Source organism: Amphiura filiformis, chromosome 5 (assembly GCF_039555335.1).
Source record: "Amphiura filiformis chromosome 5, Afil_fr2py, whole genome shotgun sequence".
NCBI lineage: Eukaryota > Metazoa > Echinodermata > Ophiuroidea > Amphilepidida > Amphiuridae > Amphiura > Amphiura filiformis.
The window spans coordinates 48793814-48937992 of NC_092632.1; the positions used below are offsets into that span (position 1 = coordinate 48793814).

The window sequence follows — 144179 nt, forward strand, 5'->3', positions numbered from 1 at the left end:
ATGCTTTCCTTGACACCCTTCCCACCAAAAACAATCATGAGTCGTTGGGGAAAAAGTTAAATACCAAATGAAACTTATCAAGTATTCATGAGACCCTTTATCATGTCCTTAATCACTGTAAAATCATGCTTGACCAAGGTCGGCATAGTTGGCGTCATAACTCTGTTCTCCGCAAATTCATGGACCATTCTCAAAGATATCAGTGACCAGTCCTGGAAATTCTACTGTGACTTAGCTGGTGCCACTAAAATTGCTGGTACCACAATTCCTCCTGGTATTCCCACGCAGCAAAGACCATGCAGATCTGGTTTTCGTAAACGAAAGCTCTAAACCCATCATCATTATTGAGCTCAACAAAACCCATGATTACAAACAAAATAAATACGCTAGTTTAACTGATGATTTGCCAGAACAGAATTATGACGCAAAATTATTTTGTACTGAAATAGGCAGCAGAGGTCTTATCACAAGCTCTAACAAGTGTATTCTGGGTTCCATTTTCCCATTGGTTTCAAAAAAAAAAAAAAAAAAAAAACAATGAACCGGGTCTTTGATAAATTGCTGAAATCTCTCAGTCAACGTACAATCTGATACTCAATTTTTTACTCAAAATATGACTATGACTGGTCGATTTAAAAAATGCCCCTTTTATAGACCATAATATGTTTTCTTTTTAGTGCAATTGTTTCCGGGCGGACCCCTGTCAACTTTTGTATGCAAGATATATTTTCTAAAAAACAATATTTGTCCTTTATAACATGCAATAATATTTTATCGTAAGGTGTTGTTGTTTAATATGTCTGCGGATGTTTGAAACTGGGTTGAGACTCCTGTCTAGCTGTGCTGTGTTCCTTTTCAATATATCTGTTTTATTATGCGTATTATGAATAAAATTGAAATGATGAAAAAAATAAATGTGCCAAGGGTGCTTGCGGATTAGGGGGCGGCGGATTAGGGGGCGGGACTGTATAAAGTCAATGCAGAATCATGCTTTTTTCATTATATCAGTTTCAATATTGTTAATAACTCTGTCAATCTTAATGGAAAAATTAATATCTTGTCTCATTTTAAAGGGATAATGTTGGAGTTAAATATTATTAAATTTATTTTATTATAGCAATACCCCTAACAAAATACAAGTCATATGACTGCTTAACAGGATGTAATACGACCTACGCACACACGCTATATAAAAATTATTAAAATAATAGCTAGGATCGAAAAGAAACACGCCCTTTATTTTAAATTACACAAGTGATTTCGCATTTCTTTTCTGCGCATGTGTTTAAGACATTATACAATAGAGTTAATAATATCTTAATATTCAGACATTGTATTTGAATATATTGACAATTCCTACAATTGCAACTAGTAGCGTATACTGACTGATTCATAGTATTACTACCCCCGCATAACTCATACGATAAAAGGAAGCAGCAAGGTGCGGGTTACTTTCAAGTTCGTCGTGGTGCTTGATTTCTGCGCAATGCACGCATTACATATGGATGGTTCCCTGTGGGTAATACTCGTACTACCTGCCATCGCATTTGGGCGTCTACAAACTTCTAACCGGTCGTCACAAAGGAGTTCTGCTATAAAATTGCCATCAGTAATACACCATGGTCGCAATCATGAACACCAAAACAGGGTATCCCATCAGAGAGAGAAGAGGGCTGGTCAAAATAATGGATTTTCACAGCTAAGTGAACAAGAACTAAACGAACTTATGACGCTTTTTGCTGGTAAGTTTTTAAATTTTCTGAGTGCGTAATAATACACATTCCCAAGTACATAATGCCTGACACATAATGTTTTCCATCATTTTTTTAAAACTGTTATGTTTCATTATGTCTTTGGAAATGAAGAACATGCGATGTGTTACTGTAATAATGAAAAATTAAAGAGTGTAGCCTATATCATGATATATGCTGCCTTTTTATCGGCTATTGAATACTTAATGTCAATCAGCTGTACTCGGTCATTTGTTTTTTTATGGTTACTGCTTGAAATTGTATGTTATTAAAGTGATTGGTATTGAGCAAATGTTATTTTTACCAACCTCAGATATTATACAGAAACACTATACTAAAGTAAATTTGTTGGAGCACGTGTGGCCGAGTGGATAAGGCGCCCGACTCATAATCCATAGGTTGCGAGTTCGAGCCCCGCTCGTGCCAACGTGTTGTGTCCTTGGGCAAGGCACTTTATCCTCATTTGCTTGACAAATCCATTAAATGAGTACTCACGACTTTAGCTTTCGTCATATACGTTGATGACGGCTTGATCACAAGTGACTTGGTCCACTGTTTTTCCCGCGAAACAGCTTGTTGACAGCCCGATGGCAAAAGCTTTAAAGTCATGAGTACTCATTTTAAAAGGGCATTTCGCGATTCACAGCCTCATCCCCCACTTTTCTCAAAAAAGTTGAGATTTTTATACCACTGGAAACCTCTGGCCACATAATGTTTATGTACCAAAAATTTCTTGCAGATTATATCGTCAAATCTGAATTTCGTTCTGGGCAGAACGAAATTACAACAGTTATTGTGGTCTATGGAGCCGTGTCATACGCATATTAGGAAACAACTGAAATTTTGGGAATAAGCTTTTTTCGTGGACCCATATCTACTGAAAACGTAAAAAGAGGATGCTAGGATCACGAAATCCTCCTTGAATGGATTTGTCAAGCAAACAAAAAATGTTTGAATTATTTATCTACAATCCTACAAATGCATATAGGCCTAGGCCTATTTACTGTCAATTGTATTGCTCATCTTTACTCTTCAGTATAGGATATGATCTATATACCAATGGTAAATCTCGTTCCGTTTTAATTTTCAGCCTACGGGATTTTTATTCCGACTACCACACCATCGGAGGTAACGACACAGTCTGCATGCAACGATGATGAGTTCCTATGTACGTATAGTTCAGATTGTATTCCAATTGAGCAACGATGCGATGGCAAGTTTCAATGTCCTATGGCTGAAGATGAAGAACAATGTGGTAAGAGTCATCTTGACTATTAAGAACATTCAATGATATCCAGGAGATAAATAACCAATTAATGGTTAGGGTACTTGTCTTTAGTGCATGAGGTCCCGGGTTCAATTCCCGGCGGGGTAGATTTGCTGGAATATTGACTCGAGGAAAAAATGACTGGAATTAATTGGCAACCTCTGTAGATTAAATCCATGTTTTGTTTTTTAGAATTGGGTAAATGAATCATGAAATTACTCCGTCTTTTGTCGAAAAGAGTAGGGTGTTAACCCCTGACTGTTCCCAAACCGTCCCGGTGTTCAAAAGGACCCCAATGGAAATAAGCTTCAATAGAGGCTTTATTGGGTCATCCATGCAGGGTTGTGAAACCCCGAAAAAATAAAATAAAATAAAATTTAAAATGCATCTTTTAATGCTCTCCATACGGTGTCGACTGCAGAGGAGAAGTTCCAAATTTTGTTTAGCAATTTTGATAATATCATAATTGTACTTTTTATATGATCATTATTGATCATGTTTGGAATCACCATCACAAAGGCACTAAAGTTAATACAAACAAGCCCTGTATTGGTTCAGTGGTTCTTGAGATATCTCTTAAAATATTTTGAGAAAAGTTGAGCTGGCCAGTTACGTAAAGCCTTAAAACAGATACGTTATTATTAACGGAAGATTCTGTGAGGAACTCAACAGAGCTTGCCTGCGAAACACCAGTTGTATTCATGTAATCACGAAAAACTAATGTCCGTGCTTCGAGATACAAAATATATTTGTATTATAGCAACTAACTGTATATCATATATATATATTTTGATATAGGTCTACTTGACTAACTCATGTCTTTGTTTTTCAAGATTCGCATCGGTGTATTAGTGGTTGGAGAAAGTGTGATAACAACAGACAATGTGTGCAGAAAACCTGGTCGTGTGATGGCTATGTTGACTGCTTTGACGGCTCAGATGAACGCCGATGCGGTGAGTCAGTAAACCATACATAAATTCGCCTAGCCCCATTTCCCTCAAATGAAAGTTTCAAAAAAGATACATGTTTTCTCGTGAAGATGTGATCGCTACTTCCACTTTACACAGATATTCCACATAGAGCCCCAAAGTTAATTTCAGAATTAGATTACCATGAAAACGAAACAGTAACCTTTAGCGGGATCTTTAGCGGGGTTCTGCGGAAGTTTTATATAGATATTTAACCATCTTTTCATTCTTCATTTTCACTAAATTCAACAAAAATATTTGGCGTATATAAAATTAAAATAAATATTTGGCATTCTAAACTAAATCAATTGTACCGCGATTGGGTGTCACGAATCGTTATATATGATGTACAGTTGATATTCTGATATGCTTTTATATACAAAAAATGATGCTTTTACACAAAAAATATTTCATTGCAAACTTATTCTTAAAATGTGGTCATAATAAATATTAACTCGCCACAGCAGTAACCGTCATAATGACAAATGTTAAAAGTGTTGTCAGAATACAATTAATTTAATGCTAATTTAATGCACAGGCTAAGTTTAATACACAGGCTAAGGAAGCCTGACTGACTTTTAGAAATTGCAGAATGGGGCTTCAGGATTCCGAATAATGGGATGCACAATGGGTGCTTCTTTAAACTGAATTTGCGACCCGTGGTTTTGGATTGGAAAAACATATTATTCGTCATTTTAACAAACATGTCTAATATTAAACTAGGAATAAAATACAAAATTAATGATAAACAAAATAATTAACAGGTCGTTGATTAGAAACCGTACAGGTCACATGCAGAAAATGCACATTTGACATGTTTGATGCTTGCATTAGTGAATGTTGATTTTTCACATCCTAGGTACCATTATTGAAGCAATAATAGCATTGATGATGGATCATGGTATTGCACTAGTGTGATACAATACCGGAAGCAATGTTGATTTTCCACGTCCTGGGTGCCTTTGAACTAACGATAACATTGGTGATAGCTCACGCTATTGATGTAGTTTCCCCGCCCTGGGTGACCTTGAAGCAATAATAGCGTGTTATAGCAAATGCTATAAAGAAAACTTGAGAAGAAGGAGTTAGATTGTGTTATTTGCATTTCATGAAGATCCTGATGTTGCACAGTCTGATATATGATACAATACTGGAAGCAATGTTGACGTCCTGGGTTTCGTCCTAACCCTGTAATTATGGAACATTTTAGGCCTCATAACTGCTAAATTGTTGGCATGAAGCAGCCTATATAAAAGTAGGCTTATACATATTAAAAATTGCAAACACTTTGCAAATCCATCTGTAAGGTCAAATGTAGGTCAAATGTCCTCAAAACATTTTGGTATCCAAATCTGTTTTGGGCACCATAACAACAACAACAGCAACAACAACAAAATCAGTCATTTTTCTTTTTGTTATTAATTTTCACAAATAAAAATATTTAGGAAACTTTTTTTCTTTAATGTTGACCAACTGCGCCAAATATGATTGAAATTTGTGCGACAATTATGATTTTTTTTTAATGATTTTTTCTACAAATTTTATTTGATCAGTTTTGACCATATTTGGTGAATATTTCTCAAAGTTGACCATTTCTTTTTGAATAAAAAATAATTTCTTGCTATTTATATATATTTTTTGAAAATTGGATTTTTGTCACAATTTGTCCTCATTCCAGATGTATTTATTTATTTTTATGGAAGTATTTGCTATTCTAAATATGTGTATTTTTATATACTTTAAACCAAGTTAGCAGTTATGAGGCCCAAAAGTTTCCATAATTCCAGAGTTAAGACCAACCTTTTAATGACACACATCACTATGTTATTTCCCGGTGCATACATTGACGAAGATCACCATATTAAACTGATATGGTACATGATACAATACATGAAAGCAATGTTGACTTTCCACGCACTGGGTGCCCGTGAAGCAATAATAGCATTTATGATAGCTACCGTGTACCGTGTTTAAATTAGCAAATGCTATAAAAGATATTTAAAAAAACTTGAGAAGAAGGAGTGAGGTTGTGTTATTTTGCATTTGATGAAGGTCCGGGTATTACATTTTGTAATGACACAATACTGGAAGCAATGTTAACTTTCCAAGCCCTGGGTGCCCGTGAAGCAATAATATCGTTAATAATATAGCTACCGTATTGGCAAATGCTGTAAAAGATTTAAGAAGGAGCGGTAGCATGTTATTTGCATACATTGGCGAAGATCACAGTATTGTACTGACATGATACAGTCATATAATACTAGAAGCAATGTTCACTTTCCATGCCCTTTGTACCCGTGAAGCAATAATAGCATTAATGATAGCTACCATGTATTGTTGGCAAATGCTGTAAAAGATTTAAGAATTAGTGTTATCATGATGTTATTTGCATACATTGGCGAAGATCACGGTATTGTACTGACATGGTACATTGATACAATACTGGAAGCAATGTTCACTTTCCATGCCCTGTGTGCCCGTGAAGCAATAATAGCATATTGTTGGCAAATGCTGTAAAAGATTTAAGAATTAGTGTTATGTTATTTGCATACATTGGCGAAGAACACGGGATTGCACTGACATGATACAGTCATATAATACTAGAAGCAATGTTCACTTTCCATGCCCTTTGTACCCGTGAAGCAATAATAGCATTAATGATAGCTACCGTATATTGTTGGCAAATGCTGTAAAAGATTTAAGAATTAGTATTATCATGTTATTTGCATACATTGGCGAAGGTTACGGTATTGTACTGACATGATACAGTGATACAATGCTGGCAGCAATGTTCACTTTCCATGCCCTGGGTGCCCGTGAAGCAATAATAGCATCAATGATAGCTACCGTATATTGTTGGCAAATGCTGTAAAAGATTTAAGAATTAGTATTATCATGTTATTTGCATACATTGGCGAAGGTTACGGTACAGTGATACAATACTGGCAGCAATGTTCACTTTCCATGCCCTTTGTACCCGTGAAGCAATAATAGCATCATCAATGATAGCTACCGTATATTGTTGGCAAATGCTGTAAAAGATTTTAAGAATTAGTATTATCATGTTATTTGCATATATTGGCGAAGAACACGGGATTGTACTGACATGATACATTGATACAATACTGGAAGCAATGTTCACTTTCCATGCCCTGGGTGCCCGTGAAGCAATAACATCATTAATGATAGTTACCGTATATTGTTGGCAAATGCTGTAAAATATTTAAGAATTAGTATTATCATGTTTTTGCATACATTAGCGAAGGTTACGGTATTATACTGACATGATACAGTGATACAATACTGGCAGCAATGTTCACTTTCCATGCCCTGTGTGCCCGTGAAGCAATAATAGCATTAATGATAGCTACCGTGTATTGTTGGCAAATGCTGTAAAAGATTTAAGAATTAGTATTATCATGTTATTTGCATACATTGGCGAAGATCACAGTATTGTACTGACATGATACATTGATACAATACTGGAAGCAATGTTGACTTTCCATGCACTGTGTGCCCGTGAAGCAATAATAGCATATTGTTGGCAAATGCTGTAAAAGATTTAAGAATTAGTGTTATGTTATTTGCATACATTGGCGAAGAACACGGTATTGTACTGACATGATACATTGATACAATACTGGAAGCAATGTTCACTTTCCATGCCCTTGGTGCCCGTGAAGCAATAATATCATTAATGATAGTTACCGTGTATTGTTGGCAAATGCTGTAAAAGATTTAAGAAGGAGTGGTATCATGTTATTTGCATACATTGGCGAAGATCACGGTATTGTACTGACATGATACAGTCATATAATACTGGAAGCAATGTTCACTTTCCATGCCCTGGGTACCCGTGAAGCAATAATAGCGTTAATGACAAATGTATTGTTGACAAAAGCTCTACCAAATTAAGGAGTATGATTGTGTTATTTGCATACATTGATAAAGAAAAGGTATTACATTGAAATGATACAATACATTACTTGACATCCATGTTTCAAAGAATTGCAGACCAATAGCAAATATCAATTTCATTGTTAATTTAATTAATAGCCACCTTGTTGCTTCTCGATTTAGGGATTTCATGACTGTAAATGGGTCGAGTTTTATTCTAAGCTGTGGGCCGCCCAAAAATAAAGCAGACCTTGACAAATTATGATACTAATTGTTTCCCTTATCAAATACAATTAATGATGGCAAAATTGTTCAATTTGAATACGCAGATGAACAAAGGTGTCCATTGCCAACAATGCGTAAATGCTCCAAGTTTCCACAGTGCTACGATGGTAACTATAGATGCGACGCTGTAACGGACTGCCGAGATGGCTCCGATGAACAAAACTGTGGTAAGGAAATATTAGGGGTGGGTTGGTGGGAAAAAAGTAATGAATGATCTGTCTCATCACATTTTCTGATTGTCTTCATGGTGTGTGATCATTTTCAGTGATCAATTTTCCTTGCATTTGACATTGATGTTGCGCTTCTAGCAACACCTTTGTATAAGACGCTATTTATCATGTTTATAAAACAAGTAGGCCTCTTAGCCCTATTTGGTGCAGTCTCATTCGTCACTTTTTATGTAAGAAATATATTTAAAAAAAAGTAGATTCCATGTATTAAAAACGATATACTAAAGCAGTTTATAAATTTGTGAATATTCTCAGTCATCCAGGTAGATAAACATAATAAAATGAATATTAAATCTGTTCATCATTTTTGATAGCGACAGTATCGCGTCTCATCCATTAAAGCAGTTTATTGTTATGAACACATTGCAGTATAGCCTATGTACCATGCCTTTAACTTTATTTTTCTCGTAAACAGTCGGAATGAACTTTTTTCGTTTAAATGACCACAATAATTTTTCACACCATCATTTTGTGCAAGTGTCGCACTAAATCCCAAAACAGATTCATGACCGTGTTATTACCGGTATTAGAGCTCATATCCTCAAATCCACCCCACTTTGCGTATACAGTTGTTGATTTACTGTAGATTTAATTTCGTCATTTTTCTCACCACCGGCTTAACATGCCTTTCTTATAATGATATTCATCTTACTTTGTTACGTTATTTGACGATAACCATGTTCCTTACAGAGAATCATGTGTGCCGTGATGGATGGACGAAGTGCAACAATGGTTTCCAATGTGTTGACGTAAATTGGCTGTGTGACGGAACAGTATATTGCACCGATGGCAGTGATGAATGGGGATGCAATGATAAGGACATGAAACCAACAAAAACAGGTAGGTCTACTCTATCTACAATATCTTAAGTTTCTGTAAATTTGAATTTGTATTTTTTGGCTATTGAACTTTACCTCTACTCATGTGTGCCTGGAATCTCCCCGTCAGTCCGAAATACCGTCAATCCGAACCCCCGTCAGTCCGAAAACCCATTAGGGTTAGGGTAAGGATTTGGGTAAGGGTTAGGATTAGGGTTATAGGGTTAGGGTTAACCTTATAACCCTAACGGGTTTTCGGACTGACGGGGGCTCGGATTGACGCTGTTTCGGACTGACGGGGCCGGGTGTCCTCGTGTACACTTTGGTCTTTATTGTCCCTCTCTGCTTACGGTCTGTGTTTTACCAGAGAACCTTGATGATGATCTTTTCTGGTTTTACTTAATGTTTCCCCACATCTAGTTGGTATACGTTGCTCTTTCTTTTCAAATATGTCTTTATATTCTTTCCATGTTTATACAGAACTACGGTTACAAGCCTCGTTTAACGAGCGATACAACCACCCTGATTGGCAACTATGCACCGGTTCCTATACTTTACCGTGTAGGGATGGAAAGAAGTGTTATCTTGATATGGGGCAATGTGATGGCATCAGAGCTTGTGAAGATGGCAGTGATGAAGAACGATGTGGTAGGTATTATACCATCTCTATGCCCTACCTGCCAAACGGGGACATTTTTCGGGAAAAACTTTTGCAGGGAAATTTTAGTCCTGTAACAACTTTCTATTTGCATTCAATGAGATGATTTTCAATTTTATGATAGAATAAATGAAGATATAAATAGGACTTTCAGAATTATTTTATACAAATCCAAAATTTTGGTTGATATTACGTAAAAAATTTACCTCAATGATGGAGGTTTTGGTACCAGTGAAAGTCCTTGCTTGTTTTTCTCACTGATTTTACAAAATATTTAGTCTAGAATATGTTTTGTTACAATATTATGAGCTAAAATATGTCTAAAATGGGTAAAGTCATATTAGCAGATTACGGTGTAATCTCTCTACGTGAAGCCAGCATACTAAAGATACATTACATATTTCTTCCACAGATCATTTTACTTGTCAAACGGGTAAAATAAAATGTGAAGACAATCATCAATGTATCTGGTTCGAATGGCTTTGTGATGGTGTCATACACTGTAAAGATAGAAGCGATGAGGTGGGCTGCGCTGTTTACAACCCGGAACATAGAAATGTAAGTCAACTTATGTGATAGAGGGGGGGGCTAGACATAGATTTATGGAGTGGGGTATGGGAGAGGGGGGAGAGAATTATTCAGGCTGTATCAAAATGAATAGTATACTCATCAGTTTCTAGTGGTTTCAGTCGTCAGGACTGACACATCAAAATACAAGTTAAACATAATTTTAAACAAATTATCTATAATTTGGTTTACGTAGAAATTTCAAGGTAAGCCGCTGCCTCAACGTTTCTGTTTATGCCAACGAATACCGTAAAAACTCGATAGTTACCGTAGCATATGTGCTTACTATCGAGCGCTTTTGAAACATGCAAACATGAAAAGCCATCTATAAGTGTAAACGGTTATGACAACTTATGAGCAAATCATCGACACACATAGTTATATACGAACAAGTAAACTTGCAAATGTGTGTCTCAACCCCATTAGCTCAGTTGGTAAATTGCCGGACTTTGGTACAATTTCATGTTTTCAAAAGTGCACGATAATAAGCACATTATGCTAACTATCGAGTTTTACGGTATAGTTTTGTAAACTTAACAGTGATGACAACTCAAGATCAATTTGTTAACAGTCTTAATTGAATGGGTTATTAAAACTGAATAAAAATTAATTACTTCAAATTTTAAACTCACACAATATTAGTGTGGCATTTGTGTATAGTTTCATGAACTATTTTCATATTTAAAGGCCTATACAGTAATTTGCGCATCCGGAAGATCGTAAAAATAATCAAAATTCAGATTTTGGTATCTTTGTCATTGTCATATAGACCTCAGTGTGCTTTTTTTTATGATATACCGTAGCCTACACCCGGTGGGTTCAGTTTGTATTTAAAGGTAGGACGTATGACCGTTCCAGGATTTGAAAATGACCCCTATTTCACGGGGAATCGAGGACATTTGCAGCAATTTTACCCCCTATTTTGCGCGAAATCAAGGACATTTTTCCCCCAAATACCTCCCCTATTTTTATCATTTTGAGGACGCATTTTCATTTCACCCCCTTATCACGAGGAATCAAAGACATTTTTCCGAAATAAATACCCCTATTTTTACCATTTCAAGGACGCTTTTGAATTTTACCCCCTATTTCACGGGGAAATGAGGACAATAATGAAAACTGTAGCAGTAAAACGCGGACGAAAGTCTTAGAAATACACCCTATTTTTCATTTCAAGGACAATTTTGCTCCAAAACACCCCTAATTTGGACAATCGCGAACAATTTTGTCCTCGAAAATTCCGCGAACATTTCTTGAAAAGTACCCCTAATTGGAACCATCATGCATAGACATTGTCAGTGAAGACTGAACCCACCGGGAGCCTACAGTACTAAGTGGTTCAGCCAAAAGCCGTGTATTCAAGACAAAATAAGGACAGTGCATAGCTACGTGTATTGAACGAGGATTTATCATCGTCAATACTGCTGTTTTCTTCGTTTTTTTGCAAAATTTTTCATTTCAAAAATACCAAATGACAATTTGAATGACTTATCCTTTACTTTTAAGCAATTTATAAACATTTTTTTTAATTTGTTTACACTTGTACTGGGATCACTGAATGGACCTTTGAGTCTACTTGACGAAGCAAGTAAAGTAATATCAACAAGACGATGTTTTTCAAGTTGTCCTCACTTATTTGAATAAGTTGTAATAACAAGACTAGCGGGCCATTTCTACGAATGTGAAATCCACCTTACTTTCAGATTGTTGTTATGAAAGGTCATAAAACTATTATGTGTTCATTCCAATATGAACCAATGTTGCATTTCTATGCGTTAGGCTTTAAACATGAACACGTGTGACTACCAATTACTAGTATTCCGATACAGCCTATAATATAAATTTATATAAAAAATCACTATTGTATTGTAAAAGTATTTTCGGGTAACCCACGCCCACCTTCCCGGGCTGTATGGAAATGAGTGATGGACAAAAGCCCGGACAAACGAGGGGAACATTTATGTATTATTTTAAAATGATTATTAGTGATTGTTGATTTTTCGTATAATGGTGAAATACTGCTGCAGTTTGATGGGCCCTTATAAGTTAAATGAAAATACTGATTTCTTTACATATTTACGTGACAGTATGTCGTAATAATATTTTTTTTGATTATTACTTGTTTTACAGGGAACGTCGTCGACATCCACTACTTTCGGGAATCCATAAATTGTGAGAAGCTGAATGGGTGTTTTTATACGGCCTACAAGTATAATAGAGTGAGAGAGCGAGCAGATAACTAAACATTCTTCATTCGAAGTTTGTGAAAAGTGTAATATACTAGTGCTGATGTCGACAGTATTTTGTCGACGATCAACAAATATTATCCTACCTTTATCGCACCATCGACGACAGCACCAGACCACCTACCTTCGGGAATAATTTTTAAATGTATCATGCATCTATAGACTTTCAAGAAATGTATGGGCCTACAAGAAAAATGATGCCGTGTTAATAAAGGGGACTCACTTGAAGAGTCAACTTTTCTCTTCAGCAAATTCTAATTGTATTACTTTACAAAAATGCTGAAATAATTATGTCTATTGTAAGCTGAAAAAACGAGTTGAAATGAAAGAAACTCAGTGGCTTATTTGGATTTCTATGGGGACTAATTTACTAAATATTATACAACTGTATGTCGATATTGCTCTGTAAACCTACAAATACAATGGGGATTCCATTTGGCCGTAAGTTAGGACACTCTATATATTAGTGTTTGAAAAATATTTCATATTATAAGGTCATTATAAGTGAAGCTTATGAAGGATGTGATAGTTTTTGCTGAACCATGAAATGGTATCAGCTTATAAGCTCTTATATTAGGCCTATACCGTATTAGTATATGTTACTTACTAATTTATACCGATTCGCCTTTTGGTAGGCACTATGATGCTACAACCGTTTTGCACAGGTACAACAGAATTTGTAATAGAAATGAAATATAAATGCACATATTGTGTGACGGAAAAAGATCAAGATTACATAATCGTGTAATTCTCCTTATTTCGAAAGTTTAATGACCGGTAGAATACATATAGGCCCGCATATAGGGGGCCCTAGGTGTAAAATCTTGGAGAACGCTCGTAATAAGTTGACGAAAAAAACTCTCTTCTACGGGCCCGACCGACCCAGAATTTGAGGAGAATTTTGTTGTTGTTGTTAAGTTTGCTAAAATCATGTAAAATCAGCCGGGTTTTTTTGCATAAAATTGATTAATTTTGGCCCGGGGGTTCACTCGCATACTAAAGTGGTACCACAGCATCTAAAAAAAAATCAGAAATTCGACCCTATGGCGTATTCGGGGGTAGCAAATTAAGATATTAGAAATTGTCCCCCTAAATGGTGTGGCGCGAGGCATGGACCCTTAAATGGTATGTGAAATGACAGTTTTCTCACTTAATATGACAAAACTATAATAAAGGAAATACATTGGAACTATATTGGTTAGTTTTCTTTGTTTTGGTTTATTAGAGGGCCTACTTGTGTAGACCTACCTGAGTACCATCTGCGGAACCATCCCCATAAATAAATGAGCCTTAACGTCGAAGACTAGTTGAAATTAAAACCCTAACGTTCAAGATTATACCCTTAAAAGTTACCCCTTTTCCTAAGATGTCGTCGATGCCAGTAGGTCAAAATTCGACACTATTCTGACGTTTTTTTGTGACGAACATGCGTACCAAATAATATCCCAAGTGAACCCCGGGAATTTTGGCTGAACATTTTTTTAAAATGTTTGCAACAACTTTGCAATGAAACAAATTACGCGGCCCGTTGCGGGATTCTATAAACATGTTGTTGTGGTAATCATAATTCAGATTCCAGGTATAGGACAACTTTAACAAGAAAGGCACTACTTTCCTTTGGGAGGTTCAAATTATTTATAATTCTATATCACGGATAATTCAAATATTTTTGCTTGACAAATCCATTAAATGAGTACTCACGACTGCCGCTTTCGCCATCGGGGCCGATGGCTTGATCACAAGTGACTTGGTCCACTGCTTTTCCCGCGAAACGGCTTGTTGACATTTCCCGGAAGCGATAATGTTTTTGTTTTGAGCAGTGGGTCGCATACTTGATCGAGAGAAACGATAGCTTTGTCGCAGCGTTGATTGTTTAAGCCCCTTTTTACGAAAGTAGATTCCCTTATTCTTCTGGTGAATGCATACATCTCGGATTTAAAATGAAAGGAAAAAGTTATTTATATATGCCCCTAAAAACCTAATACAAAATTATTTAATAAAACACGAAGTAAATTCTGAATGAGTTCATGATGCTAGCAGATAATACTGATTTTTTAAGGTATTGATTAATATATTATTATTATTATATAAAGAATTATGTCAATAATTTCGAAATCAGATTTTACTCATGTGATTTTCATTTTCATTTATTCTTGTTAGAATAAAACTATTTTCGGATCCATTGGCAACAATAACAATGTTGGAGACAATGTCTTGAGTTCAGTAACAATCAAATCGACCTCCAAATTTAGGAGTACCTCATCAGTAACTGTAATCAGATGTAATGAGACTATGATGAGATGTACTTAAACAGTAACTGTAATCAGAGTTAGTTCAACAGTAACTGTGAATCTGTGATCATGGGTAGTTCAACTCAACAGAAGTTGCGACCAAGGATAGTTCAACAGTAACTGTGACCTGAGGTAGTTCAACAGTAACTGTGATCAGACGCAGTTCAACAGTATCAGCGATCAGAGGTAGTTCAACAGTAACTGTGACCAGGGGTAGTTCAACAGTAAAGCCTTAATGTACGATTTCTGTCCAATTTTAATTTTGTTATTCTTTATTCAAAATGTTGAAATAATATTAGTAATAACTGCCCGGAAGAGTTGCTGTCCTTTCAAAGCTGAAATAACAAGTTAAGTGACAGAAACCTCGCTGGCTATTTTGGCCATTTAACATGCAGTTCTATGGGAAGACATAGACTTTATGTCGAACTTTGCTCTGTTGGCCTACAAAGACAACAAATTTGGCCGATTCCATTTAGGTGCAAGTTGGGAAATGTGTATATATTTGTATTACAAATATGCAAAAAATCAGGTTTGAAAAAAATTAACGAATTTCATAATAGATCGTACATTAATATGTCTTAACTGCGATCAGCGGTTATAGTTCAACAGTAACTGCGCTCATATGTAGTTCAACAGTTATTGTGATCAGAGGTAGTTCAACAGTGATTGCGATCAGCGGTAGGGGTAGTTCAACAGTAAGTGCGCCCAGAGATAGTTCAATCGTTACTGTGATCAGATGTAGTTCAACAGTAACTGTATTCAGAGGTAGTTCAATGGTGACTGCGATCAGCGGTAGTTCAACAGTAACTGTGATCAGTAGTTCAACAGTAAGTGCGACCAGATGTAGTTCCAATAGTTACTGTGATCAGATGTAGTTCAACAGTATACGATCAGAAGTAGTTCAACAGTAAATGTGACCATAGGTAGTTCAACAGTTACTGTGATCAGAGGTAATTCAACAGTGACTGCGATCAGGGGTAGTTCAACAGTATCAGCGATCAGCGGTAGTTCAACAGTAACTGTGATCAGTAGTTCAACAGTAAGTGCGACCAGATGTAGTTCCAATAGTTACTGTGATCAGATGTAGTTCAACAGTATACGATCAGAAGTAGTTCAACAGTAAATGTGACCATAGGTAGTTCAACAGTTACTGTGATCAGAGGTAATTCAACAGTGACTGCGATCAGGGGTAGTTCAACAGTATCAGCGATCAGCGGTAGTTCAACAGTAACTGTGATCAGGGGTAGTTCAACAGTAAAGCCTTAATGTACGATTTCTGTCCAATTTTAATTTTGTTGTTCTTTATTCAAAATGTTGAAATAATATTAGTAATAACTGCCCGGAAGAGTTGCTGTCCTTTTTAAGCTGAAATAACAAGTTAAGTGACAGAAACCCCGCTGGCTATTTTGGCCATTTAACATGCAGTTCTATGGGAAAAGTTATATTTAAAAAAATAAATTATGACTTTATGTCGAACTTTGCTCTGTTGGCCTACAAAGACAACAAATTTGGCCGATTCCATTTAGGTGCAAGTTGGGAAATGTGTATATATTTGTATTACAAATATGCAAAAAAAATCAGGTTTGAAAAAAATTAACGAATTTCATAATAGATCGTACATTAATATGGCTTAACTGCGACCAGCGGTTATAGTTCAACAGTAACTGCGCTCATATGTAGTTCAACAGTTATTGTGATCAGAGGTAGTTCAACAGTGATTGCGATCAGCGGTAGGGGTAGTTCAACAGTAAGTGCGCCCAGAGATAGTTCAATCGTTACTGTGATCAGATGTAGTTCAACCGTATTCAGAGGTAGTTCAATGGTGACTGCGATCAGCGGTAGTTCAACAGTAACTGTGATCAGTAGTTCAACAGTAAGTGCGACCAGAGGTAGTTCCAATAGTTACTGTGATCAGATGTAGTTCAACAGTATACGATCAGAAGTAGTTCAACGGCAGTAAATGTGACCATAGGTAGTTCAACAGTTACTGTGATCAAAGGTAATTCAACAGTGACTGCGATCAGGGGTAGTTCAACAGTTACTGCAATCACAGGTACTTAAACAGTAACTACGATCAGAAGTAGTAGTTCAACAGTAACTGCGATCAGGGTATTTCAACATTAACTGTGATCAGAAGTATATAATTCAACAGTATGTGTGATCAGAGGTAGTTCACAGAACCGTAGATTTCTACTAACTTTAACTGTGATCAGACGTATTTCAACAGTAACTGTGACCAGATGTAATTCTACAATAATTGCAATCAGGAGTAGATCAACAGTAACTGTAATCAGAGGTATTGCAACATTAACTGTGATCAGACGTAATTCAACAGTAACTGTGATCAGAGGTAGTTCAACAGTAACTGCGATCATATGTAGTTCAAGAGTAACTGCTATCAGGGGTAGTTCAACAGTACATGCTGTAACTGTAATCAGAAGTAGTTCAACAGTAACTGCTATCAAGGGTAGTTCAACAGTAACTGTGATCAGAGACACATTGACTGTGATCAAACGTAATTCAACAGTAACTGCAATCAAGAGTAGTTTAACAGTAACTGTAATCGGAGGTATTTCAACAGTAAATGCGATCAGATGTAGTTCAACAGTAACTACGATCAGGGTAGTTCAACATTGACTGTGATCAGACGAAATTCAGCGGTAAATGCGATCAGATGTAGTTCATCAGTAACTGCGATCCGGGGTAGTTCAACAGGACTGTGATCAAAGGTAGATTAACAGTAACTGTGATCAGAGGTAATTCAACAGTAACTGTGATTAGAGGTACCTCAACAGTAATTGCAATCAGAAGTAATTTAACAGTACGCGCTCAGAGGGAGTAACTAGGCCTATGATTAGGGTATTTCAACATTAACTGTGATCAGACGTAACAGTAACTGCGATCAGATGTAGGCCTAGTTCAACAGTAATTGCTACTCATACTGCAGTTACTGTCCGTTTTCCTATACACAATACACAGTGCTCTCACCATTGACGCGTGACCCCTACAAATGATGTACGTTGCAAGAATGGGCACTTGCCTAGTTAACATCACTGTGTGAAAAATAACCAGCCAATATGTTAGGTATTCTCCAAACTTCTAGCAAATATATTTCTCTAACATGACCTAAAATTACAGCTAGGTTAGATGTTCAGAAATAGTCGCACTTTTGTAAAATATGAGTGAGGGCAAGGCATAGCTAGCCAACTCCCCGTGTTAATTGAATGGAGATTTGACCGAAAATATTGGTATCGGACTGCTCACTTCTGAAGGATGCCACAAAAAAACGGTACAAGCTACATCTTAACTATTCTCTGGCAATCATCATGATGAGTGTCTTATATAGTATGCCGACATTGGGTACTGTAGGTGATTGACAAAGGGTCGCACTTTTCTGATAAATAAGTGACAGTGAACATGAAATATCAGCGCCCATAAACCCAAGTTAGTAGCTAGTTAGTGGAGGCCGTCACGGGACTGATTATTGATTATTGAAGTGCCTTATTAATAGATACGCACGATTTAGGGCAAGAAAAACAAACCGGGACACTTTTGGAGACATCATCATCATCATCATCATCATCATCATCATCATCATCATCATCATCATCATCATCGACATCATCATCATTCTACATCACTTTCTACATTTTTTCTAAACAACATAGGGCCTACCGTTTTAATAAGATTTTTTTCTTGAAATGCATGTAACTATAATTATTGTTTAGAGCGTGATGAAATAAAACATCACGATTTTCATCACAAAACAAATATAATGCATAAGAAATCGTTTGTTTTAGAGCGTGATGATGAAATAAAACATCACGATTTTCATCACGAAACAAAGTAATACATAAGAAATCAATTTTTCGTGAGTGATGAAATAAAACATCAAAATTGTCATCACGAAACAAAGTAATACATGAGAAATCGTTTGTTTTAAAGCGTGATGAAATAAAACATCACGATTTTCATCACAAAACAAAGTAATAGACCTACAAAAGAAATACATTTTTCGAGAGTGATTAAATAAAACATCACGATTTTCATCACGGAACAAAGTAATACGTAAGACATCGTTTGTTTGATTGCAATCAACCGCGACAGTTCGTCTCACACACATAACAATGCACTGCGATCAAATAGGTTGATGACAACATTTGATTGAATGGACTGCACTGCGCCATGATTACGTGCACCGGTTCAAATCCTTTGTTTGGAGCCAATCAATAATTTCACGTACAGCCTCTATGCAAATTAGAGTTTACACACGCTGCAGCTGGGGTAATCGACCGAAGCTGGTTGCCGTTAGTGATCGAATGCATGAGCTTATTTGCTTTACTGAATCGATTTACTGGATTAATTTCCTGTTAACTGGGTTTAATGCCACAAAGGTCGAATCGCCTTTGCCATGGACCATGACTGCATCATGATCAGGAGTAGTTCAACATTAACTGCGATCCGAGGTAGTTCATCAGTAACTGCGATCCGGGTAGTTCACCAGGACTGTGATCAGAGGTAGAGTAGGCTTAACTGTGATCAGATGTACTTTAACATTAACTGTGATCAGGCGTAATTCAACAGTAACTGTGATCAGGTGTTGTTCAACAGTGCAGTATGCGCTCAGAAGGGGGCTGTAACTAGGCGAGTTAAAAAAAGGCGAGTTATAGAAAAGCGAGTTAAAAAGGCGAGTTACCCCCCCCCACTGAGATTAGGTTTTTTGTCAATTACCCCCCACGAAGTAAGCTAAAGGCGAGTTACGACAAAGCCATCAAGTCCCATCGGCGAGTTACGACAACACCAACAAGTCCCGTAAGCGAGTTACGACAACACCAACAAGTCCCACAAGCGAGTTACAACAACACCATCAAGTCCTGCAAGCGAGTTACGACAACACCATCAAGTCCTGCAAGCGAGTTACAGCAACACCATCAAGTCCCATTGGCGAGTTACATGTAGGACTTGATATTGGGTTGATTTTTAATGCTATGTAATCTACATTACCAGTCGTTCTCCACGGACCCGAAGGAGGGTCTAAGGTATAGTTCAACAGTAACTGCAGGGTAGATCAACATTGACTGTGGTCAGACGTAACTGCGATCCGAGGTAGTTCATCAGTTACTGCGACCCAGGGTAGTTCAACAGGACTGTGATCAGAGGTATACAACAGGAACTGTGATCAGAGGTATAGCTCAATAATAACTGCGATCAGGTGGTTCAACAAGCACATTAAGTGCATGTGATCAGAGGTAGTTCAGAAGTAATGAGAGAATGCTTAGTTTGTAGCAAACTTGATTGGATTTGTATTGGTGACCGTTAGAATTGTTCTGTACTGTAGTGTTGGTGCCGGTCTTCCCCATAGGCGTTGGGGTTAGATCCCCCAATATTTTTGTTAGGGGGATGGTCCATACAATCATCCCACAATCACCACCCTCCAATCTTGACGCCTGTTATATTTCTGAACACATTAACCTCATATTTGGCCATTTAACCTCACGTAACCCCATCATATTTCATCAGTTAGCTTCAATATGGCAAAATGCATCGCGCGCATTTGTACCATAACCTTATTCTGTCGCCAAAATGTGCTGGATTTCAAGAAAATATTTTCAAACCCCACCCAGCCCCATGTCAAAAAGAAATTTAGGGCCTACACCACTGTCTTTCCTCCATCCCACTTCTTTGTCATATTATGCGATTCCGATCTTCATGATCTTGCGTTTTCCCGTTTTTGTTATTTGTTATCAGGTACCCGGTAACGCATGCAGAAGTCAGGATCGTGTGATCACAACCCGGATCACAAATCCCGACTTCTTGTGTTCCTGACTTAGTCAGTTTGAAATAAAGAGATAGTAAAGATATAAAAATAAAGAAATAGTAAAGGCAGCTCAGGATCTCAAGAACTCATGAAATCTGTTCAATTTTCACGGCGTCAGTATTTTAACTGTAGCCTAAACCCATCCACTTAAGTTATCTCGAGATCCTATTTTCATGACTTAAATTCAGAAAACACGTTGAAGATCTTGACCTATAATAGTGGCCGTGAGATGATCTTCTATGGGAGATGCTTCCACTGAATAATTGTAGGTGCAGGTAATATGGGACAGCAGGTAATATGGGACACCTGTTTTCATTTTAACAAAAAGTAGCTTAGAGAAGGTAAACACTTTAAGTTGATTTGTTAAGTGTTTAGAGACATCAATTGTGCTTCTAGAAATGCAGTTTTGGAGTCTGTGTATCAAACTCTTAAAGAGTGAAATTGCCCAAAAAATTATGTCGTTTTTTGGCCTGATATAAAATCAATGACGTCACATTTTATGATTGTGTATCCAAAAACTCTGGTACTGAGGGGGCATTTGTCCTTTTTTATGATCTTTAGGTGATGGGTTAAGCTTATCAGCAGGTAAATTTCCAATGACAAGTGGCACTTTCCTTTTATAAATGATTATTTTCTCTGATTTTCAACTGAATGGGTGCAGGTAATATGGGACACATAGGAAATTGTGTGCATTGTCAATGCGAAAAGCAAAACTATTTAGAAAATTGAATTTTCTTGTAGAAATTTGCATTTAACATTCAAAATCATGTAACAAAAATGTTTTTAGAACAAAAGAGTGATTTTCTGAACTTTTTGATTTTCACCATAGAGATAACACAGTGTCCTATATTACCTGCACATGCAGGTAATATGGGACACTTGACGATGACGTCATTTTGACGTCATAGCGTCCAAACAAACATAAAAACAAGGTAACATTGCCTGTTCAAAGGACAGGTTGTTCATCATAACAATCTCTTGTGGGCATATCTTCTTTAGTTTTTATGCAAATAAGCTAAACGTCCTTAATGGTCCCATATTACCTGCAGGTACCCTTCCAATGATTAATGTAGGCCTAGTCTTATCACCTTTAGCCAAATATATAAAACTTGTCTATGTCTTCATTCTAAGTGTATAGAAGGTGTGGACCTGTTTATGTCAGTTGGTATCTTTTTTTTGCACCGAAGATTCTAGGACCCTCATCTAGAAGACACACTGGAATCATGGGAATACCCAAAATGCTATGGATTTATGTTGAAAACACTTTCATCAGAATTGTTATATTTTGTGGCTATCTCATCTTTCTTGTGGCTAAGTTCTTTATTCATTATCAATGCCACTGTAGGCCTACCACTACTAGCACATAATATCATCAGCTGTTATGGTGACGTCAGCAATTATTCATTTGGACATTGGATGATGAATTTAACCTTTTCAGGCCTACGACTTTTTCCCGAAATTTGAGCTACTAGTAGGCCTATTTGACCATTTTTGATCAATTTGAAATTGCATCAACACATTCATGTTCATATAAATTACCGGTACCAAATTCCAAGCCAATACTTTATAGCAAGTCACCACCACCGATCTTTATACATTATAATAATGATTTAATAATATCACACCGTCAGTATTAATTTGTGTTATTTTGTTGCAGGTTCTCTGTGTTCATTTTCATTTCCGAAACAAGCTGACTGTACCTGACTGTGTCCATATTTTGGTTGACCCCCTCATGTATCAAACCATCAAACTTTTCGCTTTAGTTTTCCTGTTGCCAGTTTGGAAAAAAATACTGTATTTAAGTACGATGCATGCGCTCACAAAATGCACTGCATTTTATGATTTAGGCCTAAATTATAAAATGTTGGATATTGAAGTTCCATTCAGTGATCCTAGCGAAAGTATATATATAAAAAAATTCAAAATTGTAATAAATCATTAAAAAGTGAAGGATAAGTCATTAAAATTGTCATTAGCTATTTCTGAAATAATTTTTTTTGCAAAAACAACACTCGAATGGAAACAGCATTATTGACAAAGTTGATATACATGTAGCTAATTCTCTACTGGAGAAATCACTGATTCATGAAGGCCTACTACATATTGTAACTAGCTGTCTTATTTTGGATTTCGGGTTAATCACTAACCTAGTAGGCTATGTTAGCTCATCTAGTATATATAACACTAACAAAGGTGTAAAATCGGGAATGTTGATGATTTTTACGATCCTCATGATGAGCAAATCACTGAATGGGTCTTTAAAGTAAACCTACTTTGTGCGATATACGTAGTGCAAAGCAGGCAAAGATATTCTTCTGGACACTTTGTGCTTATAGACTTGAGTAAACAGTACAGGCTAACTAGCATACAACTTGCCACATTGCAGTATTGCCTTCATACAAACAAAAAGTAATTATTTATAGCATGTAATTATTGTGATTTTATTAATACGGTCACAATACGCGATTTTGAAATTGAAATCAAAGTACTTTATGATGGTGTTATTCTTTCTTTTATTTATTTATTTATTTATTTATTTATTTATTTATTTATTTATTTATTTATTTATTTATTTATTTATTTATTTATTTATTTATTTATTTATTTATTTATTTATTTATTTATTTTAAATCATTTATTTTTATTCCCTTATAAATAAATTTATGTAGGCCTACCTATCATCAATTTTGCAATTTGCTATTCTCCACCTGTTTGTGATTTCATACATTCAATTATAAGTACATCGTGGATAAAACAAACTGGCAACATTGTTGACGTCAAAACCAATCATATGGTCAAAGATGGCGGTGCCGTGTAGACGTTTCAGAGTTTCCTGTCTTGTGTTTTGATTACGTACAAAAGTTTTACCTTCTGCTTTTTCATCGAGAAAATGGTTGATTATTTACCAAAGATGCATGTATGGAGTTGACAACAGGGAAGGCGACGTTACGCCTATATTATTCAGAGATCGAGTAGCGTGGAATATAGAAATCGGCATTAGAATGAGGCGATCAAAGTGGCCCGGACGACGAGAGTTATGGAGTGTATTCTTCAGTCTTGTTGTTGGCTTTGCTGTTGCGACGTGGTTGAGAGTACAGTTTGTTCCTACCGGGGCTAATACTGGGAGAGGTAGTAGAGCTTGTTCTCTAATTGGAGATGGTAATTCAGAGTATTCACAGATAACCACAGAACCCCCAGACCCACCCAAGAATCTGATATTTGTAGGAGTAATGACGGCTCAAAAATACCTCCGATCAAGAGCTGTGGCTGTAAATCGAACGTGGGCTCGTACAATACCCGGCAGAGTTAATTTCTTCTCCAGCGGGGGGTCTGCAAGTGCTGTCCCCGATTTGAATCTACCTATTGTGAGTTTACGGGGAGTCGACGATTCATATCCGCCCCAGAAGAAGTCTTTTATGATGTTGAAATATATACATGATAATTATATTGATAAATATGAATGGTTCATGAGAACAGATGATGATGTTTATGTACGGGGAGATAAGCTTGAAACTTTCCTGCGATCTCTCAATAGTTCCCAGACACTCTTCATTGGCCAAGCAGGTCTGGGCAAAGTTGAAGAGCTTGGACTTCTGAATTTGGGTCAGGCCGATAATTTCTGTATGGGTGGACCAGGGATGATATTTAGCAGAGACACGCTGAAGAAAATTGCTCCACATATAAGCTATTGTTTGAAGAATCTTTGGAGTACGCATGAAGATGTTGAAGTTGGCAGATGTGTGAAGAAATTTGCAGAGATAGACTGCACATGGTCCTATGAGGTAGGTGTTTCATGAATTCTAGACTATGATGTGCACATACCTGTCTGTCGATGCCTGTAGTTACTTTGATCCCAAACATATGATACAGTTCCTGGAAATAGTACCGTATTAACACAAATGTTCATGATCATGATGCAATGGATGTGATCAGGGCAAAAAAAAAAAAGTAAATTTCTGGTCAGTCAACTGCAAATTTCCCATGACTTTTTTGCAAAGCCACAGACCGCTATATACTATAGCATTTGTGTACTGTTAAATGTATACATGTTGTATAATTATTATAATGCTTCCGTCAATTGCAAGCCCGGCTACCAGGGACCCGGGCACAGCAGGGACGTAGCGGGGGAGATTACCAAAGCCAATTGTAATAATCCCGCTATGCCCCGGGTATTGTCCCGGGTACCGGGGCACAAATTGTGGGTGAAACCCCCGGTACTGTCCCCGCCCATGCCAGCCGGGTTTCAAAGTGCTGTATTAATTTTTAATGTTTTTATTCAGCAAATCCAAAATTTAAGTATTTTCATGGCCCCGCTACCGGGAGGACTGATTGTACATCCGGGTACAGTCCCGGGTACCGGGGACGTACTTTCTGGTAATTTCAGGGTGACAGTCCCGGGTATTGTGTCTACAGTGCCCGGGTCCCTGGTAGCCGGGCTTGCAATTGACGGAAGCATAATTACATTATAGGCCTACTTAATTCAATGCATTAAAGTTTTTTTAATTTCTTCTGTGGTCCGGGCTGTTCCTAGTTCCAATAATTGGGGCTACGTGTATGTGTCGCCGCGATTTAGCGTGCATTCATCACCATATTCACATGTAGATGTACATAGCCGTGGAGTGGACTTTTCGCTGCTCTTAAAAATCGCTCAAAAATCATCTTTTTAAATATTTCTTTGAACAAAGCTGATGCATAGAATAAGTTTAGCAATCACAGATGACATACAGAAGTGACACAGGTTTCTAAAGTGAGTATTTTACCAGTAAATGCAAACTTGCCAAAATAAAACCCTGGAGGCACCCTACGGGAGTATCTACAACTTGAGAACAAGTCCTCAAACGTTCTAAATTTGTAGTTACTACAGTACAACTAGGGCTGTTCCCCAATCGTAAACACAGCAGTGTTTTACAATCACGCTTGACAATGGTTGACCCATTGGTCATCCGTGCATAGAAGGAGAGGAGACTTTGCCACTTGTCTGTGATCAACGATCACCAGCGCTTACCCAGACCCAGACAAACATGCACATTTTGCGATGTTTCTGGAGTGAACCTGAAGTGAACCTGAGTCTCTGTAATTTAGGTGTAAGGATGGATCCTGGAGGTGTAGAGTGCACACTGCACAGGCTTGTAAATATTACCTGCAAATATGAACTGATAATATTTCTACATTGTACATTATAACTTAAAGCATCAATGGCACCATTGTACCAGGCGGCGAGTGGCATGATGAGTGGAGAGAAACGATAAACCGCTCAGCTCAGCTGTACATGTATGGCATTTTCCATACACTCGGTTAGTTTTGTCACGTGTGGGGTTCATTATCTAACCCCAATGGTTTTAGCTTGTATTATAAAACATAGACAGGCTACTTGTGATATTTTAAGGGTTTTAAAATTTCAAAATAATCCCATTCAATTACACGGTTGACAATGGAAATGTACTGAATTTAGAGAATTACGTGGCACTCACCACCTGCATTGTACAACATTATGCTTGAGTAATCAAAGGAAATGGTGATGTAACAAGAGTGATTGTCAACTCATTAGTTTTTGAAGTGGTTTAAATCCAGCTGTTTAAGCAGATCAAATAGCCCATTAGCACCATCAAATTAGCAGTGGAAATGATGCGCAGGCAAAATTCTGCACATGGTGGATCTCAATATCAACATTTGCATTAATTATGTACCGGTAGGCAGACCCTAGAACTTTCCCAGGTTAGTATGACAAGTTCTGTCACCTGTCCTGGACTACAATCATGCACAGGCTTCAAGACCTCGCATAGATGTGCGCATGAAACAGCTGCATCAACTCGTTGATGTCACTGCCACGTTGGAGTTATAAATGGTTTAATAATTAAATGTGAATTCATGTTTTAAAGAAGAACTTTAACAACCCAAAGGTACATGTATAGGGTACCGGTACATTAAACACAACTTTAAAGAAATTAACTTCAGTAAAAATCGGGGGAAAAGTAACCGACGGCAAATGCCATCAGTAACCCCCACTCACTATGAACCCATGTCCGGCAGCACACGTTGCCATGCCCCTAGAGTCCCTTTGCCGTGTGGATGAACAATGAACATTGCATTGAAGATGATGCTGCTAACACTCAGACCTGATGAATTTATTCAAGAATGATTGAAGTTTGCTTAAAAAGTAAAGTTGACAATTGGAGTACAAGTTTGGCACACTCGGTCAATAGAAAGAAACTGGGTATTGGTGGAGTGGATTAGGGTACCGGTACGGCGGTACGTACCCACAAAAAAGCGGGTAAAAATTATTGCCACATTCTCAGTATATAGGCCCATGTGTACTACATGCTATCACTTATGTTTTTGTACAATGTAGGCCTACATATGTTGTACCAGGTACTGTACATGTTTGTGACCTGTATGGAAACATAGACTGTACAGTCTATGAGGGAGTTTTTATTTACCATGAAACAATCCAGATGTCCCAGATCACAAGAGGGTGTTTTACTGTTTACAGATCGAAGGTCTGGGTCTTCAATGCTTATTGAAACCATCTTCAAATTCTTCATGATAGTTTGCTCATGATGTACATGTAGTACACAATTTTTAAAAACATTTATTTTAAAATAAAACAGTAGGTTTTTAAACTTAAATAGTTGATCAATGGTCCTATCCTGACTTGGGGTCAGAGGGTGTCATAATTAGCACTTTAAAAAAGCTGAAATTTAATCTTTTATTTTATCTTTTTTTCAGGTTTTTGCTTGATTTTGCTCAAATTAGACAAACTAAAGGTTAAAAGCACACTCAACTTCAAGCAGGGTTTTCTAAAGCATTTTGTACCCTTTCAATTGTAAATTTTTCCTCTGAAGGGGTACATAACACATCGTTGGAATACAAAAAGTCTCTTGCACTTCCCCTCAATTCATCAAGTAGGCTAACATTGTAATTTAGGTTCTCAATCTGTGCCTGTTGGCCAGGATGCCTGTTTAGCAACCATTGTATGGTTTTATTTGTTGATCAATGTTTGTTTGTAAGAGATGGTGGCAGGTAGTCAGAACTGGAGATGCAGGTTTCATGGTCCATTTGCAACATCAATCAAAAGTAAGTGATCCTGAAAAGTGACAGGAACAAATTGAATTGTCAAGATTGATGTCAAATATAGTCTGACCCATTTCATACAGCTTTTTGTATAATTTGCTCTCAATATTTGTCCCCCATGATGCAGAAAACAGTCAAAATACATGTTAAAACTTTGTGTACACATGTACAATGTACACATACATAATACACGTGCAGAATTTCACATAGGCCTTGGCAAAGGGTCAGCTCAAAGATCATGCAGAAGTGATGGTAGTTTAACCTGGTTTAACCTTCACAGCAAGAATTGTTGTGTCAGAAATAGTGTGGGGGTGTGTGTGCATGTATCATACATGTAGTACTATTGTAGGCCTATACACCAAGATTTAAAAAAAATGACCAACTGGTATATTTATTATCATGAAGTTCAAAGGTGTGTAAGTTCAGTGTGGACTGTGGTATCATGTGACCAGATCTGATCCAATCAGACTAAAGTCAGCAATAATGAAATTGAGCAAAAATAAGGTGCAAAAAAGCAATCAAAAACATAAGAAATTGAACATGTAAAAAGTTCAAAACTTTTCAACCAAGTACATTGTATGCCAAGGATGTTGACCAGTAGTGGCACTGTAAGCACTGGGTAAGTTCTGGTACCGTACATGTAGTAACTCATGAAATTGAAACCTGAATCTTTTCAGTTTAAACTCTAAACCGAACCAAACGTTACAAAAGCTCAATTGGGCATCTATCTGCAAGTGCAGGTATCCCATGTGATGTGATTGCATCATCATGCAAACTAGTCTACTGTAGTAGACCAGTTTAATTTATCATTCCCTTTAGAATCTCTCTGACCTGACCATGGAAAACTCATCGCTGATGTGTTTCCTCATAGATTTTAAATGGTTTCATGCATGGAAACATATGAATTGTTTATCAAAAAAAAAGGAATGCAGCGCAGTCTACATGCAAACACACATGGACAAGCTTGGCTGGCCAAGGTAGACCCCGTAGAAGGCGATCCTGGACTCCTGGTGTATGTGTCTGGCACCGGAGGGGGCCATGGTTCAAATCCGCACATGAGCAAAAAAGTTTTCTATTCTCGCTTTCTTCTTTGCTTCTTTTCTTCCCCCTCGCTGAAAAGCCCTGGCTGGGGTGTTGGGTTTTAAATAATAAGATTTTGACTTAGAATTAAATATTCATGACATAACAAACCTTTCATATTATTAAATGAATTTGAATTAGGTTATATTAATAGATGAACTAATTGTAGAACATCTTTTGACTGTGTGATGATTTTTTTAAAACCCAAATTTGTAGAGACTGACCGATCAGATCGGGAGCTTCCTAATCGGGCCGATTATTAGCTTATCGGTAGTGATCTGCATCGGCCGATTTTTCCTTCATCCGCCGATGTAATGCACCGATCACCCAATATCATGAAAGTAATGTTGAAGCTTAACAAGTATTCATTTATTGGTATATTTCTTTCTTTAAATCAAGCAAAATTTAGCAAAAGAACAAGCTTTGTAGGCGATAAACATATAAAATCATACCGTGATTCAGGCACGCAGCTGAGATAATCAGGTAATTCCCCGCGTGCAAAACTCAACACTTCCGGGTTACACATGTGCGTGTCAGCTACGGGCCGTGTGCAAAACTCAATACTGACTTGAACGTAAACACAATATTAAAATGGGGCGATCAAATGATTCGACGGACTTGGATATCAGGGGGAAAAAGTAAATTGAACTTAAAATAATCATGGTCAAATTAAGTATTGTAAATGAGCACGGGAGTGTAGTTTTGTGCTCAGAGCATACATAATTATGGTAATACTTTGCGTACAAGTACCCTTTCAACATACAGGTGAAATTTACTCATGGCGATGGCAGTCATTGTTTACAATTGGGGAATTGGTAATCGGTGATCGGTGATCGAATCGGCAGATCAAAGAGGGAATTGATCGGCCAATCGGCGGATTCAGATAGGGACCTGATCGGTCAGACACTACAAATTTGGTTGAAAAACAGTTCAATTATCCTGGGCTCTCATCAGATGTAAGCCCATGAGAAAATTCTTGAAGTAATGTGATTTGCTTTACAGTAATCTCATCAGTGAAATAAATTAACTGACAGGAATAAAAATAGACAAAATTGTGAACTTTGTATCAAAAGTTGGCAGTCACGACTCACGAGTATGGTCAGAGCACAGAAAGTGGAAACGTGTACTGTCCACTCTCTATGGTCAGAGGATCTGCACCACAATATTTCAGAATGTATGCACGTGCTCCTGTTCATTGAAGGGACAGAACAAGTCTTCAACAAAGACTAGAAAACCATCTGAATTGTAGTAAGTAATTGCATTACATCCATTATTTCTATACCAGAAAGATTGCTGCATTTATGATTTGACACCTGATTGCAAAGTGTTGTGAACTTTCATTTTGATATAGACTGCTATAATTTTCCTGACAGATAATATCACCCTCCCCCACATCCAATATAAACATTGAACATCCAGCAGTAGAGTTCCCCCTCAGTACATTCAGAGGTCAGACAAAGGGCATAGCTGGTCTACAGATAGCTACATGCAACTTTAATATTGGATCATCATATCTGATGAAAGTACCTTGGTGGACTGGTTGTAGGCCTAAATTTTATTATATCCTATTTTTTTGACAGAGAAGTTGTGCTCCAAATGTTCTTGGTAACCAGTGTGTTGCATCTGCATTATTCTTGTTTCAGTTGTCTCGCTATATCTGATTGAATATCTGCAAACTCTGAATGAATATTTTGCGACACTCTGAACAAATGTCCTCAGTCATCAATATATTGCAGTCACCTTAAGAAAATCAAGCATTCAAATGGTTATATAAAAACCCTAATTCTTTCCTGGTCCAACAAAATCCAACAGCATGAAGTCATGCATCCCAGGTGATGCGATGGCGCGATCACTGTAAGTCATACCCGGTTTCATTGGTCAGGCCAGTGTTCACCTTCTCTCTTTATTCCTTCCTTCCTTTCCTTTCTGTTCACAAAAAAGTATTGGGGAGTTAAGATTTTAAAAACCACGATGAGAGTACATTGTCTGTAGAATTATGTGTTCCCTGCTAGAATCCAGATATTCTATGTTCAAGGGTTGTTCTCCTGTTAAATTTCTCTGGTTAAATTCAGTGATTGCTTGCTTGGTTAACTCAATGGTAAATATACATGTAAGCATTTTAAGGTAATGATGACAATAATCTGGATAATTGACACATTATCAGTTGACTTTTAACCAAAGCCACATCCACTAATCAGCTTTACATAAGTGATAATGGTTGAAAGCTAATAAATAACTTCCTCTGATTCTTTGAAAACTGATAATTCTTGCATGGGTAATGATCTAAATTCCATCTTGGAGGTGCAAACTGTATGCAAAAAAAATTAGTCAATCTGAAAGATTGACACATTGACTTTGGACTTGATGTGGGATGGTGTACTGACCACACATACTTGACACAAATTGCCCTGAAGCACTTTGAACCAAGATGGTCTCATTTAATGTCACAGTCCAATAATCTCTATTTTGAAACTCAAGTTTAAAGAGGTCAAGAACCATGTCCTGACTTGAGGACATGTTTATAGAAGATCCTACATGTAGTGTCACCACAACCACCTTGGGACCACTCATTGCAAATGGGAATGTGTGGCCACAATGACCTCATTTTCAACTACCAATGACCCTATTTTGTTGTCACCAAATGACCCTTGCCTTAAATTTATTAATCATAATCTGAATACATTTTAGATCATCTTTCACCAACTGACCTTTTGTTTTTAAATTTAAATAGAAAAAAAATCACAATTTTTCCACAAAAAAGTGTTATGACCCACAAACTTTCTAGGCATGCTGAATGAACCCATCTTTAGGGGGCTCATACCTAAATGCCATCTAAGTTCACCCCCCCCCCCACACACACAGCAAATCAAAAGAGTCATTGATAATTACTGGTTCTTTTAAAAGCAACCAAAGACTATTTGTAGGGAACGAAATGACAACATTTAGAGTCAACACTTCATTTTGAAAGTTCACCAAGTTCAAAAGATGTCAATGCAAGGGTCACACACACATACAGACAGGAAAACACCAAAATAGCTAATTTCTTTAATTTTAGTGGTTTTGTGAGACAAAGTTTATAAAATGGTTACAGAAACCATGTTGGGAGAGTGTGACTATGGTGACTATTGGGTTTATGTGGGTCTAAACCTCAAGGCTTAGTGGAGGTAAAACACTACACCAGAGAGTATGGGCAAGATGCTTGTGTGATGATTCACAGCTATTTGTAGGTCTTGCCCAGGGTCACTAAATCTTGTTGTCTGTAACTAGATGATCAGGTTTTGTTTGTTCAACAATGAATAATATAATATCCTGTATTACAAGCATGGAGAAAAGGTGTTGGTAGGAAGAACAGGTAAGGGACCGTTCAGAAATACTTTGGTGGGGGGGCTGGGCACTTGGAAATTTGGAGTCAAAACTTTTTTGACCCCCCCTCCAGAGAACCTAAAACTTTTTTGACCCCCCTCTTTAGACATATAAAACTTTTTTGACCCCCCCCCCCCCCTTTCCAACTGAGACGAATATACTTTAGGTATATTCGTCTCAGCTTTCCAAGAGGTTAAAAACAGTCTGGGGGGGGCTACTCCATTTGTGCAAACTCAGTCACAATTATAGGCCTGAATGTTTAAGGTGTTTTTCACACGCTGTGACTTGTATGAAGTTTGATTTCAATTTATGCATTCTAATTTTTGTTTCATTCTTATAACCAATAAATAAATAAAAGTAATACAAAAAGGAAATTGACAGTAGCGTAGCTAGGGCTTGTGGCACCCAGGGCTAAGGATAGGTGTCGCTCCCGATTCTTGAAATAATTATTGCGCCCGGAGCACAAATAGGGCCTACCACTAATTAATTTTGGTTATAATGAAAGAATATCTTAAATTGATCTTTCAAATGACTCTGTCTGATATGCTTGGCATAAGCCGCGAAATTTTGACTTTCATCGCTTAGAGTGGCGCAGAATCGATGCTGAATTGGTTAATTTAGGCGCCCCCTAAGAGTGGCGCCCAGGGCACATGCCCCCACCTTCCCCCGTCGCTATCCATTGGAAATTCAGAGCAACATCTGGGCACATACTCAAGATTTTTAATACTTTAGACTTGTTTATCAGGGGCGTATAGCCAGCTTTCTTGGTCGGGGGGCAAAATATAAATTTCGGGGCAAAGACAAAAAAAAATCCTGGTTGCATCATCTTGACCCGGTATTATCAGTGGGATACATATATAATGACCCTTTTCTTATAGCGACTGTGGAATACATGCAAAGTCTTTGGGATTCCAAAAAGGCTTTAATGGGACATCGGTAATGAGCGCGCATAGCGCGCCAAAAATGTATTTTAAACTCATTGGGCCATAATCGTGGAAAAAAGGGCTTTATTGGTACATATGCGCGCTTACGCGCGCAAAAATTTTGTATGCTCTTGTTCTTTTGGTATATTTTTGTTTAAAACTTTTTGACCCCCTCCTTTAGTAACCAAAACTTTTGGTCCCCCCTTTGTGCAACTCAAAACTTTTTGTGTCCCCCCCACACTTTGCCCAGTCCCCCCCACCAAAGTATTTATGAAAAACAGCAAGTTCAAAATAGGTGAGTTGTAGAAAGGCAACTTACAAAAGGCGAGTTACACCTATTCTGTCGGTCGGACATCCGGGCTATCTCTAGTCTCGGGCCCAAACTGCATGTGGCTCACGGTTTGTTATGAACAACAGAAACCGACTGTGAAGGAGGCTACATAGCGATGTTGCTGGAGTGGCATTCAATTTCGGAAAAACGACACTCGACCATGGTATTTAATTTTAAGTTTGTCAGTATATAAACGGTAAATCAAGTAAGTTTCTTCCACTCTGAAGACTTAGAAACGGTTGTGTGATTCCACTGACTATTTGCGGTCGAAATTTACATAACACCAATGACAGAAATCATCAACAAAAATCGAATCACGGACTTGTTTTCACTCGAACATCATCAACCGGAAGTGACGTGACACGGACCGACAGAATAACTGCAAGTTACCCTTAAGAGATTGAGAAGTCTGTGAGACCAGTTACAGGAAGTCTTGCATCGAGAATCTATGTTTAGTCATCAAAATAAGTAATGGAATATATACTGTTAGTCCCCCAGACAAGTTACTGAATCTATGGTTAGTCCCCCAGGCAAGTTACTGAATCTATGGTATAGTCCCCCAGGCGACTTCTGGAATCTACGGTTAGTCTCCTATGCGAGTTATTATGTAATCAACGTTTAGTCCTCCAGGTGAGTTATGGAATCTACGGTTAGTCCTCCAGGGGAGTTATGGAATCTGTGGTTAGTCTCCAAGGTGAGTTATGGAATCTATGGTTAGTCCTCCAGGGGAGTTATGGAATCTATGGTTAGTCCTCCAGGTGAGTTATGGAATCTACGGTTAGTCCTCCAGGGGAGTTATGGAATCTGTGGTTAGTCTCCAAGGTGAGTTATGGAATCTATGGTTAGTCCTCCAGGGGAGTTATGGAATCTACGGTTAGTCCTCCAGGGGAGTTATGGAATCTGTGGTTAGTCTCCAAGGTGAGTTATGGAATCTATGGTTAGTCCTCCAGGGGAGTTATGGAATCTATGGTTAGTCTCCAAGGTGAGTTATGGAATCTATGGTTAGTCCTCCAGGGGAGTTATGGAATCTATGGTTAGTCTCCAAGGTGAGTTATGGAATCTGTGGTTAGAGTTACTGATAGTCCCAAAGACAAGTTCATAGAATTTTGCAGAAAATATTTCTATAGAATTTTGCAGAAAATGTAAGTTATAATACATGTATGTTGTAACTTACAACAGACTGATCTCAAGCATGTCTCAAGTTATCTGTCTGTATTCATGAAGGACTAACTACCCTATCTGTAACTTTCCTGAAAGACTAACTTATCTGTAATTTGCCTGAAGGAGTAAGTAAGTAAGTAACACAGCATTTATAATGCGCCTAATGCCAGAGGATACAAAGCGCAGAAACACAGAAAACAAAACAAAACAAACAAAAGCAACATCATGAGAAAAGGTATGTTTTCAGAAGGGATTTGAACCCGGTGACAGTTTGGGCACTGCGGATATTTAGGGGGATTGAGTTCCATTTGTAAGGAGCAACCACTGAAAAGGCCCTGTCCCCGGCACCCTTGTTCGTCCTTGGTACACGAAGATTGAGACCGTGGTCGAACGTGTGGTGACTGAGCCCTCATGAGGAAGTTTAACAGTTAGGCACTCATCGATATACCGGGGACACAGCCCATTCAGTGACTTGTATATATAAAGCAGAGTTTTGAAAATGTAATACTGAAGCCAATGGAGTTCTTTCAACAGGGGACTGATGGAAGTGCGTCTCGGCGACAAGAAGACTAAGCGGGCACATTTATTCTGGAGCCGTTGTAATCGATCAATATCCTTTTGCGCAATATTGTTGAACAAAACATTACAGTAGTCCAGGCGGGATAAAATCATGGCTCTGACAATATTGGCACAGGTGTCTTGATCGATATACTTCGGATTCTGTACAGATTGCGTATTTGCCAGTTTATGGTTTGGCTCAGGTTAGTTATATGTTTGTCCATATTCAATTGGTTATCAAAAATAAAACCCAAGTTTCGCACATTGGATGATTGAGGAATGATATCATCACCAATATTGAAGGTGACATCCTGCAACCGGGATTTATGATGAGAAGATGACATAACAAAAAACTCTGTTTTATCGGGATTTATCTTAAGTTTGTTTGTTATCATCCATGCGTTAATATCCCTAACACATTGAGAAATCTTAAAAATAGCACATGAAATATTACCAGGAATTGTAGGATCAACGGGTAAATATATTTGTATATCATCAGCATAAACATGGTACATCAGATGGTGATGGCGAATGATGCGACCAACATTGTGAGTGTATAGAACAAACCCAAGTGGTCCAATAACCGACCCTTGAGGTAGGCCATGCTGAAGCAAGATGTCATTTGAATATGCACCGCTTACAGCAACACGGCAAGATCTATTCTGGACTAACTACCTTAACTGTAACTACCCAGAAGGACTGGCTACCTTATCTGTAATTTGCCTGATGGACTAACTACCCTATCTGTAATTTACCTGAAGGACTAACTACCTTATCTGTAACTTGCCTGAAGGACTAACTACCTTATCTGTAATTTGCCTGATGGACTAACTACCCTATCTGTAATTTACCTGAAGGACTAACTACCTTATCTGTATTCTGTAACTTGCCTGAAGGACTAACTACAGTTCCTTATCTGGAACTTGCCTGAAGGACTAACTACAGTTCCTTATCTGGAACTTGCCTGAAGGACTAAGTACCTTATCTGTAACTTCAGCAAGGGACTCAGAACCTTCTGTTCTCTGCATGGGTAACTTACCTCACTGCAGGGGTAACTTGCCTCACTGCATTAGGTAGCTTACATTTTTAACTCCCCATTTTCTAACTCACTCCAAATGCAGGCTCTCTTGCTAAGAATTGCTTGAGTAATTGCAACATTGCTGTTCTGATGAGATTGATATCATACAGAGTGTGGGAATGGGAGGAATCACGCTTTGACGTGATGCTTTGCAGCATTTGTTTAGCATTCAGTTTGCTGAAAATGAGCAAAATAGATGGTATACACTAGACCTGGCCCTCTCAAATACTACATCACCCATAAATAAAATTCTGCCCACCTCCACGGGGCAATTCACATGATAATACAATAAAACAGATGATATTGTGGAATTGATTAAGACCTGTTGTCCCTCTCAGACTGTCCACCAACATTGCTGCCATTTCAACTGTTAAAGGTTATGCCATTCCGTTTGGTGTATTTATTCGATAGGGTCTATTCAGAGACCTTTTACTATAAAGTGACTTCCATCCAGTGCCACTATTATTAACCACTTCAAAAAAGGTGGCGGACGGGAAAACAGTGATGTTACTCTAAACAGCACCAGCCCAATCTATTTCTACTGGGACCATCACTGCTTATTACCTTGCATCACTGCACAATCCTTTGCTCAGTAGAAACACACCAGGGTTCCCGTTAAGGTTTTAAAAATGTGCGTCCGTAATGACGCAAGTTTGCTGACGAGGTTGCAAAAACTTGCGTCCAAACAGATTTTTGTACGTCCATCTGAAATTCACGATTATGACGATACACACGTACCCCGGGTCTACACCTCATCAAATGTTGATTGTTAAAAAAAAATAAAAGTGCATTTTCGCCGTGATATTCCATCTCCATTCGCTATGATAATTTTTCTCATTTCTGTGTCAGTTTTGGTCCAAACGTGGTCAAAAACAGGTGCAAAAACATGAGCAAAGTCTGTCAATCTTGAGCAATTTTCGTTCAGTACTTTCACTTCCGCATTCTTTTTTAAAAAAGGGTTATCATTTCGATTTTTTCTTTAAAATTGCTTTTATTCATCGTAACAATAATACTTATAAAGGAAACCTAGATTATTTATGAGAAAATAAACTTAAAATATTAAAAATTGAATATTGTCAGGTTGTGATAAATAATTAAATAAACGTTAGCGGCACGTGCTTACTTGTAAACAAATCAATCGGGACTTCCCCAGCCATCAAACAAATAGCGATCGTCCGGAAAGCATGCAAAAGTGCACGATTTCCTGACGTTGCATTTACAAATATTGCAGAATTTACTTCAATTCTTATCAGGTGGGTCAAAATTTTGGGGCTTTTATTATCTTAAAAATATAAAAGAATAAAAATTTCGTATTTTTATCATCAATTAATGATAAAATTTCTGCGTCCACATTCATGTGACATGGATAAAATACTTGATTAGCCATGTGAACTTGCGTCCAAATGTGTAAAATACGCGTCTGGACGCAATGACGCACACTAACGGGAAGCCTGAAACACACAAATGTAGATCAGATCAAGTTAAGTCTAAAAAGGCCACAAATTGAGAATGTGTACAGAAGCTTTATGTAAATTGAGTTGTTTTTATGTAGCGTAATTGGTGATGCCTTTAGGGCCTAATACATGTAGTAAAGTGTCAAAGAAATGTGTTCTCTCCATCAGTCCATAGTTAGGTTCACATACAAAATACAAACTTGCTTCATGCATAGGCCTTCAAGGCCTATGCTTCATCAAAGCACAGATATTGGAGCAAACATAATTATAAATCTTCATGCCCTTCATGGATTTTATACAATTTTAAGATAAATGTATGTACACATCAGAAGAAACTTTCTCTTGGATCTTCTTGGAATCAAGTGTGAATGGGAGTCATGGATTTCCATGAGATTTGTCAGCTAATGCAACTTGCTCATTTCATTTCATTAAGTCGGCAGCTTCAACTCTCCCCAGTCGCACTCTCGCCAACTTACCCTGAAATCTTGGATTGAGTGCAGATATCAGAACCGGGGACGGTCCCTCTTCTCTTTTTGAATAGCTCTGACACTTTAATGTGCACAGCACAGAGATAAATCCTCCTGAACACGGGACCAATGTGACTTCTGAATCACAGACTTCGCACATACACTACTGCATATCTGCACATGCTAAGCAGTGTATGGAGGCGAGAAGAAATTCTACAAAAATTAAGTGATGTAACTTGACTTAATTGAAGGATTCCCGACCATAGGAACTTTTTGGGAGGGAAGAGAATTTTCACCTAAGGCAAGCCCAAGGCTCAAACCCTTGTCGATCGTATCTCCCGGCCGACAGCACAACCTTAACCGCCCGGCCATCTCGCCCTCAAATAATGCTTAATTAGTATTATCATTATGCTCATATTTCAGAGTGTACAACCATGTCGATATACCAGTATAATATTATGCAAACGAAGGAACTGAAACCAGGCGTATCATGTCGCTTGATGTCTGCCTTGAGCACAGCACTTGTTCTGAAATAACAAATTGTTAAACCTATGCCCACCTATGTCCTATTGTATGAAGCGCTGACACCTAATCTTTACCTAGTTGAGAGGAAACGTGGCTGAATTAGTGTAGCCAACCTAGTGTTATGGTTGAACTTGAAAGTCTTACATGGCATGTGTAACCTTTTAAGTGCTGGGTCATCGTGGGGTGAAAAATAAATAAATCGTGGCAGGCCCAACACATCACCTTGACCTTTGTGTATGTGTGTTTGTAGGCAATGCATGTCCCACAAGTGCTCACTGACTGGCTTTCGGAAGTGAACTTGTAGTCAAAACATAACTATTGGCACAGATGTGTGACACTGTATGTGTCTAAGCAGATGTGTGTCATACATGTACACTATATAATATATTGGCCTACATGTACCCAGGGATGGTATTTCAGATGAAAATGTGTGACAAATCTTGCGATGTCAAATGACATGTATTTTCTGTCTGTGCCTGTTCCTGGCATCAGATGTTTGTTGTTTTTGTTAATTGTTTTACTGGACACATAGACCTGCAAAAAATACTCTGTGGGGTGGAATGTTCTGAAAATACATAGGCCTACTGCTTCTTGGCATTACTTTCGGGCTCTGTATTCTTGAATTGTAGGCTATATACAAAAAATGTACTATCCAGAGAGGTTGCATCAGCTCGAGCTGTGTGCACTATGCCAGTCCTTTGCCTTGTGCTTACACGCTCACAAAGTGGTGTCAGTGGCTCCCCTTAAGCAAAACCATTTAGGCCTATGTAAGCCTGGTGTACTGTAGCCAGTATACAGCTTTCCTCACATGGTAGACTAGGGATGTGTGTACTCGCATCCTTGGGTAACTTACATGTAGCACAGGCTCTCTGTGTTGTACTCTGAATCTGATACCTATGATGATCCAAGATATTCTCGCTACGCTCGGTGCTCGCTTTGCTCGCTATTCAAGAGGCGTCACGGTTTGTGAACAAGGCTAGGTATACTTGGTAGAGTCAGTCAGCATGGTACGGTCAGTATTCAGCATACATGTATCTCCTTTTATAACAGTGTCTTTGGTTTGGACTTTTTCTACCTGTAGGTAAAACCATAGGTAAAACCATAGATCTATAGGTAAAACTAGATTGATCTTTCAGGGTATGCCCAACCTTGCCAATGGCCCAATCCTACAGGTGATAAGGATCATCAGTACATGTACAGACCATCTGCAACAAGCATGACATCATGACACAGGTTTTATAGGCTTAGTCATCATGGTCACCCTCCAGACAGCAGAACATGAACCATTTTCTTTTTTCAGGGTCAATTTGTCAGGGTGCATATAAAATGCATAAATGTAGGACTGTAGGTCACTCAAAAGGTGTTAGCTACACAAACTGCTTTGTTGCAGCATGGCAATTATTAACATGCAGGAGCACCTATCATTTCTCTAGAATATGCACCAATTTAAATCTGTAGGCCTACAAACATGGATATGTTATGTTTTTGATTTGGTTTAGAGTAGGGATTTATCGGGGCCAGGGGGGGGTGGTTATAGGGTAGCTTATTCACAAATCTGAGCCCTGCTGAGCTCCAAAAGCAGCCAAAGGCTTGCAGTAGGCAATTATAGCATCTTGTAATATTCTGTGCCTCATATTGCTGAAATAAGACAAATTGGAGGCCTACATAATGTACATGTATGCTGCTTGCCTTCTGCAGGTTTACATATTTCAAAGTGTACAAGGTTCTTCTCCATACCATATAGGAGCTAATATTGTGCATTGTATCCCCTCAGTCAACAGACAGTTTCCTTCCCCAATCAGACTGTTTGGCATACATGTGAAAAATAAGTAAGGGTCAGTTTGGCATGCTGCCTCTTTCTTGCAAATTCTTGCTTTTAAAAGGGGGATTTTGTGATTCTCGTATTAGAGCATGGATCAATAGATATTCACGAAAATTGAATTTGTGTGTGATATGTTGATTCGGACATTGAATTAGTGTGTGTATGTAGGCCTACATTTTTACACTTGCCGCCAGGCCACTGTGTTGTAATTTTCACCTGACGACAAAGAAAAAATGCAGAGGATTTAATCTGCAAGTTTTCACACAAATATTATGTGAGCTACATTGTAGTCCTAGGTTTTCAGGCATGTATACAGTAACAGAACTTCAGCAACCGTAGCGCGACGCAACCTCTCTGGATAGTATACTAAATAGCAACAGAGCCCGAAAGTAGTGCTATCTTTTTCTAGAGATTTGTGCGAATGAAATGTGCAGTGTCCTCTGAAAATATGACTGGAAGTGTTGAAACAGTTGCCAGATCAACTACTTGTATACACAAGTGCTACCAAATGCCAATTCCCACATTGCCAAATGTAAATAAGTTGAAAATTCCGACACAAATTATGCAAGTACCATGCCAGTACATGACAGTATAATCAGTGTTGTGTGTATTGTAGTTGGTTTCTGTACCTTGTAAACTGTTATACAGGGTATAGTACGCAGTGTAAAAACATGTTCCAGTTACTTTCAACAAGTTTTGCTAAGAAAATGTGTCAAGGTAAATTTGAAGGCAAAATATGTCTGTACACCATACATACAGCATGGCAGAACACCTGAATTAATTAATAGTCAAGTTCAACAGAGTGCAGTGTAAGGCCACATCCTTGTCAAATAGATTCCAATTCACCCTAATAATAATTGCTTCCTCTGTTGTAAAGTATATGAACAAGGTATAGCAGTACCCACAGTGGTGCAAGTAGTGGTTTCTTTCATGCTTTGTTTCTCAGGAAGTCAAACAAATTTAATTGTACTAATGCTTTCATGTGTGGTGTAATGTTAATGTGTGGGTTTTAATACATGAAAGTTGATTGAACTTGTAGGCCCACCTATAGGCATTAAGTTCAACAACAAGAAGGGGGGGGGACACAAACACACTACATGGGTCAAAACTGATATCATTCATGGACATCAATCTGCCCTATTTTTTACACTATTCAACTGGCACAGGCACAAATGTTTTGATTTTTTTATTAAAAAAATAAAAGAAACTTCAATAGTGTTTTTTTTTCTCTTCTGATTTTGAATCCGATTTACTTTTATCAGATGGAGAAAGTCCTGAGTACTAGTACGACCCAGTATATCACAATAATTATATTGAAGGAGCTCATTGGGTTTTCTTGTCAGTTTGTTTTGTTTACTAAATGGTCTTCAGTAGGCTTAGACAAGAACAGCAGAGGCATGCAATATCAAGGAAGATATGTTGGCAGAGTTTCAGTAGATCATGATTTGCTTATCCGGAAAATTAGCAGTGGGAAGCATGAGGCCTCTGAGAATTTGGTTTAGGAGTAAACATTCACCAAAACATTCAGTTTAGAATACATTAACAATATATTAGTATTAATATTATTATTAACATATATTTCAGTTCACAGTTGAAGATTATGTATATTGAGAGATTTAAAGGATTTTTGCCCTGTTTTGTCAATATTTCAGTACAATTAGAATTTTTGTCAGGGATGTAAATCTTTCGGAAATTTCCAGACTTCCAAAAGTTAAAAAGGAGGGACTTCTTTTCTCAAAATTGGATGATAAGGCTAAGGGCCGGATCCATTTTCATAAGATCATCTTGGATCTTTCAGCTGGAGGTTTTATTTCCACAAGAGTCTTCTCTTCAACTCAACTGCAAAGAATCACTCTTGCCTTTTAGTATGTCCAGAAAATGCATACATTTGGTTTCTACTTGATTTGCCAAGTGCCAAAATGTTGGGTACAGCTAAATCTGCCCAGATCTGCCAGGATGTACTGAATGTATTCATGGTATTGAGGGCTGTGTGCAGGTGTAGGGTGTGTAGGTGTGCTTACCCATTCAAGACCAAAGCTATCATGTACACAAAATATTCAAGCAAATTGTAATGTCATTCTGTAGGCAATTTGTCAATATTGTTTTTGTCAATAGCAAATTTGTATTTACTGCCAGTCAAAATACACCCAAGGCTAGATTAGGAATGCACTAGTAGTTATGAAAGCCTGCACTACAATACACAAAATTCCTTTTTTATAGTAAACAGTGTTTAAATACTGTATTGTGCGCAGTATAAAGTTGTGGTTTATATCAGCATATCATGCACCTTGAAAAATTCAATGATTATTCAAAATACAGAAAATCTTCTTTTTTTTTTTGTTCAGCAATTTCATTAGGATTTGTAATAATGGACCAATAAAGAAATTGATAAATGTCAAAATGTCTTTTAAAGTCATTCAATTGAAACGAATAAATGTCTATCTTTGGGTGAAAGTTGAGTCATTTTACATAAAACCTCCATTCAGCTATAGGCCTATCTGCACAGATTTTCGTACGTTCCTTTCCAAACTTTTTTGTGGTAAATTTGGTTTCCTGAAACAGTTTTGTACATTCGTCATCAGGTATGTCATTGTGTACTAGTTGATATCACTTTCAACCACTAAATATTATAAAATATGCCAAAAATGGTTGTTGTCCATTTCATATTTTGATATCAAATGTCATGTTATTGTGATCCAGTGAAGCTGATAATTATCTGCCCTAAGGATACATGTAGGGTGTTTTTCCAAATGTTATACCAAATACTGCTTGCCCCTTGAATATTTGAATACCAGGTTTTGATACCATTTTATATTGATTTCCATAATTCCAGGAATTTTGTGGAGGGGCATAGGGGGAAAAGTGAATTTCAGGGGGGGTGGGGTGCAAGGTCAACAAATTGCTGCAAAAGGTGGAAATTTTTGTAACTTTGGGTTTTTTTGGGGCAAGAGTTCTGACTGGGAGGATTTTTAAAATGTTTTATAAAAAAAACCCACACAACGCTACAACAACATCTTTAAATTAAATGTTGCCAAATGTTGTTGCAAATTATTTTGGGCAAAAATGTTGGAAAATATTTTGTCAACACTTACAGTAATAACATTATGTTAGAATGTTTTACATTAAATTATCTGAAATGGTTTCTGAATGTTATTAAAAACGTTCTATACCTATAGCATGACATTTGAATGTGCTGGGTAGCGCATGTGACTTGTCAACTGCTACTTCAATTAAAAAATTGGTTGTGTCAGTGGAAATTTAATACTGGTAATCAGGGTAATAATCCCATATAAAAGCTTGCTCTTGTTTCTAATACTAGCCTGATTATGCCAACAGAATGGCTGGTCCATGTTATTCTAGAACTGACCAAAATTAATTTTGAGACCAATTATTGAAAGAATTAATTTGTCATCACTTATTTTTTTATGATGGTCTGTGTAGGGCTATGACAAACACACAATTAGAGACGGCAAAATACTCACCCCGATTTTGTTATATGCAAAAGGGCGCTGTGATTTCCTGTTCCTGCCAAAAACGCAAAATCTTGTTGTTTTTGTGTGCATGTGTTTGTTTTGTTTTGTTTTTTGCCATTTTTTCTCAGATTTTGAGAATCCATGTCCTAGAACCAGGTGCAAGTATTTTGTTTGATTAAAAAAAAAAAAATTTTGTAGAAAATTGTACTTCATAAAAAATTATTATTATTATGCATACAAGTTACAACCAATGAAGTTTAAGTTAAAATCAACCATAAATGATCATCAAACTAGCAATAGCATTTATCTCTAGGTCCAGGGACTTTCAAAATCTGGGTTTTAAAAATAAAAATAGATTTTTACCCAAATATCAAAATAACATGCAGCCACAAACTACGCAAATAATGCAATCGCGTATTTGTTGGGAGCTCTTAGTTGTTTCTCCTTTATTTTGCCTCTTGGTATAAAAGCTGTATGTGTATATATGTCTAGTTGAGTGACATGGATGAAATGAAGTGAGATGCTAGCTGGCTGGTATTTGATTGATAAGTAGTAAGATGTGGCAGCTAAGATAAAATTATTTAAAAGCAGGGTTTATAACATTTTTATAGCAATGTGTTCATACGTCAACTGGGTAATTTCTGCTGCCCTGCAAATGCAGGGTAAGGATTCACAATCCGGGGAGGGCGGAAGTCCAAAAACACTTTTTGTGATCTTCAAGCTGCTTAATGTCAAATTTGGATCGCATGTGCTGTATTGTAGCTTGTCTCTGTTTTAGTGGCATCCATCTTTCTGTTTCTACTGGGTATATCCCTGCATATCACACTAAAAACTACCTTCAAAAGTGATTGCGCTTTTCCAGAAAATAGATGCACACCCCATATAGAGGAGTTCGGATTTCCGGACTTTTTGTCCAGTCATGATTGTTTGAATCGTCAAAAGGCGAAAAAATCCAGCAGAAAAATAGTTCAAAATTAGAAATCCTCAATTTGAGAGCTCATTTGAGACATTTCCGTTATTTTTCCTTCATTTAAATTGGATTTCCAGGCTTTTTCAAGTGACATTAGCAACTGGAATTCCAATCGTTTTCAGAAAGCAGACTTGGAAATCCAGACATTTCTATGATTATATTACTTTATAGGGGGTGTGCACTTATTTTCTGAAATAAGCCCATTGTTGGTTAACCTGCAGCACCCTTCACCCAATCTGTTTCTACCGGGAGTCATTACTGCGCCCACATTAATATTACCTTACATCACAAGGGTATGACCCTATTTAGAAATCAAGTACCATACAATGTATTCATTCCATTAAAGGCCTATGCCCCAATCAGTGCCCATCTACGGTAATTAAATTTCACTGATAGCAAAATGCATAGGCAGCTATAAAGGGATAAAAACTTTGCTACCCCCTCTCATTTCTAGCACAAGATGGAGGTTTGTTTGTTTTCTTGGAAGCTGAGAAATGATATAGGACCCTGGTCTCCCTCAAGCCACAATGGACATAAATGTATTGTATTCTTTCGATTTGATGTATGACTGGTACAGCACATAGACACAGTGTCTTTTGCAGTACGGATGTGGTCAATATACATGTAGAATGTTCTTTTCAACTATTAGACCCATAACATAGATTTGTATAATGAGAAATTTTGCATAGATTTAAGTTCAATAGGAACATATGGCAGCCTGATGTACATACAATTCTGTGACAGTCAAGTAAGTTCAATGTGTTATAAGATCCCTAAGTTCAATAACCTTTGTAGGGAGTCATGTTCAAAATAAATGTCATTTCCACCAGTGACACCTTTCTTGTTAACCTAATGTCATTGTAAGGATGTGAGTGGAAGTGTTGGAGGGGAAAGACAGCTCAGGAAAATTACTGTCTTTGAAATGCAAAGAAAAATGGAAGTTTGAGAAGCTGTCACAGAATCCTGTAAGCACAGCTGTGAAGATCTTTTGGCAGTGACAATGTAAATCAATTTAAAAATCTCTAATTACATTGTGTTGAGTTGCTGTTCATGATGAGAGAAAGGTGCATTCTTGCAAGTTGAAAATAATAAGTTTGACCAGGCTGAACCTCAGATATTGCCAATAAACATCATTTTCAAGTACAAATGATAACACAATAAGTGGTCAAAATGTACAACTTACTGTTTTCTCTCTAATTAACACCGGAGGAGGGGGGTGTGACATTTTCAGGGGGCATTTATTTGAAGTGAATTTTCAGTGAAAAAAACGTGCAAAGTATTGGAAAATATAACTTCAGGTTTGAAATACAACATGGTGCCTCCCATGTGGGGGCCACATAATATTGGAAAATACTACTACAAAAATAGACATGCAAACTCATTTTAAGCTTACTTACCATGCTTGCATCCCATGGTATGGACATTTCTGCATTGGTCACTTTTTCTTTGAAAAAAGATCAGGGCATGTTATATTAGAGGGATGGTCAATTAGAGAGAATGCGGTAGCCTTTTTCAACTATAAAGCATTGTCAAAACCCTAAGCATTGGCAAAACAACCTGTAGAATAAGTTGCAGATTTGTATCATAAGAACTTAAATAGCAAATAAAGAACCTGAAGTGATTGTAAAATAGACTTAAGAACCTTTTCAGCAGAATTTTAGATGTGTTCCTCAAACTTACCCAAGAACACCCAGTCCTATACATTTGTATCCTGTTCAAGTCTGTCATCTCTGTTGCACAGATTTCCCCTTTTAATTTGGATAAAAAGATCAAGTAAAAGAGGCATACACAATATCGATGCCTGTCAGTAAGAATGGAAAACACCAAATCCTGATAGATTTCTATCATTTTCTATTTTATTAACCTTCCTTCAATCACGCTACAAAATCCTAGACCAAAGAAAACGTTTCTCTTCATCTTCTTTCTTTCTTCCTTCATTCTTTCCTTCCCGTTCGTCAAAAGCAGAAAAGGCGTTAGGGTTAACCTAAAATAGAGAAGTCTTATTTTATGTTTTGATTTCCAAGTTAAGCATTCATCAATTTCACACCCTTTTCATGACCTCAACAGAGAATGAAGTTGTTTCAGCTATTTAAGCACAATGCATATAATGGGCAATATAAAACGCCTGGTTACAGGTGAATTAACATAGAAACTCCTAATGAACTGTGCTGAATGTGTAACAATTACCTGTGTTACAGTTTCAATATTGGGGCACAAAGATGTGCCCTATATTCAAGTTCAGTGACAGGGCATTAATTTAGCCTCAGGCAATCATTCCCTGTAAAGTTGACTTAAATTCTAAATATCATATTGCAACAGAAACAGAGTTTGGATTAAACCATTTGCATTTATTTACCTTATAAATCTCAACAAGAGTTTCTGATCAGAATCATGATTCTTATCATACGTCTCTGTAATATTGAATTTGTGTCGTACAATGTACAATGGATTGCCGAAACTGTGAGTGTCCAGTGTGATATAGAAATCAGCAGTGCATGGGTAGAAATAGAGATTTGATTGCTGATGATTTCTGTAGTCAGCTTAAATTACATTCATATTAAGAGGTGTTTATAATCATAGAAAGGAGAAGGGTGCAAACGGCACCTTTAACAATAAAATGCGTCAAAAAATTGGTACTTTTTATGACAACAGGAATTTTTTTCAGGGAACATATGATTGAAAAAAAATGTGGTGAAAGTATTTCATATCATGATAGGGATTTAGTTTAGTCTACTGATCTAATTAATGAGTGCGATGTGAGTCTAAGCTTATCTCGATTACATAAATACATATGTAGTTGGGAGGAATTTCATCAGTTTATGTTTTGATTTTCAAGTTAAACATTCATGTCCCTTTTCTGAACTCCGCCGGGATGAAGTTTGCTGACTCTGCTGACATAAAGGATATGATATGAATGTTATGTTTACCCATATGTTGATACCATGTTGAGATCTATGCTCTCTTCTAATAGACAACATACTCTATGGTTGACATTACACGCACACACCATCTGTAATATATTCACTTGGTGTACCTAGTGAGCTGGCTCATGTACAAGTTCATCTGCATTATTAAATTAAGATATTTTAACCAGAGGTGTTTTTATTAGTTGGAACATGGTTGGAAGGCCACGCTATGTAGTGAGAGTGAGTGACTGACATATTGGCTGACTGAAATTTCAGCACAAGTCTGTACAGAATGAAAACCAAAAGTTTAAACAGAGGCCAAACGTGCTGACATAGTTGCAAATTTATAAACTACAAGGGAAGAACCACAGAATCAGTGTTTACTCATGTTGTACATGCATTATTAGTGTATAAAACCTATTTAACATTCTTTTGAGGAATGTATTGGTGATAAACATGATAACACAATAACTAAAGAACAAGGTCCTTCAATATTGAAGGGCTTATAAGCCTATTCGGCAAAATATGTTGTGGAAAGGCACCACTAAAGGATCAACAATATTAAGTAAATATAGGCTGATTTGATCACCATCTTAATCATGACTATTGCAGAAAACATGCAAATAACTAGCTCTGAAAGTGTAAATTATGGCTATTCTCAATGTCTTCTGCAAGTACCTGGCAATAAGAATAAAAATTCCTTTAAAAAAGGAATGGGGCGCCCAATGTGAGCTTGGATGTGATGGTGAATTCCATGGTGTGTAGATTTGGTATTATAATGATTTTTCTAGGGAAGAGTAGAAGATGATCAAATGCAAGAGAAATGTGTTTGATTGGGGAAGGTGTTCTGACAATCCAAATATATACTTAGTCCACCTCAGATGACCTGTAACAATTTTGGCGCAGAATTGTGATCGACATTACTTAATTCACCTCGGATGACTTTGACCTGACATTCAACATTTTCAGGAGTAATAAAAGTACTTTTATTCTATCTTCATTTTAATGTCAAAACTTGACTAAATCAGATTGCTTTCATGTTTGCCATATTTTTGGTTTCAGTAACACATCTATGATGCTTGTTCTAAAAATGCAAAAAATCTGAATTTGGATGAATCTTCGGGTGTTCTGGTTCAGCTAAAGTTAGCTTTCACTTGAGAGACCGTTTATCACAAACCTTTTGGATAATCAACATTAGATATTAATGCTTAATCACACTCACAAATGGATAGATCCCCAAGTCTGTGACATGATTTTCAAGGGAAGGGGGGGGTGGTTTGGGTTTAGGTGGGGTGCAACTAAGAGCAAGATTCTGAAACTGAAACAAATTTAGCACAAAATGAGACCCCCCCCCCCAAAAACAAAACTGCCCAAATGATCTGGATTTTTGATTATGATATCTGACCAACATTATTTAGGGCCTAGATGTTCACATTAAACCACAGATCCTGGAATGGGTTGAATACTTTCATTTAGTGGTCAATATTGGAAATAAATAAATAAATAAATTTCGGTGTTTTTATATAGCGCCTTTTCCGGATCTTAGAGGGATCAAAGCGCTGTAACAGGAAAGGTCAGCTGGAAGTTCAACACTTCTACATCCTATCCCCTCAATAGTACTAGGACTGACTACCCCCAGACCTTATCAGTCACTCATAAACATCTGTTCTGTTGAAGCATTCTAATTTCACTCAGGGCCTAAATGACCAAATGGGGATGTGCAGCAAATATGGGTCTCATATTTGGGTCTTGGCTATAAATACATATATGGCACTTTCTTTTTTGGTCAATTTGTTTTTAAAGTTATTGATAAAATTACCCAAACTGGAGTCCCCTTTTTTTGCCAAAAATCTGGCAACTGGGGTACAAAAACCTTATTGGAAAATTGATATAATTTCAATATGGGTACTATAGGAAATATCAGATTCTTGGTCAATTGATGTGTAGGGGGCCTATTTATGGACAAATAAAGAAGTTCAGGAAAGTCAGGTGCTGTTGAAGAATGGACTTATACCCATTTGCAAAATGATGGTCTGTAAAATAAAGGAGTATTGCTGCATTGCTAAATGGCCACTTTTCACAGATCTTATCAGATTTTTGAATCACAATTTGTACAAACTAGTTTCCTCCTCTAATTATAAGGTACTGGGTAATAATATTAATTTTGTGTTGTCCAAATTTAAATCTCTTTTTGGCATTTTTATGCAGTTTCAGGTATTTTGAGTGGATCCACATCATATTAAAGTGGCATCTCCCTGTTATATTCCCCTTTATGTCTGCATGCCACGTTAGTGACCTAACACGTCTGTTGCCTATCTAATGGCTTTGATCAACACAGACTCACCACAGCAGGACATATGACCCAGTTGCTTACATATCTTAACAATAATGAACTTGCTTACCATGGTTGAGGTCAATGTCAAGATGCAGAACTTTTCAAGTTCAGAATATATTATTATTATGTTCACGCAATTAACTGCAAATAGTGATTAATTTGTTCACACTTTGGTTGTCAATTTGAACTGTTTCCTTTGTTTTAAACTGGTTGTTGCAGCCACCTCTCCCTAAAGATTAATATTCTTTTCCAGAATGTACTTTCTTGTGGAAGAAGAGGTAAAATTTGTACTGAAAAGTTGACTTTGTTTGTTGGGAATGATAGAAGAGCTTGTAGACACATAATATTTGAAGCAACCGTTGGTAGTTCCAGGAAAAAGGCCTACTGCAATAAAGGTGGAGACAGATAGCCATGATTGAAAGATATTGATCAATGTTCAGAATATCACAAAATGTATCTTGATATGGTGTCCGCATTGGAAACGGTATTGCATGGTGCAGGCTGAAAATATGGTGCTACTGTTTCTCTGTTTGTTTATCAAAACTTCATCTAGATTTATTAAAAAAAGGCAATTTATATTAAGAAGTTCATAATGTATTTTTAAAAGAAAATTTGCAACCTAAACTTTCAAAATTTTGTCACATACGGTAGCAGATTTTTGGCTCCAGCGAAGCTAAGGAGTCATCGTCATCAGAACCGTAGGGTTACACAATACAGTGTTGGTTTTTATGCTAAGGAATTTTTTGTGCTTGGCTTTAGGTTTTCAAATTGGTTTCTAAGTTTTGCTAAATTATTTTTTCATCGATTGCACTCGATAGAGTTGAAATTCAGTTGAGAAAATGTGATTTTTTAGTTAAAAAAGCCACCATAACGAAGTTATTACTTGGTTCCCCAGTGTGCTAGAGATTATTTTGGTCTGTATAATTTAACCTTGCGTGACAATGGCGCAAACCAACGGAAGTTTAACATTAAAATGTCTCAAAGATTTTAGTACTCTCAGGTTCAGATTCAAAAGTTATTTTGACTTTCTTAACTATTTCTTTACAATTTAAATAAAGAAATAGTTAAAAAAAAAAAAAAAAATAGTCATGAAAATTGTCGAATCTTGAATAAATCGGAACAAAATGAATTCCTAGTGGACTATTTTCCTTATGCAAGTGCAAATTTTTGCTTTTTCGATAACGCGGTTATCTCCCAATGATGTAATGCGTAATTATCCAATCAGTGCTGTCCTTAGAAATTAGCCCCAAAATGAACCAATCACAGACATCGTAACGAACAGTCTTTGGCAGTGGAACAACCAAGATGTCTGCCCCCACATGAATACACATGACAGATGTCGCCGGCGAAATTGCACTACGATAAGTCGTAAACATGGTTAAAACAAATGAAATTAAATATGTCAAAGGACAGATTGTTACTCTATTTGGTAAAAATATCCCAAAGAGAGATCGCAAGGTGTCTGGGAGACTAGGAGTAGGAGCAGTACTACCTCTACGATCGATGGACATGCTTCATGATCTGAAATGGGACACTCTTCAAGACAGAAGGGAAAAGGCTCGCCTCATAACTATATACAAAGAAACTCACAAGTTCACACCATCTAACATCAGTCATCACCTGACCAAGAACACTACAGCCAGACGCACTACTCGTCAAACTCATGAACGTAACAATGTCGTCATACGCCCCAGCAAAGACTGCTATAAATTCTCACTTTATCCACGGACAATACCAAAATGGAACTCACTGCCACCTACCACCAAAATAGCTCCTGATGTGGCCTCTTTCAAGAACTTGATCGGCGGTAAGGAAATTGAAATTGAGAAGAAAATTTAATAAGTTATCAGCGAATCGATGCATGATCTGTACGCTGATAGCCACACCAGGCGTTTTGTGCAGTAGCAGACAAGACAAGACAAGATGCAACTTTCAAAGTCGGAAACCACTCAGTCATCAGCCATCATCATGGCATATGCTCATGCACATGATGCACTCATGGACTACATAGCACTGGTACATCATGGGTACATGTACGTAAACCCGGGACGTACACATGGTAAAGTCATAGTATTACTACTAGCCACTGAGTGAATTCAATCACCAAACCAAACATCCTTTTTCAACTGGCTTTTCAAAACAAAAAAAAATAGATAATTACGATGGCCCAAATATTTTCTCAAACATAAAAATAATGCCCAAAGACAAGTAATAATAATATAATATTGAATAAATTATGCCCACATAATACGCAACGTCTATCTGTCTGTCAGTTTACTCCAGAACTCTAGAGTAGTCTAGTTTCGAATTAGCCTCAAACATCATGGCCCTGTTCCTTCCTCACTAGGGCCCTGAATGCCCATACGACGTAAAAACGGGCACCGTGAAGTCACGCCACGGTGATGACGTCAGTGTGAGTACCTCGGGCTAGTTTGAATTTGTACATCGTTCTACGCATTCCATGCTAGAGTGCTTTGCTATCGTTTTCAGGCAGACAGCAGTGCAATTTTTTGCAGTTTGCACTGGAGGTTCATTCTGTTAATGTTGAAATTTGGATGAAAGTTATTTCGATGAGTCAACTGCATCTTTTGAGCAAGATTTGCCTTATTTTGCCGAAGAGTGAAATGTAATTTTAGCAACATTTTTGATGCAATCGCCTGTTGTGATCAGCTGTGTTTACTTCTGAACTTCCATTATTACACGGTGTCATTCTTCAGCAAATCCGACTAGATTTTGAATGCAATGTAGAATGTGAAGCTATCGGTGAGCAAATTCTTATTTTTTCGGAGACTAGGGGTCGCGTGTTCCTCAAACTTGGTGGGTGGGTGCATCTTGACCCGAGACAGAACAAGTTTGTTTTGGCAAGTGGGTCAAGGTCACCCGAGGTCATTTGAGGTCAAATTAGTAAAATTGTCATGGCAAGCATTAGAAACTTGGTGGGTACAGTCAACATTTAGAGCCAAATTTTTGGAAGGTCATTTCGGGTCTCCAGAGGTCATCTGAGGTCAAATAAGAAAAAACTGTCCTATGGGCATGAAACTTGGTAGGTACAGTCAACATTTAGAGCCAAATTTTAGAAGGTCATTTTAGGGTCACCAGAGGTCACACGAGGTCAAATTAGTAAAAACTTTTAAGGGCATGAAATTTGGTGGGTACAGTCAATATATAGAGCCAAATTTTGGAAGGTCATTTCGGGGTCATCTGAGGTCAAATTAATCAAAAGTGTTGGACGGGATGGCAGGTACAGTCAATATTTGAGTCATATTTTGGAAGGTCATTTTGGGGTCACCAGGGGTCATCTGAGGTCAAATGAGTAAAAAGTGTTGGATGGGCATGAAACTTGGTGGGTATAGTCAACATTTAAAGGCAAATTTTGGAAAGTCATTTCGGGGTCCCCAGAGGTCATCTGAGGTCAAATTAGTAAAAACTGTTGTATGGGCATGAACATTGGTGGATACAGTCAACATTTATAGCCAAATTTTGGAAAGGTCATTTCAGGGTCACCAGGGGTCATCTTGAGGTCAAATAAATAAAAACTGTCAATGGGTGTGAAGCTAGGTGGGTATCGTCAACATTTGTGAGTCAAATTTTTGGAAAGACATTTGGGGGGTCAACAGGGGTCATCTGAGGTCAATGTAGTAAAAACTCTTGGACAGGCATGAAACTTGGTGGGTAAGTCAACATTTAGAGCCAACTTTAGGGTCACCTGTGGTCATCCAGTGTCTGAGGTCAAATTAGTAAAACTGTCATATGGCCATGAAACTTGGTGGGTACAGTCAACATTTTAGAGCCAATTTTTGAAAGGTCATTTTGGGGTCAACAAGGGTCATCTAAAGTCAAATGAGTAAAAACGGTCGGACAGGCATGAAACTTGGTGGGTACAATCAATATTTAGAGCCAACTTTTGGAAGGTCATTTTGAGGTCACCAGAGGTCATCTGAGGTCAAATTAGTAAAACTGTCATATGGGCTTATAAATAGGTGGATACAGCCAACATTTATAGCCAAAATTTTGGGAAGGTCATATCTGGGTCACCAGGGGTCATCTGAGGTCAAATTAGTCAGAACTGTCTGATGGGCTTTAAACTTGGTGGGTACAGTCAACATTTGGAGTCAAATTTTTGGAAAGTCATTTTGGGGTCACCAGGGTCATCTGAGGTCAAATTAGTAAAACTGTCGGATGGGCATGAAACTTGTTAGGTATAGTCACTTTTAGAGTCAAATTTTGGGAATGTCATTTCAGAGTCACCAGGGTCATCTGAGGTCAAATTAGTATTAACTGTCATGAAACTTGGTGGTACAGTCACCATTTCCACCCGTTTGATCCATGTCGCTAATTCCCTAAATTGATTGATGTATCATTGTATGCTCTGCAAATGAGATAGCTACCAACCTACCAGATGTACCTGTTGGGGGAATGTGATCTGTCACATACTCAAATGATTTCACTTGTTGCCCATGCGACTCCAAGAACAATTACTTTCACTGTCACCAAAAAGCGCAGAGCCACAGCGCCATTGGTGCTCTTGTTTGTTTTTCACTTTAACTTACTTTCGATTGAGGCCTAGCCTACATAATAAATGATAGGCCTAAATGTTTGTGGAAAACAAGTTCATATTTACCCTCTCCAAATAATGAACTTGTATGTTATTTAAAAGTTCAAACTTAGATCAAAAGTTGTAAATATAATCATGATCTTGCAATTTGAATTCCTAAAATAAATCTTGTGCCTCTAGTAGTTACGAAAACAAAACTTCTCGTAATTTAATTTCCCCTAAATTATCAAACCATTACCACCTCGGGATAAAAAGTGGGGGAGTACAGGAATAAACAAATGTTTTGAAATCTTAATCATGCTTATATGTTTTCATCACGCATCTTCAACCTGCAAGGGATGCGGGTAATAGCGAACATAGTTGTGATGCAATGCTGAGTGAGTTCTAAGGGCAGTTTGTTTTTCTGATTGCATACAAGACACCTGAGTAACATGCTGAAGGATGGTGTGTAAGTAGCGAGAGGCAAGCTAGAGGGGAAATATCGGCAACCATAATTAGGTTTGGTGCTGCATTCATAGTAGATGTTTCCTTCTTGAAATCTATACTGTTGTAAACATGTTATTGTATTCAGGTAGTGGATGCATTTCAAGGAGTGCACTTTTAAGTTGCATGATGATACAATATATCGTTGTTGAAGAGTTAGGAATTGATGAATGCAGTTTTGTTTTAGGAGGAAGTACATGTTGAGGACTGAGTGCAACATTGCTTCATCTCCATTTTGGCCAATATGAGAAAATTGCGTTTAACACTTGCCACTCAGGTGTTTTAACCCTCGCCAAGCAAGTGTCGACTGCAGAAGACAAGTTTCAAATTTCTTCAAAAATTCAAAAATTTCAGAATTGTAAATTCACATAACAATATTTGGAATCGCCATGAAAAATGCATAAAAATGAGTACTATCAAGCCCAGTATTGGTTCAGTGGTTTCTTTAGATAGCTCTTGATATTTTGAGAAAATATCTCAGAACATGGAATTTTTATGTTGAAGCCGCTGACCAGCATGCAAAGCATTGCAGAATTCTGCCTCTTATGCTTCAGTATATTATAAGGCTATGTTCCAGTGGTCTGTGGCTTTATTGGGATTGAAAATTGACATTCTTTGTTGTCAGTCACTGGAAAATCCATCATTTTCTGAATATTTTGGTAACACAATCACATTTTTGCCAAAAATGGAGATGAGGCCATGTTGCGCTGAGTCTTCCATGTGTGCATTCCAAACTCCCAAATAGAAATTGTATGAGCCATAAATGAGGCCAAATGAAAGCAATCTTGTCTGCCATTTTAGTAGAACGTATCAAAATTTATAAATATCTTTTCAGATGATGATTTGATAGTCTGTGAGGTACATCATTTTCCCCTAGAGATGAGTATTTATGAGTGATGTTTTGGGGCAGAGGAAGTCTGCAAAATATACAGCATTGCATTTACGGTTTGAGAGACATACATGTAGGTCTATAAACAAGGAGAGACATTCTGAGTAGAGTGCATGCAGATTTAAATCATTTTAGTTACTTGCACTTTTTGAGTGCAATGTAAAGAACTTGGTAAAGAGTTGGCACAACCACATAATCCTGCCAAGTTTGGGGATACCTCGAGAGAAGTATGCCTTGTATGTCCTATAATGGTGGATGACTAGCTAATTTCAGTTACACCTGCAGTGCCATAGTACTTAACATGTACCTGGTCACCCACAATTTGTAGTTGTCATTCCAATCACATGTAAGCATTATATGCCTAAATTACTCGGGGTTATTGCCAAATTGGTGTCGCTGAAAGAACAGGCACCAGTCTGATGTTGATTTCATCTTCTGTTGGCCTGTTTGTCATGGAATTACTTGTTTGTTACAAGCCTTAACCTGTATTATAGAGTTAGACTCTCATGCCTAAGTGGGGCTTAGGGTTTCACTTCTAATGGTGCGTAGGATACATAGTCCCAGTATGCAGTGTTAACGTTTCTAGCTATAAATGAGGAACTAATCTCATTTCCTGTGTTCTTAACGGAGTATGTTCATTCCACAGCGGTCCCAGTATATTTCTATTTATGAAGGCCTATTGATACTGAACTTCTACTGACTTCATGTAGAGCCATTTATAATGAGAAAATGAGTCAGAAGTTTTTGGAAACTTGTAATGTAGACCCTACTACAAGTTAAATTCGATTTTAGTTTCAAAACATGATAACTCATCTTCTTTTGATGACTTCCCTGTGTGCATTCACTTGTTGTTGATGTCACTGTAGTGTTCTTTGTTTTTGTGGCATTGGTCCCATGTCTTCTCATTTTGATTGGTATAAATTACTACATACAGCATTTTGCAAAGATCTTTGGCACTGCCCGATTTGGTGCAGTTTATGGCGTAAAAATGAAGTCAGACTGATTCTGATTGCTTAATTGAATTACATCGTCATCACACCAGCATCTCATCTGCCGATCAATCTGCATAGCATCACGTGACGCTGGCATGATTTTATGTGATCTGTTGGCCAGTGTGATAGGTCTTTGCAAAATAGTGTAATGAAGCCCATTTGGCATATGTGTGTATTTGAAGCATTTTTGTAATGCTCCATGCATGTTTTCAACAGATAAATTGAGAATATTGGAATATATTTATTAGAAGGGACTTCAAAGATTGAATTCAACTCTGACAAATTTTCTGCTGGCAGAAAATGATACATAGTTTTCATTATTGCACTGCTGTACTACAAAATGTAGGCCTGTTTCTATTTTGAAATCAATTGCTATAATAGCAAACTTGTTACCCACAGACATAGCGGAAATACAATGTAGACCAAGGCTATGCCTCTTCAATCAGTAGACAAATTATTTATGTGAACTCAAATGATTATGGTTATATCTAAGTTTATATTTAAACTGATTCTTAAGTGTATAATACTTATGACCTACTAAAAAATAGTAGTAGCTCATTGGCATTTCTGTGAAGTCACACAACTCAATGCAATGACAGACATTGCAATTAATATAGACATGCCTTGATAAGTACATTTGACCTGGGCGCATCAACTACAATGTATAGATCAAGCATGGCACCCATTAGCCAGACTGATAAGTGACAGTATCCAGGTCATAAGGCCAACATGGAGAGGTCATGAACTTGACAATGACCTCATGCACCTCACACTTGGAACTCCTAAATATTTAGGCTAGTTTTTAAGTGTGAAGTAATGGAAGGGTGATTGGAAGTGTGGGAGGGAGTCACAATTTCAGAGAGTGGACCACCAGGGACTAGCCCAATTAGGATGTGGTTGAATATGGCTTGTTGATCTTGACAAAATGGTTTACTGGAAGGGGGGAAATGCCAGTGTTAATATTGAGGAAATGATGTTGTTATTAAATAAATCACAAATCTGAAGTATAGAAGAAATGTTGACAAACTTGTATTTTTTAGAAATCGAACTTAGGAAGATATTCTTCGTAACTTACCCCAGCCCTCTGCTTCAAATACAGAGCATTGACATTGCTAGACTTTGAAAAACAACAAGTGCTGATGCGTTTATAAAATGTGTATGAGGATACATATATGCGTATGTAAATACAATACTGGGGATACACCTGCAAAGGGGGATATCACTGTTTAAAAATCACTAATTAAATGCTGCATCGAAGTGGGCTATAGAGGGGGACATTTAGGACATTTTTAGCAGTTTTTCGTATTTACCCCGACCTATTTATTGCACAATGTTGCATGGTGTGAAAATACATAGGTCTAATAATGAATTTCGTCGGGACAACAAGGACGTGGTCCGAGAGGGTAAAGTTTATGCAAATCATCATATCCTCATTCTACATGTTCTAGTTCAGGGTGCTGAGTGGGTGTGTCTAATTAGATGGGGGTGTACCTACACTGTATTGAAATGAAAATATGGTGCATTTTTATTGATATCCCCATATTCATGGTTTCTTACACATGTCCCCATTTTATACCTTTAACTAGGGGTGCTAGTGATTGAACAACAAGAACTTTATTGGTAGAATGATTATTTGATAATTTTTATCTTCAAATATTCCACTTTAGAGCAGAAAGATGCACAGCTCTGGTGAGGAAATGTAGCAGGTGCTGATTAATGGACCTTAGACCTGCTGGACTGTAAATGGCAATTAAAATATAATTTTGGGGACTGAAATGAAAAATTAAGCAAGATTTGTCAATGCAGAAGCAACATATTAATCAGGGGACAAACAATAGGGCTATAAATGCTAGTGACTGAACAACAAGCCGGAACTGGCTCAGTTGCTCAGATCGTGACGCCCTCGAATAGATGCGCGCATGGCTTCGAAGCATTCCCTCTGATCACGATGATGTGCATGGCTGTGAAAGAACCACTCGTCTGCCAGAGCAATTGCAATTGGCTATTGCCAAGAAGGGTTTGCCACATCCAACACTGGACCAGCAAGTTTATTGGTAGAAGAACTTCTTCAACATTTAATTTGATAATGTTCCACAGCAAAAGAGGAAGAAGCAGAAAAAACAGACTGCTATTGCGAGCTCATCTCAATTTTCATTTGCGATTGAGGAAATAGAGCAGGTGCTATATTGTGTGCCAGAGACCGTAAATAGCAATCAAAATATAGGCCCTATTATATGAAAGCAAACCATTTCCGTTTAAATGGAAAATTAAGCAGGAATGATCTATACCGTACAGCAATTGAGACAATCAACAGCCTGCAGTGCAGCTACTAATTCAAGTGGAGCATGGAGGATATGGTTCCTGGATATATCTTGTAGCAAGTTACACAAATGTTGTTTTATGTGATGGTATGGTGTTATTTTTACATTGTCATGTGAGAAAATGACTAGACAATGCAGGTCAAGTGTAAATCACATTGAATTAGTTAGCATTCATCTGCAAAATCATGTACTTTTTCAAATCCATTCTTGACAAATCATTAAAATCAATATCACCAACAACAGGACCAAATTGCATCTCTGCATAGTCCCAAACTCCTACAAAACAAAGCTTCTTGTTAATGGCTATTCATTGTTTCAAATATGTGAAATGAGTTTCATTTTGTTGCAAGAAAGACTTTTTGCCAAATATGCAATATGGTATAATGTGATTTTAGGTGAACTGAAACGACATCATGTAGACCTGTCATAGTGCATCAAAACCTTCTCTTCACATTGGCACCCAAGTTTTAGTTTAGAACTTCAGATCATAAAATGTAGTCACACATTTCACACCCATGTAAAGTCCCAGGTGTCAGTTTAGAGAATTACATTAGAATGTTCGGATTGCACTTTTGACATATATGTGCAGTAATGTTACTATTAATATAAGGTAGGAGGAGATAATGAGTTAAGAAGTTAAAAGGTAGGAGTAGACATGAGTTAAGAATGTGGAAGTGGGACTGGGTGTAAAGGCTATTGATAGCTAGTTGAATAGTACTAGTAGTCATGTGCAAGGAGTAGGACACATTTGTGGGTGGAAAGACCTGATGATCGCAGGTGTTAGTTGCTAAGATACATTGGGGTTATCTTGAATGTATTTATACATTTCCTTCTCTATCTCGCTGATCGTGTTTATACCGAGATCGTGTTTATACTGAGCATCTCGAATTACCGCTTTTTTATTCCCCTGCATTTTCTGTGTTTGTTGCAATCTGTACTTTATCTGTACCTGCTTACGTAGGTCGTAGGTCTGTACCTCCAGATGCTGGGCGGCTTGAATGAATATGTGGATTGACTTCAGATTTCTAGGATAGGTAGGCCATGGTCAGCCTGGTCAGCATATTTATATCTATTACAATTCATGAGCTAATTTGCATATTTGTGTCCAAATTTTATTCTCAAATATCTGGGATCTCATTTGCATGCTGCATTACCTCGCCAACTGTTTGTTCATGGTAGAAACAAGCTGATTCTCTCAGTGAGCCAAGTTGACTTTCCTCTCTGTTAAGAAAAGAACAATCACACATACCCAGCCCACACACCCCTACATGTAACCAGTGGCGTAGCGTGGGTCATATTATTGGGGGGAGGGGCACCGACCATGATTGGGGGGCACCGGGGCTGATGGGGGGGGGGGGACTCGAGCCCCCTTTTGACCATTTTCCTATGGGATTTTGTAAAATTTGAGATCGATTGGGGGGGGGGGGGCATGTGCCCCTATGACACTACGCCACTACATGTAACCGTCGGCAACCATTGACAGTGATAAACCACTTTTAAATACTCTTTACTACCTCCATGTGTAGACTCAAGAGTTTTATTTTACCACAGAGTGGGGATTCACCCTATCTGTGGAAGTTGTCACGAAGGCACACAATGCTGGCATGATTTGTCATTTTGTTACACATGCACGGATCGAATGATCATGATGATCAGCCCTCACGAATATACAAGAATTGAATAGTCTGTGGGGATTAGGCCTACTGGTTTCTACACCATTTCAGTTCAAGCGCATTATAGACTGGGCTCCCGGACCAGGCTTCTCTGCTGGGAACAAAATTTGAAATGAAATGTATTAATTGTTTCTAGTTCATTGTATCTCTCCCATCCTGTATTTATTTTATTTATGAAATTGAAATTGAGGTGTGTGTGTGTCTAGAGAGCGATGATCAAAATAATATCTGTACAGGAATCACACCACTAAATCAAGTTCCTATTCTTTTATGTGTTAAAAGGTACCCAAGAAATCGTCATTTTCTCATGGTTATAACGTCATCGTTCATTCAAAACACCATTTTTCCAAAAGTTTATGATATATTCTACCCTAGAACCAGCATTTTTTTGGTAGTTGAGCGGCTCGGTTTTTCGCAGTGGTGCCTTGAACATGATGTAAACCATACCAAAGCCTACATCTCAGGCCCTCTATGCTGTGACGTCATTTGGTGCATGGAACTAAAAAACCTTCCTAAAATGTCAGAAGTGTAATATTTTTATTATTTTATGCTTGAATGATAAGAAAAACATCCACAGAGCACAACTATCACCAAAAAATGGGCACATCAGCCTTCATTTCAAACTTTTTTTCCATTAAAATGCACCTGGTATGGTCAGCGAATAAAAACACTGGTTGTTATTTCTTCGGTCAGATAGGGTTGGACCTGATTTAGTGGTGTGATCTCTTAAGGAATCAACAATTTTTAAAAAGATCAGTTTACATGATCTTCAACCTTTCTCAACATATCTTGACCATTGAAAGTGAAATAATTCCAGTTTAAGTATGATGCTGACTCAAATTAATGCATCATGTGCATGGCTATCTATGCGCTATCTACTGAAGATAGCAGCAATAAGATATAATAATCAGGCAAGGCCTAATTTTTTGCTTCCTAACATTTCAGATGTTTTTAATTGAGTCACATGACACATAAAGTTGAAACAAAATCATGTTAATATATCCAGATCTATTGTCAAGTAGGCAATGCCATGTACAAGTGCAGCCTGAACCCCAACATCCCTTTTAAAAGCTCTTCTTGTTTGAGTTTTTCTTGATTAATCTTACTATACTTGTAAATAGTCAAAATGCTAAAATGCTTGATGGGTCCATGATGCCCTAGTGATCACACACCTGAACAAAAACAAAATTGAAATCAGGCAGATTACTGCATCCTAATAGGCCTAGCAAAACTTAGCCATGTCTCAGAGTCGGTTATACGGCCTCGACAAAACCCAAATTTGTCAGTTTATAGGCCTTTCTTGTGCAAGAAGAATGTTCTTGACTAGCTGATTAATATTATTTGCAAGTACTTTAGCATGATCAAGTTCCAGTATATGAATTTTTCAAGTAAGCTTAAATTTTCAACAATTCAGTCTACAAGCCATTTTGGACCACACTTTCCAAATCCCACAGCCAGCGACCCCCCCCCCCTGTAATGTCAATTTAGCAGAAAACTCACCCACAAACAGACAAAAATCACTAAAACCATGTGCAATCTGATTAAATATTGTTACACAGTGTAAACTCTCTGTCACGGAGAGTCCATAGCCACAAAAGTGTTTCTATACCATGGTATACACATGAAATTAAGGAATCACACCACTAAATCAAGTTCCTATTCTTTTATGTGTTAAAAGGTACCCAAGAAATCGTCATTTTCTCATGGTTATAACGTCATCGTTCATTCAAAACACCATTTTTCCAAAAGTTTATGATATATTCTACCCTAGAACCAGCATTTTTTTGGTAGTTGAGCGGCTCGATTTTTCGCAGTGGTGCCTTGAACATGATGTAAACCATACCAAAGCCTACATCTCAGGCCCTCTATGCTGTGACGTCATTTGGTGCATGGAACTAAAAAACCTTCCTAAAATGTCAGAAGTGTAATATTTTTTATTATTTTATGCTTGAATGATAAGAAAAACATCCACAGAGCACAACTATCACCAAAAAATGGGCACATCAGCCTTCATTTCAAACTTTTTTTCCATTAAAATGCACCTGGTATGGTCAGCGAATAAAAACACTGGTTGTTATTTCTTCGGTCAGATAGGGTTGGACCTGATTTAGTGGTGTGATCTCTACACACCCCCACCCATTCACACTCAGGTCCATCCATCAAGAGAGGTAGCTCACATTCGTCAGTTATCTCTTAAAATAGATTGGTCTCTGGAGCAACCAAACAATTCAATGTAAATATCAGCGTGTCAAATTCACTTCCAAGTCTATAATGGTTTTTTCGCCTCACAGCCTGCAGGAAGAGCATGGTCATAATGGTATTTAAGTGTCCAAATTTAATTCCTACCATTTGTACAGCCTCTAGGTCCATACTACAGATAGACTGCAATGGCTGGTCAACACAATTTCATTCTACCTTGTTTATACACTTTCTCTACCCATTGGATGTCTCACTTCCAATGGCATAGTTAATTGACCCTCATTAACAATCCTAGCTCCAAATTTGACCTCTAGTTATGGAGTATGAGTTTTTGTACCCAATTATTCAAAGGGCAATCTTTTAGTTAGTTAATATAAAGGTTAAAGAACCGTGGTCCTGGCAGATGAGCATATCAACTGCTCAGTGCCAGAAGTGGGCAATTGCTATAGCTGCCATGTGTAGATGAGTACAATATACTGTATGTAAATTGCCAAATGTTCACAGAGCGGCTATTGTACTTTCACACTTCTGGCACTGAGCAGTCAATATTTGAGATCCTAATGAAAAGGACAGTTTTGCATGGGATATCAATATCATGCAACAAGATATCGCCTGTAAATTAAAGTCACTTAATAAAATCATTTTGGAGTTTTTGTGAAGAAATGCTGCCAGGAAATAGCTCAAGTCAATGTCAACAAAAGGGTGAAAGATTTGATAATTTGGAAATGGTTACTTCACAGGAAGTGAACTTAATTTTCACCTGGGAAAAGAATCATATTAGCATCCAATAATTAGTCTTACCAATATGAAGTAGAAGTTATGACCATAAATAATGTGTAATGTATTAATGTAATGTAATGTAATGTAAGGCCAAAAAAAAAAGGTTGGTCTCAAAGCTCACGAGAAATTTAAAAACAAATGCGAAATGCGATTTTTTATTTTTTTTATTCGACTTTTTTCATGGTATTTTGGAAAAAAAAAAGTCTGATTTTCGCCGATTTTAAATTAAAAAATTTCCGCATTTCTTTATTGTCAAATCGTGCGATTTTACAACGCTAGCAGCAAGCTTTGAGACAAACCTTTTTTTTTTAATGCCTAATGTAATGTAATGTAATGTAATGTAATGTTAACCTAAATACAGATATTATATAAATTCTTCGCCTGTTTGTTAGCATCTGGTGGCCAAGGTCATACAACATAGAGGCCCCTACATGCCAGTGGCTGCCAGGAAGTCCAAGTCCAGATTTGTTTTGTTCTACAATAGTTGATAGATAGCTAATTCTCAGAGAGTATTTACAGTTTACATGTTGGGCAATAGACTGATGAACCAGGCTTACATAATAATGCAAAACAGAATAAAAAAAAAAAATTATTATGTCCTCTTTTAACCCTTTCACGCACTGTGTCCTCATAGGACGGATAATAAATGCACTATGAAAAATGTATTAATACCCCCTCATCAATGTGCAATGTTGCATTACAATGTCAAGACAGGGCAGTATACACTCTGAGCTTTTATAAATGCCTACAGGCTCTATTTACCCCCAGGCACATTTCTACAATTGGGATTTTACAGCCATGGGCTATTCTTAATGATCCCTGGATTCGCCAAATTTTTTACCTGTTTTATGACGTAGGAAAGTGATTACAATTTTTTATTAGTATTTATAAATGTTATAGAACATAATGGAAACAACTATATTGTAACAAATATTTTAGAATACTTGAAAATAGTGAAAACACATGTGTCCTCAAATGAGGACACTGCGCCATTGTGGTGTCTTACTATAGCGCCCTTCCGTCCTCATAAGAGGACACTGTGCATTTACAGAAGTAACATTTACCATGGTGGTATAGGAAAATACATACATGTAGAATGAAATAGGCCTACTACAGAGTGAATGTTATAATAATTGTATTTCAACTTAAGTTATTGAACTCTAATTAGGCTAGGAATAACATCTAGTTGAATTTAAATTCTAATTTACAAGTTGTAATTCATGAAATCTAATTCACAAGTTGTAATTCATAAACTTCAATGCATTTGTATGCATGTACATGACTGAAGACAAGTCACTTGTTTCTGTTTTTTGCCTGAATTCCTTATTTTGTAAAGTCCAATAATATTTCTACATCATTTTTAGCCCAAGTTAGTTACATTTTACCCCAATTTCTCTATTATTTCAGAAAATGACTTAAGTCTTAAGTTTTTCTATGTAGATGTAGCATGTAAATATTTGTAAATATTGACGTCCTTGTTGCGCAGTGTCCTCATATGAGGACATGTGCATAATTAATTAATGGAACACCGCCTAAAAAATTTGACACTGGGTATGTTCTTGTAATCCCTTTAGATGTAAAATAACACAATATAAAAATGTTTGTGAATTTAAAACTTAATTCGTGCATGAAAGGGTTAATTACTTAATTTTAAAGCAAAATGTATTGGGAAGAGCTTGGAACATGCACATGATGGGCGTATTTGTCAATCTCAACTTTTGAGAGGAGGTAGATTTTGGTTAATACATAAATAAATTTGCTAGGCTGTTGTCAAGGTGGGTTGGTAAATGATTTGTATTTGGTATTCATTACATGGTAGGCAGGTGAGAGAAGATGGATGAATGGCCTGACCCAGGTAGGATATCATGCCAAACTCAGCGTGTTATGCTAGCAGCAAAAACAACATCATTTCCATTGACACAGTTCAATTAATTACATTTGCTAATCAAATCTGACATGGTGACCGTACTTTGCTGAAGATGAGGTTTGATAATCCACAGATCTTTCTTTCCATGATCTGTGGATATTCCTATGTCTATGAAATGGTCAATTAAAATGTATGATATCTGAAATCAAACTTTGTCCTTTGCATTGATCTCACAAAGTTGAATTCAATATAATAATACCAATAGTAAACTGATGTGTGTTTAAATGTCATTGCCATTGCTGACCAGGGGAACCATCAGGTATTGCAATATTTTACAGTGTATACACTGTCCATCAGAATTTAATTATCTTGTCTGCTGTTAAGCTTACACTGTGACAAATAGTATTGAATTGAAATGGGCATTGTAGGGTTCAGGGCCCTGCTGACAAATTCACATGTTAATTAGTCTTCTCAATGAAACAAACAAGCAAACATTTCCTGCAAGCAGCAGGCCTGCTCAGATCATAGTTGCATACCTGTGTAGGGCCCTATGTGTAAGATGGTCTATAATATAGACAAATCCGATGAGCCAAGTGACGGTCAGGATTAAGTCGGCCATAGCTAGGGGCCATCTGCGCCAAACTAGCTTTTGTTTGGAATGCGATCCAAGACGCACACTATCGCGAGCGCATCGGAGCGAGTAGTACTTGCGCCGCGTCACTGGAGCGGTAAACACTGCACGCCTGTGATACTGGCGTCACGTAAAATGGATGGAAGGCCCCCAGCTACGGCCGCCATTGAGGTGTAGGAATATGTCAAGTCGGATTTGTGTATACCGTAGATGGTGTAATTATGGATGCTGTTTTTATGGATGGAAGGATGAAGACTTCGGATGGATGCATGCAAAAAATTATTTTTAGCATTAGGTCAATTAATAGCAATGACCTTTGCGGCTACAACAATTGAATATTGTTTACCTGCTGTCATCTTCAGTGAAGAATGCAATGGTTCAGAGATGCTCCAAGCATGTGTGAATAGTTCATAAGCATCCAACAAAGTATAAAATTGGGTTATATAAAGAGAGCATTGTTTTTGTTATCCATGGAAGCAAATAGGATTTACTGAGGAACCTAAGTTCACCTCCAAACTTGGAAGTGATATTTCTTAGCATCCACAAACTTAAATGTTTGAATTGATAAGAGTGTGTACATTATTACAGCAGTTGGTGTTCATCTACAGCAGAACAAAAGTTATTGGGGAATGAAAACTACCAAATATCAAATCCCCTCTCAGCTTCCAAGTCTGGTTCACAGAAAGTTCATAGAACTTTCTACTTGTGCTCATTTAAATCATGCCAATGATGGCAGTGATGCTGCAGTAGTTTCAGCAGTACTAATAAATCATAGATCAGGTTAATAAGCCATAGATGTATGATATGATCACTTTTTAATTTCCCACTAGAGCAGACTGTCTTCCCAAAGTGACAGTCTATTATTTTACTGGAAAAATATCTGTGGCTCAGAATACTTTGATTAAATTGTTTCTAATCATGATCCATAATATAATGTATGGAACTATAAAATCCAAATGTTTCTTTGGCCTATCTGTTGTAATTTATGACCAGTTGTATTGTGACTCTGCAGTTATTAAAAATACATTGTGATTAGCAATGTTGTGATATTTTTAAATATCATAGCATTCCCAATCACAATGTACTTTAAAAACAAAGTAACTTCCTTCTTGTTTTTCTTGGTTTGGTTTTGTCTCTTTGATTGGTTTGTTGAGGGACTTGTACATGATTTCTTGCGCACCAGTCCCAAACACTTCCAATTCTGTAAGCTTTTAGTTTTTTCCCTTCTATTATAATTAGTTTATTGGTAGCATTCCTTATATACCATGAAAGTATAAAGAGTGTCTCTTACCACAGATACTTAAAAGGCTGTGGTTGAAGTATCTGTGCTCTTACTTTCATGCTAGTGCAGGAAAAAGTAGGTTACTAGAATATCAGGCACCTTGAATTTACTTAGTGTTACCTAATACTACTAGACTCATGGTCTATGAATAGAAATGTCTGGGAATGGTGTAGTCCTGGAGTGAAGCCTACCCTGTGAATCATAATCATACATGAATATGGCCCAAGTGTGTTGCTATTAGATCAAGGGTGTAATTATGGTAATGCTTTGTGTTAGATGTACCAACATCATTCTCTACACAAGAACATTATGATTGCATTTGGGAGTGGGACTATTATTACCTGAAGTAGGTAGCAAATCTGGTCAATTGACAGCCTGTGTTTAAAGTCAGTTCAAGTTAAATGTCTTTGCACTATTATTTTAATACAGAAACATTGCATGTCTATGGAAATACTATGAAAAGTTTAATGTCATATCACAGTGTACTTTGATTTCAATATATATTAACAGATTTCCTCTCTTTTTTCTCATCTCATTCACAGATGCAATCTCTATTTTACAACAATTACAGCAAGTCTGACCATGCTTTCACTGGGAATCTTCAGACTCCAGAGGTACACAAAGCAATAACCTTACATCCCATCAAGAAGCCTCCATATTTATACAGACTACACAATTACCTACACAATGTCAAGATAGCAGACTTGAGGCTCAAAACCATGCAGCACTACCGGGAAATCCGGGACATGAAACTTTTACTTAATGAGGATCTTGACGAGCCACCGGTGAGAAAGATCGATGGCGAGGTGCGGACTTTAGGGCTACCATCGGGTTTAATGAAGTATTCACCCGATGGATATGAGGATACCATTCCATGGACATTTTTTGCAAAGTATTTGTATCAAGGCAATTCTGACAGTCCTCGTCGGGGGATCAGCAAACCTATCCAAGCAGCTTTAGACGATATTGTCATGCAGGTCATGAGCATTATCAATTCAAATTCTATGAAAATTGGAAGAACTATAGACTACAAAGAAATTCTATATATGGCTATTCACGGTGGTGCCACAATTTGGAGCAGACTATGTGTTAGATATACTACTTATGTATAATAAGCATAAAGGCAAAAGCAGACGATTACCTGTCAGAAGACATGCTTATTTACAACAAGCCTTTGGCAAATTAGAATTTAAAGACTCCGATTACGATGGAGATCTACTTAACGAAGGGCCCTCAAGTGGAGGGTATCAGAATAGTTTATCTCTATTTGTTGGAAATAAACCAAACAATGTGGATTCGTTGATGACTAGAGCACTTCTACCTAGTTTCACTCTATCTGAAACGATACATTTTGTGCTTCCATTAGCTGGTCGATTTGAAATTTTCCAGCGTTTTATGCAAAATTTTGAGAGAACTTGTCTGTCGCCGGGTGAGAAGGTGAAACTCGTAGTGGTGCTATTTAAAATTCCTGTGGACGATCCTTCGGACCAGATCGTTAGTGTAGTGGAAAGCTATCAAACCAAATATCCTAATGTAGAATTGAAAGTGCTTAGAGCCATCGGCGAATTCGCCCGTGGTCTAGCGCTAGACCTTGGTGCTTCACAATTTGCTAAAGATGCCTTGTTATTTTTTGTGGATGTAGATATGTATTTGACACCTGGATTTCTAACCAGGTGCCGAGCGAATACCAAACGTACAGAACAAGTGTACTACCCTATAGTATTCAGCCAGTACAATCCTGATTATGTGTACCGTGGCGAAGAACGGACAACAAGCCAAATAGCGGTCAGTAAAGAAGCAGGATTCTTTAGACACTACGGATTCGGGATTGTCTGTTTATACAATGCAGATCTCAGTACTGTAGGTGGTATGGATTCTTCCATTATTGGATGGGGGATGGAGGATGTAGATCTGTATCAAAAATTTGTAGCTAGCAATATAACAGTGTTCCGTGCTCCTGACCCGGCATTGGTGCATATATACCACACGGTAAAGTGTGATCAGAAACTAGAAGCCAAACAATATCAGATGTGTCTAGGTTCAAAGGCAAGTACCTATGGTAGTAGTAAGCAGCTGGCCAAAGATGTGGAAGAGATCAAGAAGAAACAGACAGAGGAGGCAGATGTTGCAGAAGATCCAGCAAAGAGATAGCGAAGGCAGAAGTGGGATTGGGGTATACTGGGTAGATGTATTAGACTATTACCAAAGTTTATGTCACATATTGGAGTATTTTTCCTTTTATACACACCTGATGTGATGGGTTTGTCCACAGATTGACAAATGTAATACAGTGGTGTGCATCAGTTGTGCACAACATACTTAATGCAGGCCAAGTAAGAATGGTCAGTTAATTCGCTGTCGTAGTGCACGTTAGACTATGACTGTTGCTAGGTCAACTGGGTCACGCTTTCTTTGTTACGAACCACTGATTGAAATGATCACAACACAAAGCCTATAGCATATCCAAATTCGGAACAGGTGTATGACCCCATGCTTGGAGCAGTAACCAATGGTTACTAACATGCACTACGACAGCGAATATAATCTTGACACGCAAACTGGTCAGTTTTTGAGCCTTTTGAAAATGTGTACCACTCATTGATTATACCCTGGCTTGTTATGAAAATGACCATCCAGGTAAAATAGTCATGAGTGAGCTGTTTTTTTGCAGGGCGTACACCATTGTAAAAAACAATAGGCTCATGGGAACTGCTGGTATGATACAGACAAGTGTTGTTTACTTCTGGTCATCTCCCTAATGTTCTTGAAAGATACAAGTGTTACATTTCAAGAGCAGATGTTCCTGACATACACAGCCAGCTAGCTAGCACTCTGGCCTGCTCACCACTGCCTCAAGTGACAGATTCCGCTCTAAATATCTATAAATGCAGATCTATAGCTTGTAAATAAGGTGGCTCACTAAAACAGTTCTTAACCTACATGAACAAGGTGTATATGATTCAAAAGTGATGCCCCTAATACAATTTCATATTCAAAATTCTGGAGGAAAAAAAACCCTGAAAATCTTCCTGACCCTTGCAGCGCAGTGTCAAGTTAAAATCATACCCAAAACTATTTGCATCCCACAGCCAACCTTAAAGGGGAAAGGTGAAAAATATGATGTCATATGCAGCACTATGATTTGAAATACATACATGGGTAATTGGAATCTAGTTAAGGGTGGTAAAAGCATTAATCATGTAGGCCTACAGAGTGTCAGTGGGGGAAATACTTCAGTATGTTGTACATGTAGTGGCAGCAGTCTGTGTTAAATTGCACCTTTGAACTCTATGAATAATATGTGAAAGGGAATAGTAGTTCTGTTCAAGATATATCTGTCTATTCTTGAAACGTTTTGTCATAAGTTTTGCCAATTAGATAATCAAAACATAGACTCTATCAAAACAGTCGCAAGCCTATGAAAAGTGGTTTTAAGCATCAACTGGATTTAGGCTGTATAAAATAAAAAATTTGGTTTTCATCTCCGCCTACATTTTTTCTGTAGATAGCTCCATCAATTCAGTGTGGTGATAAAAAGGTTAATTTCAACACCTGTTAGTTAATGAAGTTTTTTACCCTTCAGAATCTTGAAACATAAAGTACCGCATCGTTTTCCAAGAAAAAGGATTACTGTATTCATTCCATTAACCGCCCTGGGCACTTACCAAAGTCATTTTGGATGCGTTTAATAGATTTGTAGAAATTATTTCTACATTGTTTACATAATTGCATACGTAAAATAGTGGCCCAAAATATGCATCCATCATCAGTATGCCATATGTGTCAGGCCATGGATTCAGATTTGCATGGCAGGTAATAATATCCCAGTTTGCTTGTTGTAAAGTCACTGGGTGCTTATAGGGGCATGGGCGGTTAATGGAATGAATACGGTACATCTGATAGCAATGCCAATTTGCATTGGGAAAGTAAAAAAAGCACCTTTCATCTTGTCAATTCATAAAAGTCCTCCGTACGAGAACCAAAGAATTAATTTTATGCTGCCTATTTCCTGAGATGCGTCATTTCTCTAAGCAAAACTTATTAGAAAATGCACACAATTATGAACTATGCAGTATTACTCATCTCAATAGGGATGCTGGCAAAATCAAGTTATATATATATACAAAGAGCGATATAAACATGAAATTTCCAGAAATTGATACAGGATTGTACATTGTGCCACATGAATCAAGTTTTTAATAACATATCAACTGTGGTCTGTGGTTATAAACAAACACATGATTCCAAGAAAGACTACGTCAAAGACTACAGTATCTGCATTCCCTTTAGCTTCCGTTTTTACCATAATGGTGTAGGGAACAATTGTTTTTATGCTAATTTAGGATAGACTGCAACCATTACTAGATAAAATATCTTATAAAATAGCCCTAAATTGTGACAATGTAGAACTGGATGAATAGAAATATAGAATGCACAAGTTACAGTTAGGTTAAGAGTGTGTAGAGTAAGCATTTTTATCATCTTTGATCCCATTCACACTAGCAAAATTGCTTCATTCAATGAAGATTGAAAGTGAGATTAATCACTGTGATGCATGTCTGGAGATTAAAATCACTTCATTTGATGAAGCTAGACTCCATTCGATTAAGCAAAAGAGGTATTATAATGTGAACATATGCCTATGCTTCATTCAATGACGCAAAGTGCTGCATGTGTTTCCAGTTGGAGTACTTTGTCGCTAAGCTCATTTTGATCTCTAAGTTTTAATGCCAATTAATGGTAATGAAAGGGTATCTTCATTCGACCCCGGTTAAGCATGTGAACACACGCATAATTATCAGCGTAGATTAAATATCTTCATTGAATGAAGGTATTTTCTAATGTGAATGGGATCATAGATGTACTTAACTGTCTTTTATTTGATAGTGTTTTTTCGAGAGTAAACTGGAGTTCATTTAGCTACCATGTGTTTTTGACATCAAATTCTCAGCCTGATCTTCTCAAGAAACCATAGGTTGTCAGTGATGGAAACAAAATTTTTGCACATGTGAAAATCTGTCATTATGACTATTATCTGTGGTTTGAAAATTGGCATAATTCTGCATTAATTTGGTACATCTCATCCTGGTAGCCAAAAGAACTCCAGTTGGGACTCTATTGAAATGAGTGTCAAATAATTTGGGTTTTTTTTTGTCATTTGCATTTCAAGGGCGAATCCCGTTAAGATATCGGTGACATGTGTTAACAACATTGGATATGGTCACATCACAAGGTGTAAATGCATGTACAATGTACTAAATAATTTCAACTGATATTCTTAGACTTTGACCCTGTTTACACACAGAGAAGTAGACTTCAATTGCAGCATCAAATTCAGATTACGATTAAGAATTAACATCAATTATTTGTTAACGGGGTGTTTACACGGTACTCGACTTCAAAACAAATTGTGAATTTGACTTTCACATCACTTGCTCATGAATGCTTCATATAACCATTGCATGTTTGTTTACACTGCAAAAGTTTAGTTTGAATACGACAAAAGTTGCTCTGTTCGTCATTACAAGTCAACTTCTGAAGTCAAGTTCAAAATGCAGGGACCCTGTTTATACACGAAATACAGTTTGTCCTCTCTGAAGTACAAAGTGACAACACGCACGTATACAGCGTGTAAACAGTGCGTAGTGCTGCATCTGTGCTTCAGGTATGCGTACCTTCAAAGTTGGCACAATGCGTACGTCCGCGTCGGTACTTTGTACTTCAAAGTAGACTGACTGTAGTCAAATCAACTAAAGTCGACTTCAGGATCTGTGTAAACTGGGTCTTAGTCCCATTCCAACCTTGAACTGCAAATGATCTTTGAAAAACAAAAAGGTATAAAACTTGAACATACAGGTGAATTCTTGTGTGATAGGTTCATGTGATATCAATTGTACATAATATTATAAATAATTTATACAATATTTTGTATGCTTTTATTGATATTACATTCTAGCCTAGGATGTTGCAGTCCATTGGTTTTATTACTATCTTCACAAAAGAGTAAATTGTGCATTCGACCACATCACCCACGTCATTGTGGGTTTTGCTTACGGAGCAAGCGCCAGTCTTGTCAGGTTTCCAGACTGATTTGGCAGCATTATTATATACCAAGAAATGATGTACATGTAAATCAAAATAGTGGTACCATGTGTATGTAAATCTGATACTGTGATGATATTCTATCCAGTGGTGTAACCAGATGAGAAAGGGTAGAGGACAAACATGTGTCCCCCAGTCAAGATACTCTACTGGGATGTCTCTAATGATCTGGTATTCAGATACATATTCATGGAAAAAGTTATGACACACATTGCCAACTTTTTTTGCATCCCCCCTCATTTATTATCTTTGCCCTCCCTGCAGACCCATCAGTAGACCATTTCTGTAATTTCTGAAAGCCTTTGTAGAGCCTTCATGATTGAAATAAAGACAACATCATCATGAATACACACACCATCACTGCACACTCTTGACCAGTCAAACGCAGTGGTGGCACAAGGAATTTTTTTCGGGGATGGGGGGGCAAAATCAACTAATTTTGCACAAAATTGCAAAAAGTGAACATTTTTGTAATTTGGGCTTTTTACTGGGGGGGGGGGAGAGTTCTGACAGGGGCATCCCCCCATACCCCACCTGGCGCCGCCACTGGTCAAACGTGTGCAGTGATGATGAGTGCATCATTTTGCAAAGGATTTCTAGATAAACTGAACAGGTGAATTGTGTAGTTGTGGTTACACCATTGGCACTACTGCAAACCAAAATGTGGTGTGATGGGAAGGTGAAATTCCAGGCAACTTTACTTAGAGGGTGAGGCATTCAGTATTAAATAATGATCTATATATGTATATTACATCTTTATATGAAATGTAGCGTTATACAGATTATGTTGCCAAGTTATTAGCAATGGTAGGTGCCAAGTTCCAACATTATCCAAAAAGTGTGCTCTTCTTTTCTTTTTTATAAACAACAATACATTTAGGGTACAAGTTGTGACTCTGGAGTAATAGATCATGGTCATTAATTAAGTGTTCTCAATGGTGTATTTAAAGTGGTAGCAATTCCAATTCTACAAAAAAAAAAAAAAAAACTCACTAGTACATGTATATGTATATATATATGTGATGCGATCAAGCAAAATCAGTCAGAACTCGGAAATATTGATTTTGAGATATAGCCCAACATATTTCTTCTTGTTTCCTGTTTTTGAAACTCTTTTAATTGCTCATATCTTTGGAACTAGTTGTTCCATTTCAATGGGGTTTAACCGTTTTCTGCAAAATGCAGCTTTGTAAATGGTTTTAACTATCCTATTCGAAACTGAAAATTTAATATTTCCGAGTTCTGACTGATTTTGCTTGATTGCATCACACATAATATTTTGATACCTATAGCACATGTTTAAGTGGGGCTGATGCTGATTGCCACTCTTTAATTAAAAGTGTTTTTGAATACTTGTGTGAGTCGAAATTAGTTCCAAATTTGGTTAAATTCACTCCCCACCCCCTGCAAAAACAAACAAATGGAATTTGATGCCGATTGATACAAGCATCATTATACAATGCAAACAAATAGACTGCATTCTTGACTTGAGTCCGGTCTCTGTCTGTCTCAGATTCAATACTTATAATGTACTTACATGTCTCAGATTCAATGGGCTATTCCAGTTGAAATCCAAACACCCTCTGTTGAAGACATGACCTTAGCCTTCCACACAGGGGTGTAGATTTCAAATGGAGTTGCCCATTCAGGTAACTCCCATTTGAAATTCTCACTCCCTCTGTGGATGATTAAGGCCATGTTTTCCAAGGGTGTATGAATTTCAACTGGAATAGCCCAATATTGCTGTACTTACATTTGCTGATGAAAGTCAATATCTTAGTGTAAATACAATTCAATTTCAAATGTTCTTCATATATCAAAAATTGCTGAATTCAAATGTCCATTATTTATTATAAAAAAACTTGAATATTTTATATGATGGTGAACGATATGCTGCACAGAACTAAACTACTAATGCATTTTAGACTTGACTAATGCTGAACATTTATATTTTACATTTTTTAAACAATTTTGTCGTATGTTATGGGAATTACGTATTTTTAGCAAATTCACATTTATATATAAAATTTATGGTGTGGCGTTTGATGGTAGACACACCTGCCTTACAACTCCCAGCTACTTAGTACATTTATCTGTATTTTGAAGAAAATGAATTATAAATTATTACTTATAGATTCAGATGGCATGAGATTAATCTGTGCATATTTTATGTAAGTAACTGTAATTTAATATTTTATTGTTACACTTCAGCAACCGTGTGTGTTGAATAGCCTTGTCAAAAATAGTGAAAAAAATATCTAGATATTGTACAATAAAGCTTTCTTTGAATTGTAGGCCCATTAAATGCACAGATTCAATTGAATGAACACAGCCTGACAAATTTTTTTCGTACACTGGGTGATGTATGCCACCGTGTGCGACTGTGGAACGTTAACAAAAAACTACCACTGCTCCACTGCTATCACATATTTTCAAACTGTCTAAAATCGCTGTGAGCATTATTCCCCTCATTTGATACCATTGACCATAATTTTGGACTGAGGCTGATTGTATATATGATCGCGGTGGATCAAGTACAGCTGTTGAAAGCTGTGTTCATTCAATGTTAAACACATTTCCAGAATGTAATTTACTATGCAAATCACAAAAAGGTCATACAATTTAAAAAAAATTATAATCATTGGTTTGTATCGGCCAAAAAGTAGCTCTACATTGTATGTGGTGCTTATTTATATACAATCATGTGAAATATTTAAAATTGGCAAATTGGGCTAAAATCATGAAAATTCTTGTCATACCATAGTCATCACAAATAAAGTGACATGGATTCAAAGGAAAAAATAACACAAAATCCACAGCTACCATACAGGTTAATAACCTGCTTTGGAAGATAGTAGGAAGGAAGATTCCACTCACTGTCATCATGGTCATTATTATCTATCCTAATGAATTTGACTCTTTTCAATTAATATAACAAGGCTCTGTTCAATTAATATAGACAAGGTAGCTTCCCTTGACGTAGATGTTGGTACATTAAAAATTCAACTTGCAAAGAATTAAGAATTTTTACTAAGTAGTGTAATTTTTAATAATTTTATCTGTAGCAAGAAAGTGAGCTCTATTGTTAAAGAAAAGGTCAGTAATATTATTTTCAGGCTTTCAGATAATTCATTTTGACCTAAAAAAAAACCTTGGTGAAGATGTTAACATAAAAATTTTTTATTTTATCAATTATTTATTAAACCAACACAATTTACTGGTAGGTTGTTTAATATTGGGACACAGTCAGGAAGGAAGGAAATAGCAAGTGTGACATTTTTCATTTTTGGCACGGTTGCCAAATGTTGCACAAATTTCCAAAAATCCGCCCAAAATATAAAATCACTACATGTTCAATTCGCTGGCAGATCCGCCATGAGCTGTTGTGGCGTGTGGTGGTGAACTCAACGACATGTAATCGTGGTGCTTGGCGCTGGTTCGAATCCGAACGGTTCTGATTTTTTCTCTCCTTTATTATAATGCCAGTTTGTCTGAGCTTCATTTCTTTAATCAAAATATAACTTATCAGATATCAGTTTTATAGGAAATTTTGAAACAAAATAACTTATAACTAACAAATAAGTCTAAAATTGTATTATTTTATGTTAATTTTATCCAAAAATCCTTTAAAAAAAATTCATATGTTATTTTTGTAGCAAAATTCACTAAAGGCTAAAATTAATTACTGTTCCGCTGAAGCGTAAAATTGCCCAAAGGTTGTGAAATTGGGCTACCAAATTATAGGTTTGGCAACCCTGCAGATTCATAGACACCCTATTTACACATTGGCTTGAAGTATGATATCCTGTTTATTCATTGTTCATCTGGATATATTGGTCAATAGAAGATGATTTCACTTTTCCCATATATACCAAAACTACACAACAAAGGCAATCAATCATTCATAAAAATTCACATCATAGAACAAATACTGCCAAATAATTTCTGTTAAGAGATTCATTAAATTGTCAAAATTGGTTATAAGTTAATCTATCATGGACCACCATTTAAAGTCGGCAATTCAACACACGTACATATTGATATCTGTAGCTTTCCAGGTGGGCCATTACGGATTTGTGACAACAAAATGTATGGGGGGAAATTTACACCTTTGTTAAAATACTACAGATGGATGTAAATGGTATTAACCCCTAATCTGCCAAATTGAACAAAATCTAACAAGGAAAACCACTGCGCAATCCCCCTAAGTCACATATACGCACAGAAGCCAGCAAAACTCCTGTGGCTACCGGTCAGTGATCCTGTGGTTTGGACGAGAGGGTACAAGGTTTGAACCGGGGGTCTTTGTTCATCGTCTCTCCTTTTCCATTTCATCTTTCCCTCCCCTTCCGATAGCTAAAAACCTATTGGGGTCTTACGGTTAAGGTAACTGTGGTAATTGTGATACATGTACCTGTGGCCAAATATATTGGTGATTTCCGCTATTCAATTAGTACTATCATGGGTATTAATTAGTAATGTAGACATGGTCATTACACATGCATACTCATTAATTAATATCTACACGCACATTGTATTATGGGGTTTACTGGCAAAATCTGTATGCTGTGTGTTTGGCAGCTAAAATTGCCAGGTGTGTCCTTTTTGGGTCAGGCAGTACTGTAGGTTATTTTACTGGATACATTTGGTGGAACACTTTGCTATTGTCACATACACTTTAATCATTTTATGATTTTGTGCACGAGTAACACAAGGGTTTGTAAAAATAATGATAGAATTAGAACGCTATTCACCAGAAATGGTCCCCTCTTAAAGCAGTCTGAAAATGTCTTCTTATTCATGTTATTGACTATATTCAACAAAGGTGACTTTAAAATATTAACCCTAAGCATCTCCCAGCAGGGTTCCACTTTGTTTTAAAATTTTGCATAGCAGTTTTTGGCTAATTCATCATAATCAGGATACTTCCATATATTAAAGCACAATAAAAAGTGCTATACAAATGCAAAATTGGGTAGCAGTTTAATACTTCAAAATAAGGAGCAAACAGCTATGCGATACAGCCGAATTCGAACCCTGTCTCCCAGGCATTTTGCCTGCCTTTTTTTTTCTTGGCTTAACACCTATGCAGAAGCTGTTGGTCATCTTCAAAAATTCACACCTTCCCCATTCACAACAATTTCCCCTAAATAAAGTTTTGTGATACATCCTGGCCAGGATCTGTGGTGTAAAGAATAAATTCAGGATGGGGTTTATATCACAACAAACATGGTTTATGGTTCATTACAATTGGTCGTTATCATATTTACAGACCTACTTGAGTTTAGCATACATGTGTAATGGCTAATAAATTGAAATTAGAGCTAATTAATTAATCAAATTGGTTCAAGCAGAGCCTGATGAAAGGGTTTATAAATGTTAACAATTTTGCTGAAAAATATGTTCCTGATTTTAATGTGAAGTTAATAATTATTCAAATTTACAGAACAAAATACATAAATTTGATAAATGTTGAAAAGGAGCAAATTTGTATACATCATGCCCATAAGTTTAGTAAATTACCCAGACATGTCAATACCCCTCATTTCTCATCGACGTCAAATGATTGTGTAATAATTGCAATCTGCAATTACGATGCTGCATTTCCGCTTTCTACCACGTCTTCTTTGCAGCTGCCACGATGACAGTCTTTTTTTTTCTTTCAATATATCACACTTGAAAATTAGGCAAAAAATGTTACAAGAATAAGCAGAAAACATTCATACAAATTAAGGCTACTTGAGTGATGTGCAAGGAATGCATTTCAAGGTGACAAAACTTGTAATTGCAATTAACTTATTCCGATCATCCATATTTTACAGAGTTGAGTATTGTAAATACTGCTTGCATAGCAAATTTCATCATATTCTTGTAGTATGAATGCATAAGTAGGAACTGTGGATTGTCAAAATATTTCTAGACAAAAATAACCCAGAAATTGTGATGACTAGAGACACTAGAGAGAGACTGCCATTCACTTGTATTTATCTATCATCTTTTACCATATGGGCATTCGTTACATAGTGTAAAAGGAAATGTTAAGTTTTATGAGTGTGAGTAAGCACCCCATTTCCTATAGGCAAGTACAGTTCACATAATGTTGGATAATACTTGACAAATTGATTAATAACATGATATAAACCTGATGATGAATGGTGATACACTCACTATCTAGGCTGGTCTAAGTGGTCTATGGACATTTTCTCTTTCATTTTGTCCATGTACTGTTAAGTTGTCAAACCTTATGCGATTTATTCACTGAGCATACATGTACATGCATCCCACGTATGTGATGATGCAATCACCGTAAGTGATATATACAGCGAAACACCTGTGCCATGGCTACCGGTCAGCGACCTAGTTCTTGGCATGTGAGGGGTCTTGGGTTCGAATCCTGGTGAAAGCAAACAATGTCTTTGTTCATCTTCTCTCTTCTTTAGTCCGTCCTTTCCCTTCCATTCACCAAAAAGTAGAAAAGGTGCTAGGGTGAAAACATTTCCCTTAAATCCCAATATGTATCCTAAACTTAATCTTAATATTTAAAATTATCCTAAAGCGTGATCCTAACTCAAACTCAAATTAATAACAAATGAATGTGAGAAACATAGCAATATGACTAAATAGCATAGGGTAAACTGACTGTGAACCTTTAGGCCTACTTGTTTATTTTGACAAAGCGTGTCTGGACTGTCAAGGAAGGAGACATGTGAAGTGCATATCATCCATATCGGATGATGGCCAGTAAGAATTCTTGAGTTTGAAATGATAAACATTTTAATTTTTATGATTTGGATTTGATCCCAAAAAGTAAGAGAGCAAATGTTGTTGTGCATGCTGTAAGGGACTTAAATAACACCTAACTTCCATCTTTGACTTGGCACTAATGGCAGAAGTATTGAAAATTTACAATGTATTGCAAGACTTCATCTTTTACACTTGAATCAATTAGTCATGATGTTTATGCAGACTAACAAATTCGATTTTTTGTGTGTGTTGTGGTAATACATGTAGGCTATCAATGCTAAATGTCCATGGCATTCATTATTCATATATATCTAAATGAAATGGCTTGGATGCCATGGTTGGTCAGTTGGAAATAATGCCTCATAAAGACAGACATACCAAATATGTATGCAGGTAATTACAGTCTGTCTAGTCTGAAGTATAAAGTACCAACGCGGACGCACATATTGTGCCGACTTTGAAGGCACGCATACCTGCAGCAGAGACGCAGCACTGCGCACTGTTTACGCGCTGTGTAGGCACGCGTTGTCACTTTGTACTTCAGAGTGGACAAACTGTAATCAGTGAGTGTATTTTCCTGCTGTGGTGAAATCAAGGAGTTTACATCTTAACTAAAAAAAGTGTGTGTCTAGTCTTATCAGTATGTATGTATTATGTTCATTAATTTCAGTGCATTGATGACAATTCTGTACAGGTGCTATTTGGGGAGGGGCTAATAAAGTCAAATATCGTCGCCCTACTACGATAATTGCCTAAGTGGTTTTTTGTAATTTTGAGAACAGAACAAAGTACAAAATGTGGTTCAAGCATGCATCAGTTTTGTAATCACCCTAAATTATTTTAGATTATTCCCTTTAATTTGTATCATTTATCATTGGTTCTTATGCAAAGATTGGTGAATAAATATGTTTAATTAAATGCATGCTTGAACCATATTTTGTACTTTGCTCTCAAAATTACAAAACAATGACTTGGGCAATTACCGTAGTAGGGAGACAATATTTGACTATTATTGTAGTAGGCTGACGATATGGTATTATATGTCATCAGATGTATGATGGGAATATTGATGAAATCCTGAGTATAATGCATTGTGGGATAGATGGGTAAAGCATCATTTTGAGTAGTCCCATTGGTGTGAACTAAACACAGCTTTAGTTCACCTGTTGATGAATAAGTGAATTATCACTTTGACTAAGGAAATAATCCTGGGGATAAGTGTGGGAAAACTACTGGGCACTTAAGTTTTATCAGTCGTGTGATATCCATATTATATAAGGGTAATGGTGTTATGTCACACAAAATGGAATAGTAGGGATCTGTAACCATTGTATTCAAAATATTTAAAGGCCATTAAGACGATTGATGAACAGATCATCAGCTTTGTTGATCATATATATATTTTGCCCTTTGCTTGACAAAGGGTTCTGAACAAGTCTTATTTAAGTTGAAATATCAAATTGTCAGTGAAATTCTGGTTTTGTCAAATGAATTTCAAAAATAATGCCATTAAAATGATTCAACTAAGATGCATTGGACTATTTTTAAAGTGATTAAGTTAAGGGATCTAAAATGAGCGTTTATTGCGTTTCGACAGTATTTTTTGAGGGGCATGAGAGCACCTCAGATCTATCGATTGCATTCTGAATACTGAAGCATGTCTTTCTGATATCAAATAATTTTTATTTTTGAAAATCACAATATAATACAAATTTTATGACAAATTATAAAAATTTGATATTTTTCAAATTTTGATATATAACAGTCCTCGAAGTAAATTATATAAATCTAATGATATATTCTTAAAGTGTATGTAGCAGGAGGAAAAGCCGACGGTCAATTGAAAATTTTGACCTTTCATATTGAAGATATAGATTTTTTCCCAAAAGACCTAATTTTTTTGGTGTTTTGGGAAAAAAATCCATATCTTCAATACGAAAGGTCAAAATTTTCAATTGATCGTCAGCATTTCATCCCACCTACATACGTTAATATAAATCATCAGATTTATAAAGTTTACCGAGTACTGTTAAATATCAAAAATATCAATTTTAATGATTTGCCATAAAATGTGTATTAAATTGCTAATTTCAAAAACCAAAATTATTTGATATCAGAATGACATTCTTCGTATTCAGAATGCAATTCGATATGTCTGATGTGCTCTAATGTCCCAAAATAAATACTGTCCAAACGCTCATACCCCAGCCCTTAAGTTAATAGTATTTTATTTGTTTGTTTTTTAAAGGGTATTGGAAAACAAGATACAAATTTATTTCTAGTTTGCAATTAAATACAAAATTGGACACTCTTATCGATAATTAGGTTAAAAATCATTACATTGCCTGTATAATTGTTATGTTATCATTTGACAGAAGGGATGTGGTATTTAATGCAGTTGTACGCTCTCTGTTTTAGCTATGGCTACAAATAATAGAGTGATATAGTGTATTGCACTCTTTTACTGTGATTTGAAGATGATGTGCATACTCTCGGGCCCAGACGGCCTGTACTCCTTCTTCGCTAAAATGGTCCGGCGACACCCTTGAGAGAAGGATTGCTGATTGGTCATGAATTTCAATGATGTAGATCTTTATGGATATTAAAACATTTCCAATTTGCTGAATTATTGCCACTTAGGAACTCGGCTGTGACAGGTTGTAAAGTTGCATTCCTTATTTGATGCGCAAACTTCCATCAAATATGGGGTTAAAAATAGATCTGTAAGATCCATCGTAAGTTAACCGAACAATGTCATCAGACAGTCAGTTTTTAGTAGCAAAGGATCATCCGTCTGGGCACCAAGGCTAGTATGTGCAGTTTTCTTGTCGTTGTAGTTAAGTAAAGAATGAAAGGGCTTTACATTCCACTGAATAAGTTTAACTGTATTATTGTAGAATATTATGTTATTATGTATTGTCTATAGTAGTTATTTATTTTGTTAAAATTATTTGTAAAAATAGCTGTATTAGTATGGCCATCCACCTGTAAGCAGCTCATAGTGTGCTAGATGTAGTTTAGTTTACCATATAATATAGGTCAAGAATGGCCAAAGCAAGTCTTCAATAACATTGTTGACAATCTTCTGCATTAACTAAATGATCTCAAACTGTGTATCATTTTGAAAACTGGCACATAAGAGTAGAGGTCAAGAGTATTTATATTGAACTCAAGTGGACACTTAGTGAATGTCCACATATTAAAGAGTTACTTCTGAGAATAACCATGTGTGTGTGCAGGAAAAGCCATAATACATTAAGAGCCTGAAGTCAAATGAACTCAACTTTCATTTGCCTGTAAACAGAGTCCCAGTGTTTTGAAATCAACTTTCGAACTGTAATGATTCTGGGCAAGTTTAAAAAAAATTAAACTCAACTTCGACTTCAAATTGTGGTTTTGTAGTGTAAACGGACACACAATTATTATATTTGATTATGTACTACAAATTGTTTTTGCTACTTCCAAGTTGAGGTCATCATGTGAATACTGGAAATTGTCTTTTTATAGCATTCTGATGAATTTCTTGTATCTTCCTTGAACCATGTGTGCATTCAACCTGATGACCACCTTTTTGTGTCATGAATGGCTGTAAACTTACTCGTATTATGTAATGATCTTGGACAAAGTAATTTTCTTTATGTATTTAGATATTGTTTTAGCTTTAATAATGCAGCAGTTGACATTGCAAGGTCACCATAACCTGTCAATTTGTCAAATTAACCGATATATCAGATACGCCTCCTTGGCCATTAGCCAGATAAAGTATACATGCAAGTATGTTGGACTGGAAGAGTTAAAGGAGTATGATACGGTTTTACATCAGTGCTGTTCTCTGTCTTACACGTTAACACCCCTTAACCACACACAAGAGAGCAATAGTATTTTGATCACTACTGTTATTTTAATATTTCAAGCATTGATGTAACAGGTTATTTTTGTGATGTTAATTTTTCACAATTTTAAACTTTCTAAAATTGTGTGGTTTCTTTTATTCACAGTTTGAAACACTTACATATCGACTGCTCAGTGCTAGAAGTGGGCAAGTGCTATAGCTGCTGTGTACAGTTGCCATGTGTAGATGAGTACAATATATTGTGTGTAAATTGCCAAATGTTCACAGGGCAGCTATTGCACTTACCCACTTCTGGCATTAAGCACTCGATATGGCAGCCTATTGGTTCAAAATATTTTGTCGTGTTTAAAATTTTCATTTGCCTGTTTAATCGCAGAAAGTATGAAGATTAAACCCACCATGAAAAATGTCATAATATATACAGCAATGAATATAGAATGTGCTTTGAGTTTGTTAATAAACCAACTGGCTACCCCATACTTTTTTCTTTTATTCATTTTAATTTTGCCTCATTTTAACAACTAATTGTAAAAAGAGATGGCGTCCTATCTGCTGTGTCCTAGCAGGACACCAGTCAATGTGAGACATTAAATGCGAGGATCACAAAGGATGCATGCCTGAGAAAATATATGTACAACTCATATTCTTAGCTGTAAGTGTTTCAGGTTTACTACCAAGAAAATAAACAAAAGAAGCACATTGTTAAGCAAATTGATTGTGAAAAGTATCTAAGTCCTGTAGAATGTTTTAATTAGTGATATTTTAGTATTTTATGTAGATCACATTTTTGACAAAAACACAGTATAATGTGGTGCCAGTTGGAATAGTATCGGGTTATTCATTTTAGACATCCCACCTAGCATCGTCAAAAGCAATATGATTAGAAAGCATTATAGTTGAATATTTATGAGGTTTTTATTTTTTAGAACAAAATGTTGAAAACAAGAAAGTGTCTATGTAATTTATCCTCAGTGTCTTTACTATGTGTGCTAATTATTACTGAATTGATCATGATTTTAAATATTTGAATTGATCATGATTTTAAATATTGTCATGTAAGCTACAGGTATCGCGATTGAATTGAGTACATGGTGCATATTTTCAATATCAAATAAGATTATGGTGTTTTAATTGCTTGAGAGATAGATTGTCATAATTTTATACTATTGGTAAATTATGTTTCATTATGTTTATGTTTATTATAATTTTTCCTGCACATGGATAACGTAGTGCCTAGGGTGTGTTTTACTAACACTTACGACATGTCACAAGTCTCAAAGTACAAGTTTAAGTTGCAATGTATCATAACTTCCATTTTACTGAGGAGACATATGATTGGTGCACATCGTAAGTAATAGGGATTTGTAACAGGAAATCACAAAATAACGACAAGTACTAATTCATAATTTTAAGATGGGTTAAAACGTACAACTTTAGTGAAACACACCCTGGAACTGCCCGCATATCGTCTGGGAGGGCAAGTAACAGAAATATCCATTGTGTTATAACAGAATTATTGTTCACATAAATGACTCCCTTCACAATTGACTCCCTTTAATTGGCAGCCATGTTGAATGAGAGCAGGGAATTGTTGGACATTGTCAAGGTGTATGTCAAACAATTTTACTTCAAAGTTGTTTTTTATCTTGTTATCTTTGCAGCCTGGGTAAGTTATTTGATTGCTCTCAGTGTTAATCATAAAGAAATCTAACTTTGTTCATGTTTTGGGGAAATTAATTCCCGAAAGTTACTACTTTTGGTATTTAGTGCAGATATACTGTTATAATTCCAGGTACTACTGTAAATGCCTATGGAATATACTAAAGTATAGTATCCCAAAGAAAGGGGTCACAATTTTAATGTTATTGGAATGTCTTCAAACCTGTTCAGGCCAAAGCTTTTGTTAAGAGCTACACTTGTTCCTTGAAAACCAAATTCAATGATCAAAATAGTCATGATAAAGACGTACATGTAGCGTAAAATACAGGCTGGTCAATTCAGTTTATTTCTGGTTGATAGCTATGGTCACTTGCAGATCAACTTTATGTTAGGGATGAAATCAAAACTCGACCGTCCGGTTTCTATTGTTTATAACAATAGAAACTGGACATAACCGAATGGGACCGGCGGACAACCGCCAGTCGAGTTTTAATTTCATCCCTTAGGTCTTTAATTAAATGGCCATTAAAACATAATTACACAGTATTTACACAATAATGCAGTTTTGAAGAAAATTGTACATATTTCTAGAATGCCCGCTTTTATTGGATCACCCGGTACAGGGAGCTGCACATGAATAACAGATATGTTGTGTTAAGTGATTGAAAGCATCATACCAAAGTACTTATTCAATGCAATTGTGTGGGTGGATAGCAAGATGAGAGATCAGAATGTCAGCCCAAACAAAATATTTTAAGATAAGGCCACAAAAAAAAAGTTCTACGGGTGGACCGACTTTCCTTGTAAGGTCATTCGGGATTTTTTTTGTTGAAGAGACTAAATGACCATAAAAAAATCAATGTGGAAGCTTGAAAAAACTGAACAGTTTTTGCAAACATATTTGGACAATTTCAGAATTTCTTGCTAAATCTGGAACAATTTTTGCAAACATATTTGGAAATTTTCAGAATTTCTTGCAAAATCTAGATCCCGTAGAGCAAGTCGTTTTTCCCCATCATCTAAGATAGTTGTGATTTTTGGAGAAATAATCTTGCACCTTGATTATTCTGCATGCATTTTGTTTATTTTTAAAAAATGAGTATTTTACCGCTCATTTTGACATGGCAACTTGGAACTTATAGTAAGCATAAATAATATGCACTTGTAGTTAACTTAAATGTTTTAAATTGTGACATGATGTATATTTATTGGACTAACTATCATACCTGAATGCTATTAATGTATTTTTCTACAACTGTACACATAGTTTATTCCCACCTTGGGGAGTAATCATGTTCCTGTGAATATAAAATGAGATATAAATTTTGTGACTTTTGAATGACAAGATGAAAATAAATTTTCCGATTTGTTGATTTTATCAATGACTTGTGACATGGTTGGTTATTACAGTTCATGAGAGTTTGATTCAAATGAAATTTCTCAGACAATAAACATACAAGAGTGAATACAGGGGATCATCTCAGATGTTTAGATACCTTGGGCTTATCTCCATAGTCTGTATACTGAAAGTACAAGATTAAGAGTTTGAGTTATCTTGCATGCTTGAGAGTCTGACTTCCCCAAACATACAAAGCGTTATAAATGTTTAGAATTCTGTTCCCATAAATATTCAATTGAACTTCCAAGTGTGATCGGGTGTGGAGTTATTTAAACCAGGCCCTTGCAACTCCTATACCAGCGCCAGGGTTTTCTTTAACGCACAAAACACGCGTATTTACGCGTTCAGGCACTTTGCTGACTCCTTCAAATCCAAAGTCCCAAAGTCCAACGCGTACAAAATCTTGAAAACGTACGCGTTCAGATATTGCAAGATTTGAATAGAGAAACACCCGATATTGTGCATTTATTCTCGGCTTTTGGCATTTAGGACCTACACCCGATATGTAGGGCCCATCACATTTTTGTCAGCATCGATCCATGCATGTTTTAGTGATTGTGAGTCTCTAAAATTGTAGAGTGTCAGTTTGAAATCTTGCAAATTGGGTTCGAGTCCTTTTTTTCTGTTTAAATGATGCACCAAATGTCTTCAGTTCTCGCTATTCACAATAAGGGCGCCGCCAGCGGTTTGTGATGTAATCGTGATGTATCATGGGAAAAGGTCGACATCCAAGTCCGCGCAATACGAATATTACCATAGGAACATGTGACAATATTTTTTAGTTTGTCAAAATAAAGGTGTTACACGCGAATCGATACTCAATAATACTTAATAATGTGATTTGAAATGTGCACAATTAATTTTTTCTCTATCGATTTGCGTGTAATACCGTTATATTGACAAACTAAAAAATATTGTCACGTGTTCCTATGTAATAGCATGGTAATATTCAGATATGCGGACTTGGATGTCGAACCTTTTCCCATGATACATCACGATTTTCCCATGATACATCACGATTATATCGCAAACCGCTGGCGGCGCCTTATTGCTAATAGCGAGAATTGGACTTTAATTTTGCAAAATATTCCCTCTCATGGGGGAACATCCCCCTCAGACACCCCCATGCCTAGTGGATAAACAAGTGACCATTTTCGTATCGGCTTTCGACATTTGCCAATTTAGGTCCTATGTTTAACACAATTTATAGGCCTAATAGGGAAAACGTGACAACGAAGGCTTTATGGACCGTCATTTTACAATTTTCGACTTTTCAACTTAAATTTTACACAGTAATAGTGCCAAAATGGTCCACCAAATCACTTCAATTAGGTCTTCATTTTTGCAAATTTTCCAAGTTCTGAGGGGGGAACATCACCTTGCGTAGTTGATAAACAAACGGCCACTTTCACTTCTGCTTTCGACATTTGCCAATTTATGTTTAACACAATTTATAGGCCTACCATAATAGGGTAAAGTTGCCGTCCACGAAAGGCTCCATGGACTGCTCATTTCACAAATGTTCGACTTTTTAAACTAAAATTTTACACATTAATAGTGCCAAAATGATCCACCAAATTGCTTAATTAGGTCTTCATTTTGCACTTTTGCACAAGTTTCTTACTTCTTTTATTATTATTATTTTAAATGTTACCATTTTGAACTGTTGAAATATGGTGCAAAAGTGGAATAAATTCGCACTAAGCGCGCAACAATTTGCACTTTTGGGACTAAAATGACCAAATATGAGGTTAATTTGGTCAGAAACCCACATGCAGGCATCAACATTGGGGGATGATTGTATGGACCACCCCTGGCAAAATATTGGGGAGATTTCCAGATCTACATCTATGGCTCCAAAAACACACATATTGTTAAAAATGTCTTAAAAAATAGTATTATAAAAATACCCCTTGGGCAATGTTTTTGACTCCTTCAGAGGAAAAATTCACAATTGAAAGGGTCAAAAAAATTTGAAAATACCCTTTCAGCAAAATGCTTAAAGAAAACCCTGACCAGCGCAATGCAATACGAGAAGGTAGGGACAGCACAAACGTACCTGTGTATTACATAGGGCTAATCTTACAGGTGAAAAGTCATTTGAAGCAGAAAAATGACGCTGCCACAGGGTGGCTACATATAGGCTATTGCGTATTCCAATAAAGACTTGGTTAAGATAGACGTCATATAAAACATGGCGGATCTCATGAATCGCAGAAATATAGCCTAAGTATTGATATCAAAACTTGTGTTCAAAGGTATGTCGTCACTGTCCTCAGATCGTACATGCCAGTTTCCTATCCACACACTTGCCTGCGATATCTGAATCATCCTTGTATCAAGCTTAAGCTTAGGAAGGTACCCCGGCATAGGGTAATGAGCATATGAAATATGTGGTGAAAATATCAGGATGCACTGTTTTGCCTTGTGAGGATTTCCACGTTTGGTTTCTCCTCTCATTTAATGATACAGACCTGATGTTGAGATCGATGTATTGTTGTTACTCATCTGAACATTTTGGATAGAAATACCATTGGTAGAATTTATTCACCCCATTACTCTGTTGATATTCGATGACATAAAAATGCATGACTTATGTGTGGAATGTTTCATTATGTTTAGATGGAATATGCAATGAAGTGCACACAAAAACTAACATGGTACAGATACACTCTTGTTTGGGTGTTCATAATTTATAACATGGTTGATTAAGAATATTGAAATTGATACGACAGTGTAGAGAATAGTTAGTTTTATATCTCATTTGCGTAAAACAAATTCTAAATTGTCCACATTTTAGTTTGTGAAAATTGGTGTTATTTGAAAAGTTGCAATGTCTATTAAGAGAAGTATACACTTTGATGGGTATCATCCACATACAATGCTTTCCAATTGAAAAGACCACAGTCAGTGCAGTTCTTAACCATTAATAGAGAGTTTGCGGAATGAAGTTACTGGAACTTTAACGGCAACTTCAAAAATATTGATTGGATTTCTTGCTCAAATTCACTTCAATGCGAACGTCAGATTGGTTTCTGTACCAACAGCGTCTTGTTGCTTAAACTCGGGACATGTGTATCAATGTGCGTTCAAAAGAAGGGCATGTGTAAGAGCTTGTTACCAACTACATCCAAATGTCTCTCTTTTGTTTAGTCAAATGGTTATTAGTCCCACTTCAAGACAAAAGACTCTACCTTAAGAGCTTCGTTTGAGTAAACATGAATGAACTCGCGATACCACTCAATATGGATTATGTCGGGACCCAGCGTTAATCTCCTTATCATATTATTTTGAAACTAGCTAGGCCCTATACGTTTCAATTAATATTCTTACGATAGTTATAGGCCTATATATATATAATATTATTTAATAAAGGCTCGTCAGCTTTGTCAATTCCATATTCCAATTTACTTCCCAAAGCCTAATGAAATACATATTCTTTATTTCTTTCCCTCCTTCTGAATCTCTCTCCCCTTCCCTCCTGTTTCCCCTTCCCTACATTCTCCTTATTTTCCCTCCTTCTCCCCTCTATCTGTACTCGCTCTCTCAAACTTGACCCTCCTATAATTACCCCCTCGCACTCCTGTTTCCCCCTCCCCAGTGATTTTGTCAGGGTTTTTCTGTTAGGAGGGCATGGGCCGATTCTCAAAGGGAAACGTTTTTACAAAAATGGGCTTAAAATGGCAGAAAAAGGCCTAAAAGCGTAAAATATCACGGCGGCCAGCATCCAAAAGGGAAGGGTCAAGAGGGAAGAGAAGATGTCCCACGGGGGAGCCCCCCCCCCTTGGCTACCAGCAAAGCACCTCCCTGTCCACTTCCAATGCCCTCCCTCTCCTCCTCCCTACCCCCTCTCTCTCTCTCTCTCTTACCAGGCACAACCTATGACATGTTATATATAAAAATGTTATGCACCTGCTTTACTCTTCCAGAAGTATCGTACACTGCTGGCTCAAGTAAAACCAGGCCATTTTACGGGAACTTAATCCCCTTGACGTTGAAGTCAAGCCAAAAACTTGGTTCCGCAAGCTGATTTGGTGTACGTCATGAGCACACACAAAATTATATATCAAGTGTGACGTTTGGAACAAAATTTATTTTGATTTAATTCAATGAGTAATTTTCAGCAACATGTAGCATGTTTTTTACCCAAACCAAATTAGATTTCCAATAATTGGTCTATTAACTAGATAATACATAAGTGGTAATTATGTAGTCTATGAGGAAATAGGCAAACTATTGTTCTAAAGTATGACGTATTTCATCATAATTTACGGCACACTATAGATTATAGCGTTAACTTTAACTTCAAGCGGCTTTAATGGCAGAGTGGTTTTGAATACATAATCCTCTATAATCCTCTAGACGTTAAAGTTAAAGTTAAAGTAACTTCATTCCGCAAGGTCTCTAATGACACATTAACAGCCTGTAACTTCAGGTAAGTAAAACATAGGCCTACATTGCGTGATCTGAACTGGACTGTTTGGAATTCTTTTTACACATGTCATGTATCAACATTTAAAAAATGCTTGTTGTGAAAATGTGAATGCTCAGGACACATTTACATTTGCGTATAGACCTAAATACAAGAAGGGTAACTGTGGGCAGAAATTACATACTGTCCTGTCACATGTGCTAGAAAAAAATTGAAGCCCAATGGGTTATTTGAAATCCACACACCCCCTATGGAAGACATGACCTTAATCTTCTACACAGGGGGTGTAGATTTCAAATAGAGTCCACCCATTCAGGTAACCCCATTCGAAATGCTCACTCCACATGTGTAGATTAAGATGATGTCTTCCATCTAGGGGTCTATGGGTTGCATCTGGAATAGCCTAATCCCTGGCCTAAAACTGCTGTCAACAAGAATAGGAGGGGTTGCTCTGATCTTTTGGGTTATCATGACCTTTTGGAGTTGTGACCTTTTCATCTTCCCAGACCTCAGGTTGGAACTGGAACCCACTTGTACAGAACCCTCCAGCATATTTGGTGATACATAATACAAATGATATATCTTGTATTCAATGGGCAACTTTATATTCAGCACTAGGATTGCAAACATGCTCATCCCTAAGGACATAGTTCTTAACCCAAATGTATTAAGTCATTCATAGAATGACCTTTGATTGTGTTGGGTACAAAAACTCATACTCCATAACTTGAGATCAAATGTAGAGCTATGATTGTTGAACAGAGGTTAATGAACTATGCCATTTGTATGAGAGTGTTTTAGCTGCTAGTGAAGACACCACTGCAGTGTGAAGAGCAAATGTATCATCCTACTGTCTCATTTAATCAGTGGACAGTGATTGTATAAACACAGCCTTGCTGCCACACATATAAACTAGATAACACAGATGCTGTGGCAGGCAAGGATATTACATAAGCATGTTATCAACCTATATGATTAAAGGAGGATGTGCAATTGGCAGCGTAATCTCCATATCATCCCACAGACCTTAAAAAATCATCTCAACTGGTTTTCCTATCAAACATGTCTAGGATATTCATGTAGTACAAGCAAAAAACTTTAGCTATGCGAAATATTCAAAAAATATAATTGGTCCAGTCAATTTGAGTGAGATTGGCAGGTATTTTGAAATAATGGCATAATTGTAGGATCTAGTTCCCCCCCCCTAAAAAAATCAGATTAGATTAGATTAGATTAGGGTTAGGGCGAACCATATTCTGCAATTACGCCACAATTATATTATTACCTGCTTGACAACAAAGATAACCATCATCAGTATACTGGTGGACATCAAATTAAGATTCCCTCTTAAAAAAATATACAAAATTGGTTCAATTAAATTATTGATTGAGACCCCATTGCATTTTTCCTTTATCTGCAATTCTTTAGGGCAACAGGGCCCATTTTAGACCATAGCATGAATACTGCTTCATTTCCCAGGAATGTAGACAAATTTCCCTCAAACATATCAGGATTTCCCACCATTATGTATTTCTTTATCCAAACTTAATAATCATAATTTCACTCCAGATTACCCAATTTCACTCCAGATTACCCAATTTCCCAGGATAGGAGTGAGATTCCTGAATTCCCCATTTTTTTCCAGGCCTGCCAATGAATACAGTCTGTAATGAACTTTGGTGTTCAGATGAGCTCAGATGTGTGGTATGGTGATCACACTGCTTGCCTAGAAATGACATGATAGAATCGTACAATCCCCCTCTAATACTGAATACAATTGATTATGACTGGAACATACCTAAACTACCAAATGTATGGGGCAAATGTTACAATGTTCTAGTAATGCATGTGGTTTAGTATGTTTGGTAATAATTTAGTTACAGATGTCAAGGATGGGTGGGAAGAAGTTTACAGGAAAAATGATGATGCAGTACATTATGCAACACAATATTTGAAAACCCAAGTGTGGGTTATCAGGGATCAACAGTGTAGTACAATATGTTACTTTTTACACTGCACTGGGAATTTTGAAAAAAAAAACCCACCAAAGATACGTTTTTTGAGAGGAGTAAGAGTTATTGCTCCTCACTCATACTTCTCTACAGTACCTCTTAAGTTGCATTTGCAGAGTGATATATAGCTCCATTTGATGACTCACTAACTCTATACACTTTATGATACTGGTCTAAATGGCTCTTTTAAAGCTGTTCTTCTGGAGATAAGAGCATTCTTACACTTGCAGAAAAAAGATCTTACACTTGCAAAAAAAAAAAAAAGGTTCTACATACAAGACAGCTCAAGAAAAAGGGGTTCTTGGAAATGGCAAGAACACCCAAAATGGTTCTTTCTAGCATTTGCAGAACCTTGTTAGGGCTTGTTCTTTAATAACTATTTACGGTTCTACATACAGGAAAGTTAAGAACTTTTTAGGTTCCACTTTGAACCATCCTCATTTCAAAAGACAGGCCCTGAAATTAGTTGACATCTTAACTTGGTAATATCATGGATCTGTAAACAAACAGGCCTACTATGTCAGTGTCACGTACCACCAACACTGATGTATTAATTTCCCCATATAGTTTGCCTCATTTACAATGTAAGGTACATAACACAAGGGTCAATCCATTTTAATCAAATTTGCTGCTATTAAGCCCAGGTATTAAGCATGTTAAATGTACTTTACCTGGCAGGTTAAGCTTCAATTTACAAGCAGCTTAGTAATTGTAACAAAAGCAGGTAGTTAATATAGCGCTTAATTTACACCCAATGGCTATTTATGCTTTATTACAACCTGTCTACAGGCCTATTTTCTAGACACACACAACCCCTGAAGATAATCAGCCTCTCAAATCAGCCAAAACCTCCCGACTTGTGCCACAGGCCTTTATAAACATTCTAAGAGACTATCACAGGTTCATGATCAAGGTAGAATAAAAGATTTATATGACTTGTGTTGTAAAATAGCAAGACTTTTTGACTTGTATTTGGTTAAGCCAGTTCAACAATATAAGAGAGTGGCATTCAAGTACTTTATCAAAACCTGAAGTGCATATAGGGACAGTAGCATTCAGGATCCATGCACAGTTCCCGTAATTGCAATTTGCATTAAGGACCATTCAGTGATTTGCTCATCTGGACGATCGTTAAAATCATCAAAATGCAGATTTTGGTACATTTTTTGTACCTTTGGCATTGTCATAGATGTGCTAACATAGCCTGCTACTGGTTCAGCCCAGAGGATGATTTAAGGAAGCCCCATCATGCACTGTAAAAGTAAAAGCTGTGTACTTAAGACAAATAAGCCATTTACGTATGAATCTGTAATTTATATTATTATACTGAAAACAGTATATAAATTAGCTACATGTATTTGAATGAGACTTCCACTTCGTCAATACTGCCGTTTCCTTCATTTTTTTGCCAAATTTTTCATTTCAAAATTACCAAATGACAATTTGAATGACTTATCCTTCACTTTTAAGTAATTTATAAACAATTTTATTTGTTTTCCACTTTTGCTGGGATCACTCAGTGAATGGGACTTTAATATGACACCTGAATTTTGTGAATGTCATTTTTTTAGTATTTCTGCAAGTATGCCATCAGTTATCACAGTACTGGTGCAGCCGGTCCCTGTGTGAGTTTTCATCAAAGGTGTCTGATGAAGTCAGAGATGCATCTGACCATGAAAGCTTGACCACTCGCACATTTAAAAAAACATTTAAATAAATAAAGAAACAAACATATTTATTTGGTAGGATTTCCAGCATATTGCCTGTGCAATACCGGGCAAGAATATTATGGCACGATGCAAGAGTCGCAAATATGTCAGGTTGAGAATTGTGATGGACAAGAGTAAGTGTTTTGCGCCTAATATTACTGTCTCCAAAACATGTCATTCAAATGTTTTATTTATAATATTTTCATTGTCAGAATGACATTAAATGTGTACGTTCAAGAAATGTTACAAAAGCATGCCCATCAAATTTGAAATTTTAGAACTTATTTTTTTAAACATTTCCTCATACATTTGCTTTTGGTGGTCAAGAAAACATTAATTTTACTTAGAATGTTTTCAGAAAAATATTATTTTCCAAACCTTTCTGCTGCCCAAGGAAAACCCCTCGAAAAAGTATTAATTGCTCAAAAGTAGATCTAGAATATGTGTCTACAAGTCAAAGACCTCCATTGGTTAGGTTAAAATAGAGAAAAATAAAGGAATGTTTATATTTTGTCTGATAGCTGGACTGGAGTTATAGAATTCCATTCCAAAATTCACTTTCTTATCATGTACACCCTGCAGCAAAAATTCCTGGATATTTTCCAACAATATGAAATGTTTCATTATTTATAAAGTTAATTAGGTCAAGTGGAATATTCTATTTGGCTTTGCTGAGTCAATTGGCCATAGCCTTCAGGGTTGTCTGCTGCTCTGCTTGACCATGCAGGACATGTAGGTAGGTAGCTGACCGATGCCTTTGACCCATGCATGGACATTGACCAACAAAGATTGCAATCATAGTATACTGTGGACAAAGTGAATACATGGTGTATATTGGCATCAATTGTACAAAGAATTCTCATGTTTATTTTGAACCACAAAACTTAGTTGGCTCCATCAAATTTTGAAATATTGCTCCAAGTCCATTTCCAGTCAATTTTTTAAAGACAAAATAGCAGATTATTTCCCTGGCTACATGGAAGAACTGAGTTAAAATCTAAAGTTCAGATACAACATCACACTGAAACCCATAAATATACTCATCTGGATATGGATGAAAAACTTAATTTACTAGTACTTAAAACTACACAAGCAAAAGCTACATGTATTTATTGGTTCAAAGGGTGCAACAGAGGTCACATTCTTGCCCGTCTGCGCATCCAGGAACCCCTTTTCTGTTTTGGATGATTGGACCCCTTAAATTACAAGTTGAAATTGACTGACGGGTCCGATCCAAACTGCATGGACCTCTTTAATTTTACGATGCACAGAAACTTAAATTATGTAGGCCTAAATCATTTGCCAAGTTGCTCATAATAAAATTTTGTCAATGTCGCAAGGGGGCATGTGCCCTGGAAGCCACCTTAGGGGGGCACCGAATTGACCAATTCAGCATTGATTCTGCGCCCCCTCCAAGTGATGAAAGTCAAGTTTTTGCACACATTTCAGCACAAACAGTTGTTTAAAAGATCAATTCAATTCTTCATGATTAATTAGTGGTATGCCCTATTTGTGCAATCGCGCAATTGTTTCTAAATTTGGGGGTGCCATTATGTATCCTTAGCCCTGGGTGGGTACTATTACGCCACTGTTTCACAACATAAGTGAAATCTAAAACATGCTGTCAGATTTCTAAAATGAAACATGCTTGAGACAATGGCAAAAAACAAAGTATATCTTGTGAAATCTGTACTCTGATAAACACTTAGGGCAAAATTGGCACAGAACTAATCAATGCATAATTGAATTTCAATTATTGAATTCAATTATTGAAATGCTTGTTTAAATGAAAGAACTCCAATTATGCATTTAAATCATTGAAATGCGTACAAAATGAAAGAAAACAACCTCTACACCGACACATTTCAAATGGAGACAACCAGAATGAAATATAATAATTAATCTACTGAATTGTGAGGTGGTACATCAGAAAGAGACACTTTTGGGCAGGTTATCAATTTTGAGTGTTTTACATATGTTAAATATAGAGATATTTTGGTCCACAATGCTGCTTTCCCCAATGAAATCGGAAAGTGAAGATATTGAGTTCGTAAGTTATGATATTATAAAATTGAAAATTGAGATATCGGCCTTTCAAAATATTATAGACAATGTTGAGAGTAGGAATTACCTCGAAAAATGTGTATCAAAAAATACCAGATGCCAGTTATATTCCGGTCTGAAACTATCAGATAATATTCTAAACATTATTAACATGACAGATTTGTAAGAAACTCAAATTGTGAAAAAAATCACCCCTGGGCAGATTTTTTGCTATTTCTCCATTTACAATCCTGCCCAAAAATATCTCCTTTCGATATACCATGTCACAATTATACATTCTATACACAATAATTTATCTCAATAAACACTGATTTTTTGGCATAAAATTGGCAATTCATGAATAAATGAGCCCAATTAATCTTACTTTAATATTTAGTGCATTATGGCATGACTAATGGCTGTACACTGCTCTTGTTATAGATGGGACTGAGTGCACAATACTATAAACCGTGTTATCTTGAAACCATTTTTGTTTAAATTTCATACATTTTGAATACTCCTATTTTATGAAAATAAATAGCCATAACCATGGAAGTGACACAATTATTAAAAAGGTATGCCAATTCACATTTAAAATAAATATACAAAATAGCAATGCTACTATGGGAAACTTGTTTTTTACCATACTCAAATGGCATTGTGCCTTGTGCCTTTTCAAACACATTGTACTAAATCACTGAACTGAACTATAAAAAGTACGGCCTGATTCTAGCACTTTCTTGGATTAAAAAAATATGATCATATTTTGCCAAATGAAACATAGCTAAATCCTAATCCAGTAATTAGTATCTAATCATGCTAATTGGCAATAAAAATTTAATATTTTAGCAATCTGGGGGAAATTTAAATGGGTCAAAAACAATTATGCATGTTTTCTTACAATTGCAGTCAAATTTCAAAGACTTGGCACAAGTCTAAGCATTCAAAATTGTCAATATCTCATAATTTTAAAATCTTGTTATTTGTTTGTTTGTTTGTTTGTTTATCCAGGTTGGTCCGTGAGGGACACATGCTAATCCATGGGAAATCCATGAACCGTTCCAAGCTCATACAATAAAAATACACAGGTCTGGATAGCCAGTGTATGCTAATTAGATCTTGTTAATTTTGATCATTGGTTAATATAACAGATATCAGATATTTTCAGATATCAGAAAATGTGTTTTCTAAAGCTTGATGCATAATCTGAAATTAGTCTTAATACAATTTTTTGGGCTCGATTGTCACAGCATACAAAAAACATCCTAAAAATGCATGTTTCCAAAAATTGGCCAATATTAATATTTGACTTTTATTGCCAGTTAGTTCTAACTGCAGGATTATGATCTAGCTATGTTTCATTTGGCAACACAGGATATTTTTTTTACTCAACAACAAATTTGCTGTATTTTTCTGGAATCGGGAGTAATGTAGTCAACCAAAGTTGCTACACAAAATTAACATGATTAACTACCATTGTTAGAATCATGGACCAGTGATTTATAATTAAAGTCTGATTATTTTGTCCAACAAGTTGAACAACAAAGCAATTAGTATAGCTAGTAAGTCTCTAGTAGTACATCTAAAGTTTGTTCGGCTTATAATTGGCAACAAAATTGGACTCATAACATTGTGTATTATTGATATAAAATGGCGTGCATGCAGTTGTGTGTCGCATAAATGCATGGCTGGCACATACGAAATGTGAATTTACCCGAATTAGCGCAGTAACAAAAACTGAATAATTGTTGCCAACTATAAGCCAAACAAACTTTAGTACATGGTTAATTATAATAAGTACCACAGTCACATAGAAGCACAAGGGCTGTAGAATTTAATAGTATGGGGGTTGGGTGCTTGGATTTATCGGTGTTTATCAGTTACACCATTTATGCCATTAACATTTCTTTATTTCAGCAGAACAATTATATTCTCAAGGAAGAAAGCCCCATGTTATATGCAGGAGAAACAGGAACAAGTGTGGAGTAAACCAAATGCACATAAACCCACCCGGGAAGAGCACTCGAACCAGTGACCTCAAAGGTGCAAAGCGAGAGGGGCATGGTGGATAATGCCCCCAGTCAGAAGACTGCCCTCCCAGATACGAAACTGTCCACTTCCACTTGATGCAATTTTACGCATTATTATGTTTTAATGAATCCAAGTGTGTGAAATATGCATCCAAAACATAATAATGATAAAATTGATGTTTCGCTAATATTTATTGGTCTCGCTATGAGTTTTAAAATATTGGACTCGACTAAGTCTCGTCCAATATTTTAAAATTCATAGCTCGACCAATAAATATGGGCTCAATCGATCCAATTTTATATCAAAATTGGTTGATACCACCATCCCCCTTTAAATTCAATTTTCCCCCCTCCCCCCTAATCCGGCCACCACTGCCACTGATCGATGCATCTGTATCCGCCTCTGGAAGGGCCCACAGGCATCCCAGCTTGCTGGCAGGTGTGTTTTTCTGCTGAATAGATAAATTACAAGTAAAAGCATAAAAGGAAAATCAATACCAATTTCCACCATACTAGTCTAAATATTTAGGTGATGTGTAGAGGGAGCACAAGATTCTGATAACCCGGGAGCTCCATGCACAGAAACACTGAAAATGGGTTGGTGTGTGTGCACTTTTCATATGGTATCCCCAAAACCTCAAAATCAAGTGTATTTAATGGCGAGTTTCTCTGAATATATCAAATAAATAGCAGACCAACCCGTCAGAATGCAGCGAGCTCCCGGTTATGACTGGTTTCTTCATTTTTATAAATTATGCTGTTTTATAGGCATCCAAATTGCTGAACTCCCTCCATTTAATAATGCCAAAAAATTGCTGGTCTTTCTTCAAGCCAACCATAAGTTTATCACTCTCCCCTCATTTGACTTCAGTGACATTCTACAGTGCATGCAGGGTACATTATTATAAATTATTGTGGATCGGCAATAATATCCATTGATAATAAATATAATTTGCTATTATGCTTCCCATATGACACACATATGACATAATAGATCTTCTTTTAGCACCCATGTGATACCAATCTGCAAGTTTTATGGGCTCCTTAATGTACAGTTCTTGGAAATGGGGCTAAAACCAGTCAAGCTGGAAAGATGTTGCTGCCCAAGAAAGATCCTTTCCTGTATGAGAGAAGAACTGGTTTTTCAGGTCTAAGTTTCAATTTGACTTAAATCAATAAGGGTGCAATAATGAGCCCTAGAAGGCCGAGAAGGGGAGACAAGCTATTTTTGGCAGGGTGAGAAAGGGGGCCAATCAATTTTTGGTGCACATTTAAAATAATACGCTCTAAAAAGGCTAAGGAAAACACTGCAGAAATGTTAAAATACACAAAATTTCCTGCTCGCTATGCTTGCATCATATATCTAGACCATTAAAAGCTTGCAAATTGGGAACCCACAAATTTGGCATGTGCAAAGGGGGGGGGGGCAAAGATTTTTTGGCAGGTCGAGAGAGGGTAGCGGGCATTTCATGTTAATACATGTGCACAAACTAAGAACACAGTTAAGCAGCTTAGATGTTCGTGATGGTTTCGTTCATTTAAAATTTGTCTTCACAAAAGTAACTTTATATTTTCTGGAAAAAAGCACTTTGGATCATAGTGGATGCTGGCTATCTTTTATTCCCTAAATACAGAATGGTGTGAACGCAGCTGGGAGCAGCACCTATACTAGCCTAGGTGTGCATTGCGCAATGCATGACTGGCACGCTATGTAAATTTATGTTTGTGGAAGTTGGAACCGAGTTTATTGATGCATGCAGTAACAAAAACTTAATAACATTTTCGCCAAGTATAAGCCAAACAAGTTATACTACTAGTGCAACAATTTAAGATGCAGCCCTGATACCAGGATTTACACAGCAAACTAATTTTGATTATTTTAGAACAGTGACTTCAGAAACTTATCCCAGAATGTGACAAAGTTTCAAAGGTACCCATGTGTGGTCTGTTTGTTTCCTTCAAAGGTAAGAAAAGTACATGTAGAAAGGCAAGTAAGTAAATAATTGAATAACCAAACTAAACATTAAAATCATGAAAGAGTGACAAAAAGATTGTAACATGGATACTTAAACTTACTCAGAGGCATGAACAGATGATTACTCAAGCACATTTGATTGAGTACTCAAGCACAGATGATTACTCAAGCACAGATGATTACTCAAGCACAGATGAGTACTCGTGCACATTTCCCCAATTACATAGTCCAGAAACTAAAATCCCAATGCAATAACTGTCTATATTCAAAAATCACTGTCCAGAAAAGTTCTTTTCACTGCATGCTTACCATCCGATACCACAATGCACAATGAGTTGAAAAGTAAGCCAAAATCATTCTGTGTGCAACTCTGATTCCACCATATGTGGTGTGAGTCGGGCATATTCAATTGTCATTTTTCTACTTTGATGTACAAAGCATTTGCAAAGATTATAAATGCTATAACATTTGAAAACATTACCTTTCTGTCAAATAACACAATTTTCATAAGTGCCTCCTCCGTTTAAACATATGTTAGTCAGCTTTGACAAGAAGCTACCAGAAAAATAGATATGGACTGATGGACACTAACTTTCTAGCAGTATCTTCAGCACTATGTTGAAGAAAAAAGTGGCAAGAGGCATTAATTAAAATGAATATCCCCACAATACAAATGTGGACAATTATAACTGTCCTTGGCATGTGATAAGTTAGGAAATCGCATTGCATGATGGGAATGTATTCAATCATCCTTTTGAGAGAAATGGACATTATTTTGTCACTACCTGTGGACCAATTTGACAACAAGCTGCAGACTATTTGTCCATCTTATTTTATAAAAATGTTGCTGTCAAAATTGTTTTTTAAGTAAATATATCAAATAACATTTTCAAAGCTTGTTCACAGATTAGCAGTAGGCTACTCTCTAAATTTTCTGATTGAATACTCAGAGATTGATTTTTCAATTGCTGATTGCAATTTAGGGACTAACAGATTTCGAATGGTTCAATTTTCAACCTTTTTTAATCAATCAAAACAAGTAATTCTCAATCTTTTAGCAATTGTATTTAGGGACAATTTTTTTCTCCATTGAATATTCAGTCAAAAGGATTGATTTCTATTGCTTTTCAATCTTTCACAGACTGTAGTTGAGGACAAATCCTTTCCAACTGAAAAAGATTGAAAATATTCACTCTAAAAAGTTTGAAATCTTATTTTCAGTCAAAAGGATTGATTTCTATTGCTTTTCAATCTTTCACTGACTGTAGTTGAGGACAAATCCTTTCCAACTGAAAAAGATTGAAAATATTCACTCTAAAAAGTTTGAAATCTTATTTCAACCATGCGCATGCCATTTGGCAGTATTTAAAAGTAACACTTCATTGGATAGTGAAATCAGTCTAACAGATTTGGAATGCCAAATTTCAATATGTATGAGAAAAATATGAACTTTCTTCTGATGCCAAATCTCCATTTTGATAGGAAAAAGTGGGGGGATGATGCTGTCGATCAGGTCACCCATCTTTAAGAGAGTAACTGTAACCAAAAAAGGCCTACATGGTGGGCTAGACTGTGTGTAGGCTCAGTACATAAAATATCCATTTAATACCTAGTTGCCACAAGATTTATAGTAAGCATTGGTATTCCAGCTATCTCAACTGCTTATATAAGTCATATCATAAATTGTTGAGATAACTATGATAATGATGCCCAATGGATTACCACTAATCATCACATTAGTCATGTTCATATTTTGAGTTACACCCGGTGTAAACTTACACTAACATTGATAAAAATTCCACAAATATTTTCGCTACTCCTATCGCGTGTCCACACCTAGGCTACTCCTGGCACTACGCCGACCAATTCCACCAAGCATTCACTTCTGGTCGTTGTAAACATCGGCAACCACTTCCGGTGTTTCTGTGACCTTTTTCAACCACGCGATATGTAATGTCTTAGTTCCAACTAACAAAACTTACACCGGGTGCCAGGAGTAGCAGTATTCACATTGTAACTTACGCCTGGCAGAGGTTACACCCAGCTCGCTACTCCTGACTTTTGTTAGTCCTGAGTAAATTGTCGGAGGTACGCCTGGAGAAACATACGCTGACCATCATTCACACTGCCACTACTCCTGGCAGCACCTACCGCTACTCCTAGCAACTTGCACCAACCAAGTTCCGCCGGGCATACGTCCAACAATGTGAACACAACTATTCACAATCCCACACATGTACATCATTATCATTATCAGATAAAAAATATTGGGGTCATTTGATAATCATGACCATGGCATGTAATGCACTTCATTTTGTTAATGACCCGTTTATTTTTCATTTAAGGAAACACATGATATCATATTTATATCTGATGCAATGAAGCAAAATTAATTCCTTGTTCATTTTATTTTCAGCATAACTACAGATTGATATGCTCTGCACCAGGGTTGTAGATAGGGGTGGTGGTGAGCGGCAGAGCCCACAACTCATTTTCAGAGCCCACCACAGAATTTCAGTGCAGCAAACCAGGGCCGTAGCAAGGTTGAAAAATGTGGGGCGGCCATCACAAATGTGGGGCGGCCAAATTACAAATTGAAATAAAGATATAAAGAAAAACATAACAAATTTCTCAAAAAGTGGGCGGCCATGGCATCCCCGGCCACCCCGCTTGCTACGGCCCTGCAGCAAACCACAAGTTTGTGCATTGTGTCAAAAAACATTGATTTTACTGAATTAGTCAAAAAAAGAAAATTTTAGCTAAATGTATGAATTTTTCCCTCCAAACACCACCCACATGACCCACCACTAAAAGGTTGTTACATACAACACTGATCCGAACCCGGCCCTGTGTTTTACAGTTCCAGATAGGGTGCTTTAAAGGTTAATATTTAGGATTAAGATTATGGATTAGGGTCAGTGTTAGGATAGTAAATGTGTTCTATGCCAATTCTAAATTTTTAACAAATTGTTTGCCATTTTAAGTGCTATACAGCTTGTCCCAAAATTTGTTGCAACTAAAAATGGCTAATTTGTACTAAAATTTGGCATAATTGTTACTAATACCATGGTATGCAGCTGTGTAATACTTTTTTGTTTTATATGAAATCGACCAAAACCCATTTTGTGCCACTTTGGGTTTAACATTCTTTAGGCAATGCACAAGAATGCCGACAATAATGAGACATTGATTGTAAAACAATGGCACTTAATAATATACCATGCAGTTAAAAGAAACTTCCACAGAACTTATTTTTCAGGCTTTTTTCTACTCAAAAGTGATGGAACCAGATTTGGAATTTCAGAAACTGATTCCAGTGGAAATGTTAACCCATTACCATAATTGACATCTTATGGGCCAATTTACACTATATCTTAGAATTTGTCCAAATATTGACAAAATGTGAACTTCAGAAAGTGTTAGACATTGAAAATCATTGTCAGAAAAAGACAAAATAAATTTCCTCTGAGCTATTTGGAGTATATTTTCATGATCTCCAGCATTGTCATTCTCCATACATTGTCGCAAATGTACATCCCTGATATTTTCATGAGTCCGACAAGATACGAAAAGTGGCTTTGAAAATTAGGTCTATATTTATCCATTATTTATAAATAACAATTACACCAAACTCAAACTTTTAGCACAAATAGCCATTTTTGGTTGCGCCATTTTTGTGGGAAAATTGTAGTAAAATGTGGTGAAAATCCCATTTAAATTTGGTTCATTTGCACCCTCTATAGAATGAAAAGAAAATCTCATGTTTGGGCTGCAATTAGCAATTTTATTTCACAAATGTTTCCCTCTGCACTGCAGTGCTCTGAGAAAGCATCTTTGTCCCACTATTGCACAAGCATATTTGCCTGCTTTCATGATTACAAGTTTAATTGACCTAAAATCTACAACATTGGTTCCCAACAGCCCCCTCCCCCTCCAAGTACCCGTGCCTGATAATGGTTGAGGTTAATGTCATGCAGATATCATCAAATTTAAATTTGGTTTGCTATAAAACAGCAGCCGTAGCGATAAATTAAAGATGATCGTCAATAATGTAAACATGCTCACATTGCCACGATTCAGATCTACGCAATCACAATCATTGCAAAACTCTTTGTACACAGCTGGTCCGAATGATGTGATCTTACTTTAGTTAATAAATTTATCCATAAAACACTTATGCACTGTTGACACACTTTCTTTCGTTCTCAGGGATTAAGGCTAATTTATCATGTTTATTACAATAAATTGAATACTTGAAACTTGAATATGTTATTACTTGAAATCAAATTGGGCGAAAGCAAGAAGAGGGGTCTTGAAACTCTAAAAAAGAATATGTACACCAACGAATGGAAAATTGCTCACTTGAAATCAAATTTAGGCATAGGAAGTAAGGCGATAGCAAGAGGCTCACAAAAGGAGAGGGTCTGCACTAGATTTGATTTTCTTCTACTTTCTGGTTAAAAAAAAAGTTAGGAAAAAAACAGTACACTGGAAGTGATGAAAATCACTGTTACATAGCAACGACGCCGAGCAAATACTGTCTTCTTCAGGGACAGAACAAATATAAAAGCAAACAACAAAACTACATGCTGTAATTTAAAACAAATTCAAGTCAAAATTGAAGGCAAGTTCAATAGAACTCAGTAGCAAACAAGATAAGCTGTTTGTAGTAAACTGTGCTTCATTGAAGTAAGACATGCTTATTTTGCTCTGAGCTTATCTTGTTTGCTACTAAGTTCTATTTGAACTTGCCTTCAGTTTTTGACTTGAATTTGTTTTTAAATTACAGCATGTAGTTTTGTTGTTTGCTTTTTATATTTTGTTGTCTGTCCCTGAAGAAGAGCAGTTTATCTGCTCAAACGTCGGTTGTTTTTTGTCCGCTTAGTGTTTGATGCTATGTACACAGTGATTTTCATCACTTCCAGTGTACTGTTTTCCTGACACTTTTGTGGGCTCTGAATTGGCAATTTTTGGCCATCGAACTTTGCTTATTTTGTGCCTACTCTGGATGTTTGGTTTAGCGTGTCTGTTTATATGCACAGTGATTTTCATCACATGTTCTAGTGCAGTTTTGTATTACCATTGATCCTTGTTGTTTTGCAGGTTTAGCACTTTTGTGAGCCTTGAACTGGTATAGCTTTTGGCTATCGAACTTTGCTTACTTCCTATGCCTACATTTGCTGGTTTTGCCTCTGCATATTGTCTAGTCTGTATTTTACTTGTTTCCCCACATCAAGTTGGTGTACCTTGCTCGCTTTTCCTTTCTGTTGTTTATATTCAAGGTATCCTCTTGTATCATTTATTGATCCTTGATGTGTTTTGTGTCCTCGTCCGTTGGATTCACCATTACCCACTTTTTAAGTATTAGGATTCAAATAGGAAAGCAACTTAAGTGTCAATTTACAGACTGAAATATTTCTTTCATTTGTAATTCAGAATAGTTGCTCTATATGATGTATCTGATTATGGTCCAGGAGCATGGTTGTTGGTATTAAAGGAAGTCTCCGGCAATCATAACATTATGCCTTATATGGTAGAAAAATGATTATCAAGCACAAATCACATCGTTTTATTTAAAACAAAACAGCCGGTGCAATGAGGCGCCAAAATTTTCTAGTGCAATGACGTAAAGGTAATTTTTGCTCAATTGTCGTCAGCCTTCCTTGTATTACTGGGACGTCATTGCACTAACCAATTTCAGTGCCAGGGCATTTGGAATATCGTGTGTTGCGAGACAGCTGTTTTTATTAATTTTTATGGCCAATATGAGTTTGTTTAAAATAAAATCATGTGATTCATGCCTGATCATTATTTTTCTACCATATAAGACAAAATGTTGTGATTGCCGGAGACTTCCTTTAACCCCATAAGAACTACCTGCCGATTGGTCAAAAAGTAGTTTTCATCATCAATTGGACCAATCAGCAACATTGTTAGAATAATTTCACTAAGCAAAAAAATTGGAGTGGATTATTTGCAAAGCTCCATTCTGATTGGTGATTAAAATGAAGATATCATGTAATTGACCAATCAGATGCAATGTTAGATCGGCAGGTAGTGCTCAGGGGGTTAAGAATCTCATGGATACATTCTGGTGAAGGAAATAATTGTCCAATCAGATGCAATGTTAGATTGGCAGGTAGTGCTCAGGGGGTTAAGAATCTCATGGATACATTCTGGTGAAGGAAATAACTGAATGGTTCTGTAATTTCTACCATTTAGTTCCCCGTTTATTTATTTTTAGATAGTGTCCTCTGTTTTTCTGCATGTTCGACAATCTTCTCGTCCACAAAGAGTCCTTTTCGCCTCCTCACATCATTCATATATTTGCGTGCTTGGTTCTCATAGTCTGCTTTCTCACCAAAGTGAAGTAGTTCTTCTTCAGTTGACGGCACCCAGTAGGGGTCACTGGTGATTACCTGTATTGAATCACACAAACAGAGGCAAATATTACTAGTTGGGAAGATAATGGTTATTGTTGGGTTTGGACTTACAGCAAGCTTTTTATAGGTCTTTGCACAGTACGCTTGACGCAAGTATCTGTGCATACCAAAGTTGGCTCTCATGCGCATATTTTGGGGGCTTTAGCGCCAGCCCCGGGTAAAGCAGGGGCGGCAAAAACGAAGGGCGGCGGAAGAAGAAGGCGGCAAAAGAATTAGTAAAGAAAAAGGGCGGAAAAAATGTGAAAAGTAAAAAAAAAATTGAAAAAATTGTACTATACATGATAATGTGTTGCTTTTAGGGCTGAAAATCCTTTTTTTTTTTTTTTTTTGCTCTTCACTTTTTCAAACCACCAAAAATTTTGGGTCGACCTTTTCGGGCGGTTGAGGAAGGGGCGGCAAAATTGAATTTTCTTCAGCCCCTCGGGGTAGGGGCGGCTACGGTATGATCGAGAATGAGATATTTTGCCTATATACATTAACAGCCCACATCTCATATATCCTCTGCACTGATAATTATTTCTGTGCAAAGTCTTTACTTTAGAATGAAACCATCAATCATCCTGAACTTGTTCATTTGTCATCAAGTGTCTGATTTTGAACAGGTGACCAATCTTCATCCATTACTTGTCAATTTGCTTCTTCTCGAATACTACATGTATTATTATAATAACATCAACTTTGTGGTCTGTATATGAAGCCCCCTGACACTCCATTTACATCACAGATCCTGGAATACATGTACGTCAATAAAATACCTGAGCGTGTGAATGTCATGATTTTGTCTGCCAATGTGGAGGCTTTTTATTGCCTTACGATTGGGATGTGGCATTTTAATGAGTATGCCTCAGTCAGAAAAAAATGAAACTTTTCAAACAAAATGACTGTTAATAGGCATATTGTTCTTATTTTGAATTATAAAATTCCAATAAAATGCTTTGCTTTTATAGGTCTTTAAGATTGTATTTTCATAGCAACTATGCCTTTTATGAATGAATAATTGACTAAATTTTGTTGTAGCAAACACTCACAGATGACTTCTACCTCAATTTAAGATCGTTATGCATAAATACATTGTGCTAATTTTTTTTGGCAAATAAGAAATTATCTCTAAAAGTTGTAAGTATTGCAACAAAATCCCTAAAACTGCCAAATACATAATCTTCATCATCATACATGTGATCACCTGCTGGTACTAGTTGATATTGGTAGCAGGTACATCAAAGTCTAACTGGGATCAGATAACCACACAGTGCAGTACACCTCAGAGGTATTAGGTCACATTATATCATGACAGAGATAGACAAAATATAGTTTATCTTATTTCTAGAGAAATCTGCTTTTCAATAACAATTAACATGGGAACAGTCCATTAGTCTGAAGGTCATTAGTCTGAAAAGGTTTAAAGTTTGGGTTTATGCATTTTAGGTAAGGAATATATGGTTATTAATAAGCTTAGGGTTAGTAATAGGGTTAGTGTTAGGGTTAGGGATATGATTAGGCTAGGGTCAAGGTAAGAGTTAAGCTTAGGGCTTGGTTTATGGTTACAGTTGTAGGTAAGGGGTAAGTGAAGTTTAGGATTAGGGTAAGGATTATGAGTTATAACCAAGTTAGACTACTGACCCTTTAAACTATCCACCCCACCTGTAACCCAAAACATACTGTAAAAGTGCATTTTGTGCACTTCATTAATTTTCACTTTTCATGCTCTACTAAATAAAGTGTGTAAATCTAAGCCTGCATAGAAAATGTGAAATTAGCAAAAGTGAAAATAAGCACAATATTTGATACTATTAAAGCATGAAAAAGTAATTGTAAAATTAGCGCTTTTAGTGTTATGGCATTCAATTTAAAACCTGAGCTGTTAAAGTGCAGTCTGTGTTTTCAAATTCATTCTAACCTATAGATTTAGTTCTTTCTGGTATACATATATTACTAAAAATTAAGCAAGATTAGCCATTCTGAAAAGGCAATGTATCCAAGATTTGAAATTCATAGGTTTCCGATGACATAAAAAACATTGTCACAGTTAAGTAGGAGGTTGTGGATCACGAAATGCCCCTTTAACTCCATTGACATTTTCAAGGCATTGAACTTATGTGTTATGATAATAAATCATTATTATTGTATCATGTTATCTAAACATTCTGCTGATAATGTGATTCCAGCACAAAGGCAAACTACATTCCACATAGACTTGTTGTAAATAGTTCCTATTATTATTGTCATGTTGAAGGCAAATTTGGCAACCATTGTTGCTACACATCAATAGTTCCCAAATTATGTCTTCAATTTGCATGACGTTTATGGGTTCAGACATTAAAAATGTCTCAATTTGTTTGTTTGTTTGTACATTCCACACTGAAAGACCTAAACTTTGGTTCACATCAAGCTCAATAGCAATGTAGGTGCATATTTCACTGGTCGCAGTGCTTATCAAATTATACGTATCAAGTAAACCACGCAAAGCGTAAAGTACACAACCCGTACATGGGCGGTTTGTCTGTATGCTAGCAGCACAACCACCAAAAAGCATTGACATCACTTCTGAACTTGAGGTGAACCAAAGTATTGATAAGAGCTGGTGTGACATTGTTGTAATTACTCTGCATACTGATGAATAGTACAAAACTACAAACCACCTGTATTCGCCTCCACTTGTATTATTCAAACTACAGAGGGCGATATACTGATTTTTGACAGTGCAAAGCCATGCTTGCATCGGTTGCTCCCTCCCATGTTGAGTGAATCGCCTAAGGCAATACACAGGTTTTATAGGGACATTTTATAGTAATCAATCTGAGATATACACATAATTTGTAAAGCTTTAGAAAACCTACAAACATTTTTGAACAATATGACATCCTGAAGAATTCCACCTACAACATGCCTCTAAATGATGGGTTTTTGATGAAAGGCAGACACCCTCCACAAAAACATTACACTAGATTGGTATTACAATAATACATGTCTGTACAGCTGCTTGTATCAGTAATATAGTTGCTCATGTTTTTTGTGAATGGTGTATGCCTTCTCATTTAGAGGTATATGCTTGTATATTCTACGGTACAATAGAAGATAAGAAATACTGAAGGCTATTCCCCAAATCAAGCAAAACAATGCGTTTAGTTTCTATTTGTAGATTCATGAGTCGGTGAAATTGCCCTCATCCATTATGTTATTTTTGCAATGACAACATTTTTTTTAATAACATGATAATGGATCTTTTATTTTGAATGATCATGATCTTTTATTTTAAATGATCATGACTTGAATTTAAGTACAAACGATTCTTGAGAAAACTAAACAAGCTTGGTTCCCAATTCCAGTCTGGATTGGTGCCAAGTGTTTAGTCATGTTTCTTTCATGTCATTTCACATCAAAATGCCATTTTACATGCAATAAAAAAAATTTAATATCTGTTTGTAGTTAACTATGAGAAAAGTTTTTAACACACATCTCCACATACGTAAATGACAGCCAGTGAAATAATTCACTGACCCTCCATGATTTGAACCTGGGACCTTCAGATCACCGGACCGATGCTCTGCCAACTGAGCTAAAGAGTCAGATGGAGAGGAGCAGTGATGTTATTATCAATAGGCCTTCACAGTTCAATGCCCGTCTTTTAGAATTAATAACTGCGAAATGTTTCAAATTCAATTGTATACAGTTTAATCTCCTGATTGTATCAAATGTCAAAATGTTTGAATTGTTTTGAGAAAACAATGAGACAATAATTGCATATTTATGTTCAATCTTATCCAGGTCATATCAAAACTAAAGGTGAGTATTGTCAGAAAGAACATAAAAGATCATATTTTCCCTAATATTGCTGACCTGTTGATGCATCAGTGCATGCATGATCTGTATGTGACGTGTGCTACGAATAAAAGATAAAATTCCATATTCAATCAAAACCCCATATTTTGCATATTTTCTTAAAATAATTGTCACTAAATCCGCAGACTTGGCACAAGTCATAAGTATTCTAATCACCATTTTTTAAGTGATTGAAAAAGAATTTTAACTTATTTCTCAGTTTCTCTTTATTCTCAGTTTGAGCTATATGTTTCATTTCGCAAAACAGAATAACATCTTTTTTTTAATGAAAAAAATCTGACATAAGGTGTAGTATTGGCATAAAGTGATTGTTCAAACATAACATCAAGGAAGGATGCACTTGATTGCACTGTAAATACAGCTGGGCTGTAAACCAATTATTGTCTTTTGGGTAATTGCAGAATACATATTGCATGCACCTTTATGTGTCACATACACAAAGGTAACAATTAGAATATAACATGTTAGGATTAGAGAGAGATACCGCCTGATAGGTGCACCTGTATACAGGTGCAACCTGTTTTCTGCAAGTAATCCTAATTTTGCCTGCATACATTTACGATTATTATGCAATCAATTGTAGGCATTCATAAAAGTTATATGATTCAAGTAACTTAGACAAATTCTTTTAATTGTATATTTGAAAATATGTTCAAGATATTATGAAAAAGAACCCTCTTTTCATTTTGCTGGAGAGGTAGCCGCTTTCCTAGTAAAAGACTCTAAATTTGATTACATATCAATATCTATTCAATTGTGGCCAATTTTCAAAATAGCCTCCATAATGTAGGGTACTGGTTGTAGATTTAAACAGGTCGCCGAACCCCATTTTCAACTATTTTTAGAAAAAATAGAGTGAGGTTGAATAGAAATGACATTAAGATTAAATTTGTTGTTGCTGTAGAAAATGTGAAAATAGGTTAGGCCCTAAGGTGTAAAATGTTTTTCTTTCATGACATGTCTTACCAACAAATCAGTTTTCAAATAAAACAATTAAAACCTGTGTTCAAGTTAATTGACAGCATAATTATATAATTGTCTCCTTTTTTGACTTCAGTAGGTCTATTACTTACCTCCCAGTGGCTGAAGAATAACTGAGGACTTGCCAACCCACTGGTTCTTTTCCTGATCTCTTCTGCAAAACCAAAACTTTCTGCTACTGGTAATGCTGCTGTGATATCAAAGATAGGAGAACCCTCACGCATCTCTTCTTGTAGCACCTGACCATTGCGCTTGGACACCACGGCATACATACGACCTGTATACAAGAAAAATGTTGGATGGGTTTTAGAAACTATCAATAGTATGCATGCACTCTGTAAAAGACAATTCATACTAAAAGTATTCTATTACTTTTTTATACTAAAATTGTTGATCATATCAATGAACAATCTTACACAGAACAGCTGCAGCTGCTGGCTTCAAAAAAATGTGTTCCACACAATTAGATGAGAGAATAAAAATTCTACACTGTCACATAATCATATTGAGGGACAAATGATGTAACACTTGGCTTTTCTGCCAAAATGGCCAACTTTGTGGAAGCTTGGTAGATAGCACATAAAATATGGTGTGATTTTAAAACCTTATAGCCCACTATCATTTTGTTGTCTTAAAATAACTATACACATTACACATTGAGATGTACATTATACAATATACATTCTTAAACTAACATTTTGATTTTGAAGGAAAAATTCTGATGTCAAACAATAATTGGCATCTTGGAAAAATCTTAACACACAATGATTTAGTAGTCTTAAAGCCTTAATGTATGATTTCCTTCAAATTTTAAATTTGTTATTGTATATTCAAAATGCTGAAATAATACTAGTAATAATTGTCGGGAAGGGTTTCTGTCCATTTTGAGCTGAAATAACAAGGTAAAGTGAAAGAAACCCTACTGGTTATTTTGGCCGTTTAACATGCAGTTCTATGGGTGGACATAAAGTCATAATCTTGAATTATGACTTTATGTCGAACTTTGCGCTGTTGACCTAACAACAAATTTTGCTGATTCCATTAAGGTGCAAGTTGGGACATGTGTAAACATTACTAATGTGCCAAAAAATCAGGTTTGAAAAAAATGAACCAATTTCATATTATAAGATCATACATTATGGCTTTAAAAGGACTATATGTATATTTTGCACACCCTAACATAACCTTTGTATGATATTCATTCTTTCTTGGATACCAAAAAAGCGTAAGTTTTACATGATTTTGAAGAAACCTGATGGATAAGGCTTTCCAAGATGTCAATTATTGTTTGACATCAGAATTTCTTTAGATTCTTTCAGCATGGTAAAGAATGTGCCAACTTCATCTGCCAACTTATTACAAAAACTGTAAAGCATTTTCAGTTCTCTGCAGTGTTTTTAGTTCTCAGTCCTGATTTTCTGCTCTTAGTGATTAGCTTTATTCTGGGCTTTGTTCTCCTTATTGGATGTTTTCTGCAGCAGATGATATTTAGCTGCTGCAGAGGATGTTGGCGGCAAATTAGCCGCTACATATTTTACAACTGAAAATTGTCCAGAAGTCTCTAACAAAGAACCTCTCTCCCTCATTATTACACTCAAGAAAATATCTATAGTATGGTTACTGTGGCCACCCGATTCCTAATGGACCTTCTGTCACAAAGACAAAATGGCAGTGTACTTACTATTATCTACTTGATACACCCACAAGTTCCACTTCAGTGAGAGGGGTGTTAAATTTCACCCCATAGGCATTGTGTGTATGTTGATGCCTTAACTCACCCAAGTGGAACTGGTGGGCGTATATGCATCAGCACCCCTCCACATCAAGTGGACCTGGTGGGTGTATTGAGTATACAACTAACAACAACTGGCATCATCAATATATCCTTACCTAGCGCTTCAGCAGTACATTGTATATCACATTTATACATAGCTGCCATTAGTCTCTGAGGCTGCACCTGGAATGCAATTCTACACCCTTCCTTTACAGTAGATATAATCTGACCAGATAGAGGTCCATAAACCCTGCGTATGAGACTACCTGCCGGACTGGAAATTGGACTTGACAAGTCAGGCGAGCCCACCGGAGTTATGCTCTCCAAAGTCTCCACATCAATGCTAGTTCTATCAGAACTTTGTATTGGTTGAACAGAAGAGTCTACAACTCCATTGTCTTGGTTAGGATTGCCTATGTTGACACTGTTATGTTTACCACCCTCTATTTGCCAATATTCTATAGCAAAGCATACACCCATCATAGGTTCTTCACATTGAGGCCCAGCAAGTGTTGCAAGCTGAAACCCACTCACAATGCTGTTATCATACTCTCGTATACACCCATTTTTTCTGTCCGCTTCTTTGTCCAAACATTGCCATATATTTACTCGATCATAATCCTCAATCCTATTCAACAACATATTAGGCCCGTTTCTCCTTGGTCCAAATGACCAAATTTGGTTTATAGCGTTGCGCCACTTTTTCCCTGATTCAACAAAAGCAGCTTCAAGTTTTTGCTTCAACTCCAGCAACTGTTCTATAGCAGATTCAGTTAAAGTTATAGTCCCCAGTTGCTCGCCAGGTCGACTTCCGTAAGTTACGGCAGAAAACTGATCTAATATCCTCATCAATTCAGAATTCTCCTCGAGTATTGCCGTGACACTTTCAGGCAGAGGTATAGCTCTTAGACGGAAAGTACACTTCTCATTGGAGGTCTGAATTTCCAGTTGTCTGTCCTTGGAGATGATGATACCTTCACTCTCAAATTCTTGCCATGTCTTGTTGTTTGCGTTGGTTGATGTCATCAATAACTTCATTCACCATATCAATCTTAGGTGGAATGATGATGGTCTCGCGGAATGGGATTATAGGAGCAGACACGTCAATCTCTATCTTCGCAAATCTGAAATAAACAAATATACAAAATTGGCGAGAAATCTTATCTGTGATGGCAAATCATAATTTTGTTTCAACAAAGTACCAAAATAATATGTCTAAAGTTGTGTATTTAATGAAGTAGGTTAAGGAATGATGTTAATGTAATCATTCTTAGTTTGAAGTGAATCTGCAATTTGTAAGTGGATTGCTGACATTTAAAATATGCAAATAAGCTGTTCCTTAATAATGCAAATGTTGTAATACAAAAGCAAGCAGCACAAGAATGCATCAAGCTTTATCACCCTAGCTATAAAGCTCCAAAAGAGCATGACTCTGTATTTCAATAGTAAAGTGAATTAATGGAATGCTGGACTTAAAAAAAAAAGTAACATTAATAAGCTTATTAACCCTAACATCAAAATATTAGAGTCTGGGTAACTCCCCTTCAGCAGGGCTGGGCTGGAAGACAGGGCACCTGCAATCAACCACCTTGAGGACATTATAAAAGATTAATGTATAAGGATGTATTTTATTTCAGCAGGGCTGGGCTGGAAGACAGGGCACCTGCAATCAAACCACCTTGAGGACATTATAAAAGATTAATGTATAAGGATGTATTTTGAGCTTTTTACAAACTAGTACTCCTCCAAAATCTTACAACTAATTTCTTTCTTCTAATCTTGATTTTGAAACTAAAGCCTTTTTATAAGTGTCTAACATTACTTTGCAGAAGATACATATTTGCTGAATTTCTGAACACTAAAACGTACCTTTTTCTCAGATCATCCAGACATCTCTCTAGATGGACCTCACCAGCAGCAACTATCACATGCTCTCCTGTTTCTTGTAGTAGTACTTGAACACATGGGTCTGCTTGATTCAGCAACTTCAGTCCTTGTAATAGTGCTGGCATTTCAGCTTAAACAAACACAGAATTACATCACAAAATTACTGGGTGATACAAATTTGGGAACTGTAATGCCCCAGGAAATTCTCTGATCACAGGTTGTAAACGCAAAATGTGTGGTAGCGAGACTGCTAATATAGGTGGAACATTTCATTTGACATCATTTTGACATGAGGTCAGGCGTGGTCTGACTTTCAAGAAATAAGGCCATGTTCCAAAAGAATTGTAAAGCCTTGGACTAACTAAATGATGTTCATGTTTCAGAAACTGATACAGCCCTCGAATTAAGGATCTGAAGGGGCACAGCAACTTTTTTAGGGCAAGTTGATAATTGCCTTGGATTTTCACTGAAAAGGGAAAGCAGCATAGCAGTTTGTAATATTTCAAGAGGGCATCATGGCAACTGTTGAAAATTTGAGAAGGGCACTAAGGCAATTTCTCAAAAGTGAAGAAAACACACACAAATAGTCTGATAGATGATTTTATAATGAAGGGCAGGGCTGGGGCACCGACGGCAACTTCATCAGAGGGCACTGCAAGTGACTGCCGTCGGTAAAGGACATATTTTGAGGGCATTACGGCAGTAGGAATGGGCACCCACAGCATTATACCATCGGTGCCATGGGTTAATTCGAGGGCTGAACTGACATTTGAGATTTGGGGAAAGGTTTGAAGGCATCACACAATGTTTGCTGCTCAAAGTGATCACCATTATTATCAAACTCTACCTAATGTGGACTAACAAATAAGCTAGACTAGAAGAGTCTTGTTTCTGAATAGCCCAATGTGTAATGTTATGGGCAATCAATAATATTAGATTATCAGACAAAAACAGGGTACCTCCGGAATATTTTGATGAAGCTCTGAAATTCAACTCTAGTAAGTATTTTTAAGCATATGCATGTAGTGCTCAGCTCACCTAACCAGAACAACACCTTACATGTATATCACAAACAAGCATGCACTGATAATGAAAGAGTACTGGGTGCATAGCAAAATAATTGTTCACTGATCATGAGCAACAAGTAAATATGGCCGAGTCTGGACTCTGTTAGTCTTAACCTCTTTGAAACTAACTGAACCCTTCATTGTATCCTGCAAATATGGCTGAATTTGGACTCTCTTAGTCTTCACCTCTTTGAGACTAACAGAACCCTTCCATTGATACTATCACCCACTAAAATGTGAAGCTATTCCTACTTGTAATTTGGTAAGTATTTGTCAATTAAGTTGGTCATTTTGAAGCATATAACTCAAGCCCAAACTCATTTATTTGTGGCTGCCTTGATGATGTTCATAATTACAAAGTCAACAGCAGCAAACTTACCGAGATGCTTTGGTTCAATGGCAACTCTGACAATTGGAACAGCAGCAAAGGTCATGGATGTAAAAGCCGGACATGCAACAGTACTGGATAGGGTGGCTGACTTCAACACCAACTGCTCTAAGCCACCAATACCTAAATAAACAATAAAACTATACCATTACATTCGGTTAATTTCACAAACATATAATCTGTCATCTTACATACTTTTGCATGTGCTATTTTTGAGCAATGGAGAAATAAAGCATAATTTAGTTGATCATGTCGTACAGATGATCAAAATACCAAAATATAATATCACTTGATTAGTCTTCTTCTTAGTGAGATGTGAATTAGAAATTCTGCAATACAAAATAATGAATCTTTGTGTCTTTCAGCTTCACATAGCGATGTAGTCTCTGTTTCCACAGAGAGACATAATATTTGTCGTTTGTGCAACCTTTGTAAAAAAATTCCTAAGATAATATCTGTTAAGACTTCATTGCCCAAGTCGGACACTATGCAGTATTAAATGTTACAACTCGACAAATGTCAGAGTTTTTCTTAGAACATATCTTGAAAAGAATATACCAATGAACAGCATGTTTGTTTTTTGGGTTTTTTTATAGTTGTACAACATAGTTCAAGTGTTTATCCTATTCCACAGAACATAACATCTACTATTTTGGTATGGATATTACTCAAATTACTTTGTATTTTATGAATCTGACTCTGTTTTCTTACCTAGTACATTTCCAGCAGGTATCTCTGGTAATATTTCCAGTTCTCTTCCCATCAGTAGATAGAGATCACTGACAGTGAATTCACTGATATGGAGATCACTCACATCAGTTTGTATTTTATGAATCTGATTCTGTTTTCTTACCTTGTACATTTCCAGCAGGTATCTCTGGTAATATTTCCAGTTCTCTTCCCATCAGTAGATAGAGATCACTGACAGTGAATTCACTTATATGGTGGTCACTCACATCAGTTTGTATTTTATGAATCTGATTCTGTTTTCTTACCTAGTACATTTCCAGCAGGTATCTCTGGTAATATTTCCAGTTCTCTTCCCATCAGTAGATAGAGATCACTGACAGTGAATTCACTGATATGGAGATCACTCACATCAGTTTGTATGTTATGCATCTGACTCTGTTTTCTTACCTAGTACATTTCCAGCAGGTATCTCTGGTAATATTTCCAGTTCTCTTCCCATCAGTAGATAGAGATCACTGACAGTGAATTCACTTATATGGTGGTCACTCACATCAGTTTGTATTTTATGAATCTGATTCTGTTTTCTTACCTAGTACATTTCCAGCAGGTATCTCTGGTAATATTTCCAGTTCTCTTCCCATCAGTAGATAGAGATCACTGACAGTGAATTCACTGATATGGAGATCACTCACATCAGTTTGTATGTTATGCATCTGACTCTGTTTTCTTACCTAGTACATTTCCAGCAGGTATCTCTGGTAATATTTCCAGTTCTCTTCCCATCAGTAGATAGAGATCACTGACAGTGAATTCACTGATATGGAGATCACTCACATCAGTTTGTATTTTATGAATCTGATTCTGTTTTCTTACCTAGTACATTTCCAGCAGGTATCTCTGGTAATATTTCCAGTTCTCTTCCCATCAGTAGATAGAGATCACTGACAGTGAATTCACTTATATGGTGGTCACTCACATCAGTTTGTATGTTATGCATCTGACTCTGTTTTCTTACCTAGTACATTTCCAGCAGGTATCTCTGGTAATATTTCCAGTTCTCTTCCCATCAGTAGATAGAGATCACTAACAGTGAATTCACTTATATGGAGATCACTCACATCAGTTTGATCGCTAACATTCTCTATCTCCTCTGCCTGAAAAGAATACATCAACAGTTTGTTAGTAGCATGTAGACTGATATTGGACCTTGTTATTTTGACACCTAAATAAAAGTTTTTTACGATGCCATCATCATTCAGCATTGTGTTTATCTGCTGACACTTGACCACCTGGTGACTGGGGGATTGTAAACACAACACTGAATTAAGATGCTGTGATGGCATCGCATGCTAAAATGCTGCTAAGCAAAGACTCAGAAAAAGTGGTGCTTTCAATGCCTCCTTGCAGGATTTTTGTCAATTTGCACAGGAGTCATATGACCCATCACATGATATACATATCATGTGATCCATCACACAATACAGGAGTATCACTTATCTCATTGTGTGATACCTGACTATCACATGAAATGGGATTGTGATACAAGTTTACAAATCAGAGACCTGTGTTAAGCGTGATGTCATGACATGACATTTGTTAAGAATGTAGTCATGACGATGAATACAAATGGCCTCCTCACTCCTCTTGTAAACACTCCTGGTCCTGATTCAACACTGTAATGATCCATAAGTTCTGTGTTGTATTCAGTGATAATTAACTTATAGTAGTATGTTATGCTGGTTTCATACTTTATGCCAGTTGCTGATCAGCGGCTTGATGTTTAATGAATTCTGCTTACACTTTTCTGCAAGTGGAGCGGCATGCTGCTGAGTGGCAGCAGCATGACTCTGAAACCAATGTTGCCGCTCAGCACCGCTCTGTGCTCATTGGCAAAAAATAGTATCCTGTTCTCATACGTCAGAGCAGCACCGCTTTTGAGTTGACTTGATTTGAATTTCTAGCGATCTTACCGCAAGCGTTTTTGGTGCGACTGCGCAGTGAAGCAAAATCATCATCACAGTAAGAAGTGATAGGAGAATACAAAACCAGCATCAGACCCACAACATAATTTATCTTTAAAAATCATCATAAATAGATGTGACTATCAATGAATTGTTCAAAGTCATCTTTTGACTTGAATTAAAGGTGTAAAATATCCAAATGTAAAACTTCAACTAAGAGAATATGAACTCTTGTTTTTATGAGGAAATTCAAGGATAACATATGTAACATTCTCTTATTGTGAGTCTTTTTTCATGTGATACCATATTGTTTTTCAGTCATCAGATGATCAGAATACTCCTTTACTGATGTGTTGCTGATGAGCTACTGGTATTGGGGAGGGAGAACTGGATCTCTGGTCCTCCTTTGGCTAAGCTGCTGTTCAAAATAATATGATTGTCAAAGTGCAGCTACATACAACATAACTACTTACCCCTTCTAAAGCTTTTTGAGGTTCATGTTTGGGACCTAACACCAACAACTTTTTACCCTTGCTTAGGGTACCACTGAAAACTCTAGCAAATGCTATGAAGGTCTCGTCCTGCTCTTTCTTGGCTGGTTTCTCATCAGTTAGCTCAAAGATTTCATCATGGTTGGAAAAGGCCACAACCTTTGGAGCTGCTTCTCCTGCAACAAAAGAAAGATGTCAACAAATGTTTCTTAAATATATATTTTTCTTGTAGGTTTACCAAAAAGTTGAATTTGTGCCCACTCAATGTAATGTGATGGCCGGAGACTCGGAGAGATTTTGAGTTTTCAATTTTGATTTTCAATCAAAAAATTGTATTGTGTATTCTGGGCAAAAGCAAAAACTACAGCAAAAGCATGATGCATCTACTTTACAGCAAGATAATTGAAGAATAAAATCAGTTTGTTTTATTTTAACCAAAATGGGACTTAACTGTGGAATTAACCTAATCCTATAGAAGGAAAAATATTACATTGATATCAGACAATTTATGAAAATATCTTTTTAGGAGCAGCTTTCATCTGTGTTATTACCTTTCTCTTGTTTGGTTTCATCTGTTTTTTCTTCCATTTCTTCACCAGCTGCTTTCAATTCTGTTGCTGCCTTCCTCTCTGCATGTCTTTGTCTTGCTTGCTCTCTCCGCTGCTCAAGTTCCTCTTGTGTCAATGGGCTAAGGAACAAATTTTGATTGAAATAATATATCCAATCCTGACAGTTCCTCACATAGTGATTTACAGTCCCAAATTACTTACAGTATTCAGTTCATAATCAGGGGTGGAAATAATTGGTTTCTTTGTCATCAACCAACAACTCACATCTATGTTATACCCCCTAAACTGATGCATATCTTAGGTAGAAGGAATTTGACTTTAAATTCAACTCATTGTTGCATTCTAAAACAGCAGTACAGTAATTTTATGATCAGCTACTTGACAAGGAATTGGTGACTTCACTTAACTATGTGTTACCTTCTTAAACAGCAGTCTAACCTATTTCAATAATCAGTTACAACTTGTCAAGTATATTTAAGCATATATCAAGGTGTCTTGAATGCATCTATTACCTGAAGATGTCCACACTGAGGAAGTTTGGTACCTAATTTCAGATTGATTTGTAGGTATACACTTTGATATTGTGACTTACCGTTGCCTGTTATGAGGTAATGTCTTACTCTCAGCAGCAAACATCTTGGATACATAAACAATCACTGGGGCATCTTCACCGGAAGAACATTGCTGAAAGGCTGCAAAAGAAAAAATATAATCATGATTCATACTTATTCAGAGTTTGTCACAAACTATATGAAGTCTTTATTAAAACTTTTTCCATATCGTGTTTTTTACTCTATCCATGTTTTTACTCTATCCAAAACAAGTCACCGCTTACAATATTAATGATGAAAGAATGCATTGGCATAGCGAGGGTTTTCAATTTATTTTGTGCAATCTGTTGCATTAGGAATTACACCCAAACATATAAATCCATTCTCTACCCTACCAATCAATATACCGTAAAGATTTGCCTAATGGCACACATGGGCTTATTTGCCTTTGGGTAAATTTCCTGTATAACTAGAGAGCTTCTTTCTCTGAAAATGTCAACAAGAATTAAGAATCCTTATTTAGGTAAATCTTCACGGTAGGGTACTTCTATGAGAGGGATGCATTCATCGTTGTGTGTTCGCAGTTATGAGAAGTGCATTAGGAACAAGTCAAAATTGTTGTATCTTAACACTCTCACACCCCATCCCCACAAGCAATACATTCTTGGATCATTTACCTGTTTTTAGATTTTGAGTCTGCTGTGGTAGTGAATCAAACCTTCGTCCTCCACTGCACATCAGTTTGTCAATTCTCTCTTCACTTATCTCAAGTGGGCTGGGCAGCTTCTCACAAACCATGCCTACATGAAAAGATATACATTACAAAATGCATTCACAAATTAATACATTTTAACATTTACACTATTTTGCAAAGACCTTTCGCATGTGATGTTATGCAGATTAATCGGCGTATGAGGTGCTGATGTGATGATGACGTGAACCCAACCTCATGTGTACGCCATAAACTGCGCCAAGTGCAAATGGTCTTTGCAAATAGGTGTATAAGCAATGTATGTGGTTTGTCACATTCATGTGTCACTTCTGTAAATCACTTTTTAACAAATGACGCACAACATGGTGCACACAGAGGTTACTGATTTTTACGCTGACGGCACGGAGGTCCACCGTTGAATATTAGTAACCATGTTCAACGTTTGCATTTTGGCAAATAAATAAAAATGATTGGATCGCATGTATCGAGTTATGAATTGGTAATAATTACCTAGTGTTGCCTTAGAGATTGGTATCCACTGGTTACAGATAGCCTGTAGATGAATCTTAGGGTCATTGTTCCTCAGATCTCTGGCTGCTATCTTCAGATCTAATGACTTGATGATCTTATCCATCTTCTCTTTGTCCCTGTAGTAGGTATTGGCATCATATAATTAGACATGATATTTTGAAAACTAGAAATTGCTCTTCTGTTTTAAGTACATTCATTATGTGGGCAGATAGTAAACAAATGAATGTCATTATTAGTTGAAACCAATCAGACATACTTTTTTTTATAACATATATACATTATCATATTTGTTTTCTATTTTGTGTGCTTTTTCTGCAATCAGTACAGTCAGTTAGCTAACTTTAAGCTCAACAATTTTGTGGTACAAAGCAGTGACTACAGGGCCATATTATTTCATTTCAATACTCCTGAACCAACATAGATAGATCTGAAGACGATCATTGTTATATCATCCTGTACTTTTGTACATAACCTAGCTGTCCGATTAATTCACCACTCGGAGAGTAGCCACATTTGCATATTTATAAAGGCTATTTATTCTGAAAACATAAATAATGATAAAATTGGATGGGTTTTTCTCATGATACATGAACTTATCAGTCTCGCTCGAGTTTTGACCAATAAATTCATGCATCATGCTTAATCCCTCCAATTTTATATCAAAATTAGCCAGAAGTCTCATGGAAGCCATGCAAACATGGTGGGATGCAAAGAGAACCAAAAGTTACGGCAAAAAATATTAAAAAATTAACTTCATAGTGTGGTGTGCCACAACCAGAGAGGGAAGAAAAAGGTTGTGGGAAACTTGCTAGGGAGCAACACTTTTACAAATTGCATGTTTTTGGTTTTCTGAGTAGAGGTAAATAAACAGAAATAAATTAGTTAAAAATATCAAAATGTAAGGTGAATTAATTATGTACAGTCCAAACTTCTTTTACCTGGTCAAGATGGGCCCAAGCAGAGCCCGGATATATGTCTTAAGTAATAAAATCACAAAGCAAAAGATTCCTCAATATTAGGTAATAACACTGAAGATATATAGTACAGTATTTTAGTACTGTATACAACACAGACATGACTAAATGCTTCAGAGCATGAAATGAAGGTGTTGAAGCATTAAAAAATGTGTTTTCTTATGAAGATCACACAGCCGGAGAGATCCATATAAAAGAGGTCCAGATAAGGGAGGTTGCCTGTACATAGTTTGAGAGAAGATATATCTTTATAGCTCCTGCTACTCACCTTCTTATCAACACTGTTTCATACATGGCCCAAATGTTATCAAGTACAAACTGAACAAATAATGGCTTCTTCCCTTTGGCCTACAGGAAAAGAAAAGGAAAACATGTTAAAATCCTGAAATAAAAAAATATATAATATTACAAACACTTAAAACACCAATTCTTTCATTTAGATCACCCAAGCTATAAAGGTATGGCATCAAGGTTAAATAGTGGCCACATACCTTTCAGTCAAATGTATTGAGCATGCCTTTTATCAATAAGGGAAATTATGGTGTAAAAACAAGGCTAATGAAACTTTTGGTATGGCCTCACAAACAGTAAAAACAGATGGACTGACGTCTAGCAAGCAAACATATACATGTACAGGAAACTCATTGGAAGGTCTATATAAAATTAAAGTAATTGATATGAATCTACCTGAGCTCCTTTCATGATGCGTTTAGTCTTGGTATTGAGGAAGAAGTCACCCCACAGGGTTTTGCGTAAAACATCAGCCTTCACTCCAAGCTTGGTGGCATACAAATCAGCAAATTGATTGATCCTGTCATATTGCAAACAAAAGCAAATCATTGAGACATTCAGTAACATTAAAATGCAATAGCTAAACAGATGTTTAAACCCATCAAGAAAATCAGAGATAAAGGCTCTAATTAGGGGTTCATTAACCCCAATGCTGAAAGTGATTTTTGGCTATCGGAAAGGAAAGAAACAATGAAAAAGGACAGAAGATAAACAAAGAAATCATTTGGTACCCCCGGAATTCGATCCTTAGACCTCCATGGTGCCAAGCACAAGATCAGCAACTGGTAGCCACGGTTCTTATGATTGCCCGGCTGACGAAAGCGTATATATGACCTACGGTGATGCATCATGGCATCTGCCACGTGGATGCATGCATCCGCAGTGGTTTTGCTTCATATAATATTTTATAGAATTAGGGTTAATAGAAAACATCCAGTCATGTATGTATGCACCTACTAACTACTTATATCACCCAATTTCGCAAATTAAAGTCCCTTGTGTACCTTCCTGAATGTTGGCAACAAATTCGCACAAGTCAGCGGAACAATATAGGACAAGCAAAGCTGCCTGTTGGGTCTACATTCTAAAGCTTTAACAAGGCAGTCTAAAACTCAAGTCCTTAAAAAAGACCATTAGGGAGCAAATTTGCAGCTTCTTTGCAAGCACAAATAGCCCTACATGCCCTCATGTCTTACCCAAATCCCCATCCATCAATAGCACTAGCAAAGATCACATTTCCTTGATCAGGTGAAAAATAAATGTGTGAATCATCCGTTTCTTCTAAGCCATCACTCCAATCATACACATGATCCTCATTCTTAGGCTTCTCCTTGCTAGCTGGGCTTGATGGAACTTTGTTTTCATTCTTCTGCAAATAAAGAAAATATTATTAATTAAATGGACAACTGCAATTAAACTTCTGAAATCAATCACGTCACAAGATGACACAGCATTACTTGTGTGAAAACATTAACATAAAGGTTAAGGGATCTAGAATGAGCGTTTATGGCGTTTCGACAGTATTTTTTTGTGGGACATGAGAGCACCTCAGGCGTATTGAATTGCATTCTGAATACTGAAGCATGTCTTTCTGATATCAAATAATTTTCATTTTTGAAATTCACAATATAATACAAATTTTATGACAAATTATTAAAATTTGATATTTGTCAAATTTTGATATATAACAGTCCTCGAAATAAATTTTATAAATCTAATGATATATTCTTAAAGTGTATGTAGCTGGGAGGAAAAGCCGACGATCAATTGAAAATTTTGACCTTTTATATTGAAGATATGGATTTTTTCCAAAAAATCCATATCTTCAATAATGAAAAGGTCAAAATTTTCAATTGATCGTCGGCTTTTCATCCCACCTACATACACTTTAAGTATAAATCATCAGATTTATAAAGTTTACTTCAAGTACTGTTAAATATCAAAAATATCAATTTTAATGATTTGCCATAAAATGTGTATTACATTGTAATTTCAAAAATCTAAATTATTTGATATCAGAAGGACATTCTTCGTATTCATAATGCAATTCGATATGTCTGATGTGCTCTAATGTCCCACAATAAATACTGTCCAAACGTTCATAACCCACCCCTTAAAGGAACACACGTGAAGAAATGAAAGAAATGAAATGAAAACGAAATGTGAAGCTTTTAATAAAACTAACCATGCTAAATACAATGATTTTGACACACTGAGGAAGGACATGTACAGGGAAAATCTGAAGCAAAAAATCGACAGTTATAAACATAACCTGGTATTTTGTGGTTTACAGGGGAATGAGAAGGAGAAATGGGAAACAGAGAATGGCCTACATGAGTTTTGGATACAATGTATGGGGGTTCCCGAAAATTGGACCCACTCTATCATTTTACTTGACTGCCATCGTTTAAAAGCACAGCAAGGAAGACCAATTAACATTGTGGCTAAATTTGTCCAATTGGGAGACCAAGATTTCAAGTATCTATGAGTAAGGTACTAATTTTCAAATCATTTTAAATACTTCATATATTTATTCTAAAATACTTGCTGTTCTTAATAATATACTATATATTTTGTTATGTTTTAAGTTGCATGATTGTAATTACAAATGTTTGCCGGCATAATTTTATGTGTTCTGTCCTTTTGTCCTCTTATACTTTATATGTTTGTAAAGTAATGTAAGATGGAAGGAGTTCTCCACCTCTGGCTTCCTTTGGCCTTTTGGACAGCTCCGCCATGCCTAATTAGTGACAATTTAATTAACATATTAACTTAAAAATATCTATGATATGTATGTAATGTTATGTATTATATTGGCATGGAAATAAAATAACTATCAATCTATCTATCACTCATGTATGTACCCCTGTTGTAGGCATAGTGTGCAAAATGTGCATGGGCCTGCAGTACGCTTTTAAGATGTAAACAATGTGTGCAAGAGGTTCAATCGTATTAGAATTCCACAAAGTTCTCATGATGGTACCTTGTTTTTTCTTAGAAAACTAAAATAGATTTTAGTGATAAAGATAATATTCAACTGAACAAGAATAAGAATAAAAGATAGGAATTTTGTTTGCTAGTATCTCCTATTGTGCAATAGAGGCTAGGCAGGTCCAATAATTCTTGCAGTCCATGACTGCATCTATTACTTGTTCAAATAGCCTTTTGTGTGACAATCATTCTACGATTATTCTGTGAGTGTACCTGTGAAGTTTTCTCCATTACATCCGAAGCAAAGAGGTTGCCAACCACTGCATTAATTTGCTCCAAAACTTGCTGTAGATGTAGATGGGCCTCCAAAGGGGTGTATTTCAGCTCTGTGATCAGACGGTCTATCTTATTCAATACTAGGCATGGTTTGATGTGCTCCAACCAGGCTTGTCGTAACACTACATGTGTCTGCAAATGAACAGGTTAAGAGTGAAGTTTACCAAATAGTTTATTGTGAGCCCTATGTGTACAACCCATACAGGCATAAAATAACTTGATAAATAATTTGATAATAATTTGATTATTTTGCAGTTGCAACTTCATTCCATAGCATTTAGTCCATTATCCCCAGTTTCCATAACCCAAAATTTTATGAAAAAATTATTAACCTCCCCCCCCCCCCATTTCCTGGTGAAACTGTGGGCTATAGTCACAACAGTATTTACCATTTCAAACAACAATCATCAGCATCCAATCTTGTGAAAATGCTAGCTTATAAATTACATTCCACACTATCCAACCACTTCCCAAGGTCAGATACAGATTTCTTTGGTTCACAAGCATTTGATTTTGAGACTTACTTATACTATAGACCCAGGATCTGTGATATTTCACTACTGAAGTCTACATGGCCAGGGGAGTCAATCAAAAACACATACATACCTGTGAACATACCCCTTCTATGACATCAATAACCACTAGAGCGCCATCACAGAGTCTAACTGCTGTTGATACTTCGCTACTGAAGTCTACACGTCCAGGGAATCAATCAAAAACACATACATACCTGTGGGCATACACCCTCTACAACATCAATAACCACTAGAGCGCCATCACAGAGTCTAACTGCTGTTGATACTTCGCTACTGAAGTCTACATGTCCAGGGGAATCAATCAAAACCGAATACATACCTGTGGGCATACGCCCTCTACGACATCAATAACCACTAGAGCGCCATCACAGAGTCTAACTGCTGTTGAGACTTCGCTACTGAAGTCTACATGTCCAGGGGAATCAATCAAATTCACTAGGTACTCATCACCATCTATTAAAAAGACACATCACACACATTCTTTACAAAGTTACAGCTACATGTACACTGATTCTCATGTGTTGTACAGGCCTACATGTTATGCAAATAAAATCAGCCATTCTAGTACTTATATCACTGCTAATATAACCCAAATCTTTATCACAGGCTAGCATATGAATTGTTCAATTTAAAAAATAACACCCTTCAAGCTGATATTGATATTTACCATAATGTGCCTAAAAAGGCTTAAAGTTCGACACCACAGTGTTTTTATAGTGTAACTACAATGTACAATGTATGGTAACAATGTCAATGTTGTAAGGAAATACTTGAGCACTTGTTGCATCCCCCTGATGAAAAAAGTTGGGCAAGATGATTTTGTTAATCACTAACATTGATCACTCAGACCCTAAATACATATCCAGGAATTCACATGCATCAAGTGTCCCAATGTGAACTTATTATCTGTCATACCTTGATTACAGTGCAGTGAGATGGCACTTGATTTCATGGTAATACCGCGTAGCTGTTCATCCTCTCTGCTATCCATATAACGCAGCTTACCAGCCAAACGGGAAGAGATGATGCCATTGCTGGATATCAATGCATCCGCTAGAGTTGTCTTACCTACACAGGGAAAACAATCACACATTCAATATTGGATAAAGAATTTAAGGAAACTAGTCTATTACCATTACAAGGCAGGTTTCTAATAGTAATACCAAAATAAAAATTCCCTTAAAAAGAAATAGTTCTCACCCAAAAATGAATGGTTGAATTCCCAAGATGGCTTTATACTTGTCACTTTTGCAATGAAATTTTCCAAGCAAATGGTAATCACTTTTGTTTTTGAGCATTTAGACTATCTAGTAATCTGATATTTTTTTATTTCTTATTTAACCTGTGTGAATCATTCAATATCAAACACTGTTCTTCCATGATACACTGATTGGAACTGGCTGTCATGAGGTCTTTGTGTTATTCATGGTACCCACAATTCAACAGTAATGGAGAGAACAGGCAATTAATTTTGGGATATTTGACTCCACCGGGAATTGAACTGGAGACCTCTTGCACCAGAGCCAAAGACCTAAACTGCTGGGCCACCCTACTCTCTCTAAAAGTGTGTCTGTGAACCATGCCAAACAAACCCAGACGGGCTGCCCTTTTATGCATGTTTACACATAATAGGCACACATTCTAAACTGTGACCAGCAAAATATGCACCAATGTCAATACCAAGCTCAAAGTTTGTTGTACACCTTTTCTGAACTAAATTTGACTTAACAATCCTGGTGGTAGGTTACCCGGGTAGGTTAATGATTTGTCATTGAGTTACATAAATAAAGCTGAACTTATTATGAACTCCCAAAAGAGTCATTACTTTTAAAAAAATGACTGATTACTGATCTAAGTAACATTATGTAAAGCACATACATATGGAGTTACATAAAACATACATAAGCCAAAATCACTTGTCAAAAGTGAACTTCATTCAAAGTCAGATAACTTAAAAATCTAGAGATGATTCCTTACCATGGTCAACATGAGCCAGGATACAAATATTGCGTATGTGCTCTGGCTTCTGTTGGAGTTCCGCCAATCGCTGAGGTGTTACAGTCCTCATGGCTACACTTTCAATTCTGTAAAGAAATAGTGACAATAGTCATGTAGTTACATGTACCGGTATGTAATTGAATTAGGCCTTCTTGTGACAATTTAAGCACAAGATAGCCAGGCCCTTTACTTTGGGCGGGTGGGTAAGATAACATAAATTTCTTCAAATTAAGATTTATTTTTCATCCTCCTCTTCTCTTCCCCCTTTTTGTTCTGTTGTTTCAACTTTTCCTATTTGAGATTTGTTCTCAAAGGAGATATGGTTCATTGAAAATGCCAGAAAACAATAGAAAACATAAGAATTCCTCTTTGAAATATTGACTTTTAAACACCAAGTGAGGGAGCAATTCTGGCAAGTTATATATCATTCTAAAGCATCCAGAGATTATGAATCCGAGCATAACTCACAAATAAAGATTTGCAACTTTCCTCTCATTTTGTGGGAACAGGTCTCATTTTTACTTCCTCTTCAGATTTCTACCAGTATTTTGCACAGACCCTTCTCACTCCCTGAATTTGGCAATGTTTACAGCATACATGTAAGACATGTACAGTTACAATATTAATATATATCTGCATGACGCATGGGAATAATTTACTTAGTGCAAAAGTTGTCAAAATATTGCTCTGCAAATTGTCTTAATTTTCATGATTTGGATTTATCATATTGAGCAGCATTCTACTTGTGATGTTTCTACACTGTCTAGAGAGGGTCTACAGCATCTCTGAGGTAAAACTGACAAATACAAGGTATATTTCTTGATGCTTGAAGTTTGGATTTCTTAAATGTTATCTTATTCAATGTATCCAAGTAAATTAAACTTGGAATTTCTGATACTTAAGGGGGTACTACACCCATGGCCAATTTTGTGCCTATTTTTGCATTTTTCTCAAAAATTATAGCGTATTGGTGACAAGTAAAATATGTATATTATAGGGCAAGGACTACAACTACTGCACTGAAAATTCAGCAACTCAAAGCAAGTAGTTATTGATTTATTGATCAAATATTGGTTTTCCCTCATTTTTGACTGTAACTCCACAACTGTTGTCTGTGTTGAAATAAAATTGCCAGTGCAGTACATGTAGTTGTAGTCCTTGCCCCTATAATATACATATCTTACTTGTCACCATTGAGCTATAATTTTTGAGAAAAATGCCAAAATAGGCACAAAATTGGACAGGGGTGTAGTACCCCCTTAAAAGATAATTTCCAAGCCGTCGACCCCCCTACGTCAGACGAGCGTGATCGGTGGTGAAACAATGCCCGAGATGACCCACCTCATTTACAGCCGGTTTCTGTCGTCAAGTCATGTTCGCAATACAGCCACGTTGCACAAGTGAGGTCGAGACTAATTGGTGACGTCGATAACAACGGGTAAATAAAATGGCTGGGAGAACTGAGAAAGTCGTGTTTTTTAAAAAATGTTTCATCGTGACGATTAGAAACCTCAAAAAACTTTTTGACCGCGCTTGATATGCTAACGATATACAGGTACATTGAAGGATATAAATTGGATGGTAAATAAGCCAAATATTGCAAGAAATCTACTCGCTAGAATCCTAGCGAGCCCGCAAAAAAATGTCCGTCCATGCGAATGTAATAGTGACAACGTAAAAATCCCCACTAGCCCCGACCAAGTCCAAGAGAATAAATTACCACAGACAACCATGCAACAGACAACAAATTATTTTGACGATGTGTGAGATTTTAACCATATTCCAGCATTTTGCGTGAGATTTACTACCTAGGAGTGACATTATACTACCTTGACGTGAGACCGTAAGAAAGTGACCCAATGCATGAGACTCACGGCCAATGCGTGACGTGAGAGTAGACAGCCCTGATTCAGATTTAGCTAGCCCTAGAACTCTGGCCATAGTATCCGTTTTTACTTCTACTAGGGCCAGAGGCACTTACATTGAAAAATTAGTTGGAGATGCTTGAACGATCCAGTACAAAAATGACAGCATTTCAATGCTTGATCGAGGTCACTAATTAACATGATAAACCCACTTTAGAACACACAATCGCCGGTCATTTCTAAAGATGCATTTATACTCAATCGCTTTTGGAGAAACCTGAATCGCACGCATGGTCAGTGTACTAAATCGCCGTCGTATTTGCCTGGTGAGCATGCGCATGAATCGCTGTTTTTCAAAAGCGACACGTTCACACGTAGGCCTATCTATATTGACCGTCCTCTGCACACGTAACTCATTGTAGTTAGCGACAATGATTCAGTCTGATGATGAGTAACCCGTGGGTATAAACACAGCTTTACACAATGACTAATTTACATAGGCACAAAAGGCCGTGTTCATGTACCGTTACTCAGCCAAACATGGCAGAGTAGGTCCCGGATCTTCTGTACATGTTCCTATCTCCTCAACGTTATACCTTTCCAACAAGGAAAGAGATACGAAAAGCGAACGTCTAGATTTAGCTGACAATCACAGACAATGACACACTATGCAACGCCAACTTATCCAGGAACCTATATAGGACTGAGTGCAGATATCAGAACTTGATACCATGACTACAGACTTACATGCTTATACTATTAGAACTAAAGAACCTAATAATGATGATGTTCTGAATTATGAAGTGCCGAATTTGGCAGACATGACACACACAAACCGTGCAACGCAAAGCAAAGTATATCCAGTGTGACAAGGCAAACGTCGTACAATTACGTAAAATTACTGAATTCAGTGAAAATCCTAAGCTTCTTTTGACCATTCTATACTTACACTTCTGATAAACATACAGTGATATTCTTGATTTCACATTGCCAATCTGTTGCGAAATCGTGTTGACAAATTTGTGACCAGTGTCGTGACCTTGCCTTTGCTGACTTGATCGACTTCCGGGTTAGTCTGGATCCACAGCTGATAGATCCACAGCAGCCAGTTTTCTGCCTGCTGAGGAGACTATACCAGGGATTGATTGATTGATTGATTGATTGCAAGTTCATGTCATGTGTAAAGTTAAAGTTGATTGATTGATTGATTGATTGATTGGTTGGTTGATTGATTGATTAATTAATTGATTGATTGGTTGATTGATTGCTTGATCGATCGATCAGTCGATTGCTTGATTGATTCACATTTATAGGTGAAGAAAAAGAAATTGAATTCCAAAAAGAAACCAAATAATTTCATAATTTAGGGCCTAACAAGTTCAACCTGCACTGCAGATTGATTGATATTAGGTCCCCTATGTTTGATTGATTGAGTTGATTGATTGATATGTTAATTGATTGATTCTAGTGAAGAATTTATTGATTTGAATGATGAATTTAACTGATTGATTGATTGATTGATTTGAAAGTGATTTATTTTATTTATTGATTGTTACCGGTATGTAGGCGTTGATTGAATTGATTGATTGATTGATATTGATTGACTTGATTGATTGATTCACATTTATAGGTGAAGAAAAAGAAATTGAATTCCAAAAAGAAACCAAATCATTTCATTAATTATTACAACTTGCACTGCAGATTAATTGATATTAGGCTAGGTCCCCTATGTTTGATTGATTGAGTTGATTGATTGATATGTTAGGGGGTCCTCGATTGATTCTAGTGAAGAATTTTATTGATTTGAATGATGGATTTAAGGGCTGGGGTATGAACGTTTGGACAGTATTTATTTTGGGACATTAGAGCACATCAGACATATCGAATTGCATTATGAATACGAAGAATGTCCTTCTGATATCAAATAATTTTGATTTTTTGAAATTCGCAAAAATGTCCTTCTGATATCAAATAATTTTGATTTTTGAAATTCGCAATTTAATACACATTTTATGGCAAATCATTAAAAATTGATATTTTTGATATTTAACAGTACTCGAAGTAAACTTTATAAATCTGATGATTTATACTTAAAGTGTATGTAGGTGGGATGAAAAGCCGACGATCAATTGAATATTTTGACCTTTCGTATTGAATATATGGATTTTTTTCCAAAAACACACAAAAAAATTAGGTCTTTTTGGGAAAAAAAATCCATATCTTCAATATGAAAAGTCAAAATTTTCAATTGACCGTCGGCTTTTGCTCCCAGCTACATACACTTTAAGAATATATCATTAGATTTATATAATTTACTTCGAGGACTGTTATATATCAAAAATTTGAAAATATCAAATTTTTATAATTTGTCATAAAATTTGTATTATATTGTGATTTTCAAAAAATGAAAATTATTTGATATCAGAAAGACATGCTTCGTATTCAGAATGCAATTCGATAGGTCTGAGGTGCTCTCATATCCCACAAAATACTGTCGAAACGCAATAAACGCTCATTCTAGATCCCTTAACTGATTGATTGATTTGAAAGTGATTTATTTTATTTATTGATTGTTATGCCGGCGTTGATTGATTTGATTGATTGATTGATTGATTGATTGATTGATTGCTTTTGTTGAGACACCCTGTATATATGACACACAAAAGCAATCAAGATAGGGTAAATTGGGGTAAATGGAACGGTGGGGGTAAATGGAACGCTGAGAATACAATTCCCTCAATCAAGAATAAAATTGGGCAACATCATACCGAGTGTTCCATTTACCCCAACGCTTTTGTTTCATACCCCAAACGTGGGTTTACTCGGTATTTGAGTGGAAGAAAATCTCAAATGTTGTCACTGACCATGAAGTGGTGCTACGGTTCAGTGAACATTACTAATTTAAGGGTATTGATTCCTAAATATTTGAATGTTGTGCTGAGAGTTGTCTGGCAATATGTTTGTTATCTACAATAACATAAATGTTTTAAACAATAAAATAGCAGATTTTAATGATGAAATTATGCAAATTAATATGCTAATTAGCTAATTAATTGTTTATGTTCCATTTACCCCACAACAGATCCACTTGGGGTAAATGGAACACGGTTGACTGACTTCAAATATATATAACATGTTAATATTTTTTACTAATTGGTTTAATTATTATGAAATTATATACTACAAATAACTAATTCATGGTAGATTAGGCCTCCTATTGATTTTTAAAAATCTGAAAACCATTTTTTCTGTTATGTACCGAGAGAAAGTGTATTTTTACGTGGTATTTTACCATGTTTATAAAAAAACATGAAAACAAAATTATTTTTGGTTAATCTTTTGTAGCTTTTTGTTTAGTCACAAAATATATGTTAAATAAAATATTCTGATGTCTTTTCAATGTAAATATAGCTATGAATGTAGGCTCCTTGCAAGTAATGCCCCTTGTTCCAATTACCCATCCCTATGACCATGCATGTATTTGGACCGATACAAGAAACAAGGCCATAAAATGGGAGTTTATCTGTTAAAGCAAGTTGTAAAAACATATTATCTATTTATTGAAACAAACAAAAATCATATATGGATACCCTCCTGACCACAGAAAGTGATTTATTGCTTAAGCGTTCCATTTACCCCAAATTTACATTTGATGAGCAAAATCAGTGTTTAACTTTGGAATAACAAATTCATTAAAATCCCGATGCAGCAAAAATGACTAAATTTGACAGAAGCCTTGACACCGTAAGAAAAACATGTAGGTGAAGAGTCAACATGTCAATAGTATCGGAATGATTGTACAGGTGAATTACCGGTAATGACTTAAAATTATGTAGGTGACGTGTTGTTAGGGTTGAATTAATAGTAAGTAAGTGAAAGGCTTGATTCATTGATTACGTCGGTGAAGAGTTATTTTTAGCTATTTTTGGATTTGTACTTTAAAGGAAGGACGAAAGAATGAAAAACAATAGACCTGTCTAAAGAAAGAAAGGACAAAAGAAAGAAAGGATGAAAGGTTAAGGGGTGGGGTATGAACGTTTGGACAGTATTTATTGTGGGACATTGGAGCACATCGGACATATCGAATTGCATTCTGAATACGAAGAATGTCCTTCTGATATCAAATAATTTTGATTTTTTTTTAATTCGCAATGTACATGCACATTTTATGGCAAATGATTAAAAATTGATATTTTTGATATTTAACAGTATAGGCCTACTCGAAGTAAACTTTATAAATCTGATGATTTATACTTAAAGTGTATGTAGGTGGGATGAAAAGCCGACGATCAAGTTGAACATTTTGACCAGTTTCGTATTGAAATAGTCAATAGTATCAGAATGATTATACAGGTGAATTAATGACTTAAAATTATGTAGGTGAAGTGTTAATTAGGGCCCGGATTTCCGAATTAGGGTTGAAGTAAGTGAAAAGCTTGATTCATTGATTACGTCGGTGAAGAGTCAATTTTGGATTTGTACTTTAAAGGAAGGACGAAAGAATGAAAAACAATAGACCTGTCTAAAGAAAGAAAGGACAAAAGAAAGAAAAGATGAAAGGTTAAAGAAAGGACGAAATAAAAGGATGAAAGAAAGAAAGTAAGGACAAAGGAAAGGGCAAAAGAAAGAAATGTCGGAAAGAAAGAATGAAAGAAAGGACGAAAGAAATTAAGAAGGAAAGAAAAAAAGAAAAAAGATAGAACGAAAGAAAGAATAAACGAAAGAAAGAAAGGACGAAAGAAATAAAGCACGAAAGAAATTCGAAAGAATTTAATGAAAGAAAGAAACGATGAATGAAAGGACGAAAGAAATGAAGAAAGAAAGAAAAACTCAAGCAACAAACAATGCTAAATGAAAAGAAAGAGAGCAAAGTACGTCAACTTGACGAAGGCCTATAGGGAAACAAGTAAAATACAGACTAGACGGTACGCAGAGGAGGACAAAAACAGCAAATGTAGGCATAGAAGTAGGTAAAGTTTGATAGCCAAAGTACCAGTACCAGTTAATTTCCAAGGCCCACAGGTGTGCTAAACCTGTAGGCCTAATGACAAAAGACATTTTTCTTATCATTTGATCGACTATCAATATGAAATCACGAAATCCAATGAAAATCAATCTATATATTTTCCTAAGACTTATCATTTCAGCCTACTCTACACTAATTAGATTTAATTTTTTTTACAATTTGAGGCATATGTTACCATAAATCCCGACTCTAAAAACAATAATTTCGCATTCAGGCCACTTTCTTCTTCACATGGTTTTGTTCGGTTAAAAATATTCCAAACTTTAGTCCATGACTGCAGACTGTATCATTGACATTATTCGAAGTTATAATACAATATAGGAAATGCGCAAGCAGGATGGTTATATAATGAATACGGAACATTCAAATATCTTAGATAAGAATTAACGAAGGACATACTGTATATAGTTCTGCACGAAAATCACCTGGTTATCTGTGCTTATTTTTAGGTACCAACTATTATTTTAACCATATTGTCAACGTTAGTTTGGTTGTTTTAACCATTATTAGCTATTTTCGCCATTATCCAACATTCGCCTACTTATTTTAACCATTATTACCAACTTTAGTTTAGTTATAGCCATATTGCCAATATACAGTTTATTTATTGTAACCATATTACCACCTATAAAAGCAATCCATAAGAATTAAATATGCAAACCTATATTCTGAACAAAATAATTCTGCTCCAACAACCACTCCCCACATGATCTACCATTTCCTAACAATAGTAACCGAAATGGTAACCTGAACTTTATTCCTTTTTATTTGAAACCAATCCTCTTACATCCCATGCAAACGAATTTACACCTCTCCCACTGCAATAAATATCATGCTTTACATTTCCAAATCTTTCTTTGCTTACTATGCTAATGTTACATTATTATTTTAAAGAAAAATTATCCAAACGGTTACATTGCAGCACATTACATCAAAGCTCCATTGGGCGCCCATTCCTTTTTAAAGGAATTTTTATTTTCACTTGATCACCGTGGTCAACTTTGACACTTCTGGGTTTGGTGTATGACCCTGAAAATGGGGTAAAGACTAGAGTAATTTTTGACTACCTATTTTTAAGTGTGTACATTTTTGAAATCCTTGTGATCACTCGCATACTACATTGCAACACAAAAATATTTGAGGATTTTCAAATTTTTAGCTCTGTATGAACTTTCGTGACCTGTAGCGGTTACCAGGGGTCCGAAATACAAAATTGCTCCACATCTTCAAATAAACTTTGGACATTGTGCTAAACCCTCATGCATTCATCACAAAGTGCACAAATTATGGTGGTTCCCAGTCCCGTAGTTAGCAGCTGCACCTTTGATGTAAGTCTCACGAAAGCCAAGGAATCACACCAAAACCATAATGATTTTCGTGTTGACGCCATGGATTGTATTTTCGTACTTTTTGCACCATTTATAAGCAACCTGTGAATGTTTCTGAAATTGCGATGTGAAGTTTAAGCCTTTCCTCAGATTGCATGAGTGAAAGGACGCTCGGTTTAGGGTTCCGAGAAGTAAAACGTCCCCTGTACATCACAAATCATAAGTTGATCTAAATCAACCTCATAATAAGATCAGCTAATGCTTTGTGATGTCCTTAGTTTTTGCTTCCAAAACATTTTTGTAGGGGGCGCTATTTAATACCTAAAAAGGTGTTTCACTAGACTCCCCCACAGCCGAGTTAATTCCGCTCACTCGACACAAACCGGCGGCGGAGGAGACTACGGAAAAAAGGCTACGTAAATGCCTGCTGCTGATTAAGTCCTAAACCGCCTGGGAATCGAGACTACTAATTGATGGTATGACAAGCTGCAAATAACAAAGCCGGCTGAATGAAAACAAATCACTTTGGAGTTTGGATCAGGGAAGTTGGATTTTGTTTGGACTGGAACTTTAGAAGATTAGACAGTAATACGAATGACATTTTTGCAAGAGTTCATTCATGAAATTGAGATCATTAGGCCTACTAGCAGAGTTCTTAAGGGGGTACTACACCCCTGCCCAATTTTGTGCCCATTTTTGCATTTTTCTCAAAAATTATAAAGCATTGGTGACAAGTAAGATATACATATACATGTATATTATAGGGGCAAGGACTACAACTACTGCACTGAAAATTCAGCAAATCAAGGCAAGTATAGTTATTGATTTTTTGATCAAATATTGGTTTTCCCTCATTTTTGACTGTAACTCCACAACTGTTGTCTGTGCTGAAATAAAATTTCCCGGGCCCGGACGCGTATTTTTTTCTGCAACATAACGGGACGCAAAATTTTATTAAATCCTAACCCTAACCCTAACACTTACCCTAACCCTATCCCTAACACTTACCCTAACCCTAAACCTAACCCTTTCCTATGTGTCCCTATGGGTTTTTGCGTCCCGTTATGGTAGAAGGAAAAAAATTAAGCGGCCCGGACCAAGAGTACGGATACGGGTACAGGTCCCAGGTCATGCAGTAATGGTCCCTAGCCCTAGCAATGATTGGGTACGGGTACAGGTACGGGTCCGGAGCCATGGGTACTGAGTACGGGTACGGAAATTGGGACTTGAGTACGGGTACGGGTACGAGTAGGCCTACAGGTACGGGTACTACAAGTCTGCCGCCGTACTGTATAAAGCGTTTTATTTAAAAGGAAATCCATAATGCGCGCCAAAACTTCTTTCCACCATTTTGACTTCAAAAATATCTTGACCCCCTTTTGATTTGTCAAAAATCTCTTGCCTCTCTTGCTCCCCCCTTGCGACCTGCCAAAAATGGCTTGCCATAGCCTATACTTTTGCCCTGCCAAAAATAAATATCTTTGGATTGTCAGAATGCAATACCGGGTAATATTACCATGATGACTGAACACTACACATTAATGCTAGATACATTATACAACAGTAAACAAACTATACAAACGGAAAAGGGAGCAACAAACTTTTGACTACCTGCGCAATCAATTTCTGGTGAGTTTATCATGTTTACATACGGATGAATCAGCATAATAAATCTCCAGATAGATTTGTCATTTGTGACATAACAGTTAGCAGCCTGCACAACCGATTCTTTTGTTTGGCAAGGCTCACTCAGTCATTTAATGAGGCAATACAAACGATCGAATTTGGTGTTGAAATGAGCTAAATTTTTAGTTACACCTTTTCGATGTAAAATTAATTTTCTCGGCCAAATGAAAAGCAATCATTTTCATTTTTTCAGTAAATGTCAGGAAAAATTGTAGTGCTTGATACTGTATTTTTTTTTCAAATTCTAGTGTTAAACTTAGGCGTGAAATTTAGTCATTTAGTGTAAGATTTTCGATTTTGATAGGCTTAAACTCTGTCCGCGAGCCTTTTTTGGATTAACCTTTTAGCTTTTCAAAGTAAGATAGTTCGCTAATGAAGGATTTTTCCCAACTTTCTAACGCACATCACCGTGAGCGATATATCATAGTTTTGTCAGAATTTGCGTTTTCATTTCACTATTTTAACTGCCGGCTGACCATTTTTCAAAATCAACGAGTGAAATCTAAGGCTAATACTAGCATTGTGGATCGATATCCCTGGGTTTAATAGGAATACCGGCATGGCTACAGTGTTGCTAGAACTTCAATATAGCAAAGAAATTCCCAGGCCTATAGCGCTCCTACTGATCATGTTTAACCAGAACACTCAATTGGGGATTTGGGCTACCAAATCGCTGGTCGGGCAATTTGCTTTCAATGGAAAATTGACCTGGATAAACAACAAAGGAAATATCGACTATTTCTGTTGGTTGCTCTCGAGATAAAAGTACTGAGTTAGACATTTTCGGAGTATGAAGGGAAAAAGGGTAAAATAAAAACGGAAATTCTAACAAAACTATAGTATATAGACCCACACGATGTGCTTTACAGAGGTGGGAAATATCTTTCTTTAGCAAACTATATTAGTTTGAGACGCTAAAAAATGAATTCCGTAAAAAGCTCGCGTGCGAACTGAAGGCCTATAAAAATCAAAAATATCACACTAAAAGACACAATTTGATGCTTAATTTTAACACCAGGATTTAAAAAAAATGTATATCCAAGCACCAAGTTTTTAACTGACATTACTGAAGAAAAAGAAAATATTGCTTTATATTTGACCGAGAAAATTAATTTCATAGCAAAAAGGTGTATCTCTGAATAGTGCTGATTTTAACATGTATCGATCGACTTTCAGCGCGACTAAGCATTTCTAAAGAATCGGTTGTCCAGGCTGCTAACTGATAATTGGCGTAATATCTAACCAGTTTATTGCGGACATAACGGAAAGCACTAGGACATCATTATACTAGTCATATATTCATCATGTTCATTGTGAAATAAATACATGAAATCATGAAACCAACATCCATTAAAAAACAAGGGAAGAGGCTTACGCATCGTAAACTTGAACATAGAAACATTTAAACAAAGTTCGAACATTACAAAGAGATTAATTAATAATGCCTTTCTTAACATAACAGGGGAAAGAAGAACCACGCACCATACAATAGAAACATGTCATGCCGATAGGCAGATAAACCAGAGAAAAAACCTCCGGACATACCTGCATGCCTCTCCTGTGCGGGGACTTGAACCCCAGACCTTTTGCTTGCTTGGCGAACGCCCTAACCACCGTTGATCTCGTACGCTGGTGTGTTATGTGTTGTTTGTACTGTTTACCCGGACTGCTCATATCCATAATGGTGTAATAGATTTCCGTAACCAGCGTGCAACTCATATTAAATTTCACGCGGCCATATTTGGCAGAGATCAGTACAATTATTATAGGATATGAGGCCATTTCAACCCCTATTTGATTTGGTGGGAAAAGGTAATTGAACTTTTACACAGTGGTCAAAATGACAACAATGTGTTTCTCTTGTCATAAGGATTCAGAAAAAGTATAGTTTGACTTATCTACGTCGTACGGTTATGGAGTTATGGGCAAAGAGGCAACATTGTGACGTCAAAGGGTCAAAGGCATAGATCTAATTTTGGCTTCGCATGTTTTAAGTGGAGAAAGAGAATCATTATTCATGAATCATGATAAAACAGTAAAAACAGTAAAAAAAAATGTATTGTTGTGTAATTGATGCATTCTTTTGATTTCACGAAGGAACTCTTGATAAACTTGATGCTATCACTGTTTACATATAAAGCCCTCTTCCCTAGTAAAAGTGGCACAATTGTGATTTTTCCCTTTCGTCGTAAAAACATATCTCGAGATTAAAACAAGCAAATTGAACAGAACAAACGGCATTTGTGAGCTAAGACTACGCCACTGACGTTGATGTAAGCTTTGCGTCACATCGGTATTTTCTAATTGCCAAAGAGGGCGCTTTTCACTTACACAATTTTTTTTAGACAGGCTGTATGTACTTTTTGATATTCAAATACAGAAACTAATGTTTTACGGGCAAAGCGAAAGGAAAACAAATTTACCCATGGCGAGAAATGGACGATCCCAATTGTGTGTTGTTGTTCCGGGTATGGTCATTGCTAAGCTCCCTGCTGTGTGTGTTGTTGTGTTGGCTGGGGATCCAATAGTGACGCCGATTTTGTAAACATCTAGAGCGCGATTGAATTTGATGGTCATTTATGTATGTCATTCCATCAAGTAAACATCGGGGAAACATTTCCCCACCCACCACTCCCAATAAGGGCAATGAAAAGTATATTAGTAAACACATAATTAAGAGTGATAATTCACTCTCATTAAGTAAAGGGAATAGAGAGAAGTTAACAGCTCAATAACAAACAAAAACAAAGGAAGTGTATTATGATAATCAATTATATTGCATTAGCATGGTGATTTCTAATTGTCCTTAGATGATTTAAGGCTTAGCAGCACATGCGAAGAGGGAATCCTTTACAGAAATAGCTGCAAGTAAAGTAGTGAGGACATTATCATTAAATGTTATATAAATTACGTTATTGCAAGAAATACTGGATAAGCAGAAAATCTCAATAGATCAGGAATACTACAAATTTTAAAAATGATATTTTAGATTAACCGGCTTGTAAGTTCCAAATGTGTTTATCACAGATGCCATATAGGTAATCGAGAGAAAGGCTTTCAGAGATCTTCAAATATGCCCAAGATCTTCAAAGATAAGGGTCACAATATAATACTGACGGTTCCCCCTTCTATAAATTATATATATCAGGTTTTGATCTGATTACAAAGTGTAACACTTTACTCCAGTCGGGATCACTGGGGTAAGGGGAATCGATGGCGGCTGTCGCGTTCCAAATGTGTCCAATAACGTTTTCTCTATGAGAATATATTTTGTTAATTTTTATTTCGGCTGAGATCAAAGGTAATTGGCGTTAATTCTGAAACAAATTCAAACGTTCAATAAAAGGCAACTTGGTGGAGTGCCATCCATGATTTGCAAA

General features: G+C 36.6%; 3 protein-coding genes across 3 annotated transcripts; 2 read left to right on the forward strand and 1 right to left on the reverse strand.

Annotated features, from left to right (window-relative positions):
• Positions 1-1469: 1469 nt before the first annotated feature.
• Positions 1470-13346, forward strand: LOC140151892 (uncharacterized). The gene is made up of 8 exons (XM_072174209.1): positions 1470-1742; positions 2842-3006; positions 3852-3971; positions 8213-8335; positions 9089-9238; positions 9697-9864; positions 10287-10432; positions 12572-13346. The coding sequence occupies exons 1-8, from the start codon at positions 1487-1489 to the stop codon at positions 12608-12610; spliced, it is 1167 nt and encodes a 388-aa protein (XP_072030310.1). The 5' UTR covers positions 1470-1486; the 3' UTR covers positions 12611-13346.
• Positions 13347-23573: 10227 nt separating this feature from the next.
• LOC140153291 (chondroitin sulfate synthase 1-like) lies at positions 23574-73439 on the forward strand. Its single transcript, XM_072176000.1, is given in 3 exon segments — positions 23574-24578; positions 68528-69031; positions 69033-73439. Coding segments are annotated over 3 exon segments (2475 nt in total). The 5' UTR covers positions 23574-23711; the 3' UTR covers positions 70137-73439.
• Positions 73440-107204: 33765 nt separating this feature from the next.
• On the reverse strand, positions 107205-133798 carry LOC140153292 (elongation factor-like GTPase 1). The gene is given in 20 exon segments (XM_072176001.1): positions 107205-108362; positions 113300-113484; positions 115098-115972; positions 115974-116105; positions 116851-116998; positions 118315-118446; positions 120029-120167; positions 121448-121641; positions 122017-122153; positions 122627-122726; positions 123263-123385; positions 123808-123944; positions 125071-125150; positions 125490-125613; positions 126290-126462; positions 128298-128492; positions 129216-129349; positions 129812-129964; positions 130874-130980; positions 133709-133798. Coding segments are annotated over 19 exon segments (3441 nt in total). The 5' UTR covers positions 130965-130980; positions 133709-133798; the 3' UTR covers positions 107205-108173.
• Positions 133799-144179: the final 10381 nt, after the last annotated feature.

What these genes read in the sequence shown, in the direction of transcription:
- LOC140151892 (XM_072174209.1), top strand. Translation starts at nt 1,487, where the DNA reads ATGCACGCATTACATATGGATGGTTCCCTGTGGGTAATACTCGTACTA. An exon ending in TGAAGATGAAGAACAATGTG is followed by an intron (nt 3,007 to 3,851) that starts GTAAGAGTCATC and finishes TTGTTTTTCAAG; the next exon opens with ATTCGCATCGGTGTATTAGT. An exon ending in CATGAAACCAACAAAAACAG is followed by an intron (nt 9,239 to 9,696) that starts GTAGGTCTACTC and finishes ATGTTTATACAG; the next exon opens with AACTACGGTTACAAGCCTCG.